At 41.5% G+C, this 144,179-nt stretch overlaps 2 protein-coding genes across 6 annotated transcripts; both read right to left on the reverse strand.

The window, feature by feature from the left end:
• Window positions 1-22,362: 22,362 nt before the first annotated feature.
• Window positions 22,363-79,445, reverse strand: BBOX1 (gamma-butyrobetaine hydroxylase 1). 5 transcript variants are annotated; one of them, XM_055317834.1, is made up of 9 exons: window positions 79,251-79,445; window positions 75,423-75,519; window positions 71,208-71,461; window positions 69,844-69,958; window positions 53,067-53,265; window positions 34,326-34,431; window positions 28,871-29,067; window positions 24,490-24,656; window positions 22,363-22,868 (listed from the first exon to the last, which is right to left on the reverse strand). In XM_055317834.1, exons 3-9 carry the CDS (start codon window positions 71,424-71,426, stop codon window positions 22,708-22,710), a joined length of 1,164 nt encoding a protein of 387 aa, XP_055173809.1. In that variant the 5' UTR covers window positions 71,427-71,461; window positions 75,423-75,519; window positions 79,251-79,445; the 3' UTR covers window positions 22,363-22,707. The 5 variants fall into 5 exon arrangements, with proteins under 5 accessions (XP_055173809.1, XP_055173808.1, XP_055173805.1 ...); XM_055317833.1 differs by lacking the exon at window positions 75,423-75,519 and adding an exon at window positions 75,520-75,589; XM_055317830.1 differs by lacking the exon at window positions 75,423-75,519.
• Window positions 79,446-113,956: 34,511 nt separating this feature from the next.
• FIBIN (fin bud initiation factor homolog) lies at window positions 113,957-114,877 on the reverse strand. The gene has a single exon (XM_055317681.1). It carries the CDS (start codon window positions 114,742-114,744, stop codon window positions 114,109-114,111), a length of 636 nt encoding a protein of 211 aa, XP_055173656.1. The 5' UTR covers window positions 114,745-114,877; the 3' UTR covers window positions 113,957-114,108.
• Window positions 114,878-144,179: the final 29,302 nt, after the last annotated feature.

Genomic DNA, 144,179 nt, shown 5'->3' on the forward strand with positions numbered 1-144,179 from the left:
GGTTATTCTTGGGGTGTCTCATGCTCCCAATGTCATGTCATTAGAGAGTATCTAGTGGGGTATCAGTCATCTGTCCATAATGGTTGTCATGAAGAGCCCATTGCTTCAGTCTCCATGGTCCCTGCAGGTTTGCTGTTTTATCACCCAGGACAATCTTTGTTGAGGTGAGAGCTCCAATGCCCAGGACCAGGATTCCCTGGACGGGCCATTCTGCATTCCTGTCCAAGGTCTCTCCACATTCTTGCTGGAATGTCGGGGAGTAGGGCTTGGATCCCCACCGTTGACACACTTCTCCCTTCCCTGCAATGTCTTGCAATTGTCTGCTCTGACTTCATCACGTCTAACATAATCTGATGTCTCAAAAGGTTTAGCTCTTTAAAAAACACTCAAGCTTCTAGTTTTTTTCTCAACACAATCCCTAAGGCAAGGAATCACAAAGTTTGGTTACTGGTTTGGAAAAGGTATTAGGTGGAAATGGTGATAACAAACAAATATTGCTCTTTTAGGAAATTATCCTGCCTTCTTTGCATTGCTAAGTAGTTGGACTATATCCTGAAGGCGATAAATTTTATTTTTTTAAATTTTTTTCTTCTACATTATAACATCTAAATTCAATGAACATATAGTGTATTATAAGTTCCAGAGGTAGGGGTCAGTGGTCCATCAGTTGTGTAGCACACCCAGTGCTCATTACATCATGTGCCCTCCTTAATGCCCATCACCCACTTCCCCATGCCCCCCTCTAGCAGGTTTTTTTTCTAATATTAAGAGTCTCTTAGGAAAAAAAAAAGTCTCTTATGGCTTGTCTCCCTCTCTGATCTTGTCTTGTTTTCTTTTTCGCTCCCTTCCCCTATGCTCCTCTGTTTTGTTTCTTAAATCCCACATGTGAGTGAGGCCATACGATAAAGAACTGAGTAGTTTCCCACCGTAGATACAGACCACATCTTCTTTCTCCATTCACCTGCCGATGGGCATCTGGGCTCTCTCCACAGTTTGGCCACTGTGGGCACTGCTGCTCTAAACATTGGGGTGCAGGTGCCCCTTCAGATCACTACATTTGTACCTTTGGGGTAAATACTCAGTAGTGCAATTGCTGGGCCATAGGGCAGCTCTATTCTCAACGTTTTGAGGCACCTCCACACTGCTTTCTGGAGTGGCTGCGGCAGCTTGCATTTCCACACACAGTGTAAGAGGGCTCCTCTTTCTCTGCATCCTGGCCAACATCTGTCGTTTCCCGACTTGATAATTTTGCCGATTCTGACCCGCGTGAGGTGGCACCTCCTTGTGGTTTTGATTGTGTTCCCCTGATGCCAAGTGATGCTGAGCCTTTTCTCATCTGTCTATTGGCCATTTGTAGGTCTTCTCTGGAGAAATGTCTGCTCATGTCTTCTGCCCGTTTCTTGACTGGATTATTTGTTCTTTGGGTGTTGAGTTTGGTAAGTTCTTTGTAGACCTTGGATCCTAGCCCTTTATCTGATGTGTCGTTTGCAACTATGTTCTCCCATTCTGCAGGCTGTCTTTTGGTTTTGTTGACCGTTTCCTTTGCTGTGCAGAAGCTTTTTGTCTTGACAAAGCCCCAATAGTTCGTTTTTGCCTTTGTTTCCCTCAAAGGCGATAAATTTTATTATTTATTTATTTTTTTTATTTTTAAAGACGATAAGTTTTAAAGAGAATCAAAAGAGAATGGTTTTAAGGAAGAGCGCGACAGGGTGAGCAATGGGATGAGGCTCAGTATTTAACAAGTGGTGTTCACAACAACCTCTCCAACAACTGTCATGGCAAGATGGGTACATAGTGGCTGAGGATCAGCTGGATTTGTGTTGGAAGTTGATCTAGGGTCAAGGTCAGAACAGATGGGAGGCATCCCTCCCAGGTTAGAGGGAGGCTAGGGAAGAGAGCGTCACCGTAGTGTAGGACGCCGATGGTAAGGCCTCTGCTTGGAGAGCTGAGCCGGGAATGGAGGGGGAACATACAGCATCGCCTGATGTTAGATGCGGCAGCAAAGGGGTTAGGCGAGTGATGGTCGCTGAGACTGAGGAAGAGGGAAAAGCATGGCTTGCTCATAGGGCTTGGGCCAGGGGGTGGCTGATGGAGCTCCTTCCTGAGTTAGGAGACAGGGTGGAGAAGCGAGTGTGGAGGGAGGGGGGATGTGAATTCAGCTTGGCTGGGGGATCAGGCCCTGTGGTTTACCCCTGGAGACCTCCTTTTCATGGCTTAGCGAATGCCTTGGGCAGTCCAGGGCGGAGAAGAGCCCTCATGCAGGAATGGCAGACGTGTCCACGCCAAGGGAACCATTTTGTTTTGTGTAAGACCAGCCCAGGGGGCTAGGAAGGAGGACCTAAAGTTTACTAAGTTTTTTTTTTTTTTTTTGCCATCCTGCCAGCATTTCTGTATGTAGATTTTATTGTATTAAATACGGAGTCCTCCAATCTGATCGCTTTTCCTCTCTTTTAGGTTCAAATAGTTCTATGTAGCCTTTAGGATTACATGGAGTCACACACACACACAAAACCCTTTTCCATTCTGATTCTGTTAGGAGTTATATTTTCTTTATTTTTTTCCTTCAAAATAAGTTTTGCAAACTCCATCAAATACAACAGATGCTGGTTTCTTCTTCTTCTTTTTTTAAAGATTTTTATTTATTTATTCATGAGAAACCCAGAGAGACAGAGACATGGGCAGAGAGAGAAGTAGGCTCCCTGCGGGGAGCCCGATGTGGGACTCGATCCCTGGACCTCGGTATCTCACCCTGGGCCAAAGGCAGACGCTCAACCACTGAGCCACCCAGGCGGCCCCCATACTGGTTTAATTTACTGTGATTTTACAGAGATTTTCCAACAGGGCAGGGCAGACAAGGCACGTGGCAAAATTGACATTTGGCCTGTATTTTGTTCTAACCCCAGATACCATGAATAATCCCTGTCCCATAAGAACAGGATATGACAATAGCATAATGGTTGTTTTTAGGTCATCAAAATATAATCTGCCATAGAAGCAGAGGGCAAAGTTATGAAAAGAGACTATTTAAAATTACTTTCTCCTCCCTCAGTTCCCCTTTCTCCCATCCTGTCCTCCTTTTCCTCCCTCTGTTCCTCCTCTTCCTTATTCTCATGAAAGTAAGCGCCAATGACCATCCAGTAGCCTAAATATCCTTCTCCGCCCAAAACAGAAAATAAGGAGAGGTTAAGGGTTGCATTTATGATGGAAAACTGTTCAAAACTTTTCCAAGTAAAATTCAGTTTTTCATTCAGTCCAAATTCTTTTTCACTTAAGTGGCTGGATCAAACTTAGGATCTCTTCAGAGAGCAAAATAAAACATTGATAAGTAAAATCCTTTTGGTAATTTAGCAATACTGGGGCCTGCTGTTCTCGTCTTTCCATTACATTCTTAGCCAGTAGATAGATGTGCTGAACATGTAAATGTGCTTTCATAGACAGTTTATTTTTATTTTTTAATTAATCAACATTTTTTTTTGAGCAGTTTTAGGTTCACAGAAAAATGGAGCTGAAAGCATAGAGAATTTCTATCGCTCCCTGTACGTATGTGTGAACAACCTCCTATACCACAGGTGGTACATTTGTTAAAATCCATGAACTGATACAGACTCATCATCACCCAAGGTCCATAACAGGGCTCATTCCTGGTGTTGTACCTTCTATGGGTTTGACGAATGTATGATGACCTGTATCCACCACTGGAGTATCACACAAAAAAATTTCACTGCCCTGAAAATCCTCTTCCAGAAACACCATAGACTCCCCCAGAAATAGTATTTTCCTAGTTATCTGGACATCTTAAGCCCAGTTAACTTGACACAGAAAAATCAATGACCATGGCAATACTTGCTTTAAACATTTATATGTATTTTAAAGATATTAAGAAAGAAAACTTATTTTTTTAGTTTACTCTTTTTACAATTTTGAATACGTTCGGCTCATTCTTAAACACCTGCATCTACCTATGCTACCAAATCCTTTCAGCCTGAAGAACTCCTTTCAGTATTTCCCATCTAGATTCACTGGCAATCTGTTCTCTTATTTTACACGAAAGCAGCTTTTTTCATTTTCATTCTTGAAGATATGTTCATTGGATATAGAGTTCCAGGTTGATAATTTTCTTTTAGCAATTTAAAGATGTGGTTCTACTGGTTTTTTTTTTTTTGTTTGTTCGTTTTTTTGTTTTTGGTCCCTATAATTCTTGATAAGAAGTTCATGGTTATTTGAATCCTTGTGTCCCTTTATGTAATATGTTTATCTCTGGTTGCTTTCAATGTTTTCTCTTCATCTTTGGTTTCAGCAGCTTGGTTATGACATGCTGAGATGGGATTTTTATTCACACTTTTCCTGTTTAGTGTTTGCTGAGGTTCTTTAAACTTTGGATCAGTATATATATCCTCTACTACATTTAGGAATTTTTCAGTATTCCTTCTTCAAATAGGTTTTTCTTTTCATTCTCTCTTTTTCTCCTTTGGACCGAAATGACCCATATGCTATCCATTTCCTTGTTCTTCACATTCAAATAATTTCAGATGTGAGTTTATATATCAGGACTCTGTATACTGTTTTAATACTCCAAGGAGTATTGATATTTTTGTTCTAGCAGGCAACTAACTTGGTGAAACTCAAGCTGGAAAGTCTGTCTTAACTGTGGTGGAAGTTTAAATCTCAGATGGATTCTTTCAATTCTAGGTGAGTTGTTTGAGCGTGTCCAGCACATACAATTCAAAGTTCTTATGCATAATTTTGGGCCCCTCCTTCTCTAAACATCCCCTCCCTCCCATCAGAGATTGCCTGTGGTTTCTCTGGTCTCCACTACTCAGTTCGTCAGGTGAGCAGGATAGAGGGGTTTCTATCAGACGGCTAGTCACCCTACAACATGTTGTGACTACAGCTTGTCTATAGGCCAAGAGTCCCAAGGCTAGGAATTAAAATACAGACTTTGCAGTAGAAAGACTGGATTTGTACAGTGACTCTCCACCTTGTTACCTAATGACCTTGAGCAAAATATTTACCGTCTGTTCTTTGACCTGCTAAGGAATAATGGAAAAACATCATGTGGAATGCTAGGCAGTGACTTTCACATTGTAGGTACTCAGTAAATGCTAGTTTCTCTCACTTTGGGTGACTCCATATATTTATATTGGATAAATATAATGCAAAATGAAATAACTTTCGATAGAGGGTTAAACAGACGAGCAATGAAGGACCATCTCCCACAATAGGAGAAGAAATGGGAGAGCTTCCTGAAGCTGAGTTGTTATTGAAAAATTAATGCGTAGTTTTTCATGTTTTCTCTGTAATGTCATTTGTTAAATGTTTTGGAAATATTTTCTTTCAGTCCATCATCTGACTTTTGTCTTTATTTACGTCGATGTTCGTAGTATAGAAGTTTTACATTTTTGTGAGGTCTGTTCTTCCCCTTATTTTCTAGGTTTTATATCGTGTCCACGAAATCTTCCCTACTCCATGATTATAAAATACTCTCTAATAGTTCTTACTATATCTTCATATTTTGCACATTTATTTTAAATCCAAAATCTATCTGAAGGTTTTGTGTGTATGTGTGTGTGTAGAGAGTGAGGTCTTGTGATGCACAGCATCTGAATTTAATACTTTCAAAATGGATGGCCAATGGCTTTCCAGTATTAAAAAGAACATCTTCCCCTATTGACATAAAATGCCACTTTTATAATAAATTATAGATGTATTTTTGGACTCCACATTATACCATGAGTCTTCTAGTCTTGTGCCAACACCATGGTTTCTGTTACTACAACATAGTTCTCTTTGACATGGGGTGGGGTAGAAGCCCTTGTTCTTCCTTTACTCTGTTTTTAATGTTCTTTGCTATTATTACACATTTTATCTTTTACATAAATTCTAGAATAGCTTGTCAGAGTCCATAAACAATCCAGTTGGAGGGTTGCCTGATGACTCAGTCAATAAGCCTCTGCCTTTGGCTCAGATCATGATCCCAGGCTCCTAGGACTATCCCTGCATCAGGCTCCCTGCTCAGCAGGGCGTCTGCTTCTCTTGTTTCTCTCCCTCTGCCCCTCTACCCCTGCCCCTACTCAAGCTCTCTCTCTCAAATAAATAAGTAAAATCTTTAAAAAGAATAATCCAGTTGGAATTGTGGTTCTAATTTCATTTTATTATGAATTAATTAACTAGAACAGAACTGACATATTACAACATTGAGCTTTTACACCCAGGACAAGGGTAACTCTACGTTGTCTATGTCTTTCAAAGGGTGTTGGTAAAGTTAACATTGTTTTTTATTTGGATCTTTCACATCTGTTGCCAGATTCATTTATTCCTATATATTCTAAGTTTCCTTTTAAATTGCTTCCTCTAGTCGGTATTGCCAATCCTGTTTGGGCAAGATTTTATTGGTCTCAGAGAAACTGATTTGTTTGAATCGTATAAGATTCTTGCACTGAGTAATATGGTAGCACTAATTCGAACTAGGAAAAAAAATACTAGATTTAGAATCACAAAAAAAAATGGGATTGTGCCCCACTCATATAAACATTGAACATTTTTGTTGCTGTTCTCAGTTCTCATCTGTAAAACGGGAGCATTAATTTTAACTTCTTACAGGGTCCTTAGAAGTATCTAATGAGATAACATTGGCAATATGCTTTATATTAACGTAGATTTTTGGTAGAATTCTAACTTTTACTAAAATCCTTGGATAAAAGGTAAGACTTATCATGGATCTGAGGAGCTCTGGGAGATTCCTGTGACTGAACTATCCCTACATGCTATGATACCCCTGTAAGTTAAAGAGAAATAAAAACTTGTCAGAAAACTTTTTCAAAAGCCTGTTAGAACCACTGCAGAGGTATATTTTTGAGAGCTCCAGGCTGTAGAATAGCTTTCATTTATTGGACCTTTTATGCTTGAGTTATAGCACCTAGCACTTTATACATATTATTTAAATCTACAAGGTAAATATGATTACCTCCATATTAAAGGTTCTTTCCTTTCTCCTTTCAAACTTACTGAAAAGTTGCAAGAATAGTAAAAAGGACTTTTGTAAAATCTTAACTCAGATTCTCTAAACGTTAACATTCTGTATTTATAGAAATGCTTTATTTCTTATATTTACCCATTCATTCTTCCCCCTCCACATATTTAACCTATAATGTTTATTATTGTATTATTATTGCTCAAACTTCAGAGAAAGAACAAATTGAAGCTGAAATGCCTTATTGCTCTTTAATACTTGAAGAAGCCTCTCCTATAAAATCACTGGACAATTAGAAGCCAGTAATATCGATACAATACTAACATTCAGACCCAGGCCCCACTTAAATTTTGGCCCATTGTCTCAATAAGGTCTTTGTAAACACATCCCTTCCTTTTTCTCTAGGATCTGCTTACATTAAATTGTCACATCCTCTTAATCTCCTTTAATCAAGGAAGAGTTTTCTCATTTTGTTTTCTTTGTCAATCATGACCTTGACATTCTTTACGTACAGGCAAGTTGATTTGTAGAACGTTCCTCAGTTGGGTTATCTGATGTTTTCCCATGTTTGGATTGATGTTATACACTTTTTTCCTTTGGCCGGGATACCATAAGGATGCCGTGTTCTTCCTACAAGGAAGCAGATGGCATCTATTCGAACCCTTGCTTTTGATGTTGACTTTTATCACTAGGTTAACATGGTGCCTGCAAGCTTCTTCTACATTAAAGTTCACTTGTGGGTATATTGTACTTAGTCACTAATACATAATTATGTTAGTAAGTAGTTAATACGTGCTTTATGGGCAGCAACTTTGAGACTGTGTAAATCTTCTGTTCCTCAACAAATTTTCACCTACTAGTTTCAATATTCATTGAAGATATTTTAAAAAAGATTTTATTTATTTATTCATGAGAGACTCAGAGAGAGTCAGAGACACAAGCAGAGAGAGAAGCAGACTCCCTTTGGGGAGCCTGATGCAGGACTCGATCCCGGGACCCCGGGGTCACACCCTGAGCTGAAGGCAGACGCTCAACCACTGAGCCCCCCAGGAGTCTCTCACTGAACATTTTTATCTGAATCAGTTATTACTATCATGGCAGTTTAATTCCATTATCTCTTCCACATGATTAATGGACATTCTACTGAAAGGTGGAGCTTTCCATTCACCTCCATCTATTTATTTATATCAGTATAGATTCTGAAATTACTTTTTATGTAAATCTGTAGCCGTAGTCCCTTATTTGAAGCTCAAATGGTCCCATTATATGGTCAGTGGAATCCCTTCAAGCTGGCTTTCATTCATTTATAGAATTTCAATTATATTGAGGCTTATTTTTGCCATCCTATTTTACTTAAAAATTTCACTGTATTGTCTTTCTAGTTTAATCTAATCCCACTAATGATGAATTTCCTCATCCATTCTTAGCTGATCTCATCCTGCTGTTTGTCTCATATATTTCACTCTTGATTTCAACAACTGTGTTTTTCATATCTGTTATTTTCCCTAACTTTAAAAAAAATCATGTAATTTGAATTCAATTTAAACATATAGAATAACACCCAGTCAGTCCCTAACTTTTTAGATGAATTTTTATTATTGCTTTATATTACTCTTATATTTCCTTATCTCCTTAATGATACATTTTCACGTTTATTTTAAATTATCAGCCCCTCTGTTCTGGGTGGATCTTTAGTTGCTGCCTCTCTTTCAAGTGGTCACATCTTTAGGTGAGTTTTTATTTTGTCTTGTGGGATCACATCGCCCTAAAGGTAATAATTGCTTTGGAAATGAGGTTACTTAAGGGCCAAGGCCAGGCCCTCATCTCTGGCACCGCAGTGGGTTTGAGGAGGGGAGAAGAATGAGGCTTTGCACCCCAGTGTCCTTGCAAATCATTCTTGTTGACCTCTTGTTAGCTCCGCCAGCTAACTTCTCTTTAAACTCTTAGGGAGAAGTAGCAGAGGAAGTAGTGGCTGTAGGTTGTAATATTGCCAGTCCTGCGGATTTTGGAGAGAGAAGGGTAGGATGTGGAAGTCGTATCCATTTTCAATAATTCTTCACCTTGTTAGGGTGGCCTTGGTTTTACCTGGCTGACTCCGGTAGCTCTGGCAATCATTGATTTGGGTGCTTAAGGAACAGGCCATGATTTCCCCAAGGTTAATAAGACTGAGACAGGAGGAGAAGTAAAAGGATTTTCTACAGTTGATCTCACTGTTTTCCAGACCATTCCTGGCCCATGCCGCATTTGCCATTTCCTACACAACCCAGTTACGGAGTCATCTTTGCATTTCCTTGATGATTCTGGGAATCCGTCTATCCCCGCTTAAGTCTGTAGTTTTATCAGGTTTGACATTCAGCAAGGAGCCAGCAGCAGCCCCTGCTGGTTTGTACTCAAATAAAACACTTGCAAAAAAATTGTTTCTGTATAGTTGAATGGCGATAATTTCTGTAAGTTTTGCAGATTGTACATGCAGTCGCCTAGGTTTAGTTTCGGGATTTTATTCTTTCAAAAAAATTGAAGCCATTCATCTATCCATAATTCATTTCTGTGGATGGTGTAAGATCAGGATGGGGAAATTTCTATTTTTCTAGAAGGATAACCTTCGATGTCATCATCAGTAAATAATCCATCCTTTTACTTGAGAAGTGAACTACCATATTTGTCATACGATAAATTCTTTTACATGGTAGGTTTTATTCCTGGATTCCCTCTTCCCTTTCACTGATCTGTTTGGCTATTCAGTGCCAGTACCATAATGAATGGACTAAAGAGGCTCTGTTACCGAGCTCTTGAACCACCAGCGGCTCTGCTGTCGTTACTCTCAGGACGCATACTATCACCAAGGATGAGACACCTCTCTGGGTCGGCAATGCTGGCTGTGGCTCCCAATCTTAATTGGAAATACTTGCTGAATCCCTTTTTGTGCGTGCCAAAACACAGAAAGTAAAATCTGCTAAAAATCAGCAGTCAGCGTGAGGATTGTATGGTTTGGTTGGCTTACCAGATAAGAAAATCATACTCTTTTCTATTTCTTTTTAAATACCACACTGTTTTTTAACATGAATGTAAAAGGCTGCACAATTGTGGTTGCCGACAAGGGAAAGCAAAAGGCATCTTACTTAAGTCTTACTTAGGGGGTTTTTTACTTGGATCCTGGTTCAATTTCTTCAGCAGATAACGCCAACGGGGAACAACTCGGTGATGGCTTCAGATGTGGTCTTCAGACTTGAGATCAGACCTTTCTTTAATTCCTGGGGAAGAAGGTGCATTATTCATCACTACCAGTATTTTCAGTTGTATCCAAGAAAAAAAAAATACAGGGCTTTCTGCAGATTGCTAAATGTTAGCTTTCACCAGAGTTTCATTTGAATTCTTGTTGAATCCAATATTTCAAGGACACTGCCTAAAATTTGAAAGCAAACTGTATAGGGGAAAAATAAAAACCACTAAATAAATTTTCTTTAATGTGCATATTTATATTCATTGCATCTTTTTTTTTTTCCCATCTGGCCCTGCCCCACCACTGGCCCAAGAATTAGGTCTTTCTATGCATGACTTGACTCAGAACAACAAGGACTGTAATTTTGCCTCAGCGTACTAAAAAGGAGATGCTGTGATTTATGTCTTAGAATGAAACCACATATCTATACACATTGCATCTTCTCTACTGTGCCTTCCCACCACCAGCTGAAGAGTTAGGTCTCTCTGTGTACGATTTAACCCAGAACAATTCTGGTGGTAAGATCTGTAATTTTACATAAATGTATTAAAAGGGAAACCTTGTGATTTATGTTTTTAAATATATAATGGACACTATGCAGCTGGGTCAGCACTCTGATATTTCTTGGAGAGAAATCATAGCAGTATTTGGGTTCATCAAGCATCATTGACAGTGATTGTTTCCATATGGCTTTCTGAGAATGTAAAGCTTAGGCCGAACCACTGCTTGCATCATACACAAATAAGCCAAAAGCACCCCTTTTGCTCTCATTGTAAATGTTTGCTCACTATATTCATTTCAGCAACTTGAGAACACTTGTAATCAGCATTTTCTTGGGCACATCATAGGATGACCATTAGAAATGCTACTTTCTCCAAAAATAAAAGGAAGGAAAAAATTTCCTCTCTTCTACCAAATGTGAAATTTGAATTATTTTCAAAAGAAAAAAAACCTATACCCAAAGGTGATAGTTTGCTTGTTTAATCAGCAACTATTCACTGAGTATCTTCTGGCTCCCAAGTATACTGTGTATTGTGAATATAACAATGTTCAGGGGGAAGAAAAGACCCCAGATAATTAATTATGCAGAAAACCCTTTGATTACAGAAGTAAATGCTGCCAAGGAACGGTTCAGTTTGTAAAGAGAGTGTCGATGATCCCTAATAATCTACAATAGGGTAGGAGACCCTGTCTAGGATATGCCTCTTTTTGCTCTGGGTGTACCAAAGGAGAAGAAGGGAAGTCCTGAGCAAGAAGAACAAAGCAAGTGCAGACAACGTGTGGCTATCGGAGGTCTCAGAGGCCTTTTCAGTGAGGACTGGAATGCTTCTTTGGGGTCATGTGATTGGAACACTGTTTCTGAAAGTGTGGTCTGTGGCCACCTACATCCCTACCTCTGAGATTCCTGTTAAATGTCAAGATTTGTAGACCTAGCCTATAGGAACCAAATGGAGGTGTATTGGGAGTCAGCATTCTAAACAAGCTTCCAGATTTTTTTTTCTGCCCTCCATCATTTGACAACTTTTGTACTGATTTAGATTCTCATGTTTATGAAGTCCTCAAATGACCTTTTTATCCTTTCACTTTTGTCCTTGCATCAATTCTGGGAATGTAAAGTAAAGCCATTGGTCAGACATTTAGAAATAGAAAGTAGCCGACCTAACTCTACGTGAAATTGAAATATTCATAGTGTGGAAAAGTGGAAAGAGACCTGAACTGGAAACCCAAACTTGTGTTTGAATTGTTCGTGTATTGTTATATATGGTCATGGAAAGTATTTTCTCCTGTCAGTTCTGTTTGCTTGTTCACAAAATGGTCAGCATTCTCCAAACTTTGATCAGTGCACTACTACCTTCAAAATAGTATTGCTTACAGTATTAGAAATATTGTCTTTTAATAGTTACTTAAGGTTAATTTTTTAAGAAGCTTTATGGCATCACCATAAGTGGAAACCAATTATCACTTACTATAAAACATACAACAATTAAAATTTTTAAAAGTCTATTCCTGAAATTCTAAATTAATAGTACATATTTTTAATGATATTGTCATGATACTTTGGGGAACAGTAAATTAAATACTGTTTAAGACTCATTTCTGCATTATGAATCTAAGTGTTTATTAGAATATCATGCAAATGGTTATTTCATTATTTTTGGGAGAAAAGAAGTCCAAACTTATAAAGTAATTTCTGAAAAGCCAACCATTGGTGATTATCAGGCAAAAAATCTATAGTAGAAGCTGACAAAAAAATGATCTATTTTGGGCAGCCTGGGTGGCTCAGTGGTTTGGCGCCTGCCTTCAGCCCAGGATGTGATCCTGGAGTCCCCGAATCGAGTCCCGCATCGGGCTCCCTGCATGGAGCCTGTTTCTTCCTCTGCCTGTGTCTCTGCCTCTCTCTCTCTCTCTCTCTCTCTCTGTATGTCTCTCATGGATAAATAAATAAAAATCTTAAAAAAATGATCCTTTTTCCTCAAAAGGAATGGCACTTAGTGTTACTCAAATATTTAATTAGATGCTTATATCAAGTACACAGTATTTAAGCAAGAAATATCTTTCTTAATAACATCTGCTAACGCCATCTGTTTCTTTTTTCAAATCACCAAAACTAGAATGGAATTTGAAAAAAAAAGAAAACATTACAGTTGTAGCAGAAATGAAATTCCAAATCTGCTCGCAGTATACTTATTGTATGTCATTTTTTCTCAGCTTTATTGAGATATAATTGACATATCACATTGTGTAAATTTAAGGTACACAATGTCTTGATTTGATGCATTTATATGTTGCAATGTGATTGCTACCATAGTGTTAACTGACACGTCTATAGTGTCCCACAATTCCCATGTCTTTTTGTGGTGGGAATATTTAAGACAGAAGCTCCTAGCCAATTTCAAAGTACTTAGTAGAGTATTGTCATCTATGACCACAGCCCTGTGCATTAGGTCCTCAGAACCTACTCACCTTCTACCTGGACCTTTGCACTCTTTGACCAACATCTCCCTGTTTCCCCATCCACTGACCCTTGGTAGTCACCACTCTGCTCTCTATTTCTGAGTTTGTTTGTTTTTTTAGATTCTGTATATAAAAGAGATCATACAGTATTGTCTTCCTTTTCTAACTTATTTCACTTAGCATAATGCCCTCAAGGTAAATTCATGCTGCCGTAAATAGCAGGATTTCCTTTCTCATGGTGAAATAATATTCCATTGTATATATACATATATATATTACATAAATGCAATGGGATGTTATATATATTATAGTTTTATACATTATTGTATATTATATATATTAACATATACATATATCACCTTTATCTGTTCATCCATTGATGGACACTTGTATTGTTTCTGTATTTTAGCTATTATAAGTGATGCTGCAATAACATAGGAGTGTAGACGTATCTTTGATATCTTGCTTTTGTTTTCTTTGCATATACACCCAGGAGTGGAATTACTGAATCATATGGTAGTTCTATTTTTAATTTTTTGAGGAAACTCCACACTGTTTTCCATTGTGGCTGTACCAGTTTGCCTTTCCACCAATAGTACAAGAGGAAGGTTCCCTTTATCCCACGTCCTTGTGAATACTTTTCTCGTCTTTTGGATGATAGCAGTTCTAACAGTGTGAGGTTATATCTCATGGTGGTTTGATTGTATTTCCCTGATAATTAGTGATGAGCATCTTTTCATGTACCCATCAACCATTTTTGTATGTCTTTTCTGGGAAAATGTCTATTTAGTTCCTCTGCCCTATTTTCAAATGGATTGTTGTTGGTGTATGATTTCTGTGTGTATTTTGGACAAGAACGCCTTATCAGATATATGAGCCTATATATCTAAATACATTAAGCAGATCCTAACAGCTCTGAAGGAAGAAATAGACAGCAATACAGTAATAGTATGGGACTTCAATACCCTACTTCTAGCAGCGGATAGGTTATCCAGATAGAAAATCAAATCAATTACATTCAAATTGTAGCTGTCCCACAGTCCTTGGATATTCTGTTCTTTTCTGTTTTTCAATCTTTTTTCCTTTTGCTTTTCAGTTTGGAAATTTCTACTTTCACACCCTCAGGCTCAGATATTCTTTCCTCAGCTGTGTCCACTTCATTTATGAGCTTGTCAAAGACATTCTTCATTTCTTTTATAGCATTTTTGATCTCTAGCATTTCTTTTTGATGATTTCTTAGAATTTCCATCTGTTATCGCATGTTTCCTACTTTTCCATTGAAGATCTTAGCATATTAATCATATTTTTTTTTTTTAGAATTACTGGTCTGATAATTCCAACACACCTACCATATCAGACTCTGGTTCTGAGACTTGTTCAATCTCTTCAAATTCTGTTGGCTTATTTTAAAATTTTTTTTAATTTTTTTAATTTACTTATGATAGTCACAGAGAGAGAGAGAGAGAGAGAGAGAGAGAGAGAGAGGCAGAGACACAGGCAGAGGGAGAAGCAGGCTCCATGCACCGGGAGCCCGGTGTGGGATTCGATCCCGGGTCTCCAGGATTGCGCCCTGGGCCAAAGACAGGCGCCAAACCGCTGCGCCACCCAGGGATCCCCTGTTGGCTTTTTTTTAAAAAAATCTTTTAGTAAACCTTGTAATTCTTTGTTGAAAGGTGAAGATGATATATGAAGTAAATGGAATAGTGGTAAATAGTCCTTTAATAAGGTAGTGATCAGATGTTAGGAGGGAGGGGAAATGCTCTGTAATCCTATGATTAGGTCTCAGTCTTTTGGTGAGTGTGTGCCTGTGGACTGTGAACTTCAGTGCTTCTCAATTTGTTCCCTTCTTTAGGTGGCTCAGGATGGCTGAAGGAGTCTAGAGTTGTATATTTTATATCTTCCGGGCATATTAGACTCTGATACAGTCCCAGCAGCTTAAGCGCTGGTAAAATAGTTTATCCAGAGGCTGGTCCTTTTTAAGGAGAACAGAATACTCTGGCACATTTCAAAATGGCTCATTTTCCCTCTCCTTAATCCCTAATAGGTATCCCTATCTGATATCCTTAATATCAGAGGATTTTTTCCTTCTGATATTCACTCTGAGGACCCGGTAGGGCTCCTGGAGGCAAAACTCACAAAAGCAAGAGGGCGTTCCTATGATTGAGTATCCCTGGTGGTTTTTTTCTCTTTGGCTTGTCCACATTGAGCCCTCAGCAGTTTGCCAATTATAATTCAGGTCTTCCTACCCTGGCACTGGTTCCTGTGGAGGTTTCTGCTCTGGTGAGTTGTGATTCTCTGTATTTGCCTTCTGTTTGTACAATATTCAGGGCAGCAGTTTCCCCTATGATCTCACTTGTCTGATTGATCTAAGAAGAGTTGTTGATTTTTCAGTCTGTTCAGCTTTTTTACTTCCTGTGAGGATGGAGCAAGGATTGGAAATGGGAATTTCCTTATTAGAGTGTTTTAAATTGGTGAAGGGACTGATTCTGGTAGAGATTGGGAAAGCCTCTGAGGCTGAAATTTGGTATGTGCTGTATAAAATGTGTTATGTAGAAGAGAGGGAGAAAGAAATGAGGTCCCATTCTGATAGAAAAAAATTGAGACTTTCTTGGATGATTGAGATCCTGAGGATGTGATCTGATTGCATTGAGGATGTAAAACAAAGTACTCAAAGAAACAACCACCCTATTTCCCCTCACTTATTTCACAAACATTGAAGCACCAGAGAGACAGAAATGAACATATCTCTGCCTAAAGATTTCATCATATATTGGACACTATTTGTTGGCTAGCTGGCTTCTAGACTCATGGCCTTCTTCAAGGGTATCATGCTGCCTTCCATGTCAGAGTCCTCACTCTTTGTTCTCCCTGCCTGCTCTGCATTCATCTAGACACGTTTCTCCTACCTAGTGAGGACACTGTGCTATCAGCCAACATACCATCTAACCTTCATCTTTATCTCAAATTTTTAGTTATTCACTCCTCCTCCACACAACCACATGCACCAGTGATAGAAACCACCTCCCCAGCCACAAGGAAGGTCCTGGATCCTTTAAGTTTGTCATGGAAATCCCAGTTCCTCCTGCCAGTAGTTGGTTGAGGAGAGTGTATTTGACCTAATTGTGTTTGAGAAGGCCTGAAGAAAAGACTGTCAAAGGGGTTCTCAGAAGGGTTTGTAAGCCTCTAAGAAAGAAACATAAGAAAAGTCTGTTTCTTTCTTTCTCCTTCTTCAGTCATGTCTGAATGTGAGGCCTGGACCTTCTGTAGCCATTTTACTAGCTTTACCAGAGGATAAAGTACACACATGAAGGAAGACAGGCAGGATAGCTACACAGAGGCAGGAATGGGGGTACACAATATGGGGAAGCTTCTGGACTTCATGTTTTGTGAGGTTAAAAATTTTCCTTATTGGGGTGCCTGGGAAGGAAAAGCTGTACGCATTTCATTGCTGACTGCAGTTTTCTTTCAGATTACGTTCATCGGTCTGTGCGTATACAATATGAAGAATGATCTGAAGTAATTGTGCTGTATTTATGTTTATCCACCAGTCTTTGATTAAATAAAAAGGAAAACCATAAAAAAAAAACTGAGTGGTTGAGCTTCTGACCCTTTGATTTCAGCTCAGGTCGGGATCTCAGGGTCGTGAGATTGAGCCCTGTGTTGGGCTCCACATTCAGTGGGGAGTCTGCTTGAGATTATCTCTCTCCCTCTTCCTCTGTCCCTCCCCCCACTTGTTCTATAAATAAATAAATAAATCCTTAAAAAAATTCTTTATTGTTAGATTTAGAGTTCCTGTTAATTGAGGTCAAAGGATGATCATTGTATATCATTCTTCATCGAACATCTCAAGAGCTACTTCCTGAGGTAAGCCTTCCCTGAGCTCCATTTTTTTCTTGTTAGTCCTATCCTCTTATTTTCTGCTCCTGTAGCCTCTTGGACTTCCCACCTATAACATTTGCCATAATTCAAAATTATTTATTTCTGTAATTATTTGATCAATGCCTGATATTCCCACTAAGCCTTTAGCTCTAAAGAGAGCTCTTTTGTTTGTCGTGCTCATCACTGCATTACCAGTCCACTGAATAGTGTCTGGTACATACTACTTGCTCATGAATATTGCTATAATGAATGGATAAATATACAAACCTGTATGAAAAGCTCCCACTGGACCCAGAAGAAAGGGTGCTTAAGCCATACTAGAAGAATAAGGAAAAGTTTCATAGGGGAGGTGAAATTTAACCTGAATTTTGAAGGGGGAAGAATTTTCTAGGCTTAAAAGACAGTAGGGAAGAGTATTCCAGGCAGCTGTGCAGAGACAGAGAGGTGTGCTCCAAACCATTAAGACCAACTAAATCACATTTTCATTGCAAGAATGTGTCCTCAAAATAATATTTAATATAAAGCGGTATTTTTTAATAAAATGTTTCCTGTCTCCTAGTGTAAATTCTTGAATAGTGAGATTACCCTCAGTGTCACTCAATTTCTCCATAGAATTCCTTCTTTCACATAAATTCCCTGTACCAGTATTCACTTCCTCACCTTTTAGTGGTTGGCTAGAGGGAGAAATAGAGACCAGCAAAGATATTTTGTGGCATGTCATTCTCGTGACCTGTGGAGTTCTTCCAATTAACTAGCCAAGCAGCTAATATTCTCCAAGTCAAATCAGAGCAATGGAACAGACAGTAAGAATCCCCACTGCCAAATATGGGTAAACTCCAATCCAAGTTACCTCAGATCTATTATGAGTTTGGGGGAAAGTCAAATCTTTAGACCATTATATCCAGGAAACCCAATCATCTTTAGTCGGCACCAGCTGCTGTAGCCCATAATATGTCATGTCCTGTATAACACTTCAGAAATTGTTGCAACTGCATCCAATCCTTCTGTCCCTCCTTTCCAGGACAGAAATAATTTCTGACAGAGAAGGAAACAGCCAGGCCATGGGGTGCTGGCTTGGAATGCTGTCTTCTAGCAACAAAATATGGTATGTAAGAGGTCTAGCTGAGTTGGAATGTAAGCCACTGCAGATTCTTTATGTTCAAAGTGTAATTGATTCCACAAACTAGGCCAATATCATTAGCTTATCATCCTACCATGAGGCTTGTGACCTTGGTCACAATCACTAAATGTCTCCAGGAAAACAAGTGATGATTTCATCCACCATCTATGTACTTTCCAAATGGGGCTCTCCAATCCAGGTGTCCATCCTGAACTGTGTGTGTGTATATATACGTCCAGCTGCCAAGTGGACTAACTCAGGGGCAATTCCAATTCAGTCTGTTCAAAAGTGGATTTGTTTTCTTGCCCAAAAGCTTGCTTCTGCTGTTGTGGTTTCTCTCCTTGTAACTTGGAATTGCTGTTAAAGTACCTATTCCAAGTCGAAACTCAGGAGACGTCTTAAACATCTCCATCCTTCTTTATGTGCCTTGGGTCCTCAGGTTCTCTAGATTTGGTGTCTAAGTATCTCTCCTTTCCTTGTCCCTTCTCATTGAATCGTTCCTAATTTCTCATCTGGTTTCTTGCAGTAAATAGATTCACAACCTCGGAAGTGGAGTTATGGCCTCTAGTCTTGCTCATTCCATCTACAACGTAGTCAAATGCATCTTTAAATAATGAATATCTGATCAAGGCACTTTAATGTTTAAAAACATCTAAATGGCTCCTCATTGCTTTCAAGATAAAAATATCAGCTCTGTAGTATAATGTACATTTCGACATTTCATGTCTTGGCTCTGTCTCTGTCTCCAGCTTCATATATGTCTTTTTACCCTAATCGACCCTCTTCCTCTACAACCTCTGTTATTGTAACTAATAATAGTTAACATCTGTTGAATACTTACTTTCAGCTAGAAAATATGCTCAGTGCTTCACATAAATATTTTTCAAACGTCTCTGATGAGGCATATCACCTGAGATCTTTGATAAAAACAGTTTCTGGTCCTTATCCCAGACCCACTGAATCACAGTCTTTTGAGAATGAGCCTAGGAAGTTGTATTAAAACACAAACATTCACAGAATTAGAACAAACAATTCTAAAATTCGTGTGGAGCTACAAAAGACCCTGCAGAAACAAAGGAGTCTTGAAAAAGAAAAGCAAAGCTGGAGGAATCACAATTCCAGACTTCAAGTTATATTACAAGGCTGTAGTGGTCAAATCAGTGCAGTACTGGCACAAAAATAGACACATAGATCAATGGAACACAACAGAAAACCCAGAAATAAACCCACAAGTATATGGTCAATTACTCTTGACAAAGCAAGGAAGAAAATGCAATGGGAAAAAGCATCTTCAACAAATGGGGTTGGGAAAACTGGACAGCAACATGTGAAAGAAAGAAACTAGACCACTTTCTTACACAATATACAAAAATAAACTCAGAATGGATTAAAGATCTGAGTGTGAGACCTAGAATCATAAAGATCCTGGAAGAGAACACAGGTGGTGACTTCTTTGACATCAACCTAGTAACTTCTTTCTAGATATGTTTGATGAGGCAAGAGAAACAAAAGCAAAAACAAACTATTGTGACTTCATCAAGATAAAAGCTTCTGCACAGAGAAGGAAACAATCAACAAAACTAGAAGGCAACCTATGGAATGGGAGAAGATTTTTGCAAATGACATAGCTGATAACGAGCTAGTATCCGGAATCTATGAAGAACTTCTAAAATTCAACACCCAAAAAACAACCCAATTAAAAATGGGGGAAGACATGAACATTTTTCCAAAGAAGACATCCAGATGGCTAAAAAGACACATGAAAAGATGTTCAACATCACTCATCATCTGGGAAATGCAAATCAATACCACAATGAGATAGCACCTCACACCTGTCAGAGTAGCTAATGCCAATAACAAAATAAATAACAGGCTCAGCAAGGATGTGGAAAAAAGGAACCCTCACTCACTGTTGCTGGGAATGTAAAGCAGTATAGGCACTGTGGGAAAGAGTATGGGGTCCCTCAAAAAGTTAAAATAGAATTACCCTATGATCCTGCAATTGCACTACTGGGTATTGACCCAAAGAATACAAAAACACTAATTTAAAGGGATACATGCACCCCTGTGTTTGTAACAGCACTATTTACAATAGCCAAGATATGGAAGCAGCCCAAGTGTACAGAGATGTGTACACAAACACACACACACAATTGAATATTATTCAGCCATAAAAAAGTGAAATCTTGCTAATGACATGGACAGAGCTGGAGAGTATAATGGTCAGCAAAATAAGTCAGTCAGAAAAACACAAATACCATATGACTTCACTTATGTTTGGAGTATAAGAAAATAAAGCAAAGGAAAATGAGACAAATCAAGAAACAGACTCTTAATTATAGAGAACAAACTGGTGGTATGTTAATGGGAATTAAAATAAAAACTTAAAAAGTAAAAAAAAAGAGAAGATTATAGAGAGATAGATAGATGATAGATAGATATCCACACACATGCACACACACATAAACAAAAACAACACACACAAGTCAACATGATGGCTCATCATTTGAGAAGTTTGGGAAAACATTGCTTTTTACATGAACTTTCATTTAATCATAAAAATTTAACTGGTCATTTATAGATAGAACTGTTACTGGTCATTTATAGATAGAAAAGCTGAGGCTTCAGGAAAGATGTTATATGTCTAAATACACAGGTAATCGATTGTCATCATTGTAGTTTGAACCTAGGCATCCAGTCCCAGAATTTATACCACTGCTATTCCTCGGATTTTTCACTTTTAGTCAACACGTGCACTCTGTTCACTCTCAGTTCTCTGTGCCGCTTCTGCCCTCTGACTTGGAAAAAAGTCACGTTCCCTTCTTTGCCTGAAAAACTACGACTGACACCCATTCAACTCAGACTGAAGTTCTGATCAATCTTCCCAGTCTCGTTTTTGCCTTCCTGTGAACCATTCTGCTGACATGGCATCATCTGTATCCTTCTCTGTTCCCCCCCACCAGATTACAAGCAGGCACTTCCCAAGTTGTTCTGTGACCTTCGTCTAGCAGAGTATGTGACTTTTACCAGGTATGTGATAAATATCTGCTAAATGAATAAAAGTATAATAAGTCACGTTAGCCTGGCAAGTGCCTAGGGTTTAGATGCTTTAAGTGGATGAAGCTAGGGTCCCTCCAGAAAATTATTTTTACGTATTGAATGCTGCCTCTTAGAATCAGGGCACGTCTCTATTGAACTCACCTGTTTTCATCCTAGGAGTGCCTTAGGAGGGATGGGATTGAAGACCCAACCCATTCCTTCTAAAGTTCAAAGACATTAGCCGTACATGATATATTACCATCGCCTTGATCAAGACCAGATGATGGGAACGGACGATGAAGGGCCAGAAAAAGGCAGTGTTGTCAGGGAAAGGGGAGTCTGGGCGGGCGATGTGGACTCAGTCCCAGACTTTAGAGAATCAGAAGAGTATGCTGACGTGGGCTCACAGCCCCTGTGATCTAGCCTCCCATTGCCATGGGCACCCAGGGAGTGTGAAGTAGAAGTAACACACGGATGGATGTAGAGCTTTCACTTGGTCTTAAGGCAACAGGTAGAGCTCCACGGTGGTGACAGTCATTTACACTTTAAAAGTAAGAGGGCTGGTTAGTTAGGTCCCCAAAAGTATCAACTAAAAATCTGTGTATTACCAGGATTTCAGCAAATGGCCATTTTTCTTTCAACAGGGATAGAGAAAAGACTGGGCTCCACAGGAGCGAGATTTCCAAGGCTGGCAGTGACATCTGTGTTCCACCACTGAGGACAAGGAGTGGCCATAGCAGGCAAGATCAGCAGGCGAAGCTGTCCTGAGGTTAGAGACATCACTTCTGGGTATGAGTGTTGCACGTGCCTTGGTTGTACCTTTTCTAGTTAGTAGTTGAAGGCAAGGAGTGAGAACTGATTCACGGACAGGTGTAAGCTCTCCCGGCAATCCTTAGGAGCATTTACTTAGGGCAAGAGAAACTTAGGGCACCTAGATTTTTTTTTTTTAAATTTGACATGTGTGGGTTTGGTGTCATAATTCAGCTGTTAAAGAAGATGTTGAGATCCCAGGTTGTTGAGGTCTGAAAATTTAGATAATAGAAATCTATAATAACAGTGACTAAAACAGATATTTGAAAATATGAGGCCTTTTTCCAATCATGCTGATGGTCCCATGTTGTCATGAAGATGGAGACTCTGCAGGCAACTGAGAGGAAACATATTTTGAGATGAGTTTTATTGGAAACACAAGCTTTATTTAAAACGAGCTTTATTTGACCAAGTTTTATTTGACACTAAACTATTTGTAGGCATTCTGGAGACCCGTATACAGGCAAAAGAAATAAGGTCATACGTACAATAGAGCCGGAGAGATGCTCTATCTGGGAAGAGCAGGGCTAAGCTGTCTACAGAGTGGGCTCGCTATATGAGCACAAAGGAAGGGAACCCGTTCAAGAGAGGGGACGTGTTCGACGGGAAAGAAATTAGTATGTAAAGGCCATGGGTCATGGTCGAGGAAGGCCACCTTGCCATATCGGACAAAATATAGTCATTGGAACCTTACTGAGATCACAGACGGGAGAGTCAGTTTCTGTGTTGGACCCCCTGCCTTAGGATCCGAAGCCTGGACATCACTACGTCCCAGTCGGCGTAGGCTCCTTCCAGGTGCCGGGAAATCTCGGTTCCTGCTTCGTAGCTGCGTCGGCCGTGCAGTAAGCGCCAGTTGTCAAAAGTAATCACATCACCTAGACAGAAGAATTTGTGTTTTCAACATGAACGATCATGGATTTAAAAGATTTGCAGCGCTATAAAACGGGAAATGCAAAATTCCATTGCTACTTCCTTCGTATCAAGAAACAGTAGGTTTGTCTTATTTTTTTGTTGTTGTTTCAAGTTTTGATTTAAATTCTAGCTAGTTAACATAGTGTAGTACTAGTTGCACGAGTAGGATTTAGTGACTCATCACTTACATGCAACAGTCGGTTGCAACCAGCGCAACCAGCACCCCTCTTAGTCCCCAGCCCCTGTCCAGGCCGCAGCCCCCCACCTCAGCTCCAGCAGCCCTTAGTTTGTTCTGTTAAGAGCCTGTTTCATGATTTGCCTCCCTCTCTTTTTTCCCTCTAGGTTCATCTGTTTTTGTTTCTTAAATTCCAGTATGAGTGAAATCATACGGTATTTGTCTTTCTCTGACTGAAAATGGCCCATTGACTTTTTCATGCACATCAGGCCATTGGACTGCAAACCGCTTTAGACCTTTTGACATTCAAAGTACAGGCTTTATAAAGTAGACCCTTTTAGGATTTCTACTTAAGATATTATCTTTGTGTAAGACTTCGAACTGTTTTTCCGGTTGTTATTTAGCTCTTAGAAATGTTTGTTTCCAGTTTAATGGCTTCAAATGATTTTAAGGATCGTGACTTGGTTTGTCTTCTCTGTTCTCAGTATTTTGTGTACCTTATTTCTAAGCCTCATGAAAATCCTGAAAAGAGTGTTGGCTCATCTTTTTGTGTGAGAAAACTGAGGCTCCAGGAGGTTGAGGGATTTGCCCAAAGTTACACCATTAAATAGTGGAGCTTGGATTCCAACTTGCATTTCTTTATATTGGGGGGGGGGCATTTTTCTCACGTGTATTTCAATGTTCTATGTTACTGCTCTTAAAATCAGCCTGTGCTGACTGCATTATCAGTGGATTTGTAGAGATTTCTAGCATTACTTTATCATGCCAAAGATCAATTCAAAAAATAATCAGAAGTTAAAAGTCTGTTCCACTTGGCCAAAACAGCAGTGGAGAGAAATTCCGTTTACTATAGATATGGAAAGCCTCAAGCTTGAGGTCACCTCGCTGAGTAGAGATGGTCCAGAACAAACACAACACTTTGTTTCTTTATTCCAAGTAGTTGGACTACTTCAAATACCCCTTTATTTCAGGTAGCACTATCTTTGCCAGATCAGATAAGCTAAACGAGTAAACATGACTCATGTACTTCATGAGCGGGAATCATGGGGATAATTCTATCTGTTTACTGGGATTGAAAAATTAAGTAGAAGCCTCCGTTCATATTGACTGGCGACCAGGACAGAAAATAAAAGTCGTCAGGTCTTGACCTCAGACGTGAGGCTTATAGCTTGTCTTTCCCGTATTTCTTCTTTAAGTTGGAAGTCAAAAAAATTCAGTGTGCTTAAAGATTCCCTAGGGGGTCTGTTAGGTATAAGTATTTTTAAGTCCGGAGAGGCAACAGCAGGGGTGAGGGCTGCTCACAAAGATTCTAAGTGTCCCACATGCTGTATTTGAGAAAAACTGCTCTAAATGGTTAAGGTCGAAAAACATCCATATTTTCAGTTGTTTGAGAAAATGTGTCCACTGACCTGGATTCATCTTGAAAGTAAACTTGAATTCTTTACAGTTCATGAGGTCAACAAACTCCTTCAGAGCTGCATAAAAAGGCTGAACTCTTTGAACGGGTACATCAAATACCGTGTCTCTGGTTGCGTTGTTGAAGTTGATGCGAACCACTTGGCCTTTATCATCTAATCTATTTTTTAAAGAGAAAAAAGTTAAAAAGCCATGAAGTATTTATTTACATTTCTGAGGATCAGTTTGTCTTGAAAGATGTGTCTGAAACATGGTACTAAAGAATCCAAATGCATGTACAAAAGGTATTAAGGTTATCTATGGTACGATGTAGTCATTTGTTCTTGATTCGTTCATTTAGCAGTTTTCGAAAGATGTTAAATCCAGCGTAGTTAGCATACAGTGTCATACTAGGCGGCATTGTTCAATGTAGCATTTGGCAAGTCTGTATACACCACCCAGTGCTCATCAAGGTGAGTGTGCTCTTAATCCCCTTTACCTATTTTGCCAATTGTCCCACCCCACGCCCCTCTGGCAACCATCCGTTTGTTCTCTGTAGCTAAGAGTCTGTTTCTCGGTTTGTCTCTTTTTTCTTTGTCTAGTTTCTGAAATTCCACATAGTACAATTACTGCATTGTGGGGCAGCTCTATTTTCAACTTTTTGATGAATCTCCGTACTGTTTTCCACAGAGGCTGCACCAGTTTGTATTCCCACCAATAATGCATAAGGGTGCCTTTGCCACATCCTTGCCAACACTTGCTGTTTCTTGTGTGTTTGATTTTAGCCATTTTGACGGGTGTGAGGTGATAGCTCATTGTGGTGTTGATTTGCATTTCCCTGATGAGTGATGTTGAGCATCTTTTCATGTTGGCCATCCATTTAGCAGGTATTTTTAAAAATCTTACTATATAAATGCCAGAATGATTCTAATTAATTAAAAAATGTTACTGAAAGGTTCTAGTTATTTTTTTTAATATTCAGGGAAATGAATTTATTCTTCATTCTTTAAAATAGTAGCTTTTATGGAATAAAGTATTTTTATGTTACAAGTTCATGGGTCAACCACCTTATTAGGGTTTTTTTTTTTTTTCCCTTATCAGGATTTTAAGTATGATTTTACTGAAGAATGATTGGGAATAAAAATCTGTTTTCTGAGTTTGAAGTTCACTCTTCTAATTCATTCCTTAGTTTATAGGTATGGAAACCATGACATAGAGAAAAAAAGAATCTAGCCTAAGACATGTTCTTTGTATCTCTCTACCTATGCTGTGTATCTTAGTAGGTAGACTTCTAGAAGACCGACCAATACTCTACCTCATTTAATGTTGTATTCTTAGCACTTAACATAGGCCTGCACATAACAGGCAGTTAATAAATTTCATTGCATATGTGACTATTTTTTTTTTGGTAACTTGGGAGGGTACTAACATCTTTTTAGTGCTTTTGAGATAGCATTTTGAGATCTCTCTATCGTTCCTTAGAATATTGATCATGATAATGTAAGGTAAAATTACTTTTGATGTGCAAAAAAAGATACCATTAGTTTTGAATTTAAACTATGCTCATTGTAATTAGCGCAGCATGAGCACTGTCTACACACAGAAGCAAAAGGAAGGTATATATTTTAAACTAACTAGGAAGGTAAACTTTTAGCTAGTCATAAAGCATCTACCAACTCTATCCTCTTTTTAGACAGAAGAAAGGAAGGATGGACAAAACTGCAGGTGGGAGAGGATCATGGCTAAGTGCCTAGAGTTGTCTCTGGGACAGCCCAGGAGGTGGTACTATGAGCCTACCCTGGACAGGAATCCAGACCTGATGGGTCAAACCAAATAGACTATCACATGTGCCAAGGCTTGGTGACACTGATTTGGGGTCTAGATCATATTTCGCTTACACAGAGTAAACTATTATCAACAAATCAGGGTACAGGAAGAAACGTGATTGCCTGTGATGTATAAATTACGGCTCTCTGGGTCTCTGTGCTTAATATCCAGTCTGTTCCTGGAAACTGCTCCTCTTCTGGGCAAACTCCTTCACTCCTTTAGATTTTTGTTCAAATATCACCTACTTAGTAAAGCTTTTCCTCACCACACATTAATGATGCAACCTCCATCTTCTCTAAGTCTTTGGTTTTACAGATTCTCCTAATCCTACCCTACTTCTTCCTTATTCTTCAATATTTAAAAAGCTGCTTTATTGGTTACTGTAATTTACTCATTTGTTTTATTTTTTTATTTTATTTTATTTTTATTTTTGGAAAGGAGGCCTTTTTTTAAATAATAAATTTATTTTTTATTGGTGTTCAATTTGCCAGCATACAGAATAACACCCAGTGCTCATCCCGTCAAGTGCCCCCCTCAGTGCCCGTCACTCAGTCACCCCCACCCCCTGCCCTCCTCCCCTTCCACCACCCCTAGTTCGTTTCCCAGAATTAGGAGTCTTCATGTTCTGTCTCCCTTTCTGATATTTCCTACCCATTTCTTCTCCCTTCCTTTCTATTCCCTTTCACTATTATTTATATTCCCCAAATGAATGAGAACATATAATGTTTGTCCTTCTCTGATTGACTTATTTCACTCAGCATAATACCCTCCAGTTCACTCATTTGTTTTAAAACCTGTAACTTTCTCTTCCCCTGTTAGACTTTAGGCTACACAAGGGCAGGAATCTTTGTTTTGTCCACAGATGTATCCCAACCACCAAGAAGAGTGGCTGCTTTTTCAACAAATACTTGTTGGATGAGTACATGAAGGCCATATGTTTATATAAGAAAGATGAGTTAGTATGTTGGGGACTTGATTATTTGTTAGATGAGTTAATTTTCATATTATTTGGCTGTTTCTACTAAAAGAAGAAAACATACTCAACTCTAAACTTGGAAATATCCCTAAGACCCAGCAATTGCATTACTAGTTATTTACCCAAAGGATACAAAAATACAGATTTAAAGGGGCACATACACCTCGATGTTTATAGCAGTGTTATCAACAATAGCCAAACCATGGAGAGCCAGATGTCCATTGACCGATGAATAGATAAAGATGTAGCATGTATATGGAATGGCACGTATTACTCAGCCATCAAAATATATATATATATATATATATATATATATATATATATATATTACCATTTGCAACGATGGAGCTAGACTGTATTTTGCTAAGTGAAATAAGTCAGAGAAAGACCAATAATACCGTGTGTTGTCACTCATATATGGAATTTAAAAAGAAAAAAGATGATTATAGGGGAAGGCGGAGGTTAGAGAGAGAGGGAAATAAGCCATAAGAGACTCTTAAGGATAGAGAACAAACTGAGGGTTCATGGCGGGAGGTGGGTGGGGGTGGGCCAGATGGGGATGGGTGTTAAGGAGGGCACTTGTGATGAGTGCTGGCTGTTGTAAGTGATGAATCACTGAGTTCTACTTCAGAAACCAATACGGCATGTCTGTTAACCAAGTGAAATTTAAAACATAACAAAATGAAAAAAAATTAAAAATTGGAAACACCACAAAATTTATGAACTCATGTCTGATTAAATAAAATTATGTCTGAGCAACACAGGGTAAGATAATTCTCAAATAAAAGGATAGATTTGTGGTCTTTGTAGATACTTGAAAAAATCATGATGAAATACTGTTAAATGAAAAAAAAATAAAATGTACGTAGGGAATTATGATTTTTGTTGGCATCAATTTAGGCAGACATTCTTGTTTCATTCTTAGCCCACATGGTTCCAATGAGACGGACTTTGGTCCAGAGAGGAACATGTAATCTGGGAATGGCCAATCGGAATTCTCTGACTGCCTGGCCATGGGGATTGCTTCAAGGACGGACTTACATACAAATCTGGCAGTGGGTCACCTACTTTTGTTAGAGCTCTGGGGGAAATGAGGGCTTTTGTGTATGTGATTACCAGCACTGGGGACAATGAAAATGCAGAGCTTCTGTTGCCATGTCTGAAAAGGAAGCCAACACAGAGGATGGCAAAGCTAAGAGATGAAGAAAAAAGAGACCAGTATCAGATCACACTATACATCTATCAGATCAATCTAATTTCAGTTAGATTCTCTCATTTCTGGCTGAAAGGATTCTGACTACTACAATCACACTGATTATAATTCTGTAGATCTTGTATATTTAAAAAATCAAGTGTATATAGTCTTAATTATTTCTCTTAATTAGGAAGAGAAAGCTCATAGAATATGATGAAGATTTTTTATGGTGAAAATATTCTTTTTTTTCCTCTAAAATTGGATTAAATTGTTAAAAAAAAGTAAAAAGTCTGGAGTTAATTGGAGATTTTCTTCTGTTTAAGCTTTAGGTTTAGGGTAATGAAGCTTTTGCAGTTAGCTATTCTGTTGCTATGAGAAAAGTATAAATAGTACTTACTCTATTATCTTGTGTTTGGACTGAACGGAGAAATCACAGTAATCCACTCCAATGTCTGTAAAGTCCACAAAAGTGGAAGACAAAATCTGGAACGCTCGAGGATTTTTTTCCTTGAGCTTTCGGCATACGTTAAACCCATCTACAATTTCCGAATCACCCCCAGTGACTGTTTGTTTTATGCAGTGCAGAAGCTGAACCTGCAAAAAGAAATAGATGTGTTCCAAAGTGCTAAACATTTACCTTGTTGGACACTTAAAGATTCAGAAAGTTCTGGAGGCACGGACGTCAACTAACCTCTTACATCTCTTCTGTGTCAGCACAGAAAGGGTTCGGAGTGAAAAAACTGCTTTTAATCAGTGTTCTATCGTTCAAACATTGTTTCAGTTTGAGACATGAACATAGGCATGAAAATGTTCTTTAGTAAACCAAAGACGGATCATAATAGCTGCAACAAGCGAACACTTCATGTTGGAATATTTGCACACTTCGTGTTGGCTCTACAGAGGAGGGGAACCGGGGTGGCTCAGTGGGTTAAGCATCTGCCTTTGGCTCAGGTCATGATCTCAGCATCCTGGGATGGAGCCCCGCACTGGGCTCTCTGCTTAGTGGGGAATCTGCTTCTCTTTCTCCCCATGTGCTCTCTCACTCCTTCTCTCATAAATAAATAAATAAATAAATAAAATCTTAAAAAAAAAACTAGGCAAAGGAGGATGGATAAGATTTTGGACATAGAGAGAAATCAAGTGCATGATAATGGATGTGCAAAAATACACAGCTCCTTGGCTATCAAAAGTTTGGCCACAATAGACGGTCACAAAGAAAAAGAATAGATCCAGTGGAAGAAGTCTTTGAAGCCCTCATCGTGGAGTCTCAAATGTCAGATGAACAAAATTGTACTTTCTCTTGTGCACCGAGGGGAATTGTTAAAGGATTTTGAATACAGACATAATGTAGCCAAGACTGAGTTGAAGAATATTAGTTCAGTGGTGTTACTTAGGATACATTTTTTTTTATAAAGGAGCAATTAGTGAGGCAGTAACTACTTGAGAGTCTAATGAGACAGTTCAGGTATGAGGACAAGAAGGAAATAGAGGTTGGGTGGAGTTATGAGGATAGAGAAACCCAAGAAACATAGGGAATAAAAAAACCAAAAGGATAAAAAGGATAGTTTATTTTATTTTATTATTTTATTTTATTTTTATTTTATTTTATTTAAAGATTTTATTTACTTATTCATGAGAGACCTAGAGAGAGAGGCAGAAACACAGGCAGAGGGAGAAGCAGGCTTCCTGCAAGGAGTCTGATGGGGGACTCTATCCCAGGACCCCGGGATCATGACCTGAGCCGAAGGCAGATGCCCAACCACTGAGACACCCAGGCATCCCAAGGATAGTTATTTTAACTAAGATTTATGGAGACATGTTGGACATTATTTCATTCTGAAAAACAAAATATAGAAAAATTTAGAAGTATATTTTTTGAATGATGTTCCTATGACTCCTTTTGTTACGTCAGCATGAGTGAGTGATTTGAATACCTAAGATTTTCCACCTAATGATTTTTTTCTATTTAAAGAATATTCAGATTTTCTGCTTAAAGAAACAAACACTATTCAACTATGGAAACATTCTGAGTTAAATAAAAATAATAAAGAGGCAAATATTATCAAACATCCAGAACAGCGGGAACATGAGTGGGAAAAATATCCATTTGGCTTGGTTATTTCCATAGATGGTCTAGAGCAGCGTCCATTGGAACGTTCTGCGGTGACAGACTGTTGTTCTCTGCTGCCCAATAAAGTAGACACCAGTCCCACATGGCTGTTGTGCACTTGAAATGTGGTCCGTGTGAGGAACTGCATTTTAAATTTTATTTAAACATAATTTTAAATTGAAATTTAAATGATCACATATGGCTAGTGACTATTGCATAGTGCAGATCTAGAACACAAATCCTGCCTTCTTCCCCAAACTGCACAAATTTTCTCAATTTTTTAAAATCTCCTACATACTTGTTCTCAAATTATGATTGTACATTTATTGGTTCCTCACAACACTCCTTACAATTTGGTACTTTCATCTCCATTTTATGGTTGAAGAACCTGGGACCCAGGAGAGAAAAAGTTGGCCAGCTAGTAAGAACTCAGCTCCTCCCTGGTAAAACTGACTTTCAAACCTTAGTCTGTTTGATTAAAATCATCATACAGCAAGTTCCTTTCCTACAAAAGGGCTGAATCCTCTTATGGGACTCTTAATAATTCAGTATAGTGTGGTGTGTGGATGTATGTGCTCTGTAGGCTTAAAACCCCATTTCAGGTTGATGATGCCTTCTCTCCTTAAAAGATGTTGTGTATTTATTTTTCTGACATACACAGAGGGGGAAAAGAACACAGGCCAGGGGAGTGGGAGGCAGAGGGAGAGGGAGAAGCAGGCTCCCTAATGAGCAGGGAGCCCAGTTTTGGGCTCCGTCCCAGATCCCTGGGATCAAGACCTGAGCAGAAGGCAGATGCTTACCCGACTGTGCCACCCCAGGGTCCCTCTTACTTTCTGATGTTAGGAGAGACCTGGTTTACGCTCATTATCGTTCCGTCCTTAAACTGATGCCAGTTTTTTAAACTTGAAAAAATATGTGCATAAGCCGACGAAGTCATTGTAGAAAACTCTCTCATCACCAGGGCGACGAGGAATGAAGGGGTATGATCAACGAGAGGAGGAGATGGAAACGTCAACCTCGTCTACCAAACTCCCAGAAGGCAAAACAAAGGCATAGCTCTGTCTCTGAGAGAACCAGTGTTCTTTAAGTCCTCTTAGATTTTGCCATGATGAAGTCACAGAATACTTCAAATACAAATCTTTTAAAAAGATCAACTGATGTCTTTTACATATATAGTAAGGCCAAGTAATAATCTTCTTTTATGTAATTATATTTTAATGCAATCTTATGAAAGAACAAAGATGATGGTGCCAGACAACACTTGCATCACTAAGTCAAAAAGTATGTATGCACCTGATGTGTATAAAATCCAATTTTATTTCATGTAATTCATTCAGAACCAAAAATGTTTTCTTTCTAGATGTTACTTAATGGCAGCATGTGACTTTAGGCCCAAAGACAGTGAGCAAAGGAACATCTATGTTTCTTTAAAGATGTGTCACCTTATCCCTGCCCTACATGATCCAAATTGATGAAATTCAACTTTCAGCAGGTAACTTGTTATTCCGATCATTTCATCTGCACTGAAAAGTGACTTATTCTATTTGTTATAAAAAGCTCGGACTTTGTTACAAAGACCCCTGAGTGATTCTAAATGGAACCTTGAGAACAAACAGGTGCCTACGTTCTAATTATTCTCCTACTACAATCTAGACATTTTAGAAAACATGTTTCATTAAAAAGTCTTCTATCAGGTCATTTATCTTCGGACGTTTCATTTGCTGATGGAGACAGGTAAGACTTTGTGGCATTTCTTTGCCTCTTTATAGCGTATCTATGAGGTCTCCCTTACGTGAAAGGTGCTGGGTTATGTCTTGAGATAGAGAAAAGTGGAAGATTCAGTTCCTGTATACAAAGAGTTTGTAACGTCTGACGATGTCTATGCTCATTACATTATATAAATCATGGTAATTAGAAAGTCCAACTCCAGATCAGCATGGTATGGTGAAAAAACTAATTAGAGGCCTGGGTTCCATTTCAAGTGTTCCTTAGTCAGATGTCACTCTGTGAAAGCATTTAACATTGCTGTGTGTCATTTTGTTATCTAACATAAAAAGACAGGATCAGTCATCTACCTCACAGGACTGAGGAACCAGACAAAATAATATATGTAGCAGTACTTTAAAAAAGTATAAAATGCTATGAAAATGCCAAGCATTATATTATACTTTAAGAAAATTTATAAAGCCACATAATCACTTTTCCTTATGCTTTCAATATTAACCCAGAAAGGAAACCTGAACTCATAGAAAAAAGTAGATAATTAAAATGTTAAATTAGAATCTAGTTTTCTAGCCTAATTTTTTAGAACTTTATTTTGTCCAACTCTCCAACCTATCTTTGGTAGATAAATTGAGCTGATTAGTTTGACTTTTACCCCCTCAAAGTTTTAGAGAATCTCTGGGTCATATTTAGAAAAATCACATTGTGTGTCCTCCCCGCCCCCTCATCTCTATCCAAAAGGTGACTATAGGAGTCATTTTACTGTCATCATTTTGTTCAAAAAAAATATGTGGTGTTTTACAGTCAAGGAAATAATTTAAAATGTGTGAAGTTACTACTGGCAAGGAAAATGGGTTAACAACCAGGGTGCAGAGAAAACTTTTTCCATCAGCACGATGGCAAAAAAAACCAGACTAATTTTGATTTTGGCCTACTTTGCTTTCATTAACTAGAGAATCGCCCCAAACGTCCATTACCTTTGAAGATACAGACTTCTGTGTGGCTATTTCATTTAATCCCATTTAGCTATGAAAGTATGAAGAAAATACCTTTTCAAAGGTAGTGTCCTGACCATTTATTTCTTGGCATAGCAAAAGTGATGCTTTTGCAAATATATCGCTGGTTTAGCAAAAATGGCAATTTTGTGAAAATGTAGTGGTGGAGTGTCCTCCCAGAAACTGTCCTGGAGGGTCTGGGGCTCCATGCTGAGCATCTCCCTCCTTGGGGAGGAATCTGATAGATGGGAGAGTAGACAGTTTCCAAAAATAACCATGGTTATTCCCTTCTTGCATTCCCACTTCTTGAAGCTGGGCGAACCCACTACGACTTCTCTAGACTAATAAAACACGACAGAAGGGCCCTGGGCCGATTACTAACGTAGGTCTCACGAGGCCTCTATGCTTCGGCCTGCTCTCCGAAGATCCACATAAGCCTGGCTGGCTTGCTGGGGGGTGACAGGGCATGTGCTGCAGAGACCAAGCACCTTAGGTTGTTCACCCAGGCCAGCCAGCTCCCAGCCCTGCAGCAGGACTGCCCGGCTGCCCACAGCCCACGTTGTAAAAACACGCGCTAAGCAAACGGCTAGTCCCCTCGGCCACTAAGTCATGAAGTGATTTTTCCCAGTGATCGCTAACTGATACGAATGGTGGCCAGGTGACGTTGGGGAAAAACGCTACACCGTCCATTCCCTCTCTTGTTTTTGACTCTCTTGGGAATGGTAAATATGCAAAAAGACCTCAAGGTGTACTGCTGTGAAGCTCGTCTAGGCAAAGCAAAAAGCACCAATAGTTATTTCTAAAAGGAAAGAAAGAAAAAAAATTTAATACACCAAAATCTTCTATCCCTTGGGAATGTCGGGCCATTCCGGGTTTAGGCAAAGAGATTTTGTCTGGATTGTGCTTGAAGGAGGATCTACGTAAGACAAATTAGCTGGCGAAACGTAGAGTCTTTTAGACTCAAAATACAGGAGGATATTGGTCCTTGGCCTGCCTTGTGGAAAATATGTTGAGGCTCACCTTACCCCAGGTGGATGATGGAGGGCCGGATAGTCAGTGTGAAAGCTTAGCTTCCCGGTTGTGTAGGCCACATTGTTTGCGTCAATTTTGTCTTGCACTTGCCAAGTATGTCTGTAAAATACAAGAAACATATGTTTAAACAGGCTGTTGGTAAGCCAGAGGAAATGTGTTAGAATGAAGTGGATACATGAGGGAAATGGAAACTTTTCATTTTATGAAATAATTACCATAACGATGTGAGCCAGGAAGAGGGCCCGACCTTCCCTTGTCCAAAGTCGCCATTTGAGAGCATACACCTCCTCCTTTCTTGTCTCTTCTCCAGAGAAAAGTACATTTACACGTGAGTCTATCCCATAGAGTTTATAAAGAGGAACGTGTGGGATTGTCTGTTATGCTTTTTAATAGGTTAGTGCATTTAAAAATCATTGATTGAAGTGAAATTCACATAACGCAAAATGAACCATTTAGTGAACGACTGAGTGGCCCTTAGGACTTTCACAGGGTCAGTAAGGATCACCCGTATTACCTGCGTGCAAGACACTTCCATCACGCCACACAGAAACCTCTTACCCTTCAGGAAGTGTTTTCTTCCCATTCTTCCCTCCTCCCAGTCCCTGGCCAACACCAACATGCATTCTGTCTCTAAGGATTTACCTATTGGGGATATTTAATATGAATGGAATCATATAATGTGTGGCCTCTTGTGTCTGGTTTGTTCTACTTAACAGAACCTTCCTGAGATTCATCCATGATGGATGATGTATCATTACTTCATTCCTTACCATGGTTGACTAATATTCTATTGCCTGGATACGCCACAATTTGTTTATTGATTCATCAGCTGTTGGACATTTGCACTATTTCTACTCCTTGGTTGTTGCAAATAGTGCCGGCGTGAGCATGTGAGTGCACGTACGTAACTGAGTGCCTGTTTTCAATTCTGTTGGGTCATGCCTAGGAGTGGAATGATGGAATTATATCATAATTCTATCTTTAACTTGTTAAGGAGATGCCAAACCATTTCCACAGTGGTTGGGCCACTTTACATTCCCACCAGCAACATGTGAGCGTTCCAGTTACTTTCCCATCAACACTCGTTATTTTCTGGATTTGGGTGGCGGTGGTGGTGGTGTCGTTGTTGGTTTTGACCATCCCAGTGGGTATAAAGTGGTATCTCATAGTTTTGATGTACATTTTCCTGATGGTTAACGATGTTGAGCATTTGTATGCTTGTTGGCCATCTGTATATTTACTTTGGACAAACATATATTCAAGTCCTCTGACCATTTCTAAATTGGATGCTTTGACCTTTTTAAATTTCTCTGAGTGCTTTATATAGCCTGGATACTAGACCCATAACAGACATATGATACACAACTATTTTTTACCCCTTCTATAGATGGTCTTTTCATTTTCTTAGTGATGATCTTTGATGTTCAAAAATCTTAAATTTTGATGAAATCCCATTCATCTATTTTTATTGTTGCTTGTATTTCTGGTGTTATATCTGAGAATCCATCACCCAATCCAAGGTCATGAAGATTTACACTCATGTTTTCTTCAAAGAATTTTACGGTTTTATGTGGAGGTCCTCAATCCATTTGAGCTAATTTTTGTATAATGTATGAGGAAGGAGTCCAGTTTCATTCTTCTTGCATGTGCATATACAATTGTCCCAGAATTATTCATTGAAGGGGCTGTTCTTTCCCCAATAAAAGGTTTCAGCACCCTTGTTAAAAATCAGCCATAGAGGGGCAGCCCGGGTGGCTCGGCAGTTTGGCGCCACCTTTGGCCCAGGGTGTGATCCTGGGGACACGGGGTTGAGTCCCATATCAGGCTCCCTGCATGGAGCCTGCTTCTCCCTCTGCCTGTGTCTCAGCCTCTCTCTCTCTCTCTCTCTCTGTCTGTCATGAATAAATAAATAAAATCTTAAAAAAAATCAGCCATAGATTCATGGGCTTGCTTCTGGACTCTCAGTTCTATTCTATTAATCTGTATGTTTATCTTTATCCCAGCACCACAGTATTTTGATTTCTATAGATTTGTAGTAAGTTTTGAAATCAGGAACTCTGAATCCTCCCACTTTGTTCTTGTTTTTTATTATTGTCTTGGTTATTCAGAGGCCCTTACAATTTCATATGGATTTGAGCATTTCCATTTCTACAAGAAGGTTGTTGGAATCTTGGTAAGCATTGTATTGAATCCGTAGATTGCTTTGGGTAGTAATCACAGCTTAATAATATTATGTGTTCCAATCCAAGAAGGTGGGATTCCTTCCATTTATTAGGTCTTCTTTAATTTCCTTTAGCAATGTTTTATAGTTTTCGTTTCATAAGTTTTCCGCCTCCTTGGTTAAGTTTATTCCTAGGTATTTTATTCCTCTGGGTGCTATTGTAAATGGAATCGTTTTTTTTTTAAATTTCCTTTTCAGATTATTCATTGCTAGTATATATAAACACAACTCATTTCTCTGTATTCTTGTATCCTGCAACTTTGCTGAATTCATTCATTAGCTCTCGTAGCCTTTCTGTGTGTAGATTCTATGTACAGGGTTTTCTATATATAGGATTATGCTATCTATGAGTAGAGATAGACTTCTTCCTTTCTCATTTGGATGCCTTTATTTCTATTTGTCGCCTACCTGCCCTGGCCAGAACTTCCAATACCACATTGAATAGCAGTGGTGAAAACCAGTACTCTTGTCTTGTTCCTGATCTTAGAGGGAACTTAATGAATATTTATTTTATTTTATTTTATTTTAACTTAATTAATTTTTAATTACACTCTTGTAACTATTACTCAGATCAGCAAATACAACTTTAAGGTTACATGTCCTGTCCCAGCCAAAATCTCATCTCTCTCTTCTCCAAAGTAACCATACCATGACTTCTCTATTTATAATTTCTTTGCATTTCTTTTTGTTTTTACCCTTAATGTGCATCCTTAGACACTATGTTTAATATTGCCCATTAGCAACAACTGTTAATGTTCCCCTCCAGCCTGTTCTTACAATTTATTGTTTGAAGAACTTAGGGAGTTTGACCCATAGAATTCCTCACAGTCTGGACTTTGCTGATTGCATATGGTGGGGTAGTTCAACATGTTTCCCTGTTCTTTGTGTTTCTAGAAAATTTGCAACTAAATGCAGTGGCTTGGAAAAACTCTATTTTATCTCTTTGGCAGAACTATATATGGCATTGTGCTCTTTTTTACAAAAAAAAAAAAAAGAATTGTCAAGTTGTCTTTCTTTTTGTGATATTTGCACACACTTTTATGCTCAGTGGCTAGATCCACTAATTCACTGGGGTCCCAAATAGTGGAATTCCAAATTAATAATTTCTTCTCTATTTAGTTGGAATACTTTTTGAAATATCTAATTTCCTTCATCTAGGTTACATGGGGTAACCAGATACTAGATGGAGGAAAGTAGATAGCTTACACAGGGATAATGAAATCAGTGCTTGATTCTTCCCCTTTATTTACCATTTTATAATATAATGTATTAGTTTTCTACCACTCCAAGATGAATAATTAGCTTTTAAAAATACTATTGATGATGATGCATTAAAACTAGATAGAGGTAGTGGTTTCATAACATTGTCAATGTACCAAATGACACAAAAACTGTACACTTTAAAATTGTTAATTTTGTGATATATCAATTTACCTCCAGTACCAAAAGAAATAGCTTGGCTTAAAAGTTAAAAAAAAAAAGTTAATAAGTGGACTAGGGATTGTTTGCAATTCTGTGGCAAGAAATCAAACCAATATTCAGATTTTGTGAGGCTTTTCCCTCAGAAGACTGAGACAATGCATAGTTGGAAGGAAGCTCTGTTTTAAAATAAACCGAAGCTGGTTTGGAAAATGTATCGCCATATATGCATGTCATCTTATTGCTGTCATAATGTCTATTTATTAACTTATGTTCCTGTTCATCAAATCACTTTTCAATAAATACATATTTATTGTACTAATTCTATTCCAGGCATTGTTTTAGCATTAGAGATAGAGCAGGGAACAGGAGAGACAAATAAACAAGTGATCACCAAATGTAATAATGGAAATAAGTGCTGTGAAGAAAATAAAGCAAAGAGGGGAGAAAAGGATTGGGGGCCAGAAGAATAACATGGAAAAGATGATGCTTTGGGAAGTGCTCCAGAAGACCTGGAAGAAAAGGAAGCATGAATTTCTGGGAGATGTATTTTAGAAAGAGGAATATGAAGTGAAAGATAGGGTTTCTTCCCCATTCTCTGGGATTGAGGATGCATCTGGCTCTGGTTCTTGCTTTGTTTTGTTTTTCATCTAATTTTAAAATGGAAAGCCTGATAAGCCTTTCACCAAAGTTTAAAGAACCATCCATATGTGGCCGTAAACCAAAAAGAGACCCGGTGAAAGAAGAGGAGTGTGTATAGCCTGCTGCAACTCACTTCAAAAGGAGCCAGACAGACCACTGTACTGTGGTGACTGTAGCCAGGAAATACACGTTCTCTACGAAACTCCTGTCGCTCCAGGACCCAAACCTAATGTAGATTATGCCTATTGTCACCGTCAGCGTTCCAACAATAATCAACATGTAGGAAAGGATTTAAGAATAAAACAAAAAATAATAATTTCATCAAGTTGTAGAACATATAATATCTTCTGAGAAGGTGATACCTTTGACATTGTGAGTAGGAAATGACTATATTTGGGTATTCTTTTCAGGGGTGATGACGGTTTTGCATTGATTCACCTACATTCATTCCCTTTCCTGGTTCCTCCTATGATCAAGGGTGAACTTAACTGAATTTTCATGCAGCCAAGAGCTGGCTGAGATTCAAGGTGCACATCTTAGCCAGGGAACAGATCTTTTCTTTGTTTGACATTAACTGGCTTCTACAGGGATGGGGCCTGTGACCTGGCATCATTGGAGTAGTTCTCCAGCACTCTGTGCTAACTGGCAGGGGATGATAAACATTTTTCAGCCCTAAAGTGTTTTAGGCACGGTATGGGATATGTAGCCTAAAAGTCTATGCTCGCACATAATGATAAATCCCAGGAAAAAGGGGCTTGCCAATTCCAATCATAAAACATTCTCATAATAGTCATAGCATAACTCTGGAAAAATCCTAGAAATGTTACTTGGTCTACCTTTCTACCTCCTTATAGAAATGAATCATGCCAAGAAGGCTGCTTGCTGATTGTTTATAACCCTAAGCTTTCAGGTATCCTTCTCAAATCCAAAGGAAAACACAGAGAAATAAATGCAAATGCGATCCATTGGCCTGTGGAGAAACTGTTTTTTAAAAACCCACTTGTGAGGCCTTAGTGAGATGAGGGTGTATTTTTTGGCATTAGAAACAGATTCTAATGTTCTTCCAAGTAAAGCAGCTCAAGCAGACGGTCAGGAGCTGTCATGACTGAAGCAGAGGGGCAGGACTCAGGTTTTTCTAAAACTAAAGAGGGAGGCTCAGCATAACATCTTAGCCCCCTGGCATCGACTTGCCTGATGTTGTGCTGGGACAGGCAGCTGAAGCCGTGCACATAATCCTGATTTTGCCAGAGATACTATTTTAAACTAATCTAGGTATTTCCACTGAGCTGCTTGTGTCATTGTCAAACTCAGATACACCGAAACACTGACTCTTAACTATGGAGAACAAAGTGGTGGTCACCAGAGGGGCAATGGGGTGGGGGCAATGGGGGATATAGGTGGAGGGGATAGAGAGCACATTTATTATGATGTGCACTGAGTGATAGAACTGTTAAATCACTATACTGTATACCTGAAACTAGTATAGCACTGTGTATGTTAACTACACGGGTTTAAAATTAAAAAAAAAAAAAGAAATTTCTTTTATATTTTCCATTTAAGGGTTTTGCCAAAAGCTCCTGTACACTGAAATCATGACTTTTAGAGGCTCTTTTGTGGGCTTGGTTTGAATACTTATTCACTAGATCCATCCAAGTTTAGATGGCCAGTCATAAGTATTCATATCTCATGAAATTAATAGTGTTTTGTGACAAGTCTGAATCTTTTAGTGTTAATGAAATGCTTACATATTGTTTTTGCTAGATTTGTTCTTTATACCCTTGGTGATAGATTTTGTAATCTTTTGGTTAGTGGCTCACACCTGGAAAATCATGCTGGATTTATTTTTAATCTCTGTCTTTTTTAAAGTTGAAGATGTTCTACAACGGCAACCTGGATTTTTTACCACCAACAGCTACGATCTCTAATCTCAACCTGCTGCAAGCTACTCTGACCAGGTAATAAAATAATGCTTTCTTTTGATTATCATTACTTGTCCTGTTGGATCTAAAGCATATTGCTCATATGTTATTTTTATTTTTTAAGCTTTAACATATAAAATCTTCTCCTTGGGGGGCTTGGGTGGCTCAGTTGGTTAAGTGTCTGACTCTTGATTTTGGCTGAGGTCATGATCTCAGGGTCATGGATTGAGCCTGTGTTTGGCTCCCTGCTCAGTGGAGAGTCTGAGATTCTTTCTCTCCCTCTCCCTTTGTCTTTCCCCTCCCCTGCCCTCACATGCACCTGCACATGTGCACACATGTGCTCTCTCTTTCAAATACATAAATCTTTTAAAAAAGGAAATTATCTCCTAGCTAAAATAAACACATTTATAATCATCCAAAGGAATATTATACTGTGTATCATTTATTTTTTATTTATTTATTTTTTAAAAGATTTATTTATTTGAGAGGGAGAGAGAATGAGAAAGAGAGGAAGAACACAGGAGCAGGGGGAGGGAGAAGCGACTCTCCACTGAGCAGGGATGACATGTGGTCCATCCCAGGACCCTGGGATCATGACCTGAGCTGAAGGCAGACGCTTAACCCACCGAGCCACCCAGGAACCCCTATCATTTCTAACTGTAGTTGTGACACATCCACATATGACTTCCCAGATACAGTCACTCTTCTGAGCTTCAGATATTTATTTTTCTACTATCACCTGTAGACACACACAATGGGTCAGGAACTGAAGATGCAGAAGTGAACAGACCGACATGGGATTTGCACCTCAAGGAACATACAGTATGTGGGGGAGAAAAATCAGTGTGACTTATGTTCCAAAGCTAAAGTACAATAAAGAAGTGAAGATTAGGTCGAGATCTGAAGACTGAGTAGGATTTATCTAGAAGAGTAAAGGTCATTGTGGGCAGAAGAAATAGCGTGCGAGGATGCGCAGTGGAGGCGGAGACCCTGGCCTATCAGGGGAAGCGAGAGAAGTCTAATATGGGCTGGAGTGGGGACAGTTTGCTCTATGGCTGCTCTTGACTTTGCTTCAAATTTCTGCTTCCCTTATTGTCCTGTAAAGTCTTACAAAAAAAAAATCTCATTACATTAGGGAACTAAGTTGAAACATACTTTTTATCTCATAGCATTTAACCGACAGCCAAAAATATTTGTTGAATGAAGGCATAGACTGTAAAATAGTAAATTGTGTTATTTTCCTGACCGACTGGCTATTAACTTTAATCCTGGCCAAAGCTATATGTTTTAGGTATATTTGAATTATGAATAATTTGGTCACCAGTCATTTTTGTTGTCAGAATTCCAGGAGATGTGTTAGAGTTGTTTACAAACAGTACTTGGAAAAATTGTGTTTTAGAAAGCCATCATCTTTTCAGTTCTACTTATATTATGGATACTCATTTACACTGCATTTATTCCTGAAAATGAAAAAATCCCATACCATTTTTGGTAAGAATTAATATCCCTAATAAAAACAAGAAGAACAAAAGTAACCTGTCTGATATCTAGCATTGCTCTTAGTCAGTCCATTGGACTCATATGGAAATCTCCATGAAACATAAAGATACAAGTAAACAAGGAAGATCCTGGAATGATGATGTTGGCACAGTTTTTCATCTCCCCGAATTTCTCCATAGGATATCTAGAGTACAAACCCCAAAATTCAGGGACACCATCTAAACCAAAATTAGGTGACAGATATTTCCATGAAGCTCAAAAATAGAGACAGACCTTCCAAAGCCACAATATGTGTTATCAGAAATCGTGTAGAGGAGGAAGCAGAGGGGAGCAAGTAGGTACTGGGTGGCATCGAAACATTCCCAAATCCCTAAGGGACAGTTACTGGCACCTGCAGGAGGCCAACTTGAGAATAGCAGTCAACCTGAGAGGGTACTTGCCAATTCCAACGTAGCTGCGCCTGAGAGGTCCAGGCTAAGGGACAGGGTTAGTCTGGGCCCTCGGGAACTCTAAGAACTTCACAGACAAAACTCTCATCTGTGAGGAAGCTTCCTTCTGCGAAAAAGACTCCAAATCAAGTGGTCCAGGGACAGTAAGGACAAAGGAAAAAGAAGTTCCAGATAAAAGTAAAAGAAGGAAACCAGGAGGTCTTAGAAGGTTATCAGCCATCATTTTGAAATACAGCTTAAAACCATAACCAAAGGTTTCTGAATCATATTTCATTTTAATAATTAAGGAAAAAAATCACATAAAAATTAGAAATGTAACATGATTAAGGTTTCATTTCATAAAGTTATTTTAAGGAAAAAAAAAGAGAATGAACAGCAAAATATCATACCTATAGCTAATACATGCCAGAAAGCTATGACCCCAAATATAAAAAATATTCTAGTTTTTCTATGTTTCACTTTTGTCTTCTATTTATACCTACTTCTACGAGTCAAGAAGACATTAATGAAATCATATAATATAGGAAAGAATAACTTACATCAGAGATAGAAACTCAGAAATGGAATGATATGCTCAGAAAGGGAAAATTTTAAAACTCACTAAAAATGAAGACTAAGCCAGAAGGCACGCAATATTTGAATAATAAGCACAACAGATAACACCGTTGGATAAAATGAAAAGATTAAAAGGAGAAAAACATATCAAAAGAGAATGAAAGACCTGAGAGAAAGTAATAAATTCTTTTAAAAGACTTTATTTGAAAGAGAGAGAGAGAACGAGTGGTGGGGAGGGGCAGAGGGAGAGGGAGAGAGAAGCAGACTCCCTGCTAAGCAGGAAACCCTATGTGGGGCTCGATCCCAGGACCCCAGGATCATGACCGGAGTCAGTCAGACCTTAACCGACTGAGCGACCCAGGTGCCCAGAGAAAGTAATACATTCTAATAAATTTTAATTAACAGATTTAATATACACATAATGGGAATCCTTGAAGAAACCCAAAGTAAAGAGGATAAATATTAAAAACTATGATTCAAAATATTCTTGAATTTAAACAAAAAGATTTGAAACATTGAAAAGACCAAACCATACACTCCCTGAAAAAAAGTTGCCCCAGAACAAGAAACACCAAGATAGTCTGTGAAATTACTGGTCTTTAAAGAGGAAAATCTTTTGGGCATCCAAGTAAAAATATCAAGTTATTTATAAGGAAAAGAAAATGAGATTACCAATAAAACTGTAGTGACATATTAAAGATGCTGTGAGCCAAGAATTTTATATTTAGCCAAACTGATTTTCAAGTATAAAGACCTTAAATTGCTGTCAACATGCAAGAATTTAGAGGATATTGTTCTCATGGGTCCTTCCTGAGGAATTTACAAGAGAATAGGATTCAGACAACCAAAATGAATAGAAATATGTTCACAGAGCACTGGTGCTAAGCAGTAAACTTTATTGACTGATAGAATTAATCACGGGAAAAAAATCTTTAAAAATTGGGAAACTAAACTACTGTTAAGGGCTGCACATTTTGGAGCTAATACTCTAAGTCAGGAAAACAAGATAGTGAATGCCATAAAAATCAGGAGAGCTCTTCCATTTGGGGGAGAAAAGAGAGGTTTATGACTGCTTGGGGTATGTGGAGGGGTTCTGGGGTGACTGGCGATGTTCTATTTCTTGACCTGGATGGCCTTTTATGTGCCTTACGAAGATTCGGTAAGCTATCCACTTGTCTTATGTGACTTTTCTATGTCTGTATTGTGTTTCATCATGAGAAAGGGTTTTTAAAAATTCATTTTGAAAGGCTAATAATACTCCCAATAGTAAAAATAAAGACAGGTAGTGATAGAAAGATGGCAACTACCTCTAAAAACAAAGAAAAAAGTTACAGCAATTTCCTCCAAAGTTCCAAAGTCTTTCATTATGAAAAACTAAGAATGTGGTGCATTGGAAAAAAAAAATAAAGAAGAAGAAGAAGCTCATGAGAATTCCACATTGAGCATATTTAGCGGTTTTGGCGGGGGATTGGTAGGTCAAATTGTGCTTAATTTACTTCCGGAGAACAGGAGCTACATGGTAGTTTAGGTGTTTGATGTGAAAGATTAAACCTAATTTTCTCTTGTCACAGTTCTCGGATTCCTTGTCAATCGTCCCTTTCCCTTCGCACAGTTGCCTCTAATCTGAACTGAATGGAGGGGATGGGAAGGAGTACCCTGGTGCTGTTGTCATGACTTTCGTTGAGAAGTTTCTGTATGATCCTGTGGAGGTGTTCCCTTGCATCTGAGCCATAAATATGAGTGGGAACGACATTTCATAGTTAATAATTACTATGGCTTTAGGAACTACGGGGCCAGCGCTAGATGGGCTGCCATGGAAGGACGGCCCAAGGAAGGACTGCAGACTGTTGACTCGAGTAAACCTGGGTGTGAAGGCTATTTCTTCTGCCTCAGTTTCCTCATCTGTAAATTGGGTTGGGGCACCTGGGGGGCTAAGCATCTGCCTTCGACTCAGGTCATGCTCCTGGGGCTCTGGGATCGAGCCCCCTGTCAGGCTCCCTGCTCAGTGGGGAGTCTGCTTCTCCCCTTCCCTCTGCCCCTACCCCCCGCCACTCGTGCTCTCTCTCTCTCTCTCCCTCTCTCAGATAAATAAATAAAATCTTTAACAAATAAAAAATTAAAATGGAGATGATGGTTCTTACTACAATTGTGAAGAGTCAAGAGAATGACTGTAACACATTGAGCTGAACACGCAGCACATGGAAGGTGCTTAATGGGAAATTATTTGGTTTCATCCCAATACCAGCTACCCGTCCTGGATGGTCTGAGGAAAACCAAGGGGCAGGGGGGTCAGGGCTGCTGGAGAGGCAAGCGGGTTACTAGGGCCTCAAAATTGCCTCGAGTGATTTCTAGGGGAGCATGAGACACAGAAATTATTTTTCCTTTCATTCACGAGATGACCTCATACTCAAGTGGTTTTGCTGGCAGCAACATTAATTACTGCAAACCCGAGTATTACAAAGGGAGCCCCAGGGGCTGTGTCTTGGCCCAAGACATCAGCTGGGGTTCACAACGGCCGAAGGAGCACAGCTTGTCTCCTCTTGAGAACCCCAGACTCTCCCAAGAATACACATCTTAAAGGTCCTGTCCCCGGACTCAAACCCTGAGGGTCAGTACTAAATCTGAAACAACTCATTAAGAAACCCCAGCGTGATTTTTTTTTTCTTTACAAAGTTGGATGGAAGTACAAGTAGACTCAGAACCCAGACAGGTTTTCTTTGTTTTCTTCCCAAGTCTAAATTGCATTATTTGGTTGGTTTTTTCATAACTCAGAGCCATTTGTATTCAAGAAGGGCTATGTGGTTTTCTCAAGCAATTTCTTGGCTAGAAACTTCACCAACATGGGTAAACTCGTGTTTTTTCTTTCCCCGCTGAGGCCCCACACTTCACAAGTGTTTTCTGGTAACATGTATATCAAACAAGTAGCTGTTTTAAAGTCAGGTTGGGAGGCCGTGCTAATGGTAGGAGCAATTGCTAAGGGGCCAGGAGCCAAGGAATAATCATATTTTTCACTCATAACGTCCTCAATCTCTAATACAACCGAATGTGTGAAATGCTGCTGGGCTGGCTTACAGAAATGCTAGCAGAAATCCAGTGAACGCTGGAAAGGATGTATTCTTGTACTCCCCAGAGGCCATTTCAATATTGTTAATTCTTAACTGGCCTGGCTGGTGTGTTTGACAAACGGCCCACTAGAAACATTTTTGGTTTGACATTATTTTATTCATCTGATGAAGCCTGCACGCAAGGCGCTCATGCAGATGCAAAACTGGGCAGCAGTCGCAGGCTCTTCTACTTTCCAGCAAACGTTTTTTAAAGGTTTCAAAGGGCATGCCAGGTATTAAAACAGTCCTGTAGGAAGAGAGAAGCAAGTCCCCCGTAGAGCAGACTCCTGGAGCTCCGGGCAATCGCATGGAAAGCTTAGATCCCTTTCTCACCCCCAAATGGCCAGCGGAGGAACCACGATTGGACGATTGGACGGTGTTCCCCTATGGGTCCTGGGGGCTGCTCCCTGGGCCGTAATGTAGTGCAGATGCTCTGAGGCGCTGGGGCTTCAGCTCTCCCCTCGCCTTTGTGGAATGAAGTGTTTCCCAAGTATTTATTTAAATTTTTCCACTACAATTTGTAACCTTGTAAGTTTTATTCAGCGATTGTACAGCTTCCACGGTGGTCTCCACAAGACCACGTTTGATCACTTCCAAGATCCGTGAAGTTTCTTTTACCCCTTTTCCTCTTTGTCGCTGCCTATTCTACTCCTGATGTTGGTGTTTCAGAAAAACATAGTTTTCATCTTCACCTCATTATTCTTATTAGTCTGATCCCCGCTACACGTGCTAATGCAAGTTGCTGAAGCCAGCCAATAACGCACTCTTAGCAAGAGGAGATTCTGAAACTTCCAGACTGTGTGCTGGAAAGAAGGCAGCCTTGCTAGCGAGGGCTGAAGCCCGTATCCCTTCGGCCTGCCTTTCTGATGAAGAAGGGTTACTCAGAGTTGCTCACAAGGTTACTTTTCTAACTAAGGGCTCACAAATGTCGACAGTGCTGAGAAAGGATTTTTGACATCTTGACCAAATAAAGTGCTCAATATCTTAGCAGACAGACATTCTCTCTTATTAGGATTCCCCGCGTGACCGCTGTGTGTCAGGCACGGAGCTAGTGCTGAAGATTTCAGCCTGCGCGGAGCTCAATATGACAGCGACAGCGGCTTCCTTTCAGGTTTATTCTGCTGTTGCATACTTTAAAAAAAAATTATTTATTTATTTATTTGAGAGAGAGCGAGCACAGTGGGAGGAGGGGCAGAGAGAGGGGGAGCAGGGAGCCTGATGTGGGCTGGATCCCAGGGCCCGGGGACCAGGAGCCGCAGGCAGAGACCTACCCAGCTGTGCCACCCAGGTGCCCCTCTGCAGGTTGCCTTCTTGAAAACATTCTAACTTGGTATAATCGCTGAAGATAGCAGTGAATAGAAAAAGTATAGTTTACAGTGACTATTTCCCATTGGGTTAGATTATGTCATAAATTCATTGAAGAAATTATCATCAAAAGCACAACGAGGTATCTCACCTCCCATCTGTCAGGATGGGCTAAAATCAAAAGCATGAGAAACAGCGAAAGCTGGCGGGGCTGTGGAGACCCAGGGAGCCTCACGCAGTGCTGGTGGGCGTGCAAACTGGGGCAGCCGCTGTGGCAAACAGCGGGGAGGGTCCTCAATAAATCAAAACCAGAACTAACATACAATCTGGTAATTCCACTGCTGGGTATTTGCCCAAGGAAAACAGAAACACTAATTTGAAAAAAATGTACATGCCCCTATGTTTAATACAGCATTATGCATAGTTGCCAAGATATGGAAGCGGCCCGGGCGTCCATCCATAGGCGAGTGGACCAAGAAGATGTGCTGTGTACCCAATGGCATATCACTCGGACAAGGATGAGTGACATCCTGCCACCTGCAACTACATGGATGAAGTCAGAGAGTACGAGGCTAAGCAAAACAAGCTGGAGAAAGACAAATACCGTATCACATGTGGAATTTAAGAAATAGATGGACAAAAACAAAAAAAAGAAGAGACAAATGAAGAAACAGATTTGAATATAGAGGACAATTTGGTGGTTGCCAGAGGGGAGGCAGGTGGGGAGAGCATGATTTAGATAAGAGGGATCAAAAGGACACTTATTGTGAGGAGCACTGGGTAATGTAGAGGATTGCTCAATCATTATTGTACTCCTGAAGTGAGTATAACTCTGTATATTAATTATATGTACATGTTTAAAATAAATAAATAATTAGAAAAGAAATTATCCATGGGTTGCTTGGGTGGCTCAGTGGTTGAGCATCTGCCTTCAGCTCAAGTCGTGATCCCGGAGTCCTGGGATCGAGTCCCCCATTCATGTGCCTGCTTCTCCCTCTGCCTGTGTTTCTGTCTCTCTCATTAATATATATATATATATATATATATATATATATATATATATATACATAAAAGAAACATAAAAGAAACAATACATATACATAAAAGAAACAATCCAGAAAAGTATTTTTATTGATTTTGGGGGAAGTTCAGGGACATGAGATGTGGCTTTGGCCCTGCTCTTTAAAAACTATATTGATCCAGATTAAAGGTCTAAATCCTTCTGAAAAGGTTATCTCATTACATACTGTCCCACATATATACACCTGACAAAATTGACAATGAGAGTTTCTTTACCAAGTCTTATCGTTTTCTCCCAGGAAAGCTTTCATCCTCAAGGCGGTAAGGTTGCTGAGCGTTTCACAGAGTTGCATGACAAAAATATTGTCTAGATGACAAATGACAAAATACTGACAAGCATCTGAGAAAGCACAGGCATGGAAAGGCCACATACTTTTGTCCTAAAGCTATTACCTTTCCGATTTAGCCTCTGAACACAATGTTATAATCATGAAATGCTCTAATAACTATTGCATCCACCTGCCGCTCTATAGTTTTGAGAGCATCTAGGTGTGCATCTGTCATTAAACGCTAATCCCTCTCCCGCTATTTGCTAAGACTGTGCAAAATGCTGGACTCTACTGTTTTTATTGGTCTGACCAGCCCTCTAACAATTGAGATGACAGCCAAGAACCAAGAAATAGATATTATCACTCTCACTTCAGACGCACGCATTCAAATTCTCCAAACCAGTAATCCTATTTGAATGGGAAAGTGCTAGGAGGGTGTTTGTTTCCCGAGGGAGGCGTGTGCAAAGTAGCACCAGGCTATTATTATTTTTGGCACCTAAGCAAGAGTCGAAACCAGGCTCCTTGAAACAAATCTCCATGGAATGCAAAGTTCGCCTTTGGCCTTCCTGTCTCCACTTTCCTCTCTCCACCGGCTCCTCTTCGGGCAGTCCCTCCTCTCCATTCCTGAGGGCCTTCATTTATTCATTGCATTCGCTCACTCACCTGTCAACTGGTTTTCTGACAAGAGCAAAGCACTTTGCCGGTGGGCAAGCAAAGCTAGGAGAGAGGGGGACCATGCTGAAGGCCGCTGCTGGTTCCGTTACAGAGATGAGTCACATCCAGGCCTTGCCACAGGAGCAAGACCATGGAAGATGCTGCCACTGAGGGCGCATAACTGTGAGAGCTGAGGACGTAGGGCACCCAAGTCCTACAGCAGCTGACACCTGCCTTCTCTACAAGGGACCCTCCCCTGAGCCAGAGCCTTGGAACCTTACTTAGCCACACACAAGAATCACCAGCAGCGTCTTTACAAGTCTTGATACTTGGGTCAAATCCAAACCCCATTCTGAAAAGTCTTAGGAGAATGGACCCAGATGTCAGCATTTTTCAAATTGGCTACTCTGACGTGCAACCTCACTTGAGAACTATTGCTCCAAGTGTCCCTTCTTTTATTTATTTTTTTATTTTTTCAAGGATTGTATTTATTTACTAGAGAGAGAGAGAGAGAGAGAGAGGAGAGAGCAAGCATGAGCAGAGGGAGCAGCAGAGGGAAAGGAAGAAGCAGGCTCCATGTGGGGCTCGATCCCAGGACCTCAGGATCATGATCTGAGCCCAAGGCAGATGCTTAGCTGCCTGAGCCTCCCAGGAACCCCTCCCTTCTTCTTTTAAACCTCAGGATACAGAAATTTGAATATCACTGTCCACATTACTGTGGGAAGGAGCAGAATAGGAAAATAACTTCAGGAAACCATTCAGTCTTCTCATCCTCTTAACTAAAAACAAAGCAAGTCCTCTTCTGTAAGTTCTTGAAGTAAAGAATTAAAACTTACAAAAAAAAAATGAATAAACAAACAAACCCAGGAAGGCCTTTCTTGGCATGTGGTACAGATGGAGAGATTCAGGAAAGAAACGTGATCCTCTGCAGGGAAGATGAGATTGAGTAGGTTAAACCACCTGGTTAGCTGCAAAGGCCTTGGACAAAGGAAATGGAATCCTAGCAGGTGGCCTGATTTGTTTCTGACAACAAACCTTGAGTATTTATTTCAATAAATTTCACCATATTAGATCAGTGGCCAAATTATCAAGTCGTTTTAGGATTTCCAACAACAAGATGAAACAGAAGGAAAGTCATACATCAGGACTAAGGATCTGACCCTAAGTGTGAGGGATGGGGGTGAGCATTGGGAAACTATAACAAAGAGCCCCCCCCCCCAATTTTTGGCTGCTGTTGTGAAATTGTGAACTGTGTTGCGGGGATACAAGTCTGTTGTCAGCAAATAAAAACTTAGTAAAAGAAGATAGAAGAGATTAATTTGGAAGTATTCTGTTGACTTCTGGTGCCGAAAAGCATCCTTTCCATGCTCTTCCTTCATATCATTGATGGTGAGGTGGATTAGGAAGCCTGTGCGTCTGACAGACCTGGATTCTAACTATGGTTCCTCTTCTACTACCTGTGAAAACTTGGATTATAGTTTAATTCTCTGGACTTCAGATTCCTTATCAGTGAACTGGGGGATAATGTCTATTTCAGAAAACTGTGGACATTAAACAACAAATAATTGGGTTGAGGCTCTTAGTAATTTCAAGACTTTTTCCTACTCTTTGTTTTGTCTGTTGTTACTGATAATATTCTGTAAAACAGCTTACATTTTAAAAAATATTTATTTATTTATTTATTTATTTATTTATTTATTTATTTATTTATTTAGGATTTTACTTATTTATCCATGAGAGGCACAGAGAGAGAGGCAGAGACACAGGCAGAGGGAGAAGCAGGCTCCATGGAGGGACCCTGATGTGGGATTCGATCCCAGGATCCTGGGATCATGCCCTGGGCTGAAGGCAGATGCTCAATCACTGAGTCACCCGGGCATCCCTACTTATTTTTTATTTTAGAGAGAGTAGGAGCATGGGTGAGTGGGGGGAGCGGCAGAGGGATAGAGGCGGTGTCAAGCAGGCTCCCATGACCCAGAGGTCATGACCTGAGTCAGAATCAAATCAGCTGCCTGACCCACTGAGCCACCCAGGCACCCCAAAACAGCTTAAATTCTTGCAGATGTAGGGGAGATAAAAATTACGTAGGCCACAAGTGTGCTGATGGCACAAGTAGGTTCTTGGGCTGGGGTGGGGGCTGGGTCGTCGAAGCCTACACAAGACAGAGTCTTTTGCCCTGAAGAAACTCCATCCAATCATTGGAGGCAAATGATGAGCTATTTTTGAACCTCTGTTTACCTACGGATACGGTCTTGCTCTAGGTCAGGGGTGGCAACCTCCAGGGCACGCAGGGCCCTCGCAGGTCTGAGGTGGGAGTGGGGGCACACTTTGTGCAACTGGCCCGTGAGGACGTGCTCTCTTCCCCGGGGCACCCTCTGCTTACATCAAGCAGGTTCCTGGCATGCAGAGATTTAGTCTCTGTTGTTGCCAGATTTGATTTTTCACATAAAGTCAGATCCATATTTAATATAAAATCTCCCAGTTTTTAAGTGTTGACAACTAATTCTATTTTCTTTCAGCATCTTGTGGGCCAACCAAAACATATCCGCACACAGCCTGTGCGCTACCAGTTTTGCAACCTTTGAAGTTTGAAGGTCCTTTTCACCCCCAGCGGCCTCTGCTCCGGGAGCCCAAGAATAGTTGGATGTGTCCCACAGGAAGGGTTCACCCTGCAGATTGGAAATACATAACCCCCACCTCCAAATAAGCGTTTCCTGTTGTTAGTGTTTCATTATCCATAATGCATGTTACCTCCCAGGCAATTCTTATGCAAACGGCCTTTTGTTCCAAAGTTAAAATCAGTTACATTTCCTGTTCCTTGCTCCAGTGCGTAGACCTAATTTTCTGCATGTTAGTTTTATCTTTTTTTAACACATCTGGTGGCTGGTTTCATTCCCCAGGGCCCTACTTTATTTTGCGCCAAGTCTTGGGCGGTAAAAATTTAATGAACTTCAGCATTTATAAAAGTCTTCGTGAAACACAGTCTTCCATCCTACCTGCTATGAACTGAACAGTGCTCCACCTCCCCCCTCCCCCAGTCCAATGACGAAGCCCTAATCACCAAGGTGACTGTATTTGGAGACAGAGCCTTTAAGAAGGTGACTAAAGTTAAATGAAGTCATAAGGGTGGGGCCCTCCTCCAATAGGACTGGTGCCCTTAGAAGAAGAGGAAGACACACCAGCAGCACAGGTACAGAGAGGAGAGGCCACGTAGGAACCCCGTGAGAGGGTGGCCATCTCCAGGTCAGGAAGAGAGCTCTCACCAGAAACCAAACCTGCCGGCACCTTCATTGTGGACTTCTGGTTCTCAGAACTCTGAGGACAGAAATTTCTGTTGTTTGAGCCACCTACTCTATGGGATCCTCTTACAGTAGCCCTAGCAAACTAACCCAACACCTGCAACTAGTGTCTTTGATGTCTGATGCCTCTGGGCTTTTAGGATCCTTTAAAATCTCAGTAATTCTCAGAGAAATGCCACTTTTAGGCTCATCTTCCCATCTGACTTCCCACTAGGGCCATTATGGAAACTGGGTATCTCCAATCAAAAGAGTCTCCCTTCTGGGAAATACATCAAACTTTGTATATAGTGGCAAAATATAAAGTATTCTGTGACTCACCCATAAAATGTGAGATAAAGGAAACCAATTCTTTTCCCAAGTTTTAAAACTTGTCCTCGTTTGTCTGATGCTCCCGTGAGTCGTACTATGCCTACTTTCTTGAGGCTGGAGAGCCACTGGTAGGCGTGTTCATCATTTTTTAAAACATCTTCAAAATCCAGTGTAGGTAGCTGGAGCTCTGCGCCCCAGTACTGACATTCTGTGAATAAGAAAAAGAAGAAACCAGATGGGATTACATCGTTTTTTACAAAAACCAAGAACCTCAGCGAAGGGACTAGTTCATTGAAGTCAACCTCTGATTTATCATGGAATTTACGAAATTTCAGTCATATTAAATTGTTCAAGCTACTAGTTTTTCTTCCCTGGAGCCATGTCAGTCTACCATATACCTCCTGCCCACCACTGCCCGACCCATGACAGTATTCACTATACCTCATTTGTTGAGAGAATGTTTAGCTTATGGGTAGTTCTTGATCTCTATGTCCTTAGGGCTTTTTGTTTTTTTTTTTGCCTGTACTCTTGTTTGGAAACGTCCCCACTGGGACACTGTGTGTTTCAATGGCCATGGGACATTGGTCAACTCCAAACAGATGATAAAATCTGAATGATGGACTTAGAACAGCATATGCACATTCCTAGAGGTGGGAGGAGCGTTTGCTTCAGTACAGCTCCTTCTTCCTCTAATTTCACCTGATAAGAAGCTTTCTCTGAGGTCAAATCATTCCTTGGAGTCAACAGAAATGGTCCATGGGGAAGCAAAGATGAAAGGTGTGGTCCTGGGATGCATATAAAATGCATTTTGCATAGATCCTTTGATGACAGCACCACTGTAGATAAAGTCAAATGCCTTCATTGGCTTTCTAATTCCTCATGACCAAATGCTCATGAAAAATGTTTACTTGAAGAAACAGAAAGGAAATCAAATGGAAAAAAATAATTTGCTTTGCAAACCAGGCTCTCCCAAAGGAGGCAGAATGTAATTTTGCCAAGGGAAATAACTCAGATATTAATAACTGCCTTCAGGAGAGACCTAACTCTAGCTAATCCATTTGATTTCTTTATTTTTTGGAAGAAAAATTTCTACCTTAGGAAAGCAAACCTTCCTTAACAAGTGACAAATGAGATCTTATGATCTCAATATCATCCTGAGCAATGCCTCACCTCTCAAACTGGGGAATGTACATCATGTCATAGAAAACAACCTCAAGCCCCCAGTTTAAGAATGAGGAATGGATCAGTGTTGCGCTGTAGTTGTTGTGACTGGAAATCATTCCCTCTTCTTTGACGTCAACATGGTTGTTTCTGCAGAATCAAGGATTTCTTAGGAGTCAGATAGTAGCTTTAGAGGTGAAAAAGTGCCTGTGGGTTCAGGAGGTCACCTCCTGCTCTTCCACCAGCTAGTTAGCCACCAGCTAAACAGTCATTTGCAGCTGGTACCAAATGAAATAGGATAGGAATAGGGTAAACAATATGGAGGCACAGGGACCCGGGTTTGAATCATTGTCCTGCATCTTACCAGCTAGTTTCCTGGTGTCTTTTCTCTTATAAAATAGTCATAATTATATTTACTGTGCAGGTCATCTGTTGACCATGCAAAGAGCCTAGTAGAGTGCCTGGCACAGTAGACTACCGCTATTCCTACCACCTATAATAATAGCTGGTATTTGCTGAGCACTTTCTAGATGTTAGGCACAGTGCTAGGTGCTTTCCACATGTTATCCTTTAATGTCCACAAAAAAAAATTTGCAAAAGATGCTTTCAGCATTCCCAAGTTATAGTGAAGGGAACAGAGATCCAAATCATGCGGAGCTAATGATTTGCAGAGCTAGTTCGTCGAATCCAGGCAACAGATTCCAAAGTCTATAATTTTAATGACTACACATAAACAAGTGATGCTTTGAAATACTGTTGTCACCTGTATTTTTATAACCTATGTCTGAGTGTCCATTGCTTATTCTGTCCCTTACAAAGGAAATCCACTAGATAAAAAAAGAAAGCAAAGCAAGTTACACTTAGGACCACTTTGTCAGAACTTGTTCAAGCATGGAGGCTTAAAGATAAATCTTGAATATAACACTCTGTGTTGATTATACTGGAATTAAAAAAAATTCTATGCCTGATCTTAGCCATAGGCCAAGAAGCAATGGAATGAAAAAAAATATATATATATATTTATATCTTTGCTCCTAGGTAGGATCTTAAATTCAGAAAAAGCATAATGAGTAGGTTTCATCATACAACACCACCACTGCTGTCCACCTTTTGTGAAATGAACCAAGGCTTAAAAACCAGCTAGCTTCTCTTCTTTGATTCATACCAGTGTGTTTCAGGAGTCCATGATAATTTGATTTTACTTAAGGCCATTATCACATTCCAGAAAGTGTCGGTGACTGTGTGTCAGGGAAATAGAACACATAGAGATTGAAAAAACATTTTCCAAGTTCATATTTTGACTACTTTGTGGATTCAAGGAGGATCTCCTTGGGCACATACTATATGTATATCTATAGACGTTTATAGCATGTTTTAATGAGTTTTTGTTTCTTTCTTTGTTGGTTTAAAGATTTTATTTATTTGAGATTGAGCACGAGAGAGAGAGAGAGCACGTGAGCGAGCATGAGCAGGGGGAGGGGCAGAGGGAGAGGGAAAGCAGCTCTCCACCGAGCAGGGAGTCTGATGCGGGGCTCGATCCCAGGATCAGGACCTGAGTGGAGGGCAGATGTTTAACCCGACTGAGCCACCCCAACCCCCAAGTTTTTGTTTCTACATGAATTGTTTTCCTATTATAGAATCTCTCTCTCTCTCTCTCTCTCTCTCTCACACACACACACACACACACACACACACACTATTCTTTGTTTTAAAAACACAGAATGGGTTAGGTTTCAATAAATATGTTACTCTTTACGTGTATAAAATTAACCATATTCACACTGAGACTCCAATATAAAGCCAGGCTGTCAGTACTCTACACAGTTAGTCTTCCACTATAAGGAATTTCTGATTTACAGGACATTATACTATCAGAGGGTGGTAACCAGGACTTTTAAGTTCTGCAAAGTTCACAATTTTCCAACTAAAGCTCTCATTCTGGCATGGCCCGGCAAGGACTTTACAAAAATCGGCAACCAAGGGCCACAGTTCACTATAGAACCTGTGTCCTAACGTGAGCCACTCATACCTTCCGTTACACTAAATGTGACTTTCCGAGATAGCACTGTGACCAACCAGTTTCTAAATTCATCATAGCTTCCAAATATAAAATATTCTAATTTATGGTGGGAAATAAACTATGTTTCAATCCACTGGTAAAATCATTTCATGATACCTGCACAGAAAATTTAACGTTGAAAAAGTAATTTAAAAGCACCTCCCCGGTCTCCCCCAGCTACGAAACATAACTACCATGGACCCAAGAGAAAACATGTTTGAGTAGAGTAAATCATTCGTCAGGTGAATACATTAAAAGCAAATTTAAATTTCACACGTGGGTCTGGATACATAAACAGTATGGAAAATGACGGAATATTTAAGGCATGAACCACCCTTTCTAATTTAACTTATGGCCTACTAATAAATACTTCCTTGAACATGTGCTTCACACATCATAAAATTTATGAACAAGCTACATGCTGGCTTTCAAGGAACCATTTGTACAGGGTTTCCTCTTTGGGGTTAGGCATCACATTCCTGGATCCTGAGCTGTATTTCAAAAAAGGAAAAGACACAAAGAAGCTCTTTAGTTCAAGATTCAGGAGGGCAGCATGCTGGGTTGCAATGTGTTCTTTTGCCTTTAGAACCTTCTGTCCAGCGGCGCTGCACTGTGCTCTGGGCGCTGACACAGCTAGTCTAATGTTCTGAGGATCAGCCCATCTCTTACTCTCTCTTCCTAGGAATACTTTGCAGGGACCCAGCCAAAACCAAAATCTGACCCTCGTAGAGGAAAATACCTGGGTGGAAATAGGGCTTTGAGTCCCTTCCACGTGCTAAGAGGAGCCTGCCTCTTTGGATATTCTTTTACTTCTTGTCTGGTGAACTCAACACGTATCAAGAATCTGGGGGCCCCTGGGGTGGCTCAGTGGTTGAGCATCTGCCTTTGGCTCAGGGCGTGACCCTGGGGGTCCTGGGATCCAGCCCCGCATCAGGCTCCCCATGGAGAGCCTGCTTCTCCCTCAGCCTGTGTCTCTGCCTCTCTCTCTGTGTCTCTCATGAATAAATTTTAAAAATATATTTTTTTTTTAAAAAAAAGAATCTGATCACTTGTCCTCTCTTAGACTCTGAGGTCTTCTAGAAGCTGACCTAAGATGAGGATCTGAATGCAAGCAATGTATTGAGGAGATTTCCCTGGAAGAACTAATAGGAGGTAGGGACATTAAGACTAGGAAGGGAGCTTCTGGAAATCATCCTAATGAATGGTTAAAAGAACTGCTGGACCATATGGCAATCCTGTAGACTACACTTGAGAGTCGTCCTACCTGGGGACAAGCAGGCTGGGGTGCACAGGCCACCCATGCCTACCCCCATTGACTGCTTCTCTAGGCACTTCTGGGTCTTTCTGTGTTAGTCAAGCCAGAGAAAACCCTCCAGCAGAGTGGCAGCCCTGCACAGGCAAGTGGTGGAATCCATGGGAAGAGGACTGAGGGGCCACGGTGGGGTATTGCCCGCCTCCGTGATGCCCTCCTCTAGGGCCAGTAAGAATCAGCTAGATGGTTGTCCCCTGTGGTCCCCCAGCACCGAAACACACCTCCGTCTCAGCGCCCTCCACATTACGCTGAAGTGATCTTGTACTTATTCAACACATACTGGTTGAAAGCCTTGCGATTCTAAAGAGGTCACATTAGTGAATAAAAACAGATGTGATTGCACATCTGCTTTGTGAAGGGAAAGGTGAACGAGCAAACAAATACATAAAAACACTGTAGCAAGTGCTACGGAGGTAGCAAATGGGGCGCATTGCCAGACAATTGGGAGTGGGGTGGGGGACCTAGCTAGACATGGCAGTTAAGAAAGTTCTAGCTAAAGAGATGCTACTTACGCCAGATCCCAGGGGGTGAGAGAAGGCAGTCATGAAAAAGGCAGGGAGAAGTGTGTCTCAGTGGGAGGGACAGCAGGAAGATGGAAAATCTCTCCTCTTTTGGGAGGAACTCAGTCACTAGGGCTAGAACCCAGGCAAAGCGAAGGACGTGAGACAAAGCAGAAAAGCAAGCAAGGGTCAATCAGGCCAAACTTCAGCTCATTCTTCCACTAGGACTGCAGGTTCCCTGCAAGGGATGGAGACTATGGCAGGTGTCTTTACTTCCTCACCTCCACAGCCCCTGCCCGCCCCCCAGCCCCAAGCAGTTAGGCCAAGGCTGGCAAGCAGTAGGTTTCCAGAAAACCCAAACGTTCTGTATCCCAAACAAATCTTTGCTTATTTTCTAATGAGGACTAGAGACTGGAAGCAACCCCTGAAAAAGAAGATTGTCTGAGCACTCTTCAGTATTTTAAAAGATGGAGAAATCCATAAAGCCTTTTCCCTAGGGTCTTGATAATCCCACCAAATTCAAAAAGTCTCCGCGAGAATGTATAAAACACACTTCTACACGGGTTTATGTTGCCTGAAAGGAGAGAAACGCATTTTTGTTTTGGACTAGTAGGTACCTGGTGTATTCTAAATCCTTAGCCCTATGACGACAGTGATCTTCTAGGTGGAGAATCCAAGAACACGTGCCAAAAAAAGGCAGGGACCCTAAAAGGCAGGGTGTGATGAGTACTTGAAAACCGAGAGCTAACATTTATCGAGCGCTTAGGATTCTAGGCACACTTCTGAGCACTTCACGCGGATCCATTCATGTAAACCTCACAACAAACCCTATAACAGAAGTCCTAGTATCGTTCCATTTTATAGATGAGAAGACAGGCCTAAGGATCTTAGATAATTTGTGTAGCATCACACAGCTCATGCTCGTCAGGGCTGGAAACCCCCACAATTACTGTGATTACAGAGCTTCAGGAAGGGGTGTATGTTGAAGGAAAACAAGCACGTACGATGTCAAGAAGGGAGATTATTATCTCAGCCGTCCCTAAGAGTTTCAGGGCAAACAGGAAATTCAGTTTTACCTTTTGTTCATGCTGTGACTATCCCCTATGACATCCATGAAAAGGTTATGGAAAACCCTCTTGGTCACTTTCCATCGTGTATCCCACACAGATCTCTCTATGGAGAGGTCCATATTGGTTCCAGACAGTTCCAGTGGTCACACGCTTCTTCCTCATGCTAACATACACTCTACTGCTGCCACCCTTCTTTTAGGCCCCGTGCTCCCTAATCACACAGAATAGGACAGTCCTGGAGATGCACATAAGCACAGCTACCGGGCTAAGTTTCTCTAAATTCCAATAGCTCTTGGATTACCCAGGTTTTTCATGTTTTATGGCTTCCAAGCCCTGCCCTGGGCTCTCTGCTCTCCGTTGTATGATGTGCTCGAGTTTGCTGATGCTCTTCAACAGCACCGGCGTCTGAAACCAGCACTAGATGTGGTCTGGCCCATGCCTGCACGGTGGGCTCGCTGCCTCGTTTTCATTCATGCAACCCAAATCTAATTAATCTTTTTTTTTTTTGTCTGTCTCAACTCTGTTGACTCAGATTAACTTTTTAGTCAACAAGAATGTATAAAAATTGTCTGTCAGTCATGTCTTCTTTTCCAAAGCTAGTTCACTGAGAATGTGTGAAGCCTATGTAGAGATGGGATGCAGGTCCAATTTGATAGGGACATTGTGTCAACGTTAATAGCTTGAGGTCTGAGGGTGACAGATCTGGATTCAAACCTGACTTCTGAGACTTCCCATCTGCAAGAACTTCAGAAAGTGATACACTATCTCAGTTTGGTTACCCCACCCGGAAAATACAGGATGAAAATGACTTGCGGGGTTGTTATGAAATGTGGATGGTACGCTGTCTACGAACGATTTCACACAGTGTTCCTGATTAAATCTGCACATGAACCAGAGCCACTGAACAGGAAAACACACCACCAAGACTGCTCTTATTGTGTGTCTGCTAACGTCTGCGTAACTTTCTCTTACTAGCTGACCATTTCTCATGTTCTCCATCCTCAAACCATCCACTTCCTCCTCCTACTTACGCTCATCTGACAACTTTGCTACTTATTTCGGTGAAAAGATAGAAGAGAACATCCACACATTCCCACCACCCCCTGTGTCCGTGTCTTCATGGCACTTGATATGTTGTATTTGCAAATTTATATATATTATACATAGTGTGTACACACATATATATATTTAAATATATATATATATATATTTGTAGATTCATTGATTTTTTTCTCTGACAGAATGTAAACTCCCTATAGATAGAGTCTTTCTCTGTTTTGTTCACCACCGCATCCCCACCACATAGAACGGTACCTGTTCTAGAACATAGAAAGCAAATATTTGCTGAATAAATTCATAGGGCGTAGTAGGTACTCAATAAATGACACCTTTACTAATATTAATTATTTCCCTAGATTAGTTATTCCCCAACCGGCTAGTGGGGCAGACAGTCAAACACACTAGTCAATGACCATTCAGTGCAACAATTGTGGTGACGCAGAGAGAGGAGCCCACAAAAATCACAGGAACCACATGGAAGAGGGGAGAGTGATGGAATGGTATTTAACAGAACAGATACTCTTTTGTGAAATCTTGGCTCCGTTGTGTGTTTGTGTTGTTTCTTTGATTTTGGACTAGTTACTTAATTTTTATCATTTTCCTCATGTGTAAAAGAGTTATAATACTAACGCTGCTTTTGTGAGGCTGTTGCTAGGATTACATAGAGCAATAAATAGTAGCTACCGAGGTCAGTGCCTGACACAGAGTAATGCTTTTGAAAAATGCGAAGAAGGAAGACTGGAGAAGGAGTAGAAGAGGCAGAGGAAGAAGAGGGTGTATGACATTGGTAGTTGGTGGTGGAGGCAGTGAGATGTGGATGGATTCTAGATTACTTTGACATCTAAATAACAATAGATTTTCTTGATAGACTGGATGTATGTAAAAGAGATAAAGAGGATGGTCCTGCTCCCAGAGAGATGGAATTGCCTCAACTAAGATGGGAAAGACTGGAGCAAGTTTCTCTAAAATCATTTGTACTGTCAGGGGGGCTCTTTCCTCTGGTTTCCTCATGGGGGGGGGCTCCAAGTAAATCACTTTATAAATCCCCTTTTGGTTTCCATCATATATTTGGATTGATCGATTTATTCTAGAAACTCCTATTATGCTCTATTGACATTAGGGCTTCGAGACTCTGTGCTTCCTTCTTGAATGAGCACATTGTTCTCTTTAGATAGATACCTTCCCTTTATCTTCGTTACTGAGATTATCTGCTTTTATATGGTCATGAGATTGTAGCTAGTTTGGGTCGGAGATTTTTTTCCCTGAAGATATTTAGCTTCTATGTGGAAAATGTCTGCTGATGGCTGGTATTCTCATCTGTAGCAGTCCTTAGCTAATAGACAACACAGCCACTTTCTTCCAAGTTTGCTGATCAAATATTCCTATGTCCCTGATTGGAATTAGGTTCATAGTTGACCAGTCTTTTCACTTCTTTCTTAAATTTATTCAAGTACATTTATTTAAATACATTTATTTAAATAAATAAAATAAAACCTCTGCCAAGTAGGTGAAATTTTGGCCCAGACTTCAAATCAATGCCTGAGCAATTAAAATCCCTCTCATAGCAAGGATTCACCTCCAAGCCACCCTCATGTTTTTTTTTTAATTTTTATTTATTTATGATAGTCCTACAGAGAGAGAGAGAGAGAGAGGAAGAGACACAGGCAGAGGGAGACGCAGGCTCCATGCACCGGGAGCCCGATGTGGGACTCGATCCCGGGTCTCCAGGATCGCGCCCTGGGCCAAAGGCAGGCGCCAAACCGCTGCGCCGCCCAGGGATCCCCACCCTCATGTTTTTAGTCAGGAACATGACATGATTATTCTCCATGTAACGGGAACTCAAGCAGAAGATATTGTCATGTCACCATTATTTATTTCTCCTTCCGTCCTTACACAAATACTCTGTTCTGTGCCTCTGCTCCTATGTTCATCTATGTTCATAGCTGTCTACATTGGAGGAAAAAGGGAACAAGCACCTACATTTCACCATTTAACTCTCCACATTCCAAAACTGAGAGGCATTACCTTTCTACATATGAAAAAAAAATGAGGTTCAGATCATTTATGAAACTAAGTTCACAGAGCAGAGAGTCAAAGCCAGCTCTACTGTCTCCAAAGCATGTTCTCATTCCATAACACAATGTTGTTTCACAGGTGAAGAGCTTTCTTGACCTACCACACTTGACTTTCTCTCCTAACAAATTCTAACAAAATTCTTTTTTGAAAAAATGGGTATGCTTCCATTGTTATGTTACAGCCTTGCACTTCAGTATTACCAGTGAAATGAGATCTGTTTTCTGGGCTTTCTTTCTTATCTGTACTTTGTAAATTGGCTTAGGGATACTGTAAATATAGGGTACGATTGTTGGCAAAGGGTTTCAATGGGATGCGAGGTGGGCCTTGCAGAATGGAGAGGTGAAGTTTGGCCAGAGGGAAAGAATGGAATAAGTGATCTAGGAAACAGGCAGAGTTTGGACAAAATCTACAGATTTGTGGAGGGGGCATCAGACTGTGGGATGATTGGAAAGCTCCAGTGAAGACCTAGGACTTTATCGTGCTGCAGTGAGACAGTAGAGCCAGGCAGAAGAGATTTGAAGGTGGGCATCAGAAAGATTACCCTGCAGGGTTGTGCAAGGTGGGCGTGAGCAGAGGCCATGTTATTTTAGTAATCTACATATGAGGTGATAAAAAGCTCCTATTAAGTTGTTGGCAAGAGTGACAGCCCATATAATTGTTTCTCCCTATAACTTGTTGAATACCAGTCTTCTCTGGACAAGCAGGCCATGTGCATAGGAGCCTGACAGCCAGTGGGAGTAAAGGAGAAAAATTTCACTAACAGAATTCTGCATTTTTAATTTTAATTTTAATTTTTTGGGAAACTGATATACTGTTCAAGAGGGTCAAGCCCCTCTCAGAGCTGTTCTCTAGTTATTTATAGTGCTTTCGAGGGAGTGGTGTAAAGATGAAGTGAGTTTATATGTAAAGTATGACAGTGCTTTTCGCCCAACCTGGCACTCCTTAAAGGTAAATAGGTACTATCTCTATCATACAGATAAAGGTGGTGGGGTACAGAAAAGTAAGTTGCTCAAAATCGCACACCTAACAAGGCCATGGGTCAAGCACACTGATTTTCATGCAATGTTGCTCTTTTGATTAAGAGCAAAGTTGCAGATTAAGAAAAATACAAAATTTTGAGAAAAATAATAAAGTTAGGGAATCCATTGAGTGGAGTAGAGCTTAATAATTTTTTTTTGTTTACTAAATTAGAAATCAGGCAAATCGATAGAATGTATAAATAGCAACATCACTTGTTTTAATCTTTTTTTCCCTATAGGGATAGAAAAATTGAAAGAAAAAATAAATCAAATTTTTTTCCATGGGCACATTTGAAAGTTTGGGATTGGAATTCCAAGGAAGAAATTTAAATATAATGAAGATATCTATTATCCCAAAACTAAAGTTGTGTATTTCAATGGTCTGCCATCTTGAAAACGCAAAGTGGAACCAGAGTGAGAAATAATAGCTTTTAAATCAGTTGTCCCTTTTTTTTTTTTTGACTGGTGAATCTCCTGATGTGTAGGTCCTAGCAAAGATGACAGGTTAAGTATACAACTTATGCATAGGTTTGGGAAAAATGAAGCCAGCATATTAAGTAATCCAATTTTACTTCTTGAAATTGCCACCATGTGGAATTTTCTAAATTTATAAATTCAAAATTTGCCATCGAATAGCCATATGCTATAAAATTCATTCCTGGGCTGTAAGAAAAAGCAAACCTAGTTTGTGAGAAACTGAAGCTTTTCCCTCATTTAAGAAAGCCCACTCTACTTTTACACTCTTTGGGAAAAAAAGCAAAGAAAAACAGAGAAAAGAAAAGAAAAAAAATTACTTTAGTGTAATAACAGAAAATTACTTTTCCAAGAGTAAAAAATGTTAGTATATTTTCCTTAATTTTGGATGTGGTAAGTATACTGAGAAAATGGGAAAAGGAAACCTACCACAATAATTCTTCCTTAAGATACATTTGTTTTAGTTTCTCAAAAATATCCACAGACTTTTTCAAGACTCTTGAATACACCAGCTTTTCTAGGTCCTGTTTAGCAGTAACATTGGATGATGCAATGGTATTTTCTTCTACGAAGTTGTTAAGTAATTAAAAATGGATTTTTAAAAAAATCAAAAAAATATTTCTTCAAAAGAATGTCATTAATGTTTCTTATCTAAGAATTCTTAAAAGTAATAAGAGAATATATGGGCTCTTTTTTTATTTTGTATTTCTGTAATGTACCCAACTGTAAGATAGAGTTATCTTTAATATTTATTTCTGAGAATGTGGTTATGCGTTTTCTTGCTGGAAGTATAGATAGAGATAAGCGAGAGTGAAAAAAAGAGGATTTTACCTAAAGTTTAGAAATGAATTCCCAAACTAGGCAGATGGCTGTGGGAACATCCACCAGATTAGTGGCATCTGCTGCATAGAGGGCACTGCAGGGCTCTTCTCAAGCTGTGAGCCTCCCACCTCGGCCCACCGACAGGACGAGGGAGGCTCCATCCCATGTCAGGATGTTAGACTCTTTAGATAGTATGTCCAAGTTCATCAAGGACATGCAGACACTGAGTAGAAGAATAAATGCCTTGTAATTCAGAGAAAAATTGGACAAACTGGAAGACAACAATATGGCACAGGGAGCAAAACACACATTCATAAACTCACAGACATTCAAGACACACCTGTGTTCATTACAGGTTTCATTAAAACCCCATAGACATTTCTCTGAAACTCAGTAGGTCCATTTCAGACAGGGTAGGCCAAAAGGAACAGAGACTGGCTTCTTACACAGACGACGACTGAGCCAGTCTCCCACCTGCGCATCAGAGTGTGAGCCTGGATGACAGCAGGCGAGGGATGCTGACTAGTTTTTTCTCAAGAAGGGAATACATTTGGGCACAAGACATGGTGGCTTGACTGTTCTGATGCAGTGGATTGGTTTTGTTTTGTTAAAGTTGATTTATTTATGAGAGAGAGACAGAGCATGTGAGTGAGGGCAGGGGCAGAGGGAGACAGAGGGAGAATCTCGAGCGGACTCCCCGCTGAGTGAGGAGCCTCACACGGGGCTCAATCTCCAAACCCTGAGACCACGACATGAGCAGAAATCAAGGGTTGGATGCTCAGCTGGCTGAGCCACCCAGACACCCCCTGATGCAGCTTTTTCAAGAACTGTTCCAAAGCCTACTAACGGCAGCCCTGACACAGTTGGGGCACTCCAAGGCAGAAAAAAAAAAAAAACATACTCCCAGTACTTTTTGTAATTACCAAGTAGTAGATGAAGCAAATACCCTCACTCCATCCCTGACTTGCACTGCAGATTCCCACCTGTAGGACTTCAAGAATGAGTAAAGTGTGGAGCAAGGCTTAGGGACGGGGGGAATTATCAGTGGGAGTTAGACATATTTATTGTGTTCATTACTTGTTAATTAAAAAAAATAGTGATTTTTGCTTTTTTAACCAGCTCTGTTCTTCCTGCCATAATAAAAACCTTCATTTTCAAGGAAATGCATGGCCTTCTGCAAGAAAGGGGGAGCTCTGCTTTTTCTTCCCCTTGCTGTGGGAAAGGCCCAGAGATTTTAGAGGGCCCTGCGAGTTATATGAGAGTTTTGACTCCCTCTTGTGGCATGTTCCTTTTGAAACAAAAGGGGGGCTTATAGCTATGGACTGATGAGTGGTAATTCAACTAAATAAGTAGGTGAAGATTCGCTCTGCTATAGTGAATTGAGGGGAAATGTTCTTTTCTGACTATGCAATGTACTGAGCACCTGGGCTGCTGAGAAAAAGTGAGCAGACTGCTTCCATGGAAAAAAGAGTTTCTTCAAATTACAATCTTTTAAACCTCAATTTGACATGACAAATATTAAAGTCAGAGGATAGTATACAAATATTTTAGTACCAGTTCAAGTAGATAGAAAAATGAGCATTCATTCTGATGCTGAATATTAATAAAAAGAACAAATCTTCGGGTTCCTATATATAAGATCATACTATATATTGATTTTTCCCATTTTGATCCCATCTATCATGTTTTGGGAATTTTGATTCTCAAAATTAAGCACAAAAATGAGTGTATAATCGCTTCAATTTGACATGGAAGCTAAAATACAATTTCATTCATGAAAATCTTCATATTTCCAATGTTTTATTGGAGTTTTCAATTTTCATTCCTATGTTTGGAAACATGCTAGGATTCAAAGTCAGCTTTTATTTTTTTTTTTTATTTAGTTATGATAGTCACAGAGAGAGAGAGAGGCAGAGACACAGGCAGAGGGAGAAGCAGGCTCCATGCAGGGAGCCCGATGTGGGATTCGATCCCGGGTCTCCAGGATCGCGCCCTGGGCCAAAGGCAGGCGCCAAACCGCTGCGCCACCCAGCGGGATCCCCAAAGTCAGCTTTTAAATTGGTGGAGAATAGGGAACAAGGCCAGCTACCTCCTCTCTTACAGGTCAATATATGTTTCTCTTGGATACAAAGTCTTGCCCATCATCTCTGCTACTCCCCTAGCTGAAGTTCTCAATGCCTCTTGTTGGGCTATTTCTGGGCCATGCTATGGTCCCCTTGCTCCCCGCCCCACTCCCCACGCCAATCCATCCAACACAGGTGACCATGACCAAGAGTTTCCACCACAAGGCCGCTCACTCCACTCTCTTCTGTAAGAGAAACACAAGCCAAGAACCAACGGGTCCTACCACAAGAGGGGAGAGCCCAACCAGAGAAAGAAGAAGCTAAGACAATCTTCACAAGCTTGTAAGCATTTGAGAAATTATACGCATCTGGTCAAAACCAAAATGATGTAATTCTGAAGATGTAAAATGCATTCAAAAGAAAATGAAGCAACCTTCTTAAACGTACAAAGATATTAAACTCGATTCTCTGGCCCTATAGGAAGAGATTCAGCCTGGAAAACAAATGGAAGGAAATACACTTGAGCTCTATGTTGAGAAATGTCCTTCCCATGGGGTTTTGGATTGAGCTTCTTCGTAGGGCATGGTGCTGCTTCAAGGTTTGGCCACTTCCTTCTTCTCTGCTGCCTTAACGATTTGAACTTCACTAATATTAAACTAATTGCAATTTCCAAACCTACCCTACTATTTGACACATCCACTATTTCCTACATGCCCTTTTCTCTGTCAAGACTTTCCTTACTATCTTTGTCTGATGAACCAATCCTTCAAATCCAGCTCCCGTATCACCAGGCTTCTGAGGATTATTTTCTTGTCTCTTCGGATTCCTTCCTCTACATTATAATTAACCTTCTCTGCATGCTTTCATGTACTTCAAATAACATATTATACTTATTTGTTTTCACGGCTGGGGCCCCCCTCCTAGACATGATAAATCCTTGAGGACAGAATCTGTGTCTTTTTTTAACTTGGTATTTCCTTACAGGGTTTCCGGCACAAAAGAGATGTTCAGTATAAGTGCAACTGAATAGAAATGTATGAGGGAATGACTATTATCCATGTCTTCCTTCCAGCTGCGGCTGTCCATTGACAAGAGTTGTTTTGTTTGGTTTGGTTTTTCTGGCTCATCATTATGCATCTTTTCACTTTTTGAGTTCGACAGCTAGTGCCAAGGGAAGATCAAGGAAAAGTGGCCTGCATCTTGATGCCAGATTTTAAAAGTCTTCCCTCGCTCTAAAGCAGAAGAGGGAACATGGCCACTGGGGATGAAAAACAAAACCTTTTCACAAAGGTAACCGGGTTTGTTTACATGTTCTGGAGTATCAATGTTCAAAGAAATATGCGACGGCAGGACAATAAGGTGTCAAGTTCTACAGGCAAAAAGCCATAGAAGGAATATTCCAAAGATGGCCTGTCGCTTTCTCCTTTACCCCACCAAGTGCACAGCTTGAGAATGTATTTTAAAAATCTGATCTTGTTTTAAACCATTAAAGTATTTTCCAGGGTCTAAATAGCAGCCAGTTCTCCGTATATTATTCATGACTGCAGCCTGTCAGTGTGACTTGTTTTTTCCACTACTTAACTGAGTGTAGTATCATTTCCATTTTGCTACTGCCCGATAGTCCTGAGAAATGGAAGCTATAAAACTGCATTCGTCGAGAAGTATTAATGGAGGAGGGTGGCTGTATCTTTTTACAAAGCTTAAAAGCTTACGCTGTAATAATAAAACGTTGGCGTTCTCCCCTCCTCGAATAATCAAAAGAAGAACTTGAAGGAAATGAAAGCAAAATCCAACAGGATTACAAAATCGGGGCAGAGTTAAGGAAAAATATTTGGAGTACCAGAAGAAATCTAAAATAAATAAAAAAAATAATAATACATTCGTGAAAGTGCTATTTGACCCAGATAATTGCTACTCAGTTATGTAACTGGAGACTCCTTGAAGAATCTAGCAGTGCGCACACCGGGGGAAGGCCGGATAAACATCTTTCCCCAGATGCCCATCTGGTTTCCCCCAGCTAGCTAGCTAAAGAAGAAAGCGGATTCCTGGCAGTTTAGACAGAAAGCACGAGAGCAAAACCTGGTCAGTTGCCAGAATGATGAAACTAGGGACATAGAGGAACCCAGTTCTTGACCGCACGGGCCTGTGCCTGAACAGGAAGGGGACAACGTTGTGCCCTACCGATGACCATGGGACAAAGCAGAGCTGCGTGGCTCAAGCTCATTAATTAGTGACATCTGCTAACCCAGGACCCTAGCGTTTGAAACCACTTACTATCCATGTTTGAGAATTTCGGATCTGAAAGGAGGAGGTGAGGTCTCTGTCTTGGTGCATGACCCAGAATTCTCAGAAGGGGTGTTGCAGCATTCAACAAGGCTCATCCAATATATCTGGTTAATGGTAGAAAAGGAAGTTCAGGGAGACCTGCCTGGCCAGTGTGCTTGTAGAAGTCAAGATTCTGCTAAATACACAGGAATCATGGTATTTTCAGAATTTTTCTTTGTCCCATGTCATCTTACGATACAAACGTTCCAAGTATACAGAGAGGACCTAATTAACTTTTTACCTGTATTGGTATTTCTTTTATCCTGTCTCTCAGCTCAAGAATAGTCTTTTTCCACCAGACCCAACTGTGGCAGATTTTCTGAACATTATTGTGGTCACACATTTACATTTTCTTGAGACCCATCCATCTCTCCCCACACAAATGTGCTAAGCACACACAGCATGCGTGCACCCATGCACATGCTCCCATTCTCATTCGACAGTCTTGTAGGGAAATCACATAATTTTATCTGTGGGTACCCGGCTAGGAATTCCCACTTTGTCGATTTTGTGTTGTTCTGGCTTTAGATAAAAATAAGAAGGGCACGTCTGCTTCCCCCACCTACTCCTTTGCCGCGGTCACTCAGGGAGTATCCGGTGTGCTGGGTTCGTGTTAGACGACAAGGGGACAAGTTTGCTGTCCCTCTTCTCTTCCTGTCTCTTTAGGATGTCTGGAACTCGTCTATATTTCCTTTCATCCTAACAAATGATCTGTGCTGGTAAATCATTAAACATCCCGCATAAATTACGATAACGTCTTAACCAAAGCACAAGGCTTTGAATTGGCTTCTGGGCAAAATGTCTTACAAGTTTTTAAAAGACATTGATGGCCATGGTCAAGGTTACCTGGCAAAAACAATTCTCTCTGGAGTTTTTCTCTGGCCTGTTGTGAAAAGCATCTTTTCTTCAGCCAGTCAGCTTCAAATTCACTGCAATGCTCGTTCGGCCACGTGATGCAAACCTGGTAACACAGAAAGCGAGTGTCACCTTGTATTCTGCGTACATGCCCTTGGGCTCCCTGCTGCTGTTTCTGAAGGTCAGCTTAAGATGATCAGGGGATGCAATTAGCCTTTAGTCTTTTATTTATTTATTTTTGGTGTGTGTGTGCGTGTGCGTGTGCGTGTGCGTGTGTGTGTGTGTTTTCACATATGTACTTGCAGGCCTTGGAAGACAAGCAAGCTGAAAGCCAAGGGGATACAGGTGTGGTCGGAGGCCTCTTGGACGCCACGTAAGAAATAAAACCGAGCTAGATGCGGAGTTCTTGTGCTGTGGCCTCTACACCTGTCATTTCCAAACATCCTGTGATGACTTGAAGTCAGACATCACGGAGTTCAGTACCCCTCTAGGAGTGTCAGAACTCGGAGGGATGATGAGGAGACACCACGTCATCATAATCAGTGACAGTGACAACCGCCCCTTGTCCTGTAAGACGAGCACCACAGGCATAACTCTTCTCGTCCTCGTGCGACTCTAGAAGGAAGGAACTACTAGTAGACACGTTTTTCAAGTGAGGGATGGAAGGGTAAATAGTGGTTCTAAGGTCACACAGCGAGCGACCAGTGAACCCTGGGAATAAAGTCCTTGAGCCCAGATGGCGACAGGAGTCGGGGGGAGAGCCGTGACCTCGCTGGTCACACTTGCTCTCCTGCTAACTCTCCTGGTGCGTCTGGGAGGAACACAGGCTGCTGGTCACATCCAGTCTGTGGTTTTGAGAGCTAGGTTTTTGGGGAATCCTAAAACAGGCCTTGCCTATAGACTCTCTCATTTGACTCAAAATGCGTTAATCAGTCCGCGTTTCTGGGTGCTCACTGCGAGCCAGACACCGTGGTGAGCGTTTCCACCCACATCTTCCCGCTAAATCCTCGTGTCACCTCTACGGATAAGCCCTGCTAGTACCCCTACTTTACAGGTGAGGAAACTAAAGCCCAGAAGCAATCTTTTTCTTGTAGAAGTCACCTGCCCGGGTCTGGGGCTGTCACGCACTGAAGGAATGCTGAGCAGCACTGCCACAAGAGTAGTGGTAGAGATGGCAGTGACAATAAGAGAAGCCCCCTTTTACCGAGCAAGCTTACTTTGCACCAGGCGCACGTGGTTCTATAGGTACTTTATAGGTACAATCAAATGACGAAGAGTTCACTATTTGAGCTATCGGAGACTAGGCCCTTCGTTCAACCTGGGAGGGAAAGGAGAGAGAGTGTAGAGCCGATTACCTTTCTTCTGTCGAATGTCAAGCCTTTAATAACAATGTTCACATCAAGAGCTTCGACGAGAAGTTTCCGTGCTTTTGCCGAGTCCAGGTAGCAGTCGGGGCACTGGCAGTTGTCTCTCAGCCATACAGCCGGGTAGAGAGACTCCGCGCCATCGTGCCACAAGATCTGCATCAGATGAGCCCCATCCAGCACCTCTGCCTTTTGGATGGCACAGTGCATGTTTCTGCTCCTTGCAGGTGAATCCTGTCAGCGACCTGCTGCGACAAATCCCAGTTACAAGGAATCTCAGGCAGATCGAGTCTGAACTTGACTTCTAAGAGTGCGAACAATTCAAGGGGACTCTGGCTCCTGCCGTTCAGTCAGCTGCCAGAGTCTGGGGTTTGACTTATCAACGCTGGGACCTTTGTTCTGGGGAGAGTGTTTCATGTGCTGCAAACAGAAACACAGTGGCTAAAAGTAAATAAGATAGAGAAACATGCTGAATCAGGATCCAGAGGAAAAGAGTTCTTTGTGTGTTTTTTTTTTTCCCAGAAATTTTAGATAAGTTCTGAACCAATGACATACGCACTTTCATAATTGTGTTTGCTTAAAAGCTCCGAAAATTTCTTTTCTTTCTTTTTTTAAAGATTTTATCTATTTATTCATGAGAGACACACACAGAGAGAGAGAGAGAGAGAGAGAGAGAGAGGGAGGCAGAGACACAGGCAGAGGGAGAAGCAGGCTCCACGCAGGGAGCCTGACGTGGGACTCGATCCCGGGACTCCAGGATCACACCCTGGGCTGAAGGCAGGCGCCAAACCGCTGCGCCACCCAGGGATCCCCGGAAGCTCCAAAAATTTCTTAAGGGAGAAAAATACCCCACACATTGAAAGTGCAACTAATCATCTCTGTGCTATTTTAACTGACATTCAATTACACATGCCTTTTGGGGGAAAAATGCTTTTAAGACACTAAATTAGTACACTTGTTCTACTGAGGGGGATTTTAATGCAATTTATTTATTCTAGGAGGTACTATCACCCAGTGCATTGTGCTATTTCTCTTCCATCATCTACTTTTTTACTTATACGATTCATTTTCTAAATGCAGTATAAAAGTTCTCAGGCTCTGCGAGCAACCCACTCTTGTCTCACTTTATTTCTCTGGGATTTTTATGTTTTAAAATAGTGTGCCTCGATATTATGGTTAGTTTATATTTTAAAAGATTTATTTATTTGAGAGAGAGTGAGAGAGAGAGAGAGAGAGAGCATGAGCAGCAGAAGGGGCAGAAGCAGAGGGAGAAGCAAATCCTCACTGAGCTGGGAGCCTGACGTGGGGCTCGATCCCAGGACCCTGAGGTCATGACCTGAGCCGAAGGCAGACGCTTAACCGACTGAGGCACCTGGGCGCCCCACATATTCTGGTTTAGTTTAATCTGAACCTTCACTGAGTATTTTTATGAATCTTCACCTTCCTTAGGAATCCATGACTTCTTTTTATGAAGAAACACACCAAATTTTGAGGGCATGAAGTATTTGTAGGAAAGAAAATCATGCAAAAAGAGAGCCACAAGGCATTGCAGACTGAGCACCTCAGCGTTGACTCTGAGTCCATTAACGACTACATATTTGGCCTTCTGAAATTGGGTCGACGTGTCAGTGTTCAATTGTGTCAGTCTCACTCCCCTCGCATATAATATTCTAGGATTTCAGATTGACAAAGAAGAAGTAGAACACCTTCACTTGTTCCATATAATGATTAGCTCCTCATTAGCAGAAGGTGACACGTGACCATAGAAACGGGACTTCGCTGTCATGCGATGAAGGGGAGGCACATACACACACACACACACACACGCAGAGTGACTGCTTAACAGGCCCCTTCTACGTAGTAGATTCCGCCTACGTACCAGGTAGCGCAGTAGACACTGGGAGATTCAAGGTCAGGCAGGACGAAACAGCTCCTTGCCTTCCTTGAACTTACAGATAGGAAGACTTTATGTGCCATTAACGTAACTTTAAAAAATACTTTCCATTAAAAGAACACAACTTTCAGGTGATGGTTTTACATATACCTCCTCAAATCATTAACTTGGATGATTTAGGTTATGAAACCGGGCCAAGACAAGAAAAGACTGCTTTCTGCAGTTAGCTCAACCACACTCAAGTTACCTAATGATAAAAAGAGAGACGCAATCGGCAGGGCCTCATGTGCTTATGCCCACTCAGGAACCCTCGTCCAGTTTTTTGTTTCTTAATACCTTATAATAGCCACAGGGCAGTACTATGACCTAGAGAAATCATCAAAGATATTATTTAGTTCAAACTTGGGTGTTTACCTCATAGATTTCGAGTAAGGGGCCCACAGGAAGTGCAAACATAAGCGGAATGGGTAAGGCGCCTAATTTCCCTGATAGCAGAAGGGGAGGCTGGCAGGTTTTTCCTTATAGGTGGTTTCAGAGGACAGTGATGGTTCCAGTAAGTACAGAATAATATAACCAGATCCTTAAATAACGTGCCATACGTAAGGACAAAAAAAGGAGAAATGTTGTGACTGTTTAAGACTGGGGTGACAAATATTTCACACAAAGGGACAGACAGCACATATTTTTGGCTTTCCAGGCTATCTACAGTCCCTAGCACGAATTCTTGTTTTTATTTTTTAAAAATTTGTAAGAATGTAAAAACTGTTCTGACCTCCTAAGCTGGACAAAGCAGGCTGCAGGCCATACTTGGCCCACAGGCAAGACCTTGCCTGGCCTCAATCGGGTTACGGAAGGCGCGCTTCCATTACGGTGGTAGACAATCATACTTCAACACAGAAAACAGATCTTTCATTTCTCCTCGTATATAAAGTTAAACGCATCATTCAGATAATACTAAGCCCCTTCTTTTGGCCAGCAGTGCTGTACCACAAAGTTCAAAGATCACCACGAGGTTCCAGAGTTCGAGAAAAAGTGAGGTAATTACTAAAGTAAGAAACGGAATAAGGCTGGGGCTGAATGGCACCCCGAGTTGTCTGAGAGGCTCCGGGACACCCCTGTAGAGAGGAAGTGTATCTGAGGAAGCCTCCCGGGATGGGATCAATGCTTCTGAAGGCACACTGACTCCTCGCCCCTATCAACGCCCATACGGACATGTGCCTCTGTGTACCAGACATGAGGCTATTATAAGTCTTCTTTGTATAAGGCTATGCTTTTCCAGTGGGTGGCAAGCCGACGACAGGTAGAAAAGGTTCTGGTTTCATAGCAAATAAACATCAACATGGAAGATGGAGCGTCCACAGGCAAAACACAAGTGGGGACAAAAAATCCATGCACGTATCCTAATTTGTTTATCTTGTTATTTATTCTTTTCGGTACTTAACCTGATCTATTTATAAACCGAGGGGTTGTTCCCTTGTTCAAACTACCTGCCAAGAATCAAAGGCAAAAGGCACCTCAAAATATCAACACACGCTGAATAAACGTGCGTGGCTTCCAAACTCACCTTCTCTGTATTGAGACCCAGCTACCTTTTTCTGTTTGAGAAAGAGAGAGATGGAGAGAGAAAGAGGGCGTGGCGGATGGGGAGGCTGGGGGAAAGGGAGGGAGGGAGGGAGGGAGGGAGGGAGGGAGAGAGAGAGAGAGAGAGAGAGAGAATCTCAAGCAAGCTCCACGCCCAACGCAGAGCCAGATGCCAGCCCTGAGACCAGGACCTGAGCTGAAATCAAGAGTCAGGACGCTTAACCCACTGGGTCACCCAGGTGCCTCAACAGAGCTCCCTTTTAAGATACATTGGACATATTGCTCCTGATGTGATTTCAGAACCATGTAGGATGTGTTTATCCCACTCTACCAGTCCTTCAGTTACAGTTCACTAAAATCACGTGTCTCTTTCTCCAAGTCTACTCAATTTCTCAGCCTATTCTTTATAATGTGTGATCTCTACTTTCCAGGTTATAAATGTCTTTCAAAATGTGGGACTTTGAATTACTACATTTCTAGTGTTAAAAGAGAGAGAGAGAGAGAGAGAGAGAGAGAGAGAGAGAGAGAAATGAGTACCTTAATGAGGAAGGATTTCTTATTTTTTATTTTTTTATTTTATTTTTACCTTGAGAGTTTGGAAGAATAGTGGTAACTGTTTATGGGATCTTAGGATGGAGTAACCAGGTTGGTTGTACAGTAAGAATATTGGTTTTAGTTATATCGACGGTAAGCTGACAGTACTAGTAATAATAGTAAACGTTTACATTTACCAAATGCCTTCTTCACGCCAATCACATGCTAAGTGCTTGACAGACGATAACTCCTTGAATCTTCATCATAACCCAATGAAACACGTGCTGCGATTACCTGAATAGGCAGCAGGAGAAAGAGGCGAGGGGGTGTCGGCCTGCAGATGGTCCGCAGAATGTCTTAAGCTCTCCAAGGGAGTGAGACAATTAAGAAAAAAATAAATTCTTTTCATTTATTTTTATCACCAACATCCCACGCCTGTCAGTGTATATTCCGGGACTCCACTCATTTTCTATGACGTGTTCATTGACGGGTTGGAAGAAGTTTTGGCTGAACGGATTTTTACAAAACTTGGAACTTGATACCTTGATTCTTGATGGATACCTTGCGTGAAGGGTACATTTCCCGCGACCACAAACGTTGTCCCTGTCCTCGAAGACGGCACGGTGCCCATGCCCCCCTGACTGCTGCAAGTGCTCACACCTACAGGCATCTGAACCAACCAACGCTAATTACATTCCAACCTGCCATCTGAAGCTTTCCGTCTCCCTCTGTCGCTCTTTTCTTTTTCTCTTTCCCTTTTCTACCTAACATGTTTGAACTGGAAAGGAAAAAGCACACTTCCAGATATAGGGGAACCTGATGCCCCCGGCCCCCCGGCCCCCCACCAGCCTGCTTGGCCAAATGGATATGCTGAGGAGGGTATTTCAAGGGAGGAGGTGCTTTCAAGACCAGTGGCTGATGGGAGCTGCCCGAGGCCCAGGCAAGAGTGTGGAAGAACAGGAAAGACTTGGGTGTTGCTGAGGCTCGATTGTTTGGGTGTCTGTGAAGGAGCTTGCCGGGTCATTTCTACTCTTCACAATCCCTTTCTCAACTCATGACAAAGGTGAATGGTCATCCAAACAAAAGCGGAGAGAAATGGGAAAACTGTTTCCCTCTTTAACCTGTCTTGTTACTCAAAGCTCTGTTGGGCTTTTATTCTATGCGATGAACTTTCAAAAAAGAGAAAGAAAAATCAAGGATCACCAGCATTTAAAGGCAAACTTTTTTTCTGAAAAATTTATAGGCTTATCCGTGAGTATGATTTGTTGAAATCTGGTTTTCCATTTAGCCCACGTGACCTGTTCAAATTGAAGCCCTGTGGAAGCATCATAGGCATGGAGTTATCTGATCAACTATTGTGTTTCTTCGAAAGAGGAGGAAAAAAAGAGAAAAAGGAAAAAGTAGATGTTCCCAGCTAAATATATATTAAATATGTACTTTACCAATGGGTCCTCTTTGCTCAGTTAAAGAGCACCTATAAAACAAAAACGTCTCTTTCTTTTAGGACTTATTACTTGGCTTCTCCTTACAATTACCATTTGGCTTATGAAACAATCAGATTGGTTTGTGTGGGAGGGAGTAGACTTGCTTGTCCTGAAAAACAGATCATGGGGCAGGGGGATTCCAACCTGATAGGATAGATTTCTTTTAATTTAATCCCAACACTTGGGGCGTACGTGTGTGTGTGTGTGTGTGTGTGTGTGTGTGTTCCTTCCTAACTGACTCACCATATTTTTCCCCTTCAGAGTCATGGAAGTTTATTTGGGGCTCCTGTTTGGCGCAACTAAATGGTCTGTTTTAGAGATTACCCTACTTCAGCAATGGGCATGGTTCTCTCCTTTTAAAAATTTTATAAATTCAAGTTCTGTCAGCTGGTTTTCTCGAGCGCAGTTTGGAAACTCAAGGAAGTAGCTCTGCAAGTTATTTTATATAAGCCTTGATCTTGGAAATGAAAGAACTCAGAACTCGAAGTCTCGGGGCCTGAGAGAAACAACTCGTGCTATCACTGGGCTCAGTGCCCTCATCTGATAGGCGAGCATGACGGACGCTCAGATGCTGGTGTGATGTACAGCCCATGATGCTGGCTGCTGGGGGGACCGCTCCACCCTGGCCTTGCCAGTTCACCCTGCACACATAAAGTAAACAGTTCCTGGCTCTAATGAAAGACGGTGCAAAATTTCTTCAAACACCAATCACAACTAATTTGAACCATGGGGTTTGGAGAAGCTTCTCAGGAAGTTGATGAGAAGCTTCCCAGTTACTATACGTGAAATTTAAATTGACGGGAATTACTAAGATACATCGAAGGAGGCTGATTCATCCACTAGATTACCGGCCCCTAAAATAAAAGACTATAATTTTTTTTGGACCGTTTTTTTGTGTAAGAGAAGGAAGGAATAGGACGCATGTTATCAAATGTGAATTTCCACCTTCTTCTTCGGGTAAGTCATCAGCCCTGCTATCGGATAGCGGGGTCCTCCAACGTGTCTGTCCTCCTGCTCCTGGGTGGTAGGATCAGAAAATGACCACAATGCAGGAAACATGTAAATTGTGTGGGAGAGAGAGTATGTATGTGTGTGTGTGTGTCTGTATAAAATCATTCATTTTGCACTTATTCTGTTCTGTCCCTCTGCTAATGTCTTCGATTATATTAATTTTATTTAATCCTCTGGAAAACACTGAGCTCTGCGCCATCACTTCTATTTTACAGGTGACCTAGAGCTTGGACAGGAGAAGCAACCGACTTGAGAGCAGGGGAAATGGGAACCTGCCCACTACACTGAACTACGTCATGGGGAATCTGTGGCTGAATAATTTCTCAGGCAAAAATTTTAATTTACCAAAAATATGCTGTTAAAAGAGTCGCCAAATCTCGAGTTTGTTGGTTGTTAGTTGACTTCACTGTCCGACATTGCATCATTGGAATAGGAGGAAGTTTTCCAGACATTACACCATAAAGGCTTAGACAGTATTACTATTCTTTTATATATCAACCTTTAAATCATAAAACTCAACTCACCTGGTAAGGTAAGGGTTGACCAGGCTGCGTGTTTGAACGTCTGAACCTGAGTATCTGCTGCACACATGCACACTCATTACCCTTGCTGCCTACAGGCCTTCAGCTCAGAGGCCGTTGTCTTTTATTTATTTGTTTGACTTGATTTAGTAAGTGGCTGAGCCACTTAATAAATCATGAATATACTCCTGTGGGTAATGAGTCCTATAAAGCCATTAGAAAAAAAAAAAACAGTCTCCATTCTCTTGAGTAGGTTCACCACTCTGCCTGCCACCGTGTTGAAAGTATCAGATTTTGTGCAAACACTTCCTTCCTAAATGACAAAAAGCTTCACTCTGGTAGAATGACCCCAGTCCGATCCAAACTCCTCTATCAAAGTGCTCCCTGACGGGTTGTAATGCAGGGCACTGGGTCTAGATCTTTGAACCAGAACATGTATTCGTTATAAGAAATCCTATGTTTTATAATAAAATCCATCCAAAACACCTGTCATGTCTCCTCTTGGGCTACATTTGGGGGAAAAAAAAGAACTGAAAATGCACACAAAGGTCGGTCTTAACTGAGCAGTATCCTGCAGAAGCACGTCACACTCAGCTTTCTGGCCTTAACAAAAGGCCAAGGTACAATATGCAGCTCTTTCTTCTGGCTGGGCTGTGGATTATTCGGTGACTGTTTCCAAATCCAGCCCGAACCCTCCCTTTCCCGCCACCCAGTCTGCTCTTTAGACAGTATCCTCTCTGTCCCCTGGTAGGCTTTCTGGATCAGCCCAGGGACTGTCAAGTAACTTGACTACCAGACTAAGCCAAACATAATTGGGAAAGGAAGGCTGCCAAGAAGCAATCGGATCCACCGCATTCCCAAATCAAGCCTATTCGGGCACGAGGGCCCATCCCCGTGGGCGCCCACAGGCCGGGAGACACACGTGCCTGGGTTCCCAATGGGATGCTCCCCCGCCCCAGCCCCCAGCCCCGGCGCCCTTCAAATAAGGCAAAGCTGAGCTTAATCGTACCTGTTCTCAGATGTGCTTCAGGTGCCAAACCACGCACCACTTGCCCAGGAAAGGAAACGTCAGCTTTGATCCTCACCGTCCTCTGGAGAGGGAGCCTTCTGGGAACCGGCACATCCCGGATTGACCTGCCTGCAGTTTCCCCACATCTGACATGTGATGTAGCTACTGCTTGGGAGCCTTTCTGCTCCTGGCAGCTTCACGGAAGCCCTGCCCCCAGACACTGCTGAGGCTTGCAAATGAGGAAGGATGTCCCAATCTGAAGGTGTAGCAACTCCCGGAGGGAGCTTGGGGGGGGGGGGAGGAGAGAGAGAGAGAGAGAGAGAGAGAGAGAGAGAGATGGGGGGAGAGTGGTGCGGGGAGAGAGATGGAGATAGGAAAGGAAGGGAAGGAGGGAGGGAAGGGAAGGAAGGAAGGGAAGAATAAATTCCTGCCCCGAAAACAAGCAGCAAACCCACCATACTCTTGACCCCGACACCCACTCTTGGCCATGTCCTTCCCCTTCCCTTCCCTTCCCTCTTCCTCTTTCCCCCTTCCCTTCCCTTTCCATGTCCCCCTTCTGCCTTCCCCCTTCTCCCTTCCCCCTCCCGCCTTCCCTTCTCCCTTTCCCCCTTCTCCCTTCCCCCCTTCTCCCCCTTCCCCTTCAGCCTTCCCCCTTCCCCCTTCCCTTTCCACTTCCCCCTTCCCCTTTCCTCCTTCCCCCTTCCCTTTCCACTTCCCCCTTCCCCTTTCCTCCTTCCCCCTTCCCTTTTCACTTCTCCTTTCCCCCTTCCCTCCCCTTCCCCTTTCTCCCTTCCCCCTTCCACCTTCCCTTCTCCCTTCCCTTCCCACTTCCCCCTTCCCTTCCCACTTCCCCCTTCCCCTTTCCTCCTTCCCCCTTCCCTTCCCTTTCCACTTCCCCTCTCCCCCTTCCCCTTTCCCTTCCCATTTAAGAAAACTTTCTTCTTAAAATCAGCTCCCTGTTGAGTCACATGAACTTCAGTTCCCGTAGGCTACACCCCCCAGGAGGTCTGGGTGAGTCCGGGCGAGGTGCCACTCCCCTGGGGAGCCAGGTGTGTTTGCAGGGGAGGAGGCCTGGGCGCTCCAGGGGCAGGGCAGGGACATGGGGTTGTAGTGACCACACGGGGACACCCGGGGACTTGTCGATGGCCGGGCCGAGCTTCAGCGAAACCTAGGACCTATGGAGAAGTTCTGCTGCTTGCACAATTTCCCATTTTGAAGAAGGAGAAACAGTAGGATTTACGAAGAATATTTGTCATACAAGCAGTTGATATACACAGCATTCTCCTTGTTCAAATTTTAGCCATTTTCAAAAGGTTTCAAAAGTTCAAAAAGTGTTCAAATGACATTAAAAAGACTGTAATTTATATATAATTTTATATAAAGAAGAAAACCAAAATAGCCCATCATCCCCTTACCCTCACATTATTAAGAAAAAAAAGTGAAAGATTAAATGAAAAGTTTTTCTTCTCCCTCTTTTGAATTCCTTTTTCCAAATATAATAATTATTATTTTTTTCCTATACTGAAGCATTTGCTATACAAATGTGTAACCCAGCGGTGTGCTGGCAAATAATGAACAGGTGACCACATAGTCCTAATCCTCAAGTAAATAACACAAGTGTTTTTATTATCCATGGTGACAGGTCCCATGAGTAAGGAGCAAGCCGAGTCTAGAATTTGCAAAACGATTCGGGCAGGTAGGTCAGAAGGAACATTTGTATTGAGTGGGACGCTGTCCTCAGTCTGTCCCATAACTAATACTGTGACAATAAATAAATACCAGTAATCATTTTGCTAACTGCATCATCAGCTAGCTAGGCTCTGAGGTTTTTAGCCATTCTGATTCCAAGAACTTAGTAATTCTGAGTAAACAACAAACTGTCCGTAGATGGTAAATATTAAATATTTTCCACTTGGGCTGATGAAACTGGTGGTAATATGACCAATTTGGTCTTGGAAATAATTTGTTTTAAATAATTAAACTGGTATCTTTCCCCTTAGTGGGATGTGAACTCCATGAGGGCTTTGGAACTCCTGTATTTTGTGCCATTCTTCAAATAGGAAATAGTGCTTTGGGTTTTAGGGGCCACTACTCTGGCCCTCCTTCCTCTGTACCATGTGTGATCCATCTATGAGACCAAGGGACCCAGCCGGAGCCCTCACCATCCCTCTATTTTAGATAATGCTCTGCAAGCCGAGGCCCTGAAACTTCAGAGCTGCAAGGACTTGTGCCTCTTCTCGGGTCTGCGAGTGATCTCTTCTGTTTCTCCAGGCCACAGAGGTGGTACTGTAGCTCTGGTATATACACACACCAAGGCCCAGGGGATGATCCAGGGGCAGCTGTGTATGTGTGTAGGGTGTACAGATAGCTGAAGCTTGGACGTGCATTCTGGGGCATCCACACAGTTTCCCTCCCTGTGCAGGATGAAACTCAGGGTAGGATGAAAAGTGGAGGGGTCCGAGGCTCTCAGGCTGCAGCCTGGGACCTATAGTCTAGGGACCGGCCCTCCCTCCCTTCCCAAATTCTGGCACGGAACAACAAGGCATCTGGGAATTCTATTTTTTTTAAATTGCTGTTATTGCTTCATATTTTTATTTAAATTCTAGTTAGTTAGCATATAGTGTAATATGGCATCTGGGAATTCTAAGTTCAAAGTTGGACTTCTAGGTTATTATGAAGGTATATTTTTCAGGGTTGGAGGATAGAATGTATTACATTCAGCAGTTAGATTGTTAGAAGCAGTGGTGTGCTGTTAAGTGTTCACCAAGATGCTCCCTGAAAACAGCAACCACCACCACCCAATTTTGGCATTTGCCCTTTGTTGTGGTGTATCAATGCTCCTGCCATGGCCAACTTCAAGGTACAGAGGCAACACGACTGAATGTGAATTTGGGAAGCGAGAAATCCAGTTGGCTCTTCTGGGCTCAGAACAGCTAGACGCAGCGCACCACTGTTCATAATTTTAAATACTTAGACATGTGGTCTAGGGGCTTTAATTTATACCCTCATCCTTGGCCCTCCCAATGCTAACGACGTACCCCAGTGCACAGAAAAGTGCTGGCATGTAGTGGACCCTTATAAATACCTCTTGAATAAAAAGCCCCATTACTTGTGTGACTTTAGGTAAGCCATGTATCTATCAAGTAATCTGTACTTTACAGAGTTCTTGACCAAATTATACAGTTCATGGAAAAGCATCTGGCATAGTTCTTGGCACCTAATATACAATCGATAAGTATTGTTGAAAGAATGAATAATTGGAATTCAATAAATTTTAATATCCTTTTTATTATCATATTTGGGCAAGATTCAAGTTTTTTAGTTTAAGCCATTCTTAGGTGTTTGTAATTTTCTGCAGTTGTCTCTAGGTCAAGACAAATGCCCGCTTCTTTCAGGGTTTTTCTTGGAGAACCCTTTGAGATAGACATCTCATTTTTATATAGTTCCCAAGGGAACCGGGCTCACACAATGTTACTCATTTTAGAAAGTTTGGTAAAATTCCATTTGGCAACAAATCTGTTATCTGAGCCTAGGGGAGAAAGGCTATTTTTTTTTTTTTATGCTCTAACTTTGTTCTCAGCTGTATTTTGTATCCTGGGATAGTAGAGAGAAAAAAAAATGGCTTTGAATTAATACTGAAGATTTAGTCATTCCATATGTTCTCTCAGTGAGGAATATACTGAGTTTTTAAGACAAACATGTGAGAAATCAGAAATATAAAGGCCTCAGCAGTGGTATTCTTCTCTCCTGCTCGGTTAATTGAATGAATCTTAATGATGAGTGATAATTTCTGCTTGAGAACGTTGTTCCCATGAACATCTTCCATTGGCTGGTAATGGTTACACTGAGTAGAAGAACTGTTTCTTTTCAGAAAGAAATTAATTAATTTCTTTAAATTAAATTTAAATTAATTAATTTGATTCTAAATAGCAGGTATCTTATATCTCTTGAGGATGTTTTCTTCCTCCCCAAATATTTCAGTGTTGCTGCTCCGTGCTCAGTGGGCCCCTTTTCCCACACCTCAACATGTTTTTTTTTTTTTTTAGCAGTTAGACATCTTTTTCTCTTCACAGTGCCACAAGTAGTTTTTCGTCTTACCTACCAATTCCTCCCCAAAAGTTGCTTAGCCGAGCTCTGTTCCTATAAACTCAAAACTTTGGAAGGAAATCTCTCATAAATGTAGAAAAGATCTTGTGTGGGAACCTACCTTTATTTATACTATTAAAAATGATCTCCACAAAGATCAGATCAGAAAAGAGTTGGAAACTCATCCGACAGGCTGTTAATGAAAACACAGATTCATCGATATGAACATCAACTTAAAGGCAGAGCTCAGGAAAATCATCGGTAAATGCAGACTATAATTTGCCTTTTGGAAGAGTCTTAGACATCTTCTGATCTAACAATATTATTTTATAGATGGTGAATCTGAAACATTTCTAAGCTTTATTTTTTTTCTTTTAAAGATTTTATTTATTTATTCATGAGAGACACACAGAGAGAGGCAGACACAGGCAGAGGGAGAAGCAGGCTCCATGCAGGGAGCCTGATATGGGATTCGATCTGGGAACCCTGGGATCATGCCCTGAGCGGAAGGCAGATGCTCAACCGCTAAGCCACCTGGGCGTCCACATTTCTAAGCTTTAAAAAAAAAACAAACAAAAACAATAACAACCAATAACCTAGATACTCATCAGGGAACACTAGAGATTTTCACTTTAATATTATATTAGTGAGGACAGGTTTGGTTATCATGCAAAAATAAATAACTGCAAAAGCTCAGTAGCTTAAGACAATTGAGGGAGGTATGTCTCTTACACTCACGATATGCCCATCATGGATGGGCGGTGAGATGTGCTCCAGGAGCTCCAGTATCAAGATTGATGACGTCCTGGAATATCACCAGATGCTGCGGCAGAGGGAAAGTTAGAATGGCTAATCACGCCTAGAATTTTAAAGACTCCCACCTATTAGTGTCACATATGGGTTCCACCCATTTCATCAATTAAGCAAGTCAATAGTCATGTATCCCTTCAAGGAGGTAGGGAACCGCAATCCAGCTGTGTTATTGGAAGGAGGAAAGTGGAATATTTGTGAAGAGCCCCAGTGTCTACAGATCCTCATTACTCCTATAGTCATTGGCAATTTTCAAATGTGTGAGCTCAGTCATAGATTATAAACATGGAATGTACTAAAGCATAATAAGACCTTCAAAAAGATGCTTAGAGAATGCAATTGTAGAAAATTAATTCCAGAAAATTATAGTGGAATTTCGTAGCTAACTGGCTGTGTAGTTTCGGAAGAAACTCTCTTCCCCTGGCTAAATTAGTAAATTTAATGATGATGCTAAGATAGCTAAGGACGGGATCAGTTGGAAGATGAGGGATCATTAAAAAACAGAAATTAGAAGAGGAAAGCTGATATCGCCCCTCCAGCACCATCAAAGGACCTGGCAGTACAGATGGATGCTTTAGTGTCGGGTAGCAGAGCCCCAGTAACATCTAACACCCACAAGTAGTTCTTGCTCACCAAGCCATTTTACCTAAAAATTTCATCTTCATGGATTTTTTTTTTCTTAGCAGAACTTCTCAGGCTAACGTGAATTATTTGAAGGGAAGGGCTCTTATTCTTTTTTTTTTTTTAGATTTTATTTATTTATTTTGGAGGGGAGAGAGCATGCCTTTGAGTGGGGTGAGGGGCAAAGGGAGAGGGAGAGAGAATCTCAAGCAGACCTCACCCTGAGCAGGAGACCCACCACCCTGAGATCACCACGAGAACTGAAATCAAGAGCATGCTCAAGCCACGGAGCCACTCAGGTGCCCCAAGGGCTCTTATTCTAATTCAATAAATTGATCCCTCGTTTATATGCTTTAGTTCGGATATTGCAGGGCAGCCTCACTGAATCTGATCAGCTCTGGGAAACTGACATTCCCGGATCTACACGGCTAATAATTGACCATGGGAAATTCACTCAGGAAATGCTGCTGGATACGACCTTCTCACCAGTCAGGTAACCTTCGGGCAACACCTGACCCTCTCAACCGTTTCTCTCCCAAAGACAGTTCTGGCCTTCTCCACCGGCAATGTTATCTTCAAAGTGTGATGTGAACACTGCTAGTTAACTTGCCTTCTTACTATGATCTCCTCTCTGCCCCCCAAAATGTCCAGGCTGGTATTAGGGATAATGAATTGTACAGTTTCTCAGTCCTCTTCATCTCCAGGGAAAGGATCCAGTGATGAGACTCGAGAGAGAGTTGAAGCAGTGAAGGTCTAACAAAGTGAAAATACTCCCCAGAGCTGCAGGGGTGGCCTGACTCGAAGGTAGGTAGCAGCCGGCTGCGTTCCTCACTGGGTTACTTTTATGGCAGTCGATTGGGTCTCCTCCTTCCTATCTTATCGTTGCCATGCCACCCCCTGGATCCACCCAGGTTTGTGCACCTCCAACCTTTGCGCAGGCTCATGTACACCATCTTCCCATGAGCACCTGAGTGAAAACCACGGAGGCAACGTAAAAGATATTATAATGATATGAAAATGACTAATTATAATGGTATTAAAATAACTAATAAGTAACTGAGGGTTACTAGAGGGCACGGTTTTCCGTAAGTGTGCATGCTCCAAAATTGGACACCTATCTCCGGCTTATCAGGCAGTGCTAAACCACAAAGGGGGCTCATCTATGGGAGCCAGGGTGGTCTCTGGGCAGAGACTGGTGGCCCCGGGCAATCTACCCCCTGCCGTCCTGCTTTCTTCCCTCCTACTCAGGTCTGCCTAACTGCCTAGTCCAGCCCTGGGGTGGGGTGGGGGGGGTCCCACTGTTGGCAAAGCACAGCATCTCCTCATTAACATTCCTGATCTTTTCAAACATAAATGTGCTTTGATAGAAATCCAACTTCCTCACTAGTGTTTACTGAGCATTTCTTATGGAGCAGAAACTTTGGTCTGGGTTTTATGCTTTATTTTGTTTAATCTTCAGATAACTCAATGAAGTAGATGCTATTATTTCCACTTTATAGGTGGGTAAACTGAGGCTCAAAGGAGCTTGGTAACTCATCCAAGTTACTAAGCTGTCATTAGCAAGGGTAGGATTCGAATGTAGTTCTGAGATCAAAACCTGAGCTTCTCATTACTGTGGTAGCAAGGTAGAGAGTAAAAGCGACTGCGATAATCATTTACTCATTTATTCGACAAGCGTGTTTACGAGTCTGCCATGAACTCTTCAAGATGCTCCTCAAGGAGCTCTTAGTGCACTGAGGAGCACAGGCCATAAGTGAATAAGTTAATGAGATCATTTCAGTTAGTGGTAAGTGGTCTAAAAATGCTAAGCAGGGTAATGGGATGCAGAGAAATTTGAGAGAAAGGATATTAGTATATTAGTGTGATGGTCCAGGGAAGCTTTTTAAAAATTATTTTGTTTTATTTATTTATTTTTTTATGGAGAAAATGCTCCAGCTGAGATCTGAATGGTAAGACAGACAAGCTTTTGGGAGAGGGTAAAAAGCATTCCAGGCAGCGAGAACAGGAGGACAGGAGGGAGTGTGAGAACATTCCAGGCTGGGAGAAGAACCATGCAAAAATGGTGAGCTAGAGGTCAGGGTGATGCCCTGGAGGAACAGATCCCTGCCGATGCGCGGACGGAGGGACAGTGGGAAGAGTCCAAGTTACACGGATGGGCAGGACCCAGGGCAGAAAAGAGGGGGACAACATCTGCTCCTGGATGCAAGTAAAAGGCTCAAGAAGGAAAAGGTGGAGAGTTTTGGAAGACCGAGTGTGTGTGTGTATATACACACAGATATTTCCTTCTGGCGGCTAGCCCTGCTCCTAGCAATTCTTAGCCTCTGTCCACCAAGGCCCAGAGGGATACACTGCAGTTTTGGTTTTAGATATGCAAACTGTTGCATTCCTTCGAACACCTGTTGAACACAAGACAGGAGGTTGTCTACAGTCCTGAGTGCAGTTACGTCCAGCCAACCTTCTTACAACTAGCCCGGCCTCAGCTACCTCCATGGCCTTCCAGAAGTCAGTGCTGAGGATTTTACATTTAGAACAATGTGTACCAAACTGATGGTGGTTGAGCTTAACTCAAAAAGCTGGAAATGAGACTAAATGGACGTTACCCGTGGATTTGAGCACCTAAACTGATAAATCATTGCCTTCCGAAGACTTTCAAGTGGTTCTCAAACCAATATTGTAACTTGGCAACATTGGTCTGAATCCTGTACGTCCTCCCTGAAATTAATGGGTTTCTTCTGAGTCTCAGTACAAAAGTTCAGGTGATCTCCATTATGGACCATGTCTTTACTTCTACAGCTAAATTCTAGGAGACCCAGTGGGACTCGAGAGAACTCTCCTGTGCCGTTTTCTTGTACGTGTATCTCCCACATGAACCCTTTCTGGAAACCAGCAATCGAATTACTTCAACGAAGTTACAGATAATTCTGTTGGCTGAATTGTTGTTTAACAAATGAAGAACTCTCCAGGCTATTTGAATACCTCAGCAAAGCACTTCCACATATGTCTGGGAAAAGGGGTTTAGGATTTGATGATACGCTGTGGAAGATGGATTTAGAATGTGGAAGATGAATTTAGAATGTGTCTAGGGAAAAAAATGCTACATTGAAATCTCTTCAAGAACGTGGTCCAAATGTGTGTAACTCATGGGCAAGCTTGCATTTGGGAAAGCATATTAATGTCTTTTGCGCTCTTGAAACTAAATCTTATATCGTTATCCAGATGTATTTACAATACGTTTTATTTGTTCTTAGCTTTATGGGGCTCTTTGTTTTTCTTTCATGGTCATTTTTCCAATTAGCTCACAAGGCTCTGATTGCATTTTTGGCATTAAAGAGTGTAACTCCTTACTCACTACATGACTGGGATAATGGGAGGGGAGGGCACACTGCTTATATAAAGCATCCGAGAAACAATGACTCGTACGTTCGCTTTTGTCTAGCCAGATATCAATTCCTCAAAATCTTTGATTTTTTTCCTTTTTTTAATATTTTTTCCTCTTCAGAGAATGTGTCATCTTGAGTATCAAAAGACACTAAAAAAAAAAAAAGTTTCATCCAGACATGTGCACTTTATTTGCAACTACAGCAGTAAATTTCAATTTTGAGATGCCGTTAGATAGATAAACTGGAGATACGGAAACATCTCAATAGAGAAATTGTTTTACTCTTCTAGTAAATTAAAGGATTAGGTTAGTCCATTAATGGCTTTTTAAAAAAAGAGGATAAACACAGAGCTCTGAGACTGAAAGCCTCCTGAAATACAAGTGGAAATCTTGATTTAGTAATTAAAAAAATTTTTTTAAAGATGTTATTTATTTATCTGAGAGAGAGAGAGAGAGAGTGCAAAGTGGGAGGCGGGGCAGAGGGAGAGGGAGAAAGAAGGTTCCTGCGGGTCAGGGAGGCAGAGAGCTCAGGTCCCTGGGATCATGACGTGAGCTGAAGTCAGACACTTGATGGACCGAGCCACCCAGGTGCCCCTAGACTCATTTGTCTTAGATTATATTAGCATTACTTGGTTGCTTCCATGTGCCCAGTCACAGATATATCTAGAATGAAATTTTAAAGATTTCATTCCTCTGTAATTAACAAGAGGAGTATCATTACTGACTGCCTTATCAATAAGCAATTTTAAAATACTTTTATTTATCACTTATATCTGATATATCACTAAGTCAAATAACATTAACGTAAATATCAAACACACAAGAGCTGTGATCTCGTACATGACCCTGCGACCTTATTTCTCACTGAGGTTGGAAATAACCCATTACTTGGAGATTATGGCCGCATAGTTCTGGAAAATAAGATTTTTGCTTTATTTTCAAAGAAACATTTTTATCTGTATCACTTTCTTTTGTTATAAAATCTTCCATGATCATAAAATTTTAAACAATGCAGAACTAATAAAGTACACCACTAAAGTTCTCTCTTTATTCCCTTGTCCTCACGTGAGTTTGTTTGTTTTTCTCACATGAGTTTGTAAGAGAGAATCGTGCTAACAGTTTGGAGAATATTTTTCCAGATTTTAATCATTTATATAAACTAAATAAAGGTATGCCTACATACACACACACATGCATTTGCACACATTTATTTGTGAGGCACGTGCAAGTTGCTATGTGCCTACAAGAAATGAGATCATGTCACGTACAGTTCTGCAACTTGCTTTTTCACTTGTGTTGTGGAAACCCTTCCACGTGTGCACACAGAGTAATACTTTATCATTTTCAACCAATGATGTTGAACGAAGGAGTCTTTTTTCACCCTCAGTTTTGGTAAAATTGGAAAAGTTTGTTAAGGCCTGTCCTTAGGAGGGAATGGAAACACAGGCCCTCCTCTTATAGCCAGTGGGAGGGAATGTCGAAGTGATGATATGCGTAGTTAGAAGAGCTCTCCAGGTAATTTTGGCAGCGTATGACCAAGTCTTAGTGTGCGATACCTTTGGCCCAGAAATTCCTCTGCTAGTTCTCTAGCTTATAGAACTCATCTCTCATACGCACAACGATATATGGAAAGAGACGTTCATTGAAGCACATTCAGAACTTAAAAAAAAAATGAAAGGATAAAAACCTAATGCTTATCAATATAGTAGAATGGCTAAATTATCTCTCCATCCATCTATTTCTCACATTTCACCAGCTGGTTGGGCTCCAGCTGTTCTAGACGGGGCTTGGCTATAGCTCATGAGTTGGGCTTATGCCCTTTTCACGTGTCTTCCATTCTTTTCTGGCCAGTGACCAACGGCGGCATGTTCTTCTTATGGTGAAAGGCAGGAGTAGAAAAGAGCCAGCCAATCCGCATAAATGCTGCTTAAGTTCTGGCTTATACCAGGTCTGCCAACACCCCATATGCCAAAGCAAGTGCCATAGCCATGCCCCACACCAATGGGCAGGATTCATGCTATTTTTTTCCAGCCTATGGAAGAGGTCAAGGGGTGGAGGGACCATTTGCAAATGACCTAATGACATTTATTATGCTAGTAATCTTAACTATTTTAGATCTCACAGGTGTCTGGTAAATTTTAGATACAAAGAAGTTCAAACCAGTCTAGTTGAATTGAAGGCCTCGATGTCATAGTCAGTGTATTGCTCTTGCCCTGATCTTTTGCATCGAACTTCGGATTGACCCTAGGTAAAGATCTCTCTTTTCTCTCTTCCTCTCTCTTTCTCTAGTATGGAAGAAGATGGAATAGGACAAGTGTCTTTAACTTAGCTGGTCACTTCAATCCCACATGTCCCTTGGCTGTCTCTGAGTCTCTGGCTGAAACCGGCTGGCTGCTGACGGAAGCGTTCAATTGCTCGCTCTACTGTGGGATGCAAGAGGGCCCTCTGAAGTTTCCTTATTGCATAGTTTTTTAATATGAGATGCTTTCTAGCTTAACCTTCTTGAAACCATTCAGTTTTTGCTCTTGGCAGTTTATCTCACAGCTTCTTGATATATTACGAGTGCTCCGCCCTCTTGGATGTGTTACCAGCAAGATGTTTCCTGTTCAACTACCTTTTGCAATGTCTACTTAACCTTGAAATTTTTGCACACCTTTGGAAGTCTCACATTGATGCCCCATCTGCATGCTGCCATCTCTCCTTAGTCCCTTTACCCTGCTGAAATAGGCAGATTAATCTGCATTGTATTGATTAAGCAAAGGTCAGCTGAGGAATGGGATGACAATTCCACACCACCGTAGGTACCCCCAGGTTCTAATGTGGTTCCCTGAGTGCCCTCTTCACTTGGTTTGGGATGAAGTTAGAGGGCCCAATGATTCCTTATGCCCACACACCTCTGGCTCTGACTTTCTCTTTATTTAGGCTGGAGGCTAGGGAGAAGGGGGAAAGGAAGATGAATTCATGTAGCTGAGATAGAGCAGGGTTTGGAAGAGCCAGGTCCATTGCTTCTAAATAAGTCCTAGAGTCTGGATCAACTTTGTTTTTCATTATTTAAAAAATATCACATTTTTTTGTTGTCAGCATTGGGTCTTAAAAGTCAATTCTAAGGAAATGGGGAAAATTCCATTCAATTTCATAGTACGTAGTATATGTGGAGTGGATTGCTAGTCAAGAGCAGCCATGCTACTAGGGAAATTGTTTATCCTTCAGGATATAACTTGAGTGCACGGAAAGATCCTATAGTGGTTAAAAATACACACTCTTAGGGGCTCCTGGGTGGCTCCATTGGTTGAGTGTCTGACTCTTGATCTCAGCTCAGGTCTGAATCTCAGGGTCAGTGAGTTCAAGTCCCTTGTTGGGCTCCACACTGGGCACGGAGCCTACTTAAAAAAATACACACCCTTAAAATTCTAAACTGATGGGAGCCCAGGGATAAGTGTTATTTCCAGAAGGACGAAGCCAAGAGAACATCTGTCTCTTCTATTATCAGTTAAAATCAGGCACCCTATATCTTGGTGGGTCAGAATTGGGTAGATAATTGGAACCACCTTGATATGCAAAGTGCAATGATATCATCTGTACTCACCCTATACAGTACCAGCTGTAGCCTTCCCATTAGAAAAACTCTCATCAAAATAAGGAAATCGTTATTCTTTCCAGTACATTGTGAATAACATTATTGACTCTGAGCTAGACCTTTGGCTGCTTATCATGGTGAGGAGGAGTAAGAGGTGCCGGAATGAGAGAAATTCACCTTATAATCCTGATCTACTACTTCCTAGCTCTGTGATTTTAGGCAGTTAACCTTTCTAAAGTCAGTGTCTACATCTGAAAATTATAAATCCTGATAACTACCAGATGGCATCATTGTGGCTAAATGGTATAATGTATACAAACTCTTAGTACACAGTATGTGCTTAACAAATGGTTACTGTTAGAAAAAGTATGAAAAGTATGAAAGTAGATAATTGATTGAGTTAGTAGGACATGTCCATGCTTGGCTGGACAATATCCACTATTGTCTCCTAGTAACATAGACTACAGAAATTGTTTGAAAAATTGTCTCTTTTTACACGTCTTCATTTTGAAGAAACTACAATAAATATCAGTTGTTCTTTTTTTGAAGATTTTATTTATTTATTAGAGAGAGAGAGAGAGAGCATGAGCTGGAGGGAGAGGGAGAGAGAATCTGAAGCAGACTGCACTGAACGTAGAGCCTAATGCAGGGCTCAGTCTCATGACCGTGAGATCATGACCTGAGCTGTAACCAAAGGTAGGTTGCTCAACTGACTGAGCCACCTAGGTGCCCCAATATTGATTATTCTTGAATGCAATAGACTCTAATTGACTATCTGACCAAAGTTAAAAAAAAAATTCTATAATTTGTGAAGTAATTCCCAGGAAAGGTGGTCTCGGATGACCGTCAACATATGCTGATTTTCAATGTTACGATCATTTCCATTTTTCTTTATTTCCCTGTGTTCATTCCAATGTGTACACACATACCAGGTCAGTCAGTGTAGTTTCTTCCCCAAGTTACTAATTCGAGAATGACTAACTCTTTAGATAATGCAGTTTCTTAGTGGTCATCCATGGATTCAGGCATAATGAGAAGGCACCTCACCGCTTTGCCTGGGTTATGTTTTTAATACTCTAGCAAACGTAGTCCCTTAGTCCAGGGAGCACATGTGCCCTAGCATCACGGACCTTCTTGCTTAAGGTCTCCATGATCATGTGGTAGCACAAAGTCATTTTTGATCTTTCACATTTAGCAACCTTCCATTACATTGGGAAGACCATGAGATTTGGAGTCTGTAGTGGAAGTCACTAGCTGTCCACTCAGATTTACTTTTTCCACATTTGCCAGCTCCCCCCCCCCGCCCCCAGCTAAATGTGCTCGAGTGACATTTTCTCTAATGCCACTTGAGTAGGAATACTGAATATCATTTTAAACCTGGCCTATACAACTCCCTAAGATGGTGACTCCAAAGTCCCCATCTTTCATGTTTTTTCCTGCATACAATGGTAAGGATCTAGAGGGTTATGGAGCCACAGGTGGAAGGAGTGTAGGCCACTGGATGACCACACAGAGCAGAGCTACTCCAGTGATGTGCCTGGGACACTTATGTGGGTGAGAAGTGAATATCTATTGTGTTAAGCCACCAAAAGTTTGGGGGTTAGTGTCCCTGCAGCTTAATCAAACCAACATATAATTAGATAAAATTATATCCAAATCTGATATTTAATTCTTATTAGATACTTAGTGTGGGGTATTCATTTATCCTTTGTGAGCCAGTCATTTTATGTGAAATATGGATATATAAGTAGCTACATCACAAATTACTATTTGGATTTTAGATAAGGCATATAAGCCACCTAAGTTAAAGCTATATAAAGTCACTTTTTCCTTTTGTGTTGCACTTCGGAGCACACAGCATTGGATTAATCATATTCTTTGGCCATGAAATGCTCTCACCACTGTCTCATGAGTTTGTTTAGTCATTTGCTCATTTGCTTATAATTACTTATTTGTTTTTAAAATATGACAACCACCTAAGGATTCACCACTCCATATAAGAACTATAATTTTACTTGAGAAATCCCCTTGGGCCACTCCATTACGGGGTGGGTCACGGTTATGGCGCATAGCCAGATATAAGACCATAGAAGATTCTGGTTCTTAAAGGTACTCCAGCTCCTCTCCCAATGTGATCAGCGTCCATGGTAAAACTGCAAAGGGACATAGTAGAACTTTCAGTCCGGCCCTGCCTTGCTGGTTGAAGCTTCTTAGTAGATGGTCCCATCAACCTCTCTCCCGCAGCGATCAGGAGGTCTAGTTCCCACTCTGTCACTTGTAGCTATTTGCCGATGTGAGTGAGTGGAAGAATTTGCCACTTGACATGAGTGTTTATGTTTGCAGAGTCACGAGTCCATCATGGGACATTGTCAGAGGGGCTGCAGTGTAAGCCTTGGGCTTACCCAGAATCCATGTTTCCTTAAGGATGTGGCCAGGGCTGGCCTCCATGGTGCTTTGCAGGAGGCCAGCTGCATTTCTGGAAGATCAGCTTGTAGTGGATCGGTCTTTGAAAGTTAATCTTTACCTCTCAGTCTTACTCACCTACATTTTCCCCAACACTTGGTAATTGCCAAACATTAGCATTTTTGTTTTTATTATTTTCCAGTTTAAAGGGTCTAAAATGGTATCTCATGTTGTAATTTGTATTTTCCAGATATCTGATGAAACAAAATCTTTTTTTGTATGTATATCAGCAATATACCAATATATTGCCATTTTCTTTACCTCCGAGTGCTTGCTTGTGCATTTGACCGTTTGTTATTATTTTATTTATGCTTTTCTTATGATTTCCAAATGTTCCTTATATGTTATTAATCTTTTATTGGTCATATATGTTAAAAATATCTTCTTCCAGTTTATAACATGAATTTTCATTCTCTTCAATGTGTCTCCTCGTTTGCAAGTGGTCTTGATTTTAATATAGTTAAATTCATCCATTTTTTTTAAACCTACATCAGCACATTTCATGTTTTAAGAAATCCCTTTCTACCTTAAGGTCAGAAGGAAATTTACCTATACTTCCCACTAAAATGTTCGTTTTTGACATTGAGATCTTTAAACCATCTGGAATTAATTTTTGTGGGGCTGGCAGAAATTTAATTTTTTTCCCATACGGATAACCAATTTGTGGTGGTTTATCTATTACACCATTGGTAATCTCTGGAATTTGGGTTTGGCATTCCATAGGTTCCACCAAATCCTTTCTTCCCTGAGACAAAGTCCCCATCATCACTCTTTAGCAAACCCAGTTTAACTTTCTTTCTTACATTTTTCTTAGTGGCACTATTATTTGATTTGCTTTGCTCTAAGCCATTTCTCTTAAAGAAGATCTTTCAGGGTGATTTTCCTGGACTTGCGCATATACCATTGCCCCCCAAACCTCCTCCTGATTGTAATCAGTGACTGAAGATGAAGCATGTGTGCCTGAGTGTCGCATCTCCCTCAGCAGAGGTCTCATCCATGACATTCAAGGGTCACTTTGATACTTCAAGGCTTGAGTGTTCTGCAAAGTTGAGGAAGGACATACCGGGTCAGGAATGAGAAGCTGCTGAGACGGTGCTGTCTCCGTGGCGTCTGTGTGCCCCATAGAAGCACGGGGTGGTATTTTGTGAGTTCTGTGGCCTACTTGATGAAATTCAGATCTCTGCGGTCAGCAAGAACTAGTGGTTTTCAATAACGGTTCTCATCAGGGAGAGACGTTCATTCTCAGGAAGAAGTAAAAATACCAGTTGACAAAGTTAGCAGATAGTCTTGTTTTGGTAAACTTTTGAGTCACATAAATACTGGCCTTTTTTTTTTTTTCAATCAAAGTCCATTCTTGGGCACTTGGGTGGCTCAGTGATCATGATCTCAGGGTCCTGGGATTGAGCCCCACATTGGGCTCCCTGCTCAGCCAGGAGCCTGCTTCTCCCTCTCCCTCTGCCCCTCCCCCGTTTGTTCTCTCTCTTGCTCGCTCTCTCATGTCTCTCTCCCTCAAATAAATAAATCTTTTTTAAAAAGTCCATTTTTTTTATTTTTAAAATGTATCTTACTTAATAAGTTGCTTAAGAAGAAGAGTTTCCCAGGAACATGACTGCAGTCTCTCAGTTTTACTTAACAGACTTCTGCACAACTGCCAAGTAGAATTGATATAACGCTGGATAAGGGAGGTACTATAGAAACCCAGCAACAGAGGGAGAAAACACTTTTTTTTTTAAATCCTGAGCTTCAGAAGGAAGAAACCAGTGCACACTATTATCTGCAATTCCGATTCAGCATACATTGCTCCATCTGATTCTGCAAACCCGTGTTGCTGTTGAGTCAGAGTCTGTGGTGAAACTGCAGGCCCGGGCTAACAGTGCGTTCCCTTAGAGCCACTTCACAGTGACATGCTGCCGACAAACGCAGGCAGTTGCTTTGGAACGACATGACTTATAGACCCTTGCCAGAACTCCTAGTAACAGTGCGACACGTAATTTGTCTAAGAAATGTTTAAATAAAGAGTTGCTGAAATCTTATTTGTCAAGATTCCAGACTGTAATCTTGTGAGCTCAGTTTTCTGAATGGTGGTGAAATCTTCCTCTAGTTTCATGGTTGCTATGGGTCTGAGAAAAGCCTGTTCAATTCAGTTCACTTCAATTCAACTCTAGTTGCTGAATACCTAGTACATAACAGGTCGATTGTACAGACTTTATTGAGCACCTATTATATACAAGGCATTGCACTGGGGAAGTGATGAGAAGCCATTTTGCTGCTTTCATGAGGAGACTAAATACTTCTTGGCAGCAAGTCATAAAAATCCTCCGGCTACTTGATGCAAATGGATTTAGTAGAAGAATTTCAGAAGATCATAAAATCTGAATTATTTTCTCTTGTCATTTATAACTCCCATATGTGCAAAGAGCCATATAAACAAAATTCATATAACCACTAATGACTTAGACGTACACTTGTCATTGTACATTTGTCCTCATCTCCATGTATTTGTTTTTGTAAGATGTATGACAAAATAAACATCAAAAGTTTATAAATTTTGATCATATGCATCCTTGTTTATACCTTTCAGAAGCCAGATAAAACATCTGGGAAAACGTGAATAATGGTGTATAATAACATTTATTTAATTACAAATAAATACATTAACATTTTATTTATTTAATTAACATTAATAACATGTTATTACCTTTGCAATAATCTAAGCAATATTATTGAAGATCTGAAGAGCAGGGGGCAGGTTTTAAAAAATTAGTCTTTTGTTGTTTTCTTCTGTGAAAAGTCTATTGATTTGTACTGTATATTAAGCATTTATATTCGGCTTGTTTCAGAGCTAATGAGATTCTTAGAGATAAGCAGCTGAATAAGTGTTGAAATACTCAATGTGCTGAAATTAATAGTTTTGATAAATCTCATAGCTGGCAATGGAGTTGTGTTAGAGAAATCTGAGCTCTAGTACAAAAGGAATTCCTAGCCAAGGCTTCAAACTCAAGATATTTATCAGAAATGTCCTCACAGGCAATAAAAGTATTGCAACATTTTTAAAAAAGGTAGTAGAAAGATAAGACTTAGAAATGATAGAAACCAATGTATAATATGATATGACATAAGCTAATGTTATTTTTATTACAATAGATGTAATGCATTGTATAATATGTAAATTGTATAATATAATATGTATTATATCCTTTATATTTATTATGTATGTATAATACATATTATATGTGTGTGTCTATATAAATGTCAGTCTACATATATTTATCCAGAGCCCACAATGAAGTCTGCTTGGACCATTTGGCAAATATCCGTAGCATTCTGTATGCTGGCGATACCGTGGTGCCTGCCACTCTGTCCTCCCCTGTCATAAGAATGACTGCCCCTCAAAATCCCAGAAGCTTCCCATTGATTGAGATTTGGCCACAGTCCTGTTCTGACTGAACCAGAGTCTGGTCCACAGTTGGAGGTGGGCATTTGCAAGCCAGGAATTACCTTTCCACCAATTGTAAATATAAGGAGGACAAGGTAACTCCCCAACAAGAAACTGGGGGACCATTGAGAAGAGAGATCATGTTGGGCACTGCCCATGGCAGGCAAGGTGGGCACTGTCGTCTTGCATAGAGGAGAAGGAAGATGAGAACCAACAAGCGGCCATCGAATTCAGAGATGAGTTAGAAGACCACTACTGTTGGTGAAAGATGAGGTAACAATGAAGGACCGTTGAAGGACACCCAGAAAGTGAAACAGGATGGCCACAGAGAGTTACACCAAAAAAACCAGCACTTCAGGTTTGATGGATCGGAGACAGGCAGTTACACAAGAGACAGATTGCTGTCCTGGCCGGTTAGACAGGATTGAAATCTGACTGAAGACATTACCTTATCAAAGGAAAGAATGTGTCATTCAGAAGGGATGTTGGCCAAAAAGACAGAAGCAGAGAGACACAAGCCAGAGAAGCCAGTGCCCTGATTAGATGGCACAAACATCCCTTTTTTTTTTTTAACGGGCAGATGCCTGCTTATCCTGGAAGCGGACACCCTGGAGTCATAAACGTTCCAATCTCCAGAGTCGACCTCAAGAGATCGAGTTCTTTGCCTACCGAGGTGCCTTCTGATAAACTGGCTTCCGTGTGGCTTTTCTACTGGAAAAGAACATGCCCCAGAAGTTTTTGTTCTATTTGTCTTTTTAAACACATATCCTGGGTTCTACGTTCGGTTCAGCGCGAGTCATCATCACAGACGTAATCAACTCCGAGGGACTGTTAAGACCAAGTTTATGACTAACTTTTAAGAGACGAGACGCAAAGAAGAGACAGTTGGGTAAAGCCAGGCTTCAGGAGGTTAAACCCTGAAAACATCTTAATAATAACACTCTTGTAAGCTTTTGCAGTGTCTTAAATTTTCAGAACGCTTTCAACTTCTGTTGTCTCATTTCACTGTTTTGTGAGGGAAGCAAGGATTTCACAACCCACTTGAAAGTAGGGATTCTGGCATTTAGAGGTTGCATAACTTTCAGGTGAGATGTGCAGAGAGGGAACTATTTTTCCTTCCATTTTAGTGTCTTCCCTTTGGTCTATACTTCCTATAATTTCTCAAGTATTGTGGTGATCACCATGGGAGTGTAAAAGGGGGCGGAGACACCGTTCTGGCCCTCAAAGGGCAGGCAGTGCTACAAAGCTACATGCTTACATAATTTATGCTGTGTTTGCTCTAAGAGGCATCAGTTAGTCATTTACTAACCCACTCTAAGCACCAGCACCGTGACGGACAATAGGCAGATACGAGCTGGCCCTCGTCAACCTTTCAACTATGGAAAGCACTGGGTGTCTATTTTCTGTTTGCTTTGAGGCTGAGCAGCTTAGAACTCTAAATTATTGAATGTGTATGACTATGCACAGTCCCAGGGACATTGTATGAATTATTCCACAAAATTCTCTTAACCACTTTATAAGGGGAATTTGCTAAATGAAAAGCTTTTGAGGGGATTCTCAGCTTGCTTATCATCTTCTTTGCAGATGTCTCTTTCCGTGGACAAACTTTAAGCTCCATGAGGGCAGTGGCTAGCCGTCCTGCCCACAGCTGTAGTCTCTGAAGCTAGCAAGGAAGGTATCCATAATATTTCTTGAATTGAATGGAAAGAACTTGCCTTTTAGAGATGGATAGCTAAACAAAGTTCCTAATTTCTAGGGATTGCAAGTGGTGAATCAAAGAATCAAACAAAAATCCCAACGAATCCACTCTGTATTTACTTGTTGATCTGAATCTTATCTCTCTCTATAGCTAGTATTTTTTGCTCAAACTCAACTCAGAGCTATATAACCATGAATATCCATTCATTTATGCTAACAATTTACCTAATAGTTAAGTAAACAATAACAGGAAAGAACATAATTCCCACTCTCTTGCTGGACGTAATCATGTGAAGATTTTGTCAAAACAAGTCATATCTTCTCTGAATTCCCTCACCAGTTCTAATCCCCTCATTTAAAGACTGCTAGAGCAACATCTTCTCAGTTAACTCATCTGTCATAGTTGCAACTATCCATCTATTCACTTAATTTACAAATATTTATTGAGCATTCTGCTCTATGCCAGGCATTGTTCTAGGCACAGGGTTACAGCAAGAAGCAGTACCGGTGAATTCCCTGTCCTGTTTTTCTCCTGTTGGAGGAGACAGCAGAAAAGTAAAGAAAACAACTTTAGGTAGAGATTGGAGCTTTAAAGAAAATAAAATGGAGTAATGTGACAGAAAGAGAATGTGGGGGATCCCTGGGTGGCGCAGCGGTTTGGCGCCTGCCTTTGGCCCAGGGCGCGATCCTGGAGACCCGGGATCGAATCCCACGTCAGGCTCCTGGTGCATGGAGCCTGCTTCTCCCTCTGCCTGTGTCTCTGCCTCTCTCTCTGTGTGTGACTATCATAAAAATTAAAAAAAAAAAAAAGAAAGAAAGAGAATGTGGTAGAGATCTACCTTAGATATGATGTATTACAGCTATTGTTGCATAACAAATGGCCTCCATAATTTGTGGCTTAAACCAATGGTAATTTAAATTTCTCACAATTTCTTGGGTTGACTGGGTCCACCTGGGTAGTTGTCCTCTTCCACACTGTGAGATGTTTTTGCCAATGTGGCTACATTTGTGAGATCTGTTGGCCTGCTACGATCAACAACATGGCCTCTCACCTTCCCAGGTCTCTCTCCACATGGGCTCTCTATGTTTGGGGGTCTAGCCCAGTGCTCCTCTCCCCTTGATGGCTAGCCTCCAGGAGCAAGCGTGGAAGTTTTAAAGTTTGAGTCCAGCCTTGGCACAATGTCACTTCCAACAGTCTATTGGTAAAAGCAAGTCACAAGGTCATCAAGATTCAAGACGAGGGAAGTAAATGCCACTTTCTGATGAATGAAGTAGTAAAGAGCTGGGACTAGATCTAATTCATCAGAAGGCAAATGGGACACCTGGGTGGCTCAGTGGTTGAGCATCTGCCTTCAGCTCAGGGAGCGATCCCGGAGTCCCAGGATCAAGTCCCGCATCTGGCTCCCTGCATAGAGCCAGCTTCTCCCTCTGCCTGTGTCTCTGCCTCTCTCATGAATAAATAAATAAAATCATTAAAAAGAAGAAGGTAAATGATCACTATCGCTTGATTACAAGTTTTACTAGACTTTAAGTTCTAAGAATACAGTGATAGTATCTATTGTTGCTCACTGTTGCTACACAGGTATCTAACGCTGATACCAAACATGAATGACAATGTCAATAAATGTCAGGAAAGGATGAGGAAGGCAGATGCTTGATTCATGTCACTTCTTCTCGGCCTTGTAATCATCAAAGGCACTATATTATGAACCATAGAAGTTTTTCTCCTTGAACTTTAGTAAGACTTTGATATCCTACTTGACACTGATCCCAGTTTTACCAATCAAAACTGTTATGTATCATATCACTGTTTACAGGACCCTCAGAGAAGGCTTTAGGGAGATGGAATGAGCTAGACATGGAAAGATAGAGACGATTTGAAAAGGTTGATAAAAGACCTTCACTGGTCAATAATATTCCTTTAGATGAATTAGGACAAGGTGTCCCTTCTTGGCTGATGAATAAAACATAAAACAAAACGCAAATAACAAAAAAGATAATATTCCCCCTTCTGGCTGGACACATTCCCTTGGGTTGGTGAGCTGACAGGAACGTATGTGGGAATAAAAAGGGGCCCCCTTCTTCTGGCTGACATCCATCTGGTCCAAGGACTATGGCTTGACCTAATGCTTTTATGGGTCACAACTGTGAGAGGGTGTTTGAAGAGGAGCAGTCAGGGAAGCATAAATGAAGGTTATCCTCGAGTCCTTCGTTCTCAATTCTAGGGCTCCCCTTTCTTATAAGCAATGATCTTTCAGGCTGAAGATTCATACCTACAATTCTTTATTTTAGGACCAGTTGATTGTACCCTGTTATCGGCTGGGTTTACAGAGATGACTAGAAAGTACCCAACGATGATTATGATTCCTCCAAGTCAAAACCACCAAGTGAAGAACAAAAGTGCCAATCAACCATCTGTTTTGTCTGCATCATGCCAAACTATTAGTTAGACTAAATCAACACCTCTCATCCCCTTTAATTGTCTTGCCAGCGTGTAGAGGAAGCCCTAATTAATGGAAAGAACAGAAACCCAGCCTTTTTGTTTGCAGAAGCCAAGGAGATAAAATTAGCCTGTTGATAGATGCTTGCACTTTTTAGCCAGATGTTGGGGCATTATAACCATAATACTATATAAAATACACGGATTTGCATGAGAATGCCTGGAATTCTCTCATATATGTTGTAATATATTAGACAAACCTTGGTAATCCACACCTTGCTAAAACTCTATTTCCTTCATGCCTTGAATTCTGTAATAATCTCATTACCTTTGGGAAGGATTTTAGTCTGATATTCAGGATCCTCCCCTGGTCCCACTGTGTCCTGTGTTTTACACATTATAGGTCAATGTTTCTCACATAGTGGGCTGGATAATACTTTGTCATGGGGGTTTTCCTGTGCACTGTAAGATGCTCGTCAGCCTCTTTGGCCTCAACCCCCCCTCTTTGTTTCCCATGTCACACTCTATCCCTCAATGCGTGTGGTTCTTCCACCTTGATAAACTTTTTGTTGGGAAGTGGGGTGGATAATGTGTCAGTGCTGTGTGTTTTCCTTACTACTAAGAGCCAGGAGAGAGAGAAGAAAGAAGAAGAAGGAGAAGGAGAAGGAGAAGGAGAAGGAGAAGAAAGAAAGAAGAAGAAGGAGGAGGAGGAGAAGGAGGAGGAGAGGCCAAACAGGCAAGGGATGGGAGAAAGTGTATGGACTGTAGGTATGAATTATTTCAATCTAATAGGACATCATACTAATAGAATAAAGACTGATTGTTCTCTGTCACTTTTCACCTCACGGATTGGTGTAACACCTGTGCCAGACCATATACCAAGCGGGATTCTTTTATTTGATCTTCTTCAAAATCTCTGAGACTTCAGTCATTTACCACAGGCTGCCCTGATAACAAAAGAAGGACCCATGATCAATGCAAGTCAGGCTGTTCATCGGTCTCTCCTTCATGCTACACTGAAGTTTATAATGATTTAGGCGATATTATCCTGGAGATAGTTTGCTTTGGTTTCATCTTCCTATTATTGAAAGATGGATCACCTGGGAGAAAAAGCCAATTGAATTCCCATCTCCCCTGTATATTTCCATTCCAGGGCTTTCATTTGCTTTTAATGACTTTCTCAGGCTTTCCTCTTGAGAGTGAGACCTTCCAGGGCTGAGCTCAGCCCAAACATGAAACTTTTGGGAAAGGGTTAGGAAAGTCTGTTCAGCTGTTTTTGTAGAAGGGGGAAAAAAAGATATAAAGTACCTTTACTCCCATTCCCAAAATAACTTAGTGTTTGGGCTTTCAAATCCGCATGTGGTCAGACCTTTATGAGAAAGTCCAGAATTAGTTTAAAAAGGCTTGAACTTAAGACTCTTCCCTCCTTTCCCCTTACTGAACAGAGTCATGAGCTTGAAGCACACTGCTCATCGGATGGTTGAAGAGCTTGTGAAAGAATGGCCTGCACAGAGAGCTCATCAGCCATGGCCACTTTGGGTTCTCATTTAGGTCTTTCTTCTTCATTTTTCCTTTGGCCCTTTCCTCCACAGGGTGTTCTCCAGGTTTGGTATTCATTCTATAAAACTCCCTCATAAGCATGCGACTAGGGGTTCATTCATTCATCCATTTTTTTTATTTTTTTAAATGATTTATTTATTTATTCATGATAGAGAGGGGGAGAGAGAGAGAGAGAGAGAGGCAGAGGCAGAGGCAGAGGGAGAAGCAGGCCCCATCTCATTCATCCATTTAAATAGGTTTTCAATTTCTATGAAGTGTCAGATAGGATGCTTGGAGTTTTGTGTGTGTTCTTTCATTTATGCACGCAAACGGCCCTTGGAGGTGCGTGTTGTCATCACCAGTTTACATAAAAGGAACCCAGGGTGTGATCAGAAAAAGTAAACTTACCTTTAGACATTAACGTTAGTATAGAACAGATTCAGCCCATAGGTCTATCTGTTTGCAAAGCTCAGGCTTCTAGCCACCGCAAATCATGGCTTCCTGTAGAGCTATTGTTCGGTCATTGTTGAAATTACAAAAGGAGGGGTTGGAGGAACTTGGGATATTGAGCCCACCCCAGGGAGCTGCTAGGTCTTTGATTAGCTTGACGTGGAAAAGGGATAAGTGAGGGCTGTGGGTTCCTGAATGACGAAAGCCACATCGGGGGAGGTTGTATTTTATATTATATTATATTATATTATATTATATTATATTATATTATATTATATTTTATTTTATTTTATTTTATTTTATTTTATTTTATTTTATTTTATTTTATATTAATTAATTTATTTATTTATTTTAATTGGAGTTCCATTTGCCAACATATAGCATAACATCCAGTGCTCATCCTGCCAAATGCCCCCCCTCAGGAGGGGTTTTAGATCAAAATACCGAAGGACTTCCTAAGAGTTGGAACTCCCGACAGAAGAAAGCACTCCTCAAGAGAGAAGGGAGTGCCCCATAATTGGAGGAGGGCAAGCGTGGGCTCCACACTCACTTGGCAAGGCTGCAATATTACAGGAAAGACTCAGGCAGTTGGTGACCCGGTGAATAAGGAGCTTGGCCCTCTGAGTTGTGATCCTGTGACACCCTGGCCTCAATACCATGAATTTATCTGACCCAGAATGGATTTCTTTACCTGTTTAGACTTCAGATTCTCCATGTGTGAAGGTTATTTCTAGCTCTGATGTTCTCAGCTCCCAGGGCCAAAACTATATGTAGGGAAATAGTTACAAGTAGTTTTATTACCCTTTTAGCCTGACAGAGGTTAACATAATGTTGGAATCTAGAGTTTCATTCTCAGGTTGGCTGGCTCAATCCCGGAAACTCGAGCCTGGGGTCAAGTTCTCTCTTGCTAATTTCTTCTCATTTTGTTCTCAGTTAAACCCGAAGTTTGTTTTATTTAGCTCCCTAGGTCACTGAGGAAGAGCTCTCTCCAAATATTCCTGAACTCTTGATTTAAAGACTTCCTGCTACTTCCAGAATAAGGGTTCCACTAGAGGACAGGATGTACCAGATCAGAAGAGGCTGGTGGTCAGAGAGGGGACTGTGGCAAGGTTGGAGATCTGGGGGGAGAAGACAAAAAGAGCTGGCTTAGGCATCAGGTGATATTCTAGAAGGGGAACTGAGCAGTTCATAAGCAATTCTTGTGAAAGGTTGTTGTGAGGATTATTTGTGTTAAATATATGTGACGTGTTCAGAATAGTGTGTTGGGCCCATGGTAAGTAGTATAAAAATATTGTCTGGGTTTTGTTGGTATTGTCTTGTTTTATTGTTATTACCATTATTATTGCAATTATTATCCTCTGAGTCTAGTCCAATGATTGCAGATAGTAGGTACTGAGGAAGTACTTGTTGAATGAATAGAAAAATGAATGAATAGCCCCTTTGAAAACCTATTTTTTTTAAACAATGGTTGAAAGGCAAAGTGGTGGCTGCATATTTTGGTGATGGTGAGGTTTTTACAGAGGAAATGGGAAAGCCCTGTAAACCCTGACATCCTGTTAATATTATGTCGTTATTATGAACTGTCAGTCCAGATTTTTCACTGTGATTCTTTTAATGGTAAAACCCTTGGAAATTAGAGGGTCTATGGAAAATGTGATTTGGGATAAGTATTTATCATTAGTCTGCTCTTTGCCAGTTTCTAAGCCTGAATGAGTTTTTGTTTGAGCCAAACAGTGAAAAATTGTTCTACTTCTGAAGTTTGCCAAGTGACCAAAATATCTCTAATTAGGAAAAAAAATACTGTTTATTCACCCCCTATATTTATTGCTCAATATATGCACATATTCATGTTCACTGGGCCAACGTGTCTGCTTTCATATTGAAGAGGATGTAGATTCAAGTCTCTTCTGGGCATGAGTTGTGGGGTGACCATGCCGTCTCCTGAGTCCCTGTTCAGTTGAGCCACAGCCTCTTTGCAGCCTGGCTAGAGGTCGCACAGAAACAGGAGCAGGTGCGTTATACAATTACAAAGCTGCCTTCTTACTTCAGAAGGTCTGCAAAACCACAAATGCTCCGGGTGCTCCCACTGACACCCACTTATGTGTGAGTGAAAACAAGGCTTGGATCATTCCATTCTGTCAGCACTGGCAAGCCCATGAGCTGGAGACTCTAGAGGCCCACCACGCCGCTGGGGACAGCAAATCACACAGAGAGAGTCTGAAGTTACATAAAGAGACTCATGTCTTCTTCACCCGACTGCTTTCCACGTTGAGATCACCACAGAGGGTCTGGCCTTCAGTCGTATTGGCCTAACAACTGGAGTTTTCCAACGTGCCCAGAACCAAATATACAATCGCTACTCAAAAATATGAGGGATTAATATTCTCATTCTTTCTCACCTGGTAGCCCCATTGCCAAGTTTGGAGAGTTTTCTCACTATAGCTCCTAGATGCTGAAACTCCCACGTCATGCACCTCACCCCCATGCTGGAGGCAAAAAGCAAAGGCACTGCTAGCATCTGGCAAGGAAGGGTAAGCAAGGTTGCTCACTTATTTACTGCTGCAGAATTCATTCTCTTGGCCCAAATAGCGAAGAATGCTTGCAGCACAAACCCGTGCATGGGAGCCTCTCTTATATGAATGGGAACAAACGCATCTTTGCCTTCTGAGGTGCCTGCGTAGAACGGGAAGGAAGGTCAATACTGGTTCATGGGACCTTAGAATGTCTAAGGCTTACCTGAAATACTTTTTCTAAAAGCAAAATGAAATACTTTTTCTTTTCTTTCGTTGTTTTTTTTTTTTTTTTAAATTTCAACCTTCTTAAAAGACTATCCCTTCTCAAAGAGGTTCTTCAATGAGCTACAGTACAGATGGTCAGCGTGGGACTTGTGGCGCTCACTTCTACTCAGGATTATAGTAACTCTTTTCCATACATGGGTTTATCAAATCCTCACAAAAACCGTGCAAACTATGTATCATAATCCCCACGGCACAGCGGGAAGAAGTGAGGCTCCCAGAAGTTACACAACTTGCTTAGGTCCTGCAGTTAATACATTGCAGAGGCATTATGGAAAACAGAGGTTTTTTTGTTTTTTTGGTTTTTTTTTTTTTGCCTCTACTTCCCATGCTCCTAACAGCAAGAAGAGAGGCAGCAAGAAGGAGGAAACAGGCTAGAGCTTGGTCAAGGCAAGGGGAGGGGTGGGGAAACCAGGGCAGGAGAAAACTGACACTTGAGGGGTAGGCAAAAATATAATTCAGAGCAAAGCAAATCCACTAGGTTTTCTGCTCTTTATAATTTAATTTGTAGTAGAATCATGTGGAAAATGTTAGTGGTTGACTCGGTGGGACTGCCAGCAAAGCATACATTTTGAAAGTTGAGTGGAGCACCCGCAGTTGCTTGGTCTTGGAATGAACACTGGGTAAAGATCAAAGCAAGAGAAGACGTTCAGGAAACACATTTCTTTAACTGCCTGCAGGAGGAAACTTTTTACAACTGGAAAATGTACGCCATTACTGCCAACCTTGGAGCATGGAGGCTTTACCTCATTAATCATACCTGTCAGGTTCCTCTCTGTAAACAGCAAGCTGTTGACACGCAAAATATCTTCTGGTGGGTTTCTTTTTTTTTTTTTTTTGGTTTCATGTTGATGGAGAGGGAAGGGGGATAGCAAAAAATGGTGCAGTGTACAAGCCTTCTGAGAAAATGCTTCTTAGAGTCAAAGTAAGATGCTCTCTGTCTTCACCGAATATATGCAATGCAAAATTCTGAAGTCATCAGAAAGCCTCAAGAGAAAAGTTTTACCTTTAGATACAGCTTCTCTACTTAAAGCTCTTGTGAGGAAAAATGCAGAAATACAGTGATGCTGCTTGAGAGCATTAATGAAGGGAAGATAGATATCTAAGCTTTAGTACAATCACAGCTATTTTTGTGCACTAGCCAACCATGTGAGGCATTCCTGTGGTTGAGTGCAAATCTCCACCTTCAGAGGGGTATCATTCCAGCCCATCAAGGAGGTTAGACAGAGCTTGGGCTGCTGTGCCCGAGGTGGGTCTTTGAGTCAGAGGGGTCGGCTGGGGTCCATATATTTCCTGGTGTAGTCAGGAAAGCGGCTGAATTCCATTCATACATATCCAACCACCTTGGTGGGGGAGGGGAGGGTGGTCAAGAATCTGAGGGAGGCGGTGCTGTCAAATCGAAAATTGGAGGAAGAGAAGAAATGGAGCCAAGAGTGAAGGAATTGGATCAACAAATGAGAAGATTGGGAAGAATGACACACATTCTTCTGGGACAAAAGCAGCAATGGGACGTGTAGAAGATGGGGGTCACTTCCTGCCACCTTCACCACTACCACCTTGAACAAACCTCCATCATCTCTCATCAGCACCACCTGGCAGCCACCCAACCAAGTGGCCTTCCTGCTCCCACTCTTACTTCCCTACAGATAATCTTTCCCAGAGTGTCTTTTTTGGGTAAATCAGATCATATCACTCCTGTCCTGAGACCTCCAGTGGATTGAAATTCAACTGGCATTTAGATCATTGAAATTCGAATAATATCCAAATATTGTTCATTAGTACTCAAATATACTACTTACATATATGATCTAAAATATATCAATTAGTATCCAAAAATATCCTCTCCTTAGATCTCCAGTGCATTAAAATTAGAATAAAATCCAAATTTCTTATGCTGGCCATCTAGTTCCTAGATCACCTAGCCCAGATCTCCTCTCTGACTTCAAGTTCTCTAATTGTTTCTTTGATTTGCTCTGCTGCAGTCCTATTGTCCCCCCCCCCCCGCCCCTTTCAAACATAAAAACTTTCTCTGCCTGGAGGACTTTGTACTTGCTATTCTTTTACCAGGAACGCTTTTTACTCTGACATTTATATCCTTGGTCTTCTACTCGAGATTTAATGCTCCATTCTAATATCGGTTACTTACTCAGGTCTTTCTTAACCATCTTAACTAAAATAGGACATATCACTGCCTAACATCCCATTATGTATATATATATATAATATATATATATATATATATTTAAATTTATTTGTTATCACTGCACTAGAGGACTCCTAATGATTCCTTAAACTTGCATATTTCAATACAGGATGGAAGAGAGCATGGATTTGTCTGATTGCTGTACCCTGAACAGTGCCTGCTCCTTAGTAGGCATTCAATGACTGTATTTTGTTCCAACTTTCGCATACAGGCTGCCGAAGCAAGCACTCGATGAGATGAGTGTGTTTTGAATGGATAAAGAGATGCGGGAAAGGCAGATCTGTAACGTGGGGGGGGGGGTGGTGCCCGGACAGGGAATCTTTACGTCTACCTTCAGTCTTGACTGAATAACTTTTCTAGATGTGAACGTTGGGCTCCCATCACCAAATGCTGAACACCACGAACTGTCCCGGCCAGTTCAGCATCAATGCACATGTGTTGTCAGCTGTGATAGTACAGGTGAAAGTGCTTGGAAAATACAAGGTTTCGCAAGAAGCCAGTTGCTCTTGGGCAAAGAATCACAGAGCAACACACGCACGTGTAAGGAGATACTTTGCCCAACATAAAACCAAGCAGAGAAATAAGTTCTGTGAGAGAGATTGGGTTTGGATTTTTTTCAATTAAGGAGATCATTAAGGAAAATGTTCATTTCATAGGCCATTTAGAATAGGAAGGGAATTGAGAAATCATGTGTCTCATCTTGTGCCTTCAGAGAGAAAAAGCATCATTAGCGGTTAGTAGGGTAGTAGAGGACTCAGACTGCCTGCACTGGGAATCTTGACCCCATTCCTGTCTGGCTGTGAGACCTTGGGTAAGTCTCTTAACCTCTTTGTGCCTCGGTCTCCTTTTCCAAAAAGTTCAGAGAATAAAACATCTTCCTGAAACATGACTCTGCGAGGATTATGTAAGATAATGCACCAAAAACACTCGAGCAGCGCCTGTTTAATAAATATCGGCTATTAGCTTCATTTTGCAAACAAAGTGCTGGAATTTCAGAACACTTAAGAGATTTGTTCAAAGCTGCACAGAGAACACATGGTGGGGCGAGATCTAGAACCCAGAACCTCTGCCTCCTGAAGTACTGCGGGGGAGATTTAAGCGTGTTTCAAAGATCTACGCTATTGAGCATATTTAATACCCGAGGTAGACATATGCTGCAGAACAGTGTATTACCAGGGTGCTGGTAAAGCCACAATGGCATTTATATTTCACAACCGATTATTATTTCTTATCAAGAAGATTCTAATAATCCTCCTCTGAAAAACGTCCCAAGGAAATGTGAGCACGCCACCTATTTAGGGTGACTTCCTATCTTTAGTGGTTTTCAAGGACATTTTTATTACTTGCTAAAATGTTTTATAATCTAAGTTTCGAGGCTTCGCTCAGAAAGCGTTGAGCCTATTTCCTTAGCAGAGTTATTTATAAACGAGAGTTTAAAAGGCAATGCGAAGTATGTGAGCTATGGAACAGCCTCTCCGTGCTGCCTTTCGTCACACACCTCCACCGGCAGGCTTTTGTGGCTTTGGCCGATGCAGAGGCTAGCCTCGTCTGGTGTCCTTTATCGACAGATGCGAGATAGATACCATGGAATGTCTCAAAGTAGGTATACGGAAAATTTCACGTGATCAGACTGGGAGAGTGGGGAGTCGTCGTATTTAACAAGGCATCACACAGAGAAAGTTTCAAAATTCTGTAAACACAGGAGCCATTCACCTTCGGCCACAGGTCAGACACCTGAACTGCTGTAAGATGCCAGTTGACTGGCCTACATTTGCAGTAGAGAGCTGGTGGTCCCAGTGGACCCCTACCCTCCACATTCTTCTTTTATTTGATCTATACTCCGCTAGATAACCATCAGTTTAAAAAGTGAAGGTATAGAAGACATCACACAGTTTGCACCTTGTGGCAATTACCTAGGCTTTCTGGGCCTCAGTTACCAAACTAACGATAATAATAACTAACATTTATTGAGGATTCACTCTGTGTCAGGTACTGTTCAAAGCACTTGCCATTGAATAATTCCTTTTCTTTCTTTTTTAAAGATTTTATTTATTCATGAGAGACACAGAGAGAGAGTCAGAGACAGAGGCAGAGGCAGAAGCAGGCTCCATGCTGGGAGCCTGACTCGGGACTCGATCCCAGGACCCCGGCGTCACGCCCTGAGCCCAAGGCAGACGCTCAACCACTGAGCCCCCCAGGGGCCACAGAATAATTCCTTTTCTATGCTACTTTCCTTACACAGTTTGTTGCTAGAATTAAGGGAAGTAATTCAGGCAAAGTTCTTAGCACAGGCCCTGAGCTCTCAAAAAAAGTTAGCTGTTTTCTTGTTGTTACAACTAACTAGAAATTATAGCAATAACAAAAATGCCTTCTACTCAGATAAAACTTCAAGAGGCTTTTTAAAACGTTTAGTTGGATTAAGTCCCAAAGCTTGGTGATATCCCAGAAGCACCCACAACCTAACTCAGCACCGGACACATGTTAAATGATCGATAAATATTTATGAAAATAATAAGTACCCTAGATTGTATGGACATTTTTGTAGGATTTCTCAGGGAAGAAAGTATGTAGCTTTCTTCAGATTCTCAAAATATTATTTCATGGTCTGAGAAATCAAGAAGCACTCCTGAAAAGAAGTTGTCACCTGGCCAGTAAGGAAGTCCTAATAAGCATAACAAGGAAGTGGGGAGGAAGGATCCAGTGGAGCTGGCTCCCCACCATGAGAGGATTTGGAAAAGCCTGCGGATGCCAGCCTCTGGGCCTCTGGGTCTGTGTCCAGGACAGCTCACCGCCACCCCTGCCCCCAAACTGGGAGATTCTCATTTACCGTCTACGGCCATTTCCAGGAGACTCTGTGGGATTACTGGCTGTACGTCTAGCCTCGAACGGATGATTCAACGTCAGATCATTTCGTTCTGGTTTTGCAGGAATCATAGAATGTTCGTGCTGGAAAGAACCTCATACATAATCTGTTTCAGGGTTTTCAGATCTGTAGCAGATGTGCCACTGCTTCTCTTTCTGCACCCACGGGAGGCCTCTCTGACTGGGGACAGCACTCTTTGCATCCCTGCCTTTAAACCCTTCTTAGCATAATCATGCAGCGCAGCGGGCACCGATTGATTGAAATCAGCAGGCACAGGGCAGCCGGTTCTCCAGCCGCATCCTGTGCTCAGTATTCTCCTACTACTGGGGGGAAGACTGGAGGGACGGCATTTGACATGTCCACGGGTTGGACGTGAGTCCTGTGAAGTGAGTGACAGGAAAGGTTTGAGCTATTAAGTGTCGTGACTCCCAACTACAGTCATTTAAGCGCCAAACACTGTCTCCTTTGCCTCTGCGGGTTTCCCCTCATCGTTCATAGGCTACAGACGGAAACCCTGTCCAACCTTCTCGCAGCCCAGGATAGGGGCAGCTAAAAACAGGCTCCTGAGGGATGCAAAGAGCGTACAAATGATTATTTTAAGTATTATTCCATGTGTTGTTCGCTTTTCTATTTTAAACAATGAGGGAGCTATGCAAAGGTTCGGGCCCCAGCATCCTTGCAAGGAGCAATGTGGGAAAGTTCTGTACTTAAATCTAAGAGACCCGGAGCTGTTACAACACGTTGTCAGTCACTTTCTGGGCCTCAGTTTCCCCTGCAGTAATAGGAGGATATTAGGGACACATCATAGGGGCAGAAAACTGGATTCTTTGTGTATGAGAGAGAAAAGACGGCTCACTGTGGAAGGGGAGATTATGAACATTTATTTATTTTCCTCTGTGTGTGCGCACATATGTGTGTGTTTGTGTGAAAGGAAAGCATATTCAAGGCGAGAGGGAGGGGCTAGGGACAGACATGAAATAAAGTGCATTTCCACCTTTTAAAGGCATCAATAACCTAGGCCTGGTTTCAAAATTATGAAGCCTCGTTAGAGCTCCTACAAGCGAGAATGGAACCCTCCGTCTGCATTAGAGGGAATATAACTTATGAGCCTTGTCATAAACTTTTCCAGTTGCTTCTCTGGGAAAAACTGGGGGGGGGGGGATGGAGCTTTTAAGCAGTCCAGCAGAGATCAGCTTCTCGCGGGACCTAGATGTTTTTCTTTCGAGGCTGGTAAGGGTGGCCAGGGAAGAGAGGGTGGCTAAGTGGGTAGCCGCTCGCCATACACTCTGAGGCAACTGGCTTAAATCCCACCCTTCTGGTGCCTCGTGCACTGCGCCCCTCTCTGCAATAGGACAGTCACGGATATCAATGAGAAAATAAGCCAGTCTTACACGAGAACATATTTATTGGCTGAATAATAAAACTTAGCTCAGGAGTTACTAGGATGAGAATCCCCCCTACTCGCAGTACAGGTTTCCCGTAAGCACACAGAAGCGAAGCCCCCAACGCAGGCCCGGTGCATGGGTGACCCAGGCCTCGGGGGTGTGTTCAAACGAGCTATCTACTTGTCTCCCTAAGGGGCTGCGGCTCTGAGAGCGCAGGATACAGCGAGCGGCACGCGGCGGGCCCCGCGCCACCTGCGCCCACCTGCAGCCACCTGCGCCCGCCTGCGCCACCTGCGCCACCTGCGCCACCCCAGCGCCGGGCCTTCCACGTGGCCACGTGAGCTTACGCGCACCCAGGCACCCGGGGCGTCTCCGCCGCGAAGGGCGCATAGAGTTTGCAGGCGATGCGCCTACGAAAGCCCCCAGAGTTAAAGCCCAGCAACCCCAGAAAGCCCCCACACTAGACACAGAACCTTGGAGACCCTGGTTAATAAATAAGAGAGCCGAGGAGAAGGCGAGGCTGCGGGGCGCGGCGGGGCGGGGCGCCCGGGAAAGGGCCCGGGGCGCGGGGAGCAGGAGGGCGGGAGGCGAGGCGGCCCTGTGCGCCGCGGGGTCCAGGGCGGGGGGGGGTGGAGCCGCTCCCCGCTGCATCACCCGAGTCCTCGGGGACGTGGCTGCGACAGGTGCGTCTGCGGAGCCCCGGGCCCTGGGGATGGGGGGGGGGTGGAGCCGCTCCCCGCTGCATCACCCGAGTCCTCGGGTGCGTGGCTGCGACAGGTGCGTCTGCGGAGCCCCGGGCCCTGGTGGGTGGGGGAGCTTCCCGCTGCATCACCCGTGTCCTCGGGTGCGTGGCTGCGACAGGTGCGTCTGCGGAGCCCCGGGCCCTGGTGGACGGGGGAGCTTCCCGCTGCATCACCCGTGTCCTCGGGTGCGTGGCTGCGACAGGTGCGTCTGCGGAGCCCCGGGCCCTGGTGGGCGGGGGAGCTTCCCACGTCCTCGGCGCCCCGCGGTCCGCGCCGGAGCGCGCCGGCCCCCGACGGAGCAGGTCCCGGGGTGGGGGTGGGGGTGGGGGTGGGGGCCGGGGTGGGGGAGCGCCCCCGCGGCCGCCCGCACCTAGGCCTTCAGGTGCTCGTTCTTCAGCCGCCCGAGCCGGGTGCCGTGGCTGCGCACGGTGAGCGCCAGCAGCTCGTACCTGTCGCCGAGCCCCGCGGCCACGGCGAGCGTGTCCTTGAGCAGGGCGGCCGTGCGGCGCAGCATGCCCAGGAAGTCGTCGCCCAGCCGGCCGTCGGGCCGCCCCGCCTGCTCCTGGCCCTGCCGGAACTTGCTCTCCAGCTCGGCGAGCGAGCGGTCCGAGAGCGAGTAGGCGTCGCCGATCTGGTGCGACTCGCGCCGCAGGTACTTGCCGTAGCTCTCCTCGCCGTCCAGGTCGTACGAGATGCTCTTGCTGAGGCCCTCCAGCACGCGGCCCGCGTCCTCCACCTGGCGGCCCAGCACCGTGAACTCGTCGCGGAGGCTGAGGCTCAGCGCCCCGCGGCCCGGGCCCGCGTCCCCGGGAGGGCAGCGCCGGCGCTCGCTCACGCGGAACAGCAGCTGGCACTTCTCGGGGTCGTCGTTCTCCTCGTAGTCCCCGTCGGGCACGAAGTAGTGGTGCAGGGTGCCGTTGGACATCTCGGGGTACAGCGGGCCGTCGAAGTAGCCGCCGCACAGGTGCCAGAGGACGCCCACCCAGAGGAGCCCCAGGGCGCGCATCCTGCCCGGCCGCGGAGGGTGCTCGGCGCGCGGAGCTGGGGGCCCCGGAGTCAGCGCCGCCCCGGGACGGCGGCCGCCGCGGTCCCCGCCCCAGCCGGCCTCATGTGGCTGAGCCGGGGCGCCTGGGTCGCGCGGCCCCGCAGCGCGGGAGGCGCCGGGCTCCGCGCCTCTAGCCGCGTCGCTAGCCGCGTCCCTAACCGCGTCCCTAACCGCGTCCCTAACCGCGGCTCTAACCGCGTCCCTCTGCGCGCCCCTGCGCCTGCGCGTCCGCTGGGGCTGCAGCTGAGCCTGCTCTTCCCCGGGGCGGCGGCGGCGGGGATGCGGGCAGGAGGCGGGACCCCTCCTCCAGGGCTCCGCAGCACCCCCGCCCCGGCTCTGGCTCTCTCGGTCCCTCTCTATCTCTGCGAGGTCCCCCCTCGCTCCTGAGAGCTGGAGCCTCCGGCTGCGCAGGAAGGCTCTAGTCTTCTGATGGGACCTCAACCTCTGCACTGGGTGGGAATGTGGAGCTTTTCCTTTGGCTAATGATATCCCGAGGATCTCTCCGCTCTCGAATTACAGCTGGTTTCGTCACTTGGAAGCCAGGGAACAAGTTTGGAAAGAAACCTCTCGCCAGGTCTCTGTTATTAAAGGTACAGAATCTTTTTTTTTTTTTTTTTGGAAGACTGGAAGGGAAAATAGAATTTAAATAGAATGGGAAAATAGAAATTTAAAAATAGGAAATAGAGTCTAAAGCAGAGAATGAGAACAAGGTAAATAGAACTCCCACAACAGGAAGACTGATTTGCTATTAATGGATGGGGCAGGGGGGGGGGAGGGGGATGACCCCGGAGAAATTCTACTTCTTATTTTATGTAAGGACCGGTTAGGTTGGATTCATTAAGGGTTTCTATTTTTATCATGAAAATATTGGTGACTTTGAAGGCAAGTGTGCAAGGTTGTGTGGAAATGCTCACTTAGTTAAAAGTCTCAATAGCAATACTTTGGGAGCAACAAAATATAGAAAACTGAGTGATGCACGGTTGCCAGTATGTACAGGAACACAGGCTGAAATGAAAGTTTGCCTATTTATTTATTTACTTATTTTTTATTTTTAAATTTTTTATTACTTTTATTTTTTTAAAGATTTTATTTATTTATTCATGATAGAGAGAGAGAGAGGCAGAGGGAGAAGCAGGCTCCATGCAGGGAGCCCGATGTGGGACTCGATCCCGGGTCCCCAGGATCACGCCCTGGGCTGCAGGCAGCACTAAACCGCTGCACCACCAGGGCTGCCCTATTTTATTTATTTATTGCCAATTTAATAAGTAAGTCGACAACAGAGATAACCGTTGCATCCTGTGCAACCCCATCCCACGCTAAGCGTCAGCAAAGCAGCGTTAGCCGGACGCCTTTGCGGCTACTGCCTCTCTAGAGATACCTTTGGAAGAGCGTAGGCCTGACACTGTCATGTCCATTTTCCAGGTGGAGAAACCGAGGGACATGATGGGAAACAAATTGTTTGTAGTCACAGAGTCAGACTGCAGTGCAGCCAGCACCAGGGCCTTTTCATTTAACTTAGAAAAACAAAGTGTTTTTTTGTGTCAGCAGGCCATTTTCGTTTCTGACCTATGACTTAGTGGCAAACTGCCACCCAGCAGGCTAAGTCGTGTTAATGAGGACTAGCTATTGAGCATCTACTCTATGCAAGAGTCTATTTTAGATACTGCTAACAGAGCCGTGGGGGGGGGGGAAATATATAAACAAACACTTGCCCTCTTGCAGCTTATATTCGAAAATTAAATGACTGTAAATAAAGAAGATACACTGCACGTTGACAGCGATGGGGCTGGAGAAAAGACAGGGAAAGGATGGGGAAGTGCAGGCGGCGCTCCTCTTTCTGTAGTTATTTCCCGTCTGCCTTGGAATGTGGCTGAAATACTCATGTGAGCTGCCTGTGTTAGCACTTATCTTCCTGTCCACGTCATCAGGGACTGGTGTCATTCAGAGCTTCAGTGCCCTGCAGTTCTGGGACTGTCGTGCTTGTGTCCGTCACTTTCGGACATAAACAACCCAGATGCCTGAATAGACAAATGAGAAGTCTGGTTAAGTTACTGGATTTTTTGTCACTGCGGTGCCACAGGCATAGATTTTTTGAGACACGTTGACTGCACATTTTGATTCTTACCCAGATATTTGGCATCGTGAAAACAATGACAAAAGGAGTTTTCTTAACGACTAATGCTAACCAAAAAGACCATGACTTATATTCACTGCATTCCAGGGGGAAACTACCACCTTCTCCATCGGAGAGACTGGACTGTTGGACTCAAGAGCCGTATGACTTCATTTTCTTTTTTTTCCCTGGGACATTCACAAATGACAACAGATGGATTCAACTTGGTTGCTTGGCCAAAGAAAGGAAGAAGAATTTACTCGGGTTCACTCCACTTCTTGCACAATCCTTCCCTGGCTTACTAACCAATTCAATTAAGCAAACCTAAATTAAGCACTTATTACTACAAGTCCCCCACTCCGTGCACGTGCTAAGTTAGCTATAGATGCAAAGATGCGCAGCAGGAAGTTTCAGCCTACGAAGAGTTTGCTCGCAGGTTAAAGAGTCAGGCATATATACACAAATAATCATGATGAGAATGGCTGAGAGTATTTATTTTTTCCTACAATTACCCCGTCTAAATATATAAACTCCATGTCATGTATCAGGAAGGCATCACTCTGGTACAAGTAACTGAAAGTCTAATTCAATCACACTAAAGTTAAAAAGGAATTCACTGACTTACAGAAAGTCTATAATTAGATTTTCAGTCTATGCCTGGTCCAGAATCTAGTCTCTCTCGCCATTTTTTTTTTTTGATTCTACTTCCTCAGCTTAAATTCATTCTTGGGTAGTTCTTTTCATTGGAGGTTCCAGGACGGCTCCCAGTGCCTCCTGGGGCTACAAACTTCCTTGTTCACGTATAGTAGGAATGAGGGGTTATGCATGGCAGATCCTGTCAATCAACCTCAGTAGCCTTGTTGGTTTGATGGGAGTCATTAATTCATCCTTGAACCAGGCCGACTGTAGTCAGGAGTTTGGGATTGGCCACTGGGCTCAAGACAATAAGGACCCGGGTCAGTAGCTAAAGGCAAGGTACCATGCAAACTACATGGATGAAAAGTTGAAGGTCTTATTTAGGAAGGGGGTAGTATGAGAATGGATTCTGGGGAAGTAACTACAAATATTCCTCCTACCCCGTGCATTTGTCTTTACCAACCACTTTTGAAAGACACCAGCACTCGTTTGTAGTTGTGTGCCTTCAAGTATTTAACAGCCAGCTGTATGCTCTTTGTAGCATTTGCTGATTTCCATGGTGTGAATACACTCACCATGCCTGGGTCACTGAACGCACAGTTAGGAGGATGTGTGCGATGGCACACCATGACATAGCATTTCCATCATATGGGTCCATTAGATCCAGGTAACCCCTAAAGCATAGAAAATAGTAAAATAATTACAAAGCGATGAGTTTTATATATGCATTCCTTTAATTGTAATATATTTTATTTAACTACAAGTTTAAATAACAGAATTTTCAATGATGACTGTGTTTAACAACTGACTTGCAAAATTCCCAGAAACCTAACCATTGGCTCTCATGAGCCAGTGCTAGTCAGCTCCAGCACAGCATGGCCTTTTGCAGTGAACGCTTCATCTTGTTCGTTTTTAAAAGTTACTTATTATAAGGGTGCCCCCATATGTGCCCAATCCCATCTTGGGCTGGTCCCCTAGAGTCAGAGTTAAAGTGGGCTTCTAAGGATTGGCCTGAAGTAAATGCAGCCAGAGGAAATATCCAGACCCAGACATGCAAGAGGGAGGACTTGGAAGAGTAAACTCGAGAAGTATCATCTGCTGATAGGGACGATAGTTGAGTCTAGGGCTGAAAACTAGAGATGAAGTCAAAGGTCAGGAATTGGGTAAATTTAAGAGTAAAGGAGGACCCCAGGGGCAGTGGCCGGAGTCATGGAAGTAGGTAAGCGCTGTCATCCAGTACCAGCTGCTGATTTGCGATCCTCACCATGTGACGCAGCAGGGTTGGCTAGCTCACAGCTTGTGTGTCCTTTCTTCTTTTCAGTGTACTTTAAACTCGTGTTCCTTTGGTCCAGTTACCACTTCAGAGAAGGAAGCAGGAAATCAGGCTGGGACCATCGCCTAAAGACCTCTAAGACTTCTTAAGCTCCATGATGTCCCCCTGCCAAAGAGCTTGGTGATCCCCTGACCGTTTCTGATTATGATACTAGTGGAATTTTTATAGAAAAGAGGCTTGTATGAGATGAGGTCCCACTATGAGGTCTGGAAACCCAAAATGTGTCTCTGGGAAGTGGAAGCCCTCACTCTCAACAGCTCTCCTCCCCCAAACCATCAGTCTGAATCCCTGGACCATGTCAGAGAAGAAACAAGAACAAGGAGTTAGCTTGTACCAGAGTAGAAGTTTTGGGGTCGGAAAATGGAGAAAAAGAGGACAAAGAGGGTAAGAAGTCCCCAGTACTTAGTACTTTGGGTATTATCTTATCAATTAACAGGTAATCAGTAGCATTTATGAAACCTTCATTGTCTACAGGGGGTGGGAAGGAGAAAAGAAGAGAAATAGATGAGAAGAAAGAAAAGAGAAAATTAGGTAAGGAAGAAAGGTAGCAAGTAAAGGAGGAAGAAAAGACAGAAGGAAAAAAAAGAAGAGAGCGAGTGGGAGAAATTCTGGTGATCTAATCTCCTGTTTGTCCAGTTGCTCAGTGAAGTGATTATTAGTATTCGCTGTAAGAGCATCGATGAGGGCAGAGCATTATTTAACAAGAACAGTCACAAAGTCCCCATGAAATATGGTCAATAAAACACGCCCATGAAAACGTAACGAGAGGACTTGCACGGAAATAAGTGTATCGTGGGAAGAGGTCAGTTCTCCCAGTCGGTCTCCATCGGTAGAGCAGGCTGTGATATGCTGCGTAACAAACATCACCGACACGCTACCACCAAGTTCAAGCCTGCTGCGAGTCAGGGTGACCCAGTGACTCCCCTCTACGCCTTAACTATGGTGGCATTTCCTCTGAAAGCCTCTCCTTCGTTTCGCAATTTTAATTCGTTTTCCCTCTCGGTTTCTTTTATACCACTCTGGTTTTTCCCTCAAGACACTTTCCATTGTTTATAATTGTAATTTAATTTATGTGTTTGGTTGTTCTAGGTTCCCTTCTCAAGCTTGATTTTCCCTACGGAAAGACAGGGGCTGTGTTCCTTTCCATCTCCCCGGTGCCTACTACAGTGCCTGGATCACAGGAAGTGCTGAGTGACTATATGTCAGCCCCCGAGGCGAAGGCGGTCGCTTTCTGTTGTGTTTCGGCAAGATGTTTTTTTTGCAGCTAGTGTTTCTTCTTCTTTTTTTCTTTGTTGTCTTTTTTTTTAAATTTAGATTCAATTAATTAACATGTAGGGGATTAGTAATTTCAGAGGTAGAGTTTGGTGATTAATCAGTTGCACTGAGGATAGTGTTTCTTTTTTTTTTTTTTTGAGGTTAGTATCTCAATGGCACTTTTTTCTTCGTTCTTCTATTATGTGTGTCGCATTGTATTGGATTGTCTCTGAACTAGTCTGTCTTCCTCACTTGACTGTGAATTCCTCAAGGGTAGCGGTGTATTTTATGTATTTACCTTTATATTCTCTGTGATTAACACAGAGCCAAATCTTGGTTGTTGTGAGAGTTAAACTGTAGAATTTAAGGAATTCTATTATTTAATGATGGTCAGATAATCTATCTATTTGAGTACATATTTTGTCTGGCAAACAGTCAGGCAGTGATGTCTCACACTTAATCTGGCAGGAGGGAAGGGAAAAAGTCTTGCAAATTCCAATATTCAGAACATTCAGAAGGGAGTATCACTCAGAAGGGCGACTTTCGATCTATCCCAAGTAAACTATGCAGCAGTCTGTACACATGGTCCGCGAGTGTTCTGGTCTGTAAGCTACAGAAGCATCAGACCCACCCTGCAGAGTAATTTGCTATTTGCCTGGTAAAGATTTTCACTTTGCTTCACTACTGGAAGTGCATGTCCTGGGTTATAATCCAGCCAGGTCGGAGAAGAATCAAACCTTGTCTGCTTCCCCTCTTTGAGCAGTGTTTCATTTTTCCTCATCATCTTAATTATAAAGACCAGAAGAATTGCAGGAGATGAGAAAAGGCAGGGAGATGGAGAAAGAGAGAGGATATACCAGCTTCACTTTGATTCTGCAAGCACTTAGTTCAGCAACCACATGGGAGGACGAGGAGTAGAAGCAGCTCTACAATCTGCTGAGGTTGTGGGGGACTTGGGGTGCAAAGAGTCTGCAGGTGGAAGTATACGATGAGGGTCAGACGAGAGGAACCTGCAGAAACTGTGATGATTTGACAGAGTGAAAGCTCACGTCCGAGCTTGGGAATAGGACAAGTGGCATGAAATGTTTAGGCCGAGAGCCACTGACTGAGGTTACTGAGGAACAATGGGGCTGAGTCAGTCCCCTGATTCAAGGAACTCTGCTAGTTCTGGTCTTAATAAAACCCAGAAAGGAGTCCACAAGATGGCCAAACAGATGCCCCTCCGAAATCAGTTGGGGTGTGGTGTGGAGGGATGTGGCAGGATTAGTAATAGCGTTTCACTTTCTTTGTCAGAAAACAGGAACATCTTCCCTGCTTGTGTTTCTTGGTTCTTGGCTGCCTTTTCTCAAGATCTTGGAGGTTTTAAAGTTGTCTCGCAGTGAAAAAGTCCTTGATTATGTTTTGAATCCAAATCCAGTTTTTAATTCTAGAGAAATGCATTGGAAACAGATGATAGGGGCTATTTTGAAGACGAGTCAAAATGGGCTTGTCAGTGTTGCCTTTGGGAGGAAAAGTCTGAATGCATTTCAGAAAGCTTATTTCCAGATCCTGGTCCCAGGCTGGACCCAATTTCCTCCACTTCTTATTTTGCAGCTTTGTTTATGCTGCCTAATGAACACCTACACTTAACTTCTCACCCCTGTTACCTCCTCCTCCTTTGGTCCTTACTGCTGATGACCCTAAATGTTGAACAGATGGAGGCAGAAAAGTAGCCTAATAGAGACATTTGCAATGTAACAATTTACTTAATAATGCCTTCAGGCATTAAATCTGTTTAGGGCACGTTCTTGGTTAAGACTAGGATGCTCTTCCATCTGAACTCAGCAAATATTTGTTGTTGGAAGTTATTAAGCCAACAATTGTAAGTGAGCTTGTCAATTTAATACTGATCGTATGTTTTGAACCATGGACACAAGAGGGCTCAATGGGACAGACTTAAGATACAATTCATTAGTGTGGTTAAGACTCTTCAACAGGGTCTACGGATCGTGTAACTAGAGATTATTTAGACGGGGGAAACGTACTCATTGGCTGATGACCTTTTCTGGCAAAGGTTTTGTTCCTAATCAACAACTCCGTTTGTCAGGAGTGAGTCTGGGTCACAGCTTGCCTTGTCTTCAGCTTGTTGTTGCAGCTCTGCAGAGAACAAACAGCAAATAAAACCACGTAAAGTTCTATAAAAGGAAAGAATGGTGGATTTGGTCATATACAAAAGCATACGTGAGAACTGGTATAGTCACGATTGTGAACTGGGACATGTGCAACACATTTTGATAAGAAATATTTAATATTCTTAATTCTCAATAAGAAAAACACTAGAACCTCAGGAGATAAATGAGCAAGTGACACGAGTAGGCAGTTTTCAGTGGAGAAAATTACTTTCCTATTTGACATATAAAGTATAGAGCTTTGTAAGTAATGAAAAACCAGAAATGAAAATAATAATGAGATAGTATATGTCCTCATATTAGTATAAAATAGATATACCTCCTCTTAATGCTATAATTATGTAGAAAGACAAATCTCATATATTGAGGATGGAGATATTAATGGGTTTGACCTTTCTGCAGAGCAATAGAGTTATCGGTATTGAAAGATTTAAAATTTTTCATATCCTTAGACCTGGCAATTTTGTTTCTAGAATATATACCAGAAACATAAGTACATACAGAAATACATTGAAAGATTTATAAACAAAGACATCCACTGCTGCATGGTTTTTAAGAATAGAAGGTAGAAATAAGCAAAATATCCCAAAAAGAAAAAAAAAAGGAATTAAATACATAGTGTATCCTTATGTTAGAAAGATTTTATACCTTTGAAAGTTAAATTTTTGTTAAGACTTATTTATTTTAAGGGGAGAGGGGCAGAGGGAGAGAGAAACTGAAGCAGACACCACGCGGAATGTGGAGGCAAGATGGTGTTCCATCTCACAACCGTGAGATCATGACCTGAGCTGAAATCAAGAGTTGGATGCTTAACTGCACCACAAAGGTGCCCCTGAAAATTAGATTTAAGATAATTTTAATAAAATGAGAAGGTACTGTCATATAATACTATATGAAAAATGATTAATAAAGAAAACAATAAAAACACTACAAAGACAAGATGGCCATATGACAAAAGATAACATACTTTCTTCTATGGAGGTACTGGCTGTTTATACTTTAATGTGGTCTGGTTTTCTCACATTTTCCATAATACGGTATAATATGAAATTTAGGAAGAAAAAAGAGAAAGAAAGGAAAATAGTAGTGAAAGGTAGAAAATCTTGGGCCACATTCTGAAAGTCCCTGCCTTACAGAGTTCCTGACTTTACATTCTTTAGGCAGGGTGCTTCTCTCACATCCTGATCCTGGGTCTGCAGACAGCAGACTTTGCATTGGTCTAAACCACTTGGCGCTGGAGCCAGATACCCAAACCCTTTGGATTTGGGAACCTCTGGTAAATTCATCCCCCTGTCGAAATAACAACATGTTCTATTACTACGGATTTTGAGGTTAAATTCCTAAATTTTTTGGATTGGAATTTTTATTGCCAGTATTAAGGGATGGGCTGGAGGGCAAGGTGAAGGGAAGTGCAATCCCTATGTGTTGCAGAGTGCTATTTTGTGATAAAGCTTCTCTACACCTGGGTAGGATTTCTAACCAGAAATCCTAAAATCCAGGAATTACAGTCAAGCTAAATAATTCAAGACAAATGGATTTTAATTTTTTTCCTTTCTCAAGTCCAGGTCCCTTGTATATTTATTAAGACTGCTGCTTCCCAGATTTTGCCTCATACCACCATCTAAATGGAAGGAATTTCTATTAGGTAGCTTCAGAGACTAAATCAGTAATATACACAAGACAATTAAAAAAAATTGTATAATTAGATACTTACCATTTCTTTTAATGTAAATGAAGTTTTCCTTCAGGGAGAGTTAAACGAAATCTGAGGATGTGTGGTTATCTACATGCAAATGTTATCAAGAAAGTAGGAGAAAAAGTATGATTTCCCATTCTCAATGATGAAAAATAAAGAGGACAGGTTTTAATAAACTACTACAACAAAATCTGTCTGGGTCCTAACACAGTTCACAGAAAATATCCTTTGAAGTATTTTCTTTAGAGCTGTATAAAAATAAAAATGAAGTTTGGATTTTAAGAAAGTTTAAAAATACAGCATATGCCACCAGGGAGGTCTGTCAAGTAACCAAATAACTGATGATGTTTAGACAGACTCCTAACCATATTTAAAAAAAAATAGAGAATCTCTTTTTTTCCCCCAAAGTAGGCCAGTGCCTGGTACAAACTGACAGCAAATTCTAATTTATGAATTGTGGAAAGACTTGTGACTCAGAATAACATTGTTGTGACAGCACAGTAATATAATAGGATTGAAGATATTTACTATAGAGAGAGCACAGAATAAAAATGTTCTCAGTTTAGAGATTTTAGTTAGTGCTACGTATACTGAGCCACTTCGCTGTGGGGTGTGTCACTGGATCCATGTATGTTTGGATAAGATGAGCATGAGGCTTTCTGCCTAGGATAAGCCATCTTCCTTTTTTCTCCTCTCAAATGGTTTATTGATAATGGCTTTATCTCAAAAGTAGAAGCCAAATGGAAAAGGACAAAATGATCCCCAGAGAAGACAAATATTCCTGTCAAGAATAATATAAACAAGCTTAAAAATAACTAAAAGTGATTTGTCATTTAAATTTTGCTTTCCACTTGTAGAATGATTTTTACAATCTCCAATTAGAGACAAATATTTCTTATTTTTAACCTCCTGGACCCTGCTTGGCTTAGTTATGGCTACATTCCAAAGCTACTTGAAGGCAAGAAAGGGATTAGCTTTGGAATGGTGAATTGTCTGTGGTTTGCACTCACGGATACCAAGCTCCAACAGCTGACAGGAAAGAGGAAAATGTAAGCATTCAGATGTTAGGTCTTTATGAAACCAAACATCAGGCTACTTGGATATGTCTAGATTTTAGATACTTGGCAACGTGTAAGCAAGATGTTTCGGTGGTTGACTCTTCCTCTAGATATTTTAATACATCAGGGTCTTAGCTTTAGAATCCTAAACATGGAGATAGATGTTTATAGTTACTTCAGTGTGAGGAAGAAAGACTGCTGATTGAAATGTGCCATCCCAAATCACCTCAAACAGAAATTATCAGAATATTTGACCTCAAATATTACCAGTAAACTTAAGACTAGTTCTGGGATCAAGTCCCACATCGGGCTCCTCTTAGGGAGCCTGCTTTGCCCTCTGCCTGTGTCTCTGCCTCTCTTCCTGTGTCACTCATGAATAAATAAATAAAATCTTAAAAAAATAATGTCTAATATTTAATTAAATATTACCAGGCATACACATTTACCAGGTATTCCTCATCTAGGTAAACAGAACCCATGATGAGGAGAAAAATCAGCAACTGAACTAGAAATGGCACAGACTGAATTATTAGACAAGAACATTAAATTATTATACAAGGGCATTAAAACAGGACATTAAACCAGTTATAATTGCTTCTCTTTTATTCAAGACACTAGAAGAAAGATTGATGATACTATGTAGAGACATAGGAAGTATAAAAAAGAAACAAACTCAACTACAGAGATGAAAGTTAGAACACCTGATATATAAAATAAACTCAAATGGATGAAAGGTAGAGATAAGTCATGGCAGAAAAAGATTAGTGAACTTGAAGACATAAAAAATATCCAAAATGAAACACAGAATCACAAAAGACTAAGAAAGCATGAAGACAGCATCAGCGAGCTGTGGAATAGCAGCCTTCTGTATATGTAATGGCAGTTCTTGAAGGAGAACAGGAAGGATAAACAGAAAAAGTATTCGAACATACCATGGTCAAAATTTTTCCAAATTTGATTAAAACTATAAACCCTCTGACCCAAAAAACTTGAAACAACGTAATACAATAATCATGACTCATGCTACTTAAAATTTGTGGTTAGGACAGGGACGCCTGGGTGGCTCAGTGGTTGAGCATCTGCCTTCGGCTCAAGGCATGATCCCAGTACCCCAGGATCGAGTCCCACATCAGGCTCCCTTCAGGGAACCTGCTTCTCCCTCTGCCTGGGTTTCTGCCTCTCTGTGTGTCTCTCATGAATAAATAAATAAAAATCTTTTAAGAAACAAAACAAAACAAGCTTGTGATTAAGACAAAACCTAAAAATCAACTGAAGGAAAAGGACAAATTATGAGCACAGGAACAAAGATGAGGGTGGCAGCAGATTTCCTTCGTGGTAAAGGCTGTAAGCCAGAAGACAGTAGAGAATCTTTAAGTTACTGAAAGAATAAAGACAAACAAACAAACAAACAAACAAGCAAACAAAAAACCCAAAAAACTATCAACCAAGAATTCTGTATCCACCACAAGTATCTTTCAAAAAAAAAACAACAAAAAAAAAAACAAAACCAAAAAACAAACAAACAAACAAACAAACAAACAAACAAACAAAAAAAAACGAAGCCAGGGAAGACATGGGCTGGAAGTAGGATCACGCTTGCCCGATGGTATAAATCACTGGACTCACAAATGTACCCCACGGTAAATCCAGCAGTAGGCTGTCGGTAGAGTGAGAGGCCAGACATGGTAAGGACACTAGAAGGTCGGTGTAACACTGGCCATTTACCCAGATGCCTTACTCCCCTGTATATGTGCTGGTAGTGTGGAAGCTTGTAGGGCCTTGCCACCCTCAATACCTCCAGAGGCAAGGGCCCCCCTGCCACATCTCCTACTGCTGTACTGGCAAGTGTCAGGTATTTGTTTTTCTTGGGCTGCACCCAAGAAAAATGACCCAGGAGTTTTCTACTTTGGAATTTGGGATTTATATTACAGGTTCAATTGTTTTCCCTTCCTCCTATCCCAGGGCTCTCTTCTCGGAGTGAAAGATATGTAGGCTCACCACATTCTATCTAACTCTTTTACTTTCTCTGAAAACTTTCTTCCTATATCCTCCGGCCCATAGAAGTTCCGTGTGTCCTCTCTATAGGAGGAAACTCTGGTTAGCTTCCTGTGATTCTGTTGCTTAGAATTCTGAAGTCCTGGGAGCTTAAAAGCTTCAAGTTGAGTTATTTTATTTTTATTATTTGTGTTTCTTTCACTGCATCCCTTCACAGAGAGATTGTAGAAGACCAAAAAAAAAAATACCACATGTACCCAGGTTACCATTCTGTTAGAATCGTAAATATTTTCTCCTGGCACATTGCTTGTGTGTAGCTTTATTCTGTTATTTCACAGCCAGCTCAGAGTCAGAAAAGTATTCTGTGTGTATGTGCATGCACAGGTGGGCACACTTACCATGAGTTATTAAGGGGAAGGAGAGTGACACTCAAGACAAATTCAGAAGACGGACAAGATTTTTTGAGGGCTATCCCTGGTTATGATCTTGAGAACCTTCTCTAATGCCTTCCTTGGTCTATAGACCATTATTGGGTTTGGGAGCTTACAGCCCTGGCAGGAAGTTCACTGGGGAAAAAAAAATCTATTGAATCATTTCTTGGATTAAACAGGCAAATCAGTCATGTGTGTGAGCCTAGAAGTGTTACCAGAAGTTCCCCAGGAGAAAAGTCACAGTCACCTAACTTGAGATGAAAGAGATACGTAAGTGGCTGAATTTTTAATTTCTATCTAATTGGTTGGTCTCTGTTGTACATGTTATAAAATGGGCCCTGATAGTTATGGAGCAATTTTAAAAGTGTAAAGTGGCTCTGTTTTTCTACGAATAAATATTTTGGGGAGAAATGTTGCTGATGTTAGAGCTCTATAGCTATCACAATAGCTAACCCTTACCATAGTTCATCCATTCTGTTACCAGCTTTAGGATGTACCATCATTTTGTGTATCAGAAGAAAAAATAAGTCAATAAAACTACAGCAGAATGGTATCTTATTTTTTAAATAATTTATTGAAAAAGCCCTTTTTAGCTTATTTAAACATAGGTTTTTATCACTTATCCCTTTGAGGCGTACATTAAAAGAAACGTACAAGAGAAATTCCTTCCTTCCTTCCTTCCTTCCTTCCTTCCTTCCTTCCTTCCTTCCTTCCCTCCTCCTGCTCTTGTTTTGGTCTTCATGATCCTAAAGCTCTAGAACTTAAGTTCAAAGTTAGGAGATTTTTTTTTTTTTACAAATTCTTGTTTAATACCGTATTGTGCTATGTAAAATATGAATTGGTCGTATCAGCTTGTCGTTTCTTGAAGATCCCTTTGGCCTCTTCCAGATACCAGTTTATCCTGCCTTATTTCTACTGCTTGGTGTGTGACAGATGATACCTAGGTAACAAATCGTTCATGGCTTCGCTCACTTGCAGGTACTGGCCTGGTTTGGAGTTCTGAGGTCCAGAGCCAATGGCCAGGAAGGAATTCTTGAGTTGACTTTGGTACAAAAAGATGGTTTTACTAAAGCACAGGGACAGTAAGAGCTGCCAGCCCAGGATTACTACAGAGGAGCAACTGATTACACTCTTTGGAGTTGGGGGAAGGAAAGATAAGGGGAAATTTCCACAAGGATTTTCATATGCTAAAGAAGAGTCCGGGGATGCTGTAGGCCTAACTATTGTCAAGCTGATGTTTCTCCTTCTCAGCAAAGCCTTCACTGGAAGACAGTTGGGAGTTTCTGGAGGAATGTTACCCGCTGCCTGCCTCAAGTATTTGTGAATGGGCTGCAGGTTATAAAAACATTCCATTTTACCTGCGTTTCTTTCTGCCTCTGTTCTCCATATCAGGTATCATTCTCTCTTAGGTCTTGATTGTAGCTTTGCAAGAAAATATGGAATTTTGTGGTTTTTTTTTCAACAATGATATTTGTGTCCTTAATATCAAATGTCACAATATTCCTTTTCTGTGACCTCAGGCATACATTTTAACTTTTGCGTCAATTGGAATCATCGTGCTGTCTTTTTAAAAGACTTTGAAAGAGCCAGTGACGCTGGGCACCTATGCAAACAGCTATGCACATACATCAGTTGAAGTGACCATAACGTGGGCATCCATGGTTGAAATCACACAAGCACAGAGGATGACATTGACCTCACCAACGCTCCCTAGTCAGCAGAGACTACAAATTACCTTGTTTTGGGTTGCTCTGAGCCTCCTGACAATAATGCTGTAAGGTAGAAGTGCCTGGGGGCACTCACCTGGGCCCACGCCAGTGTGAACCCTCACAGATATTTCCTGCTTGGAGACAATACTCTTCCTGGACTGGCCCTTGTGGTTCTTCGTGTGATTGCAGAACACACCTCAGAAACAACCATTAGGGAACTTTGATCAACAACAAAATGCATTTACTCACGAGATCTGGAGGCTCCCTGGCACATCCAGGGCCATGGGGTAAGTAAGGTAGCGGTAAGAGAGAGGACAGAGAAAGAGATGCAAAGAGAGGGACAGAGACCGAGAGACCTAGAGTTTTCCAGTTTTACTCTAAAAGTGGATTTAAAACTTAAGAGTGGGAAGTAAGCCCAGAGAAGGGAAAGCAGGGTTACTCAGACAGGGCTTTCTAAAAGGGGAAATTCATGGGTGGGGAGGCCTGGCTCTTTATGGAGTTGTGCAGTTGCCAATGTGTTTGAGATGGATGTCTTTGAAATGGATGCCTTGACAACCGAAGCTTAATGTCCAGCACTTACATTATAATAAAACTAGCTAATTGTCAGGCATTTACACTACCCGTCTATTGTAAGTCACTTCCTAATTTCAAGAGATGTTAAAATGTTACAGAAAATGTGTTTTGGGGCAGCCCTGGTGGATCAGTGGTTTAGCACCGCCTTCAGTCCAGGGCGTGATCCTGGCGACCCGGGATGGAGTCCTGTGTTGGGCTCCCTGCATGGAGCCTGCTTCTCCCTCTGCCTGTGTCTCTGCCTCTCTCTCTGCATGTGTCTCTCATGAGTAAATGAATAAAATTAAAAAAAAAAAAAAGAAAATGCGTTTTGGAACTGAAGGAATGCAGCACTGAGCATCTATCACTGGCTAAGTACTTTACATAGCACGCATTTAATCATGGCAAATCCGGATTACCACGTTTCATCTCCATTTTGCGGACGAGGGAATTGAAGCTCCCGTGGTCATAAGACTAGTAAGTTGAGGAACTGAGATTTTAACACAAATCTGCCTGACACAAGCACCCAAGCTCCTGCCCACTGTGCTAACCTTTCTTTGGGGCCTGGAACAAAGGGTCCAAGGCCGCTTCAAGGTTAGCATGGCTCTCCAAAATCACTTTGACATTTTTGCTCTAAACTATTTGCTTGCTCTCAAAGCAAGCTTCATTGTCTGGCTTCAGGTAAGTATTCATTATACATTTGTAGAATGAATAAAGGCTGTTAATCTTCTGAGCATGGAATGTCCATAATAGGCCAAAGTTATAGGAAAATACAACTTTCTTTTTTTTTAATATTTTATTTATTTATGATAGTCACAGAGAGAGAGAGAGAGAGGCAGAGACACAGGCAGAGGGAGAAGCAGGCTCCATGCACCGGGAGCCCGACGTGGCATTCGATCCCGGGTCTCCAGGATCGTGCCCTGGGCCAAAGGCAGGCGCCAAACCGCTGCGCCACCCAGGGATCCCCCGGAAAATACAACTTTCGAGAAAAGACTTGTCATGGGAACTTACTTTCATAAAGATGCCTGCAAAAGTCCAGATAGTTTGGATAACTCCAGTGTCCTCCAGTGTTAGCTATTACTGTTATATAAAAAAGGTATTAAATGCCACTTAAAAGGTAGTACTTGACAGCCAACAAATAATAGACCATTTTGGGATCATCTTTATTTTGATTGTATGTATTTTTTCTGTTTTGCTATAATACCAAAGGCAATGAGCATAGATTCTCATGCTCAAAATGGAGTGAGTTGGGCAAAGGAGAAGAGCAGAGTGAGAGGGCGAGCCACATGCACCTGTCTGAGCACATCTGTTTCTGGGAGGCCACGTCCAGATGTGGTACAAGAGACTGCTATTCATTAAAGACCTCAGGGTTATGCCTCCTCTATTCCTTCTTTGACTCAGTACTGGGTTGGGTTAGCTGCTTTCTTACCCAAATCTTTGCATTGAGAATCACATGCTCTCTCCCAGCCATCCCCACCCACTGGGAGGTTCCAGGGATGTAACTGCAAACAAGTAACATCTTCTAGGGATACCAAGGCCCCTTTTATCATCTCTCAGCTCTTCCTTAGGGATCAAATAAATAGAGTCCATGCTGGAGTTTGCACAATACAGTAGTGGGTTAAAGTCTGGAGATACTTTATTCACTATGAAAGATACGGTACATTACTTGTGTTGTGTATGTGACATAATACTAACCAACTTGATTTTTCTTATGTTATTCTATGGAGTCAGTCAATCATGGAATCTTATGGCTAGGGGGTTTCTGAGATATCATCTCATTTAACTCCCAATGCAACAGAGGAATAGTCTCAATCATATCACTAGCAAGTAGCCACTGATGGCTGTTGGAATTTCTCCAGGGATGGAGAAATAAGCAGTTTATTCTATTATTGGAGAGTGTTTATTTTTGCTAAGCTAAACTTTATATCCTGCCATGATCCATCTGGTGGTATTAGTGCTATACCCTCTAGTATATCTTCTTGCTTAGACATATTTGTACTGGATTTGTTCATTTTTCTTTTTAGTTTAACCCCTCCTGCCCGTTGGGCAACAGATGACTGAGTTAAGAGCAGACAGTTGACCCAGGAATTAAACCCCCTTGAAAATTTGAACCAAAGGACACTGAAACCATGACTGATCATGGAGCACTTCACAGTGGATCCTCCAGGATTTAAAGTGTTAATGTCCATGGGGTCTACTAGAGAGAAAACAAAGCCCAAGTGGAAGGACTGACTGTATCTTGAATCATCAGGAAAAAAAGGTAGAGTCTGTTGGTATAGAGAGAGTCCTGAAGAGAGTCCTGTCAGGTGGAATCAATATTGTTTTCTATTATTTTAATTAAATCTTTCAGTATAAGTCTATTTCAAGAGTATTAATTTCTTGTTTTAATGGACATCAAATAAAGCAGGATATAAATAATATCCTTTATCTGGTCCATTTTCTGCAGCAAAAATTAGAATAGAATTGTTAATAGCGTCGACCTCTAGGTCTTGCTGGACAGGGGCCAAGGGCTGAGCTCCACAGAACGCCACCTTAAGAGGCAGTATATTGGTCTTTGGGAGGACATCCCTGCATGGAGCCTGCTTCTCCCTCTGTGTCTCTGCCTCTCTCTCTCTCTCTCTCTCTCTCTCTCTCTGTGTCTCCATGAATAAATAAATAAATAAAATCTTAAAAAAAAAAGATGGAACCTCTCTCAGCCTGTTTCTTCGAGTGACTGGAATGAGCAGAAGCCACTGCCAAGCCAACTGGACACTGGGCATGAGTGATAAATAAACTTTAGGTCTGCTTGCTGCTGAATTTTGCAGTTATTTGTTACCACATCATAACCCAGTGTATCCAGAAAGACCTGAGAGAGGTCAATTTCTGCCTCAACAGTTGTCTTTGTTCAGTGCTGCGTGTGGGAATGTGAAATGATTAGGGTATTCTGAGAGGACTACATTAGCAGGTACTCTAGTTAGCATACCCCAAATGCAAGATACCTTAGCTGTAAATATTTTGAATGTTTAACCGAGGCGCCCATCTCCACATAGGGACTTACCTGCCCGAAGAGGACTGGGGAAGCCACACCTTTAACCACTGCACCATCTTCACTGAATGGTCTTCAATCAGCACTGTTGAGAACTGCCGCTCTGACTCGCTCCTTTCCCATATTCTTTGTGGACAAACTCAATCTCCTGCCTCTTCTGAGTTTGAACATTTGGGTTGTGACCACCAGTAAACCAGCCAACCCTTGCACATTTCAATCTCTAATCTCCTATTGTGTCTTTATTTTGCAATTTGGCTCCTGGAGGCCAATCTATTTACACCAATGTCCGCATTTTTTAAACCTCATTTTCTCGCACAGCTTGCCTGTACTACTAAGCCAGGAGATTTAAGGCTAAATTAATCTTCCCTCCAGGACTGATGTCTTACGACAAAGATGGAAGCTATAGGACATAGGCTGTGCTACAGCCATGGTCTACATCACGAATCGATCACAACACGCTTGCTATCTGAGCCTTACATCTTTCTCGGCAGGGTTGTAGGCAATTACTGCCAATAAATTCATTCATTCATCTGTGGGTTCATTACCTCAGCAAGAATTGTTAGTATTGTTATTCAAAGATGTTTATAATTTTTGAACCTCAGCAAGTATTTATTGAACACTTACTATGTGCCAGGTCCTGCTCTAGGCACCAGATATAAACTAGAAATTATAATCCTGAACTTGAGTTTCCAGGATGAAATAAGACAATGCATATAAATACCCTTGTGAACTCTAAAGCTCTATCCAAAGAGATTGGAAAGAAGTTCCCACATTCCTCAATTTCTAATTTTCTCGTTTAGTGACATTTTTGTAATGGATGGCACCTAATTTGTCATTGATATTTTACATGGTAGTAAACCATAGGCAGAAAGTTGCACAGGCTCAGAAATCTAACTGATTTGTTTTAAGAAATCTGAAATGTTTGCACGGTCAGGCCATTTAACTTTTTGGGGTCTCTGGTTTTTTATTGTGGAGATACTTAACATAGTAATAGATACATAAGGACTCTTTACAAATATTTGTAAAGCGTTTAGCATTGTAATTAGCACATGGTAAGATTTCAATAATAATGTTGATTATTGTTAGTACCCTAAAGTCTAATAACAAGTGTTTTTCTCCATAAGGTTCAATAAAATTATGAATTTCAAAGAAAAAAAGTGGCCTATAAACATTTTTATTTTCCTTAAATTATCCCTTGTGAAAAAAAAAAAGTTGCTTACCAGGGATTAAGCATTGTTATCCCCTGAGGATTACTATAAATACAGAATTTCAGAACCATCCCTAGGCCAGATGAATCAGAATCTGCATTTTATCAAGGTCCCTGGGTATCGGGATGCACACTAGCCTTGAAGAAGCTTTAACTGGGTGGGGAGGTGCATAGAAGTTGCTCATGGCTGATCGGATTCGTTTTCATTCCTGTTCATGCTTCAGGTTTGGGTATATCAGATTCACTATCCCATTCAGCTTTTTAGTTTTCCATAATTAATGTCCAGAAACAAACAAAAAAATGAAAACGAAGGGCAGAGTATAGAATGAACTTTAACTTGTCAACCAGTTCATTTGGTGTCAAATTCAACCATGTATTCCACACATGAATGCTTCATCTAAGTCTATTTAGGGGACTCCTGGGTGGCTCAGTGGTTGAGCCTCTGCCTCTGGCTCAGGGTGTGATCCTGGAGTCCCGGGATTGAGTCCTGCACTGGCCTCTGCCTGTGTCTCTGCCTCTCTCTCTGGGTCTCTCATGAAGAAATAAATGAAATCTTAAAAAAAATAAAGTCTATTTAGTCCACGTAACAAAGATCCAAGATAGGCATTATTAGCTTCATGTTTTAAGAAATGAAACTGAGTCTCAGTGAAATTACAAATGCTTCAAAAAGAATCAGAGCCAGAGGTGGAAAAGCTGGATTTGAATCTAGGTTTGTTTTTTCTCTAGATTAGATCTTTTGTTTTGTTTCCCAATACACCAGTGTGCCATTGCATCAGTTGCCTTACATTTCTGCTCTGTAGGTAATGGATCAAAAAGGAGGCTTTCTTCCTTTCCAACAGATTGGAAACACAATACGTCCATCTATCCAAGAGTCTTTATCTTGCTACATTAGTCCCCTCCCCTCTGTTTTTATTGGGTCTTAAAATGGTACACATTTTGCAAATGTGAATTATTGAGCCAACATATGGTTTCAATTGAACAATTCCAATATATCACTGTGAAAAAAAAAAAGGAAAACACAAACTAACCCTTGTACTTTTGCAAATGCATTTTAATAAAAATCTATAAAGAAAGATCCAGATTTAAGTAGAGACACATTTATATCTGTTTATTTTTACCTTCACTGTTGATCATGCCTAACAGCCAGAGCACTGTAGACACAGCTTTCATTCATCTGCTTTTATGATTTCCCCAAAGTTCGGGGCACTATTTACCAGAATTCAGACTATAGCTTACTGTGCCTGCCTATGGCCTGGTGGTGGCTCGGGAGCTGCCAACTTGAGTTGGGTATTTGTTCCAGAAAGATTGTAAGGATTTAACACACTACTCCCATTTTACTGAAAGAGAGATTTATATCCTTGGGTAGGTCTTACCTCGGAAATGTTTTAGATTAGGACTCACAGAATTTCAATTAGATTGCGGTTATCCACACCTGAACCAGTTTGGTAAAACCTATGCGGGGAGGTGGGTTATGGGAGAATCTGATCTTTTCAAGCATATTTGGCACAAAGTGGAGGAATCTTTGCGCATGACTATAATGATAACAATCACTGTCATCGTTTGTGTGGGGCTCCCAGTCCTTTCATATCCACTTTGCATTTCACCTGTGTAATGGATGTTTTGAGGTAGGTACTACCAATCTACTAATACACAGGTGTGGGAAATGCAGTTCCGCAAAGTTGTGACTTGCCTTGGTGACAGTTGGTGACTAATATCACAGGTCATAAATGACACTCTTGTTTCATATTTTTTCTAAGATTTTATTTATTTGAGAGAGAGACAGAGTGGACAAGCTGGGGGAGGGGCAAAGGGAGAGGGTCAAGCAGACTCCCCGATAAAGAGGGAGCCCAATGTGGGACTTGATTCCAAGACCCTGAGATCATGACCTGAGCCGAAGTCAGACACTTAACTGATGGAGCCACCCAGGACCCCCTCACTTTGCATTTTGAGACTTTGCTTAGCTTTTCTGCCGTCAAATTCTCCTGGTTTTCTTCCTCTTGTAGCTGTCACTTTCAAAGGCTTTCTCATATTTTCCTCTGGTTGACTGGGGCTGTATCTGTTGAGGTGCCCTGGGGCATGTTCCTTGCACCTTCTCCCTCTATTTTCTCATAGATGCTCATGTTCCTTCTAATGTCTTTAAATACCATCCATATTCTGATGAATCTCAAATCAAGCAGAATGGATTTATTACTTCCGTTCTTTGATAGATAAAATAGTCGTGACTTCCCCATATTCCTTCTCTTTCTCACACAGGTTTGAAAATAAAGAAATCCAAAATGGCAAAGTCATGAGCAAACGAAGCTCACCATTGCCTCTACCGGCATACTACATCACCCAACGAATAATATTCATATGAATAATGCAGTGCATGACCATAGGCTACAGAAACTGTACTTTCCGTGAGCTTCGTAAACGCATTAAATCATGTCTTTTCCTGCTCCATCTGTATTTTTATCATGATTAGTTGTAATACATCTTAGCAGATTCCACTTCATTTTATACTGAGTTATATTCTCTCAGCTTTGAAAGTATTCCTTCTTGCAGTTATTTCACACAGATCATTCAGGCTAATTCTTCAGTCACTTCAAACTCAGTATTAACTCCTTGAATAAGCAACAACCGAGGAGTGTTGGTGACAATTGTTGACCCATTAAGAGTCGTGAGAAGCACATACAAGCACATAAAAGTTGTTTTGTTTTTGACTATTGATATCATTCCCCATGTTCTCAACTATTTTTGAGCAGTGGTTTTAGTTATTAAAAGGGTGATAACTAAGCAAGTGTACTCTGCACACATCTCTTGGGCCACTGCAATCAAACCTGATTTAATTAACTCAGCATCGGTAACTTTCCCTGCTTAGCCAGCTAACAAATGAGCCCCTTGGAAATATACTATGGTGTAGCCTTACATTTATTTATTTATTTATTAATTAATTTATTTATTTATTTATTCTTACTTTTATTTATATCTGTGTGAAGAAATTCTTCTGCGAGGAGATATTAAGTTTTAAACTAACTGTTGGGACTGTTGATCTCCTGTGAATTGGGAATATTGTGGTGAATGCTTGATACGGTCACACGTCATCACATAATGCATTGTCTAGCTGCAGTGTCATCGCATAATGAACACACTGCTTTGCAGTTTAATTCTATATCAGAATAATCCACGCTCCACTGTGTCTGAAAAGCATAACATTTGAGGTCCACTTTTCTCTTTCCTGCTTTTGATGCGGTGGGTATTCACTGGTAATAAAAATTGCATAAAAATATCACATCGTGATAATACACGTGACATATAGTATTGCTGAGTAGTAACTATGCCACCGTGATTTATTGTGTGCTGATGGGAAGTGTGAGCTTGGTGCCACATGTGGTTTCTGTCACAAAATCTCAACCCTGTCACTGCAGTGGGAAAGACAATGTGTAAGTGAATGAGTGCTGCTGCATTCCAACAGGCTTTCCTCTTCACACTGAAATTTGGATTTTACATAATTTTCCCATGTCACAAATATTGTTCTGTTGATGTTCAGCCATTTATGAGTGTAAAAACCATTCCTAGCTTATAGGCCATACAAAAACAGGAGGCCAGTTGGATTTGGCCTAAAGTCCATAATTTAATTTCTGATTTTGAGGAGTACAGTGTCCATAATTAAACCACTGTTTGTACTTCCCAAACCTATTATTCTTCCATCCTCTTCACTTCTATGAACAACAACACTACAACTACTTGAGGTAAAACTTTACTTCAATCCTTAGATTCTTCTACACACATATATTGACTATATTTTACCATTTACTCTTCATCTGTTTATATTTAGAATAAACTTCTCAAAAATACAATTTTTTTCTTTTAAATTTGACAATCTTTGTCTTTTAATTGAGGTGATTGAGACAATTTACATTTTATGAAATTATTGATGTAGTTGTACATAAACTTACCATTTGGTTATTTATCCTTTGTCCCATTTGCCTTTTGTTTCTTTTTCTCTTCTTTTCTTGAAAAATTGAATATTTAAATATTTTATTTCCATAACTTTTTGTTATATCTATCTTTAAGTATTTGCTCTACTAGGGTTTTTGATATATATATTTAACTCATAATCATCTACTTTCAAGCAATATACCACTGCACATTTAGAAGAAGAACCTTAACACATATATTTCTAATTCTTTCATCTTACATTTGTACTATTGTTGGCATACATTTTACTTCTACATATGTGACGTACTCCAAAATATATTCTTGCTGTTTTTCATTTGGCCATTGACGATCCCTGAAAACTATTAAAATCAAGAAAAAGAGTGTGTTTTAATATTTACTCTCCTTTGGACCCTTCTGGCCCTGATCATTTCTTTGGGTAAATCCAAATATTCATCTGGTATCTGGAATCTTCTGCTTAAGAATTTTCTTGAACATTTCTTATAGTGCAAGGGTGTTGGCAATAAATGGTCTCAGTTCTTGTTTGTCTAAAAGATATTTTTGCTTGATATAAAATTCTGGGTTGACAAATTTTTTGTGAGTACTTGAAAGATGCTATTTTTCTTTTTACATGCTTGCCTGTATGAATTTTCTTTGCTTCTATGTAATAAATAGATTTTCTAACTGCCATGAATATTTTCTCTTTCTCTTTCTTTTTATTTTTTAAAATATTTTATTTATTTATTCATGAGAGAGGCAGAGACACAGGCAGTGAGAAAAGCAGGCTCCATGCAGGGAGCCTGATGTGGGACTCGATCCCAGGTCCCCAGAATCAGGCCCTGGGCTGAAGGCGGTGCTAAACCATTGAGCCACCTGGGCTGTCCTCTCTTTCTTTTTCAACAGGATAACTCCAATGTATCTAGAGGTGAGTGTGTGTGTGTGTGTGTATTTATCCTGTTTACAGTTCTCTGAACTTCTTGGATCTGTGGATTATTAACTTTCCTTTTTTTTTTTTGGAAATTCTCAGCTGTATTTCTTCATATATTTCTCTTGCCCTCTTTCCTTGAGAGACTCCAGTTATACCTGGGCTAGACAGATACCCAATAATTTGGATGCTCTGTTCTGTTTGTCATCAGTTCTCTTTCCTTTCCTTCCCTTTTTTCCTCCTTTTTTTCTTTCCCTGACCCCCCATCTTCTTCCACTTTGCTGCTTTTATTTACAATAAGAATAAAATTTCAGGTTATCGAAATTAGCTACACACTCTTTGTTTCCATATTAAATACAACGATCAAGCTTTAGTAGATACCGCCCTTATTATTTTAGCTTTTGGAAGGCGGGACACTTTACACTCTCCAAGTGCCCTTTGTCCCAGAGTAAGTGTGTGCTTGGAGTGAATGAACACAGAGGAATTTCTGGACTTTGTACTGGAGATTCTGCAGGCTTTTTGGCCTTTTCTCTGGCACTTGCCTCTTCACAATCCTTTGGAGAGTGGGGGAGGTTTGTTATCTCTAATGCTAGCTCACAATGGATATTGTATAAGCAACTGTGTTAGATCTTAACAAAGAAACCAGCCTCTTCCCAAGTGTATTTAGAAGGGTGAGCAAATAAAACCAGCAAGCAGTTATACAGTTTGTAAACATTAAATATTTTTTCTCAGTGCAAATATGCAGACATCATACATGAAAATATGTAGCTCACTCTGGCACAACTTGTTTAACAACGATGGCCAGTGACATTAATGCTTTATGATATCACACACACACACAAAGTCATCATACACATGGTTTGTGGCAGGAGAACTTAGAGTTATTTTTTCCCGTCACTTTAATACATCTCCAGTTATCTGCTGTTTATACACACAACCAGTAGGTCATAATTCATCTGTTACCACTAGTATACAGTTTTAATCTTTTTTGAAAGATTAAGTCACTCTTACATTTGTTCTTAAAATATACCATAAACACACACATTTCACCCCTGTGATCCTAGCACATAGCACAGACACTGGCGTATCATTGGCAAATCTCTGTCTGTCCAGGGAATGCATCAATGCCAGAAATCTGAGTCTTTTGAACAATTTAATTCGGAAGCTGCCTACCCCCCTTGCACAAAACCGATTTTACATCTTGGGCCCCTGAATCCAGTGCTTCTCTGGTCTGCTTATATTTGAGTTGAATCCCCAGGATGTATGCTTTCTAGCTTATATGCTTCCTAGCCATCAAATCCTTCCCAGGGAGAATAGGAACCTGGCACTGCTTTTGATGACACATCAATAATGTGATGTCTAGTTTCTATTAAAAATTGAAAAGCAAAAGATTTAATGCCAGAAACAAAAGTATAGACAATGTCATGTGTAAACCTTAGTATATTGCTTAATATACTAAGCAACCAGCCTTGAGGGCTGCCAGGAAGTCCTGGACCAAAACGGATGACCATACGAGAGGCCTAGGCAAGTATGGCCTATCCCAAATACCACAGGCACATGGCACAGGCAACCACGGGCTTCCATTACAGTCTTTTTGAATTTTCTGTTAAATAGTCCTTGTTAAGTTAGCTAGAACTGTGGTAACTACCCGGTTAGAAACAAAGTAGTTTCCTGATAAGAGGTCGTGCATCTTCTGAGTTCAGAGTTTTAAAGTGAAGTAAGCCCAATTGCCTAAATTTGGGACACATATATTATGCGTTCAGATTTGCCACATGTAAGGAGTGGGGCGTGGCCCCCTACAGACTCAAGACTTCACTGTATTTGCGCTATGATTTGCACTAGGTTCCAAGGACTCTTCTTTTTGTAAATGAAAATAAATATATTGTCCAACAAACGACTGAGTACCTACTGTATGCCAGGCTCTGCATATGTTCAGGGAGAAAGAGATAAATAAGATTAGTGTTTTGCTCTCTAGGAGCACACAACATAGTGGGAGAGAAAGATATGCAACTTGAAAAAGGAGCAATTCCGTATAAGGAGAGTTCTTCTGGGGGGTGTACAAGACAGGACACTGAACAAACCAGGGAAATGGTCACAGGCATTTTCAGAGATGATGGCTGTCAGATTCCAGGTGCTCACTAGGAATTACTATTCACTCTTCCTTGGCCCAGGAATTGGAAAAGTTTAAAATAAAATATGTGTGGGCAGGTGTTCCAGACTTAATGTTTGTAACCCCCACCCCAGGCCATGTGTTGAAATCCTATGTTACAGTGTGACGGCGTTAGGAAGTGAGGCCTTTGGGAGGTGATTAGGTTCTGAGGGGGGAGCCCTTGTGAGTGGGTATAGTGTCTTAAACAGAGACCCCACAGAGCTCTCTTGCTTTCTTTCTCCCACATAAGGACACAATGGGGTGGCCATATAGGACCAGGAAGGGTGCCCCCACCAGCCACCAGATCTTTGGCTCCCTGATCTTAAACTTGCCTGTGGGCAGAACCATGAGAAATAAATGTTTGTAGCTTAAGCTACCAACCCTATGGCGTTTTGTCATAGCAGCCCAAACTGACTCGGATGGCAGGTGACCCACCAATAGAACAAAGAATAGAAGGGCCATGGGGTCCCCCAGGGAGGAGAATTTTTTTGCCCATTGATAAGGAGGAGTATTAATATTTAAACATTAATATCTAACACTTCACTCTATTATGTGTTACGAAGCATTCTGAGAATTTTACATGTATCATCTCATCTAATCCTCTACTCATCCTACACACTCAGGATCATCTCGAGAATAAGAATCTTTCAGAGAAAAGAGAAGGCAAACGTTGTGGACCAAGGAAAGGTGCTCCGTTGTGGAAGACAGAGGCCAGGGGTAGAAACTGAGTGAACTCTGAAGAAGGCGTCTGAGGGAGCATCTTACAAAGGGATGGACTTCTTGGACCAGAATCCGAGGCAGCATAAGGGGACTTTGTCGTGCTGCGGTCTTGCTCTGGAGGCTAGTTTTCCTCTGTGCTTAGTGTCTTAAGAGGACTAATTGAAAGAGATGATGGGCACACAAGGGCCGGTAGGTGATTATCTTTTTCTACAAGTGTATTTTAAAACTTGGCCGTCAACAGTTTGGTAGGGGGTCTACCCTCAGATTTTTAATTCCTTGGGAAGATAACTTCTCCTTCACATGGATATGAAGTGATAATAATTTTAATAATTGGTGTTTTTTTTTTAGGGGGGGGTCTACGATGTGCCAAGAACTGTTTCAAGTTCTGAGCAGACATTATTCATGAACTCAAATAAGGACTATAAGAGGAGTGAGCAATAATCACTCCCATTTGATAGATGAGAAAACTGAGATTTGGAGAGCTGAGGGCATTTGCCTCAGGTTCCTGTCTCTTAGCAAGTGATGGAGCCAACAGTGAACACTGGAGCCCTGCGATTTCCAGAGACTTCCGCTGGAAACCTAGGGTTAGAATGGAAGTCAAGGCAAAACATTTCAGCTGTGGTGGAAGTCAAAGAAGTAAATGGTAGCAGGATGTGTTCTTTCAAACTTAAAATATGGTTTAAGTGTTTAAAGATTTTTGCTGTGAGGCGTTGCAGGCCGCTTAGAAATGTGCAATGTGTGCTCTCTGGGGCAGGGATGGGAAGCCCCGCTGTGGAAGCTTCCAGGTGTCACCCTGCGGCTCCTGCAGCTGTGGTTTTCCAGGAGGCAGCCCTGGACCAGCTGGCAGCTGGCTTCTCGATGCCAAAGCCTCCCGAAGGCACAAGTTCCTCACGAGTTGGGTCTCCAGTCCCTGGAGCCTCAAGGAGCCCGGGTCACCTGCCTCGCATCTGCCCTGGGCCCCCTGTTGTGCCAGGACCTTGGCCTGCAGGTGACTTTTCCTCACATCAGTGGTCTCATTCTTGCCCCAAATCATTTTTATCCCGATGGGGGTAGAAGGTCTTTTGATGACATGGTTGATGTTTCACTGGAACAGGCCTGCACTATTCCTTTTCAAAATGTTTTAGATGGCAGCAAACAGCCTGGGAGGTTTTGGCATGCAGGGGACAAAGAAGGGACTCACGGGAAAGGAGTTTCAGGACATTTGCACAGAAAAAATATTTCAAATGCGGCCCTGCCTGCCAAAGTGGCCTTCCCCAGGACTGTGCCTTCCCAGGAGCTCAGGTCCCAATGGTTTTGGGTTGAAGACATTATTATTAATATATTCTTATGATTTTATGAGTATCTTTTCTTCTCCAAAATTTACATTAAAATAGCAACTTTAGTAGTAGTTTTGATAGAAATATTAAATTTAGTAAATTCAATAAATTTAATAGTGAATTTAATAAAAAATAGCAATCTTAATAGTAAAATTCTCTGTGTTGATATTGACTCTTTCTTCATTAAGAAGACCCTAGAAGACTTCAGCCTTCGTCTACCGGCCAGGCCCCCTGCCCCTATCCCATGGGCACCGCCGAGTGCTCAGGACTGCTGCGGATGAGCAGCTCAGTCTGGTCCATGGGGGCTTGTTGCGGGGTTGGAGAGCTAGCCCAGGCTCTTCCAACATCCTGCTCCTAAGTACTGTTTTGCAAGCACTTCTACCCATGGCTCTCAGTTTGGCTCCCTGGGCTGCCTGGGAGGGTGGATTCCCCTTTCCAGGTGAGAGTTCCCCAAATAATGAAGATACTGGGCAAGTTCTGAACCGCTCCGGGTCTCAGTTTACTGATATGTAAAGTGAAGATTATTGTTTCATACCATGGGGGTTTCCTGAGGATCCAAAACATACGTGTTTGAAAAGAGCTGAGCGTACAGCAGATGCTCGATGACGGGGAGAGTGTCAAAGCCAGTCTGTTTCCCCAGCTTCTAGGAGTTTCTGTCTGTGTGACTAATGATTGTTGAGGACGATTGCCTGCATCAGTTGCTCTCCTGCAGGACACAGATGGGGAGGTTCCGGTCTTCACTGAGCGCCTGCAGGCCTCCCTGGTTTGGGTCCGGGCCATGTCTCCTTGGCACTCTCTCACCTTTCCTGGTCCGTTGTGTCCCTGGCAGCCCTGACCTGGCAATGCCTGGTCTCACCTCTGACCTCTGTTGCAGAGTCTCCCTATTTCCTTGGGGTTTAGCAGACCTTGAAACTCACTTGGTGCCCACATGTGTGCCTTGGTCCACTTGGCCAGGCCAAGGAGACTGCCGGGCATAGGCTGCAGACGCGGCCAACGGGCCCCAAGGGTTGGCTCCTGAGCCTGTGGCTTACAGTGTAAATGTCTCCACTGCTGTCTTGGTTTCCAGCTTCTTCAGGCCTGCAGGGACAAGCCTGAGGTGTGCGAGAGTCAAGGTCCCGGGGGGCACCCTTTGACTACTAGGGACTAAGGGCGATCCCTCCTTTTTACTCCCCGACAGCCAGTTTTGGAGAGAGT

Source organism: Nyctereutes procyonoides, unplaced genomic scaffold, assembly GCF_905146905.1.
Source record: "Nyctereutes procyonoides isolate TBG_1078 unplaced genomic scaffold, NYPRO_anot_genome, whole genome shotgun sequence".
NCBI lineage: Eukaryota > Metazoa > Chordata > Mammalia > Carnivora > Canidae > Nyctereutes > Nyctereutes procyonoides.

What these genes read in the sequence shown, in the direction of transcription:
- BBOX1 (XM_055317830.1), bottom strand. Translation starts at nt 71,426, where the DNA reads ATGCACTGTGCCATCCAAAAGGCAGAGGTGCTGGATGGGGCTCATCTG. An exon ending in GAGAGAATTGTTTTTGCCAG is followed by an intron (nt 53,266 to 69,843) that starts GTAACCTTGACC and finishes TCTTATTCACAG; the next exon opens with AATGTCAGTACTGGGGCGCA. An exon ending in CTTTATCTCACATTTTATGG is followed by an intron (nt 34,432 to 53,066) that starts GTGAGTCACAGA and finishes TGTATTTTACAG; the next exon opens with ACATACTTGGCAAGTGCAAG.
- FIBIN (XM_055317681.1), bottom strand. Translation starts at nt 114,744, where the DNA reads ATGCGCGCCCTGGGGCTCCTCTGGGTGGGCGTCCTCTGGCACCTGTGC.